The 144,179-nt window shown below is 36.1% G+C and overlaps 4 protein-coding genes across 17 annotated transcripts; 3 read left to right on the top strand and 1 right to left on the bottom strand.

Moving 5' to 3' along the window:
• Positions 1-39,049: 39,049 nt before the first annotated feature.
• LOC131152963 (uncharacterized) lies at positions 39,050-64,075 on the top strand. The gene is made up of 10 exons (XM_058104947.1): positions 39,050-39,294; positions 39,387-39,596; positions 40,279-40,518; positions 40,652-42,173; positions 42,429-42,495; positions 44,279-44,325; positions 51,006-51,093; positions 55,546-55,679; positions 55,772-55,870; positions 63,639-64,075. The coding sequence occupies exons 4-10, from the start codon at positions 41,862-41,864 to the stop codon at positions 63,717-63,719; spliced, it is 828 nt and encodes a 275-aa protein (XP_057960930.1). The 5' UTR covers positions 39,050-39,294; positions 39,387-39,596; positions 40,279-40,518; positions 40,652-41,861; the 3' UTR covers positions 63,720-64,075.
• Positions 64,076-66,827: 2,752 nt separating this feature from the next.
• LOC131152962 (pentatricopeptide repeat-containing protein At4g04370) lies at positions 66,828-83,687 on the top strand. Of its 11 annotated transcripts, none has more exons than XM_058104944.1 (4): positions 66,828-69,358; positions 69,481-69,663; positions 74,520-74,578; positions 83,197-83,687. In XM_058104944.1, exon 1 carries the CDS (start codon positions 66,828-66,830, stop codon positions 69,237-69,239), a length of 2,412 nt encoding a protein of 803 aa, XP_057960927.1. In that variant the 3' UTR covers positions 69,240-69,358; positions 69,481-69,663; positions 74,520-74,578; positions 83,197-83,687. The 11 variants fall into 11 exon arrangements, with proteins under 11 accessions (XP_057960927.1, XP_057960924.1, XP_057960923.1 ...); XM_058104941.1 differs by adding an exon at positions 71,737-72,812 and having other exon boundaries at positions 66,828-69,663; XM_058104940.1 differs by adding an exon at positions 71,737-72,812 and having other exon boundaries at positions 66,828-69,678.
• An 8,256-nt stretch (positions 83,688-91,943) lies between these two features.
• LOC131154258 (acetylajmalan esterase-like) lies at positions 91,944-94,165 on the bottom strand. The gene is made up of 5 exons (XM_058106914.1): positions 93,456-94,165; positions 93,126-93,338; positions 92,798-92,949; positions 92,406-92,679; positions 91,944-92,324 (listed from the first exon to the last, which is right to left on the bottom strand). Exons 1-5 carry the CDS (start codon positions 93,733-93,735, stop codon positions 92,107-92,109), a joined length of 1,137 nt encoding a protein of 378 aa, XP_057962897.1. The 5' UTR covers positions 93,736-94,165; the 3' UTR covers positions 91,944-92,106.
• A 220-nt stretch (positions 94,166-94,385) lies between these two features.
• LOC131154256 (ribonuclease 3-like protein 2) lies at positions 94,386-142,620 on the top strand. 4 transcript variants are annotated; one of them, XR_009136398.1, is made up of 7 exons: positions 94,483-94,911; positions 95,158-95,310; positions 95,694-96,073; positions 127,971-128,156; positions 130,973-131,019; positions 131,161-131,225; positions 142,347-142,620. XR_009136398.1 is itself a non-coding variant. In XM_058106913.1 (5 exons), exons 1-4 carry the CDS (start codon positions 94,483-94,485, stop codon positions 128,143-128,145), a joined length of 1,137 nt encoding a protein of 378 aa, XP_057962896.1. In that variant the 3' UTR covers positions 128,146-128,156; positions 137,741-137,948. The 4 variants fall into 4 exon arrangements, 3 of the variants coding, with proteins under 3 accessions (XP_057962894.1, XP_057962896.1, XP_057962895.1); XM_058106913.1 differs by lacking the exons at positions 130,973-131,019; positions 131,161-131,225; positions 142,347-142,620 and adding an exon at positions 137,741-137,948; XM_058106912.1 differs by lacking the exons at positions 130,973-131,019; positions 131,161-131,225; positions 142,347-142,620 and adding an exon at positions 132,306-132,600.
• Positions 142,621-144,179: the final 1,559 nt, after the last annotated feature.

Here is a 144,179-nt window from a genome sequence, read left to right as displayed (position 1 = left end):
TAATACTAGAGTATAGGAATAGGTGATGGTGAGGATAGGAAGTGGGTAGGTTAAGTGTTAAGGAGTGTAGGATTTTTTTTTGTAGCCTAGATGCGGAAATACGTCGACAATTTCCTGTGATTTTTCTGAAGCAGTCAACGGCCTTAGAAAAGCCATTGTAAACCTTAGATGATTTCGTTTTTGAGTTATGAGATTGATTATAGATTGACAAGTTGGGTGTATATTGGAATTTAGTTTAATGATTATGTTGATAGGGTTTTGATAATGGAATTTTGATCCCTTTTTCTATTTTATTTTCTGGATGGATCTTAGGGACGAGGATGTAGGGGCTAAAGGAAGAGATGATTCAGAGACTTCCAGTGAAGAGGAAATTGATACCTCCACGATGCTAAGGGGTATAGCCTGACAGATCAGGGCAGAAATGAGGAAAGATGCTAGAGGGCAGAACTATCCAGTGGTAGATCAGGGCTGTAGCATCAAGGAGTTCATGAGATTGAACCCTCCTACCTTTGAGGGATGACCTGACCCGGTAGTTGCAGAAAACTGGGTTCAACAGATATAAGAGATACTAGAAGTACTTCACTATACGGACGAGCAGAAGGTCCATTATACTGCATTTAAAATGGTTGGGGATGCGAAATGCTGGTTACTTTCTGTGAAACTGCTAGAGGAATAGAGGTTAGTGAAGATAACACTAATGTGGGATCGATTCAAGGAGCTATTCTTTGACAAGTATTTTCCCTTATCTATCAGAGAGAAAAATATTGAGGAGTTCACTAATCTAACACAAGGGAATATGATTGTGGGGGAATATGCGGCTAAGTTTGTTGAATTGTCGCGTTTTGCTCCATTCTAGATCCCGAACGAGGTAAGGAAAGTCAAGATGTTTGAAAAAGGCCTGAAATGAAGACTTTATGTGTAGTGAGCTGAAGAATAATGATATTCAAATAATAAAAAGGGAGAAAAATAGAAACAAAAACAGAAGGAGGCAGTAGACTTCATCAACGAACGCGAACTTTGGGTGTAATAACCTAGGAATTTAAGCAAGGACTCGTCGACGAATACAGGGATTTATCGACAAGGATAACATAAGGTCTCGTCGACGAGGGTATGTTTCGTCGATGAGAAAATACCGAGAGGCTGTTTTCTAAATTGAAATTTGTCGACGAGGAGATGGTGTTCATTAACGAACCTTCTTCGTGACCTCATCGACGAGATGACGTGGCTCGTCGACGAAGGCCGCAGTATAAATAGTGTTAAACTTAGTTTTATGGCAGAAAATTCACTAAAATTCTTCCCTTTCTTCTCCCCTATAGCTCCTCCTCCCTTTCTCCTCGATTTCAACCCCGTCGATTGCCAGATCGACTATCTGAGGCCACCACGACGCTCCTGGGAAAGTTCTCCCTAAGTCTATCAGAGCGGATCGTTAGTGGGACAAAATTGAATTTCATCCCAGATTCAGGATAAGGTCTTTTTGTCAAAGTTTAGCTTTCCAGCAGTTGTAGGAAATATAGTATGCAAGGAAATAGTGATATTTTGTTCTGAGATATATGATTTTCAAGGTGTTGAGTGGGGAGCTTTGCGGGTGTGGGACCCGTCACAGTAAAGGATTTTAGCAGGAATCAGCTAAGGGAAATATGCTACGCTAAGTAAACCTATTATGATTCAGTATAAATTATATGTTTTCAACAAATTATTATTCATATTATTTATGTAGTTTCAGAGCCTGATAATGTTGATATTTAATTGTGTGGCATGAGTTAGTATTAGCAGTACAAGGTTTCCATAATTTTCAGAAGGCCATTATTTTCAACATATGTGCAGAAACTTGTATTTTTGCAGTATTTTCAAAATATTATGATATATCTATTTCAAAACCATAACATTCAGTTCATAAAGTAAATCAGATATTTCAGTTATTCAGTTAAGCAGATATCTCAAAAATTCAGTTATTATAGTTTACTCAGCAATTTATATGATGTTATGGTTATTTCAGATGTTACAAAATCATGATAAAAATAGTATTTTAAAAATATTAGTTACGTATATAGTATCAGACCCTGATGGACCATATTCAGCAGTAGAGCACGGTACCATAGCTATATTTAGTTCAGAGTGCAACCCATGTTTAGATAATAGGAAGTATTTAGAAGTTGATCGTGCCTATGTTGTGGACAGGCTCCCCATCAGATTTGGGTTGAAGGGGCCGATCTGACTGTCAGAGTTCAGTTGACTTACCCTGGTCGGCTAGTCAGGCTAACGCCTTCAGGCCGCACAACCCTGTCATGAGGGGTTAGTTGATGACTTCAGTTATCCACCCAGGGAATTTTCACAGTTATTATATATATATATATATATATATATATATATATATATATTATGATCAGATTTACAGAAGATTGTTATACTTATAAGTATTATCAGTATTACGAATAGAACATTCTGAATAATCGGTTTATGTTAAGCTACATAAGCATGTTTTATATGATAATAGGTATTCAGGTTTTTCTTAGTTTTGTTATATATAGTGTTTTGTTTCAGATCAGATTTTTCCAAGTATATGACTCACTTGCTACACCTTAGTAATAACATGTTTCTTCTTACTGAGCGTCATCTCATCCCATTTAATTGATATTTTTCAAGTGATCCAGCATGACGAGCAGATCAAGCTAGCAGATAGAGGGGTTTCAATGCTGCTTGTTGTTAGAGTGAGTATTTTGGGGAAGGTTTTCCTTGTATAGTTCTAGTCTCAGATGAGGTATGTTTTGGGAGATATAGCTATGTATTTATACTGTGGGAGTATGTTAGCATTCTCGTATTGTACATTATGGTATTATATTCGCATACGGTTATGATTATATGATTTTAGCTTCTCATTGCTTAGGTTGATGGTTTTATATTAATTAGAAGAAAACGGACCAGTGGAATTTCATAGTATTTATTAGTAAAAAAAAAAAATTAGGTTCTTACATTATGAGCTTGTAGTGGGGTTTCAGGTCCAAAAATTTTCATACTTGGTAGACAAGGCTTCGGTGCTGGAGAAGAGCATCCAGGGCGGTAAAAAGCCGACAGAGCAGAAGAAGCTTGCACCTTCTAGTTTTCAGGTTGAGGGTAGTCAGGGATTGTGGAAGAGAAAGAAGAATACCATGGGCCCGAGGTAGAAGACAACAGATCGAGGTTATTCTGGTTACCAGGATAATCTGTCTTACTCTGTATGTCAAAAATGTAATAAGAGGCATAAGGGTGACTGATGGATTGGGACTCCTAATTGCTATAAGTGAAATAAACCAGGGCACATAAGGAGGAACTGTCAGGAATTGCTGCCTGTTGTACCTGCACCTAGTCAGATTCGGGAAAATCAGCAAGTACCCCGAGGTGGTGATGGACTAGCACGTGTCTACACGATGGTCATGGACGTGGCAGATAAAGCCAAGGGGACAAGTATGGAGTTATGTTTAAGATAATAATGATTTTGCTTAGTTATGGACGATGCAAGAGTTTATTTGGTGATATTACTGAACTGTATGGGATATACTGAGTTAGTGAATTATAGAAATGTAAACGGATGATTGATTAGCAAAATTTCGAGGACAAAATTTTTTGAAGGAGGGGAGAATGTAAAGACCCAAAAAATTATAATGATTAAATAATTAGGAAGATATTAGATTGAATAGATAAATAAAGAATAAGGGAAAAGGGAGAATTTTGAAAAGAGGACTGCAAACCTCGTCGATGAATTTCTTGTCTTCATTGACGAGTGTTCTTCTAGAGATCATCGAGGAAGCTCAGTCCCTTTTGTCGACGAAGAGATCTTGAGTGAGTGAATTTGGAATTTTAAGTTTCGTCGATAAACACACCCTCTTGTCGATGAATTTCCTTCTGAAACTCGTCAACGAATCCTGTCTTCTCGTCGACGAAGCCACGTGGCAACTTCGTGTATAAAAGGATCCAAGGAAGCTTCTTTGCGAAGAAATCTATTTTTCCTCCATTTTTCTCTCTCTAGAATTTTTCCTCTACCTTCTCTCTTCAAATCTAGCCCGGATTTAGCTCGAATCAACAAATGGAAACTGCTATGGTATTCTAGGGGAGATTCTCTACACATCTAGCAGAGCAGATTTCTAAACTAGGCTTTTCGGGAAACGCTCCAAAGTTGAGGTAAGGGTTAAGATTCTTAGTTTTGGGGTTTTAAATGTATATTTGAAGTTTATAGGTTGGGAAAATGTTGAAATAGTAGGTTATTTGGGGATTATCTGAATAAACTAGGGTTTTTGATCTAGGGTTTGGGTGAGCATCAGAGACATCATTTTAGGGTTCCTGTTGGCGTAATTTAAGAAAGCAGGTAAGGGGAATATATTAAATCAGGATTTTTATGAAATTAACTGGTAAAAATGGAAATATTTTGCATATATGTTTATGATATTTATGTGAGTTTTGAAAAGTCAACTGCTTAAATGGTAAATTTTTGAGTCTAGGGTTGTGTTACTAGTTATATTTGAGAAAAATGAAAGATAAAATGGCAGATTTTTTTGGATAAATGTGTAAGAAATTAAATGTATATTTTTAGTGTATTAACAATGATTGTCCATATTTGGCGGAGCTAGTGCACCCACACATCTTAGATAGAGTGTGGAGATGGGATGGTTGATTGTGCTAGGAAGGGTAGTGTCCCCCTAGAGTCTAGACCAGTGTGGGAGTAGCCAATCGTACCTATAGATAGTAGAATGTGGTTGATTTAGCTCTGGTAGGCCAACTAGAGTTAAGTCCAACCTTCGGGCCGCACAACCCGTCATGGGGAGGAAGCATGACTACGATCTTCGATCGATATAGAGAGTTCTAAATGCATAATTGTTATTTTAACCATGGATAATATGGAAATGGCGGATATGAGAACAACATATATGGAAATTGGCAAATGGAAATGATATGGACATGAATGAAATGAAAATAGATTATAAGAATATGGAATGTGAAAATAAATGTAATGAATGATATGGAAATAACAAATAAAGAATAAAGAAAGAAATGTATTATATATGGTATTATTACATGTATTTGGGGCAGGGCATACTCTTCGCCCGAGAGTTTGCTGAGAAAGGCGAGTGCCCTAATAGGTATCAGATGCAGCTGTGGGCTATAACGTGTTAAGGCAGAGGGAAGCTACTTGTATGGATGGGTAATCTTTCCTATTCTCGGGAACTTCTGCTAGTAAACTTTTGTATGAATGTGTGAGTACGAGATAAATTAATCACATGGGGGCTTATTGAGTAAGATAAGTGCCCTGATATGCTTCAGATGTGACCGTAGGTTGCTTAAAGTATTAGAGCAGAGGGGTGCTACTTGTATGGGCGGGTAATCACCCTAAACCTTGGGAAATCTCATTGGTAAAATACTTTGCATGTGTATGATTAGGAGCAGAGAATGGTTTTATAATTATGGTATCATTTAAAAATAATGAACATGTATATATATTGTACACAAGTCTCATGTGGGTCCCACACTGCTTTAATGTATTCCATCCACACTAAGATGTGTCTCACCCAATAGTTGAATTTCATCTTTTCAGGACGTCCATGGGATCGAGCTCAGAGAGCTTGGGGCTGTTGTAGCATTTTTGTAGAGAGAGAGGGTATAAACTCTGATTATGTTTATGGGTTGTAATATATTTATGTTTTCAGATATGTATATGGATGTTGTGAATACTGGATGTTGGGTTATGTTTTAAGATGTATATAGGTATAGAAACTCTAGTATATTTTATTTAGGATATGTTGTTATTTCCGCTGCGTAATTGATATAGAGTTAGACATTATGATATCAGATATAGGTGAGATATATCGGAGATATATTTTTTATAACACCCCGGAGCCTAGTTTCGGATTTGGGGGGTTACAAGTAGCTTCCCTCTGCCCTAATACGTTATGTAACCCATAGCTACATCTAATACCTATTAGGACACTCGTCTTTCTTAGCAAGCCCTCGGGTGAAGAGTATACCTCGCCCCAAATACATATAATACTACTATATTTAATGCTTATAATACTTTACTTCATTACTCTGTATGTTGTTATCTCTGTGTTATTCATTACATTCACATTCATATTCTACATTTCTCATTCGTATATTCATGTCTGCTTTCTCATATTTTGTTTTCATATCATTCCCGACTGCATTTCTTATATCTGTTGTTCCCATATCTGCTATTCCATATCTGTTGTTCTCATATTATCAATGGTTAAAATAACAATTATGCGTTTAGAACTCTCTATACTGGTCATTTTTTCGCCCTATGACGGGTTGTGCGGCCCGAAGGCTGGACTTAACCCTAGTTGGCTCTCCAAAGTTAAATCAACCACATTCTACAGTCTATATGTCATGACTTGCTCATTTTCACATATTAAAAAAAAAAAAAATCAACATCACACAATCAATACTACATATCCCACAATCCAGCTTAGCAGGTCATCATCCACCTGGACCCGTGGGTACCAGGGATATAACAGAACATACAGCAGAAGCCTACGCAGCAGAAAGTATAAAATTATATACATCTCATCATAACGTGCATAACACATACCAGAGTACTACAAACACTATCTCTCAGTATATATACATCCCAAAAATAAATCTAGGGACAATTCCCACAAAAATCTAACTGTCCCTACCAAGACTCACCCTTCCAACAAGGGCAAATAACCGCTTTATATCAGCGGGGCTTTTCCCACTCTCCTATCTGGGGCTCCTAAAAAGTTTATGAAATTTAGGGGTGAGACACCTCCTAGTAAGGGAAATAAACTAATACTAGTGTGTAGCAATATGAGTATTCTTTGTTCTACATATACCATACATAACATATTCAATACTGTTTATCAAATTTAAGAAAACATAATTACATCAAAACATGGCAGAACATACTGCATTTCATAAACATATCTCATCTCATATCATAATAATAATATCATAAAAACAATCTTGGTAGGTTACCTGGCTGTTGTCATGTGTTGACCTGATTGGTCACACCCAGTTTTGATTATGACAAATACTCTTGGTACTAATGTTTGTACTGAGAATCGCATGTAGGTTCACCTTGTGCGCGCTTTAGGACTAAAAGACTTATCATGATGGCGTGCGGTGTTCGTGCCGATGAATGAAAAATCTTATGCTGTATTTGTATTTATTATTTAGTTTCTTTATTCTGGGATGTAATATTATTATGGACTGTATACTCATATGGCTTGTAATAATTTGCATCATGCATGATAGGTAGGTATGCTCAAATCGACCTTAGTTGGACTTTGGGTACCTATACAGACCAGAGAAATACCTTAGGGAACACCCTTGGTCGACCGACACCGGACTTTTTGGGTGTCTTCCAAATTGGACTCCAAGTGACCCTAGGACACACACATTTTCACTTATACTTGTTAGGCACTTGAAAAGGGCTTTATGCTTCAAGACGGGACCAAAATGCACACTTGGTGCACTTTCAGTTGACCGAACCAGGCAGTTCATTCTGCCCTGGTCGACTGAACCAGGCCTGGGTCAATAGTTGACCAAGGCTCTGGTCGACCGAATCAGGTAGTTCAAAAAGCCCTGGTCGATTGAAACCTTCATGGGTCAAAAGTTTGACCATCTAGTCGACCGACCCTTTTTGTACTCCAACTACCTGGTCAATCGAAGGGTCCTCGGGGGAAATCCCAGTAGTCTAGTTGACCGAACCAGCCAGTTCAAATTGGTCTGGTCGACCGAACCTCGAAAAATTGAGAAATCGCCCTCTCCTGGTGGTCGACCAAGCCTTTAGCTCAAAACTCCCTTGGTCGACTAAACCATATGAGAATTGGTCGACCGAAACATTTCTGGTCGACCAGACCTCTCGGGTTGCCCTGATTTTTACCGCAGTTAAATATATTTTAAATAGGGTTAATTATTTTAAAATGATTTAAAACTTTCCTATTATTGTCTAATAGGTCCCCAACGGTCAAAAATACCTCCTTGCCTATATATACCCATTCATTTATCATTATAAGCAAGGATTAGCAAACTTGATTAGGGCAAAACTCTCTCAACTCTCAAAATCCTATATTAGCCAAGTACTTCTTGTAAACACTCACATACTCTTCAATCTTGATTTCTCTAAGCATTGTGAGTATTTCTATAAGGCTATAGTGCGTAATCTCTCTAGCTAATACTCACTTTTGGTATAAAGTTTGATTAATTTTATTTGAGAGTATAGCCTAAAGTTCTTCTATGGATTTCATTTGATAAATCTTGTGTGGGAAGACTTTGAGGGTTGTGGTTCTTGCATTGTTGTTGCAAGATACCTAAACCTAGATTTTGTGTGCAAGAATCCTTTTGCAAAAAGCTAGTCTTTCAAACAATTCCATTGTGCTTTAGACATTGAAATATTGTATTGAGTTTGTTTGATCTATCTTGCTTAGCATATTTAAAACCCTGATCTGATTTTGTGATATTCGAATATTGTGTTTCAAATCTTACTTAGATACACACTCTAGATCTTGATTGATTATCATACTTGATTGAGTGTTTAGCACACATTAGAGCATTGAGCATATCTACATATCATTCGTGCTTGCTTTATTGATTGAGCTGTATTGGTGCACACATATGCTTTTACAGAAGCATATTTCCGTGTACAAATTTTATACACATTTGTTGTATTTCCAGGCACGGGCTTGAAGAGGGAAACTAGCCCTGGAATAATCCCAGATTGGCTTAGACACGGTTAGGAAAGCTAGGTGCGTCGTCCTGTTAAGGCGTGTAGGTTGAGGTCAGCCCTATGTTAATTTGACATGGTTGTAAACGGTGCCGCTCCACCCTTAAGTGAGCTATTAGTGGAATCCTCGGGCTTGCGAGCTAGAGGCAGGGACATAGGCACAGTTGGCCAAACCCCGATAACATATCGTGCGTGTTCTTTACATTTTCACAATTTATTTACTGTACGTGTATGTTATATTGTGAATGATTAGGTTTACATTTGCATAGATAGACTCGAGGTTTAGTAATACTATTTATCTGGTTTAACCTAGGCGATAACTTTTAAATACCCAATTCACCCCCTCTTTTGGGGTTGCACCAAAGCTAACATCATGTATTACCCTCACATGACTGGGTTGTGTGGCCCAAAGGCAGGACCTGACAATGGTTGGCCAACCACTGCCAAGTCAATAGTCTAGTATGTATGTCCGATGGGTCTACCTAGACTGGTCCGTATACCAGGGGCGATAATAGCACACTTCTTGAACATAACCACATCGACCATCCAATCTCACACCACTTCGTACAACGGCGTTAACACAGATATCATGATCACAAGGACCATGGACACATAGCAACGGTACCGTGCAAGTGCTAGCCTAAACCAAGCCATCCAGGTTCTGATATCATATACATATACTAAAATTGTGATACATAGATATCTCATATCATTCATTTTCACATCAATCATATCATTTCACATATATACGTGTATCATGAAAATCATCGGCCCATACATCGGTATTACACATTTTATCATAGCACGGCCCGTATGCCTGCAAATCACATAGCACGGCCCGTACGCCGGCAAATCACATAGCACAGCCCGTACGCTGGCAAATCACATAGCACGGCTCGTACGTCGACAAATCACATAGCACGGCCCGTACGCTGACAAATCACATAGCACGGTTTGTACGTTGGCAAACATATCCACATATATTTATATAAAAACATCTCGGCTCGTACGCCGGTTTTTCATAATAAAAATCCATATCATCCACATTCCCAGAAAACAACATTTCATAACATTTTTACTCATGCCACACAGTAGATTTTCCGCATATTCAACATATGATCATTTTCACAGTATTTTGAAAATATAAAACATATATATATAAACATATACATTTTCCATAAATCAAATGATAACTATATGTATATAAGCATTTTCCAAAACAGTACTAGCTTAGTTTATCCCCTTACCTGGTTCCTAAACAGCTCCTAAGAAAATCCTCCCCGCACCCGCAGGGTTCCTAACTCAACACCCTGAAAATGAAAAATCCCAGAATTAAACTTTAGTATTTCTAAGTATATAATACTTTCCTCAACTGTCAAAAACCCACATATTGAGTAAAAAGTTTTTACCAAAAAGCATTCAAGTTTAACACCCGAGGGGTTCCCTGACCAACACCCTGAAACTGAAAACCCCCAGTATTAAACTTCAGTATTTTCATGTGCACAATATTTCTTATAACTAGCGCAAGACCAAATATGGCTTAAAAAGCCTTACCTCAACTTTGGGATGATTTCCAACTAGCTTTCTCCCACGGTCCGCTCCAGCAGATTTGGAGAGAACTCCGCCAGGAGCGTCGTGGTGACTTCGGATCGTCGATCCAGCGTAAAAATAGCCCAAAAATGATGAGAGAGTGAGCCAAAGGGGAGAAAGAGAGAGAGAGGGAGTTAGCTTCTTAAAGAAGCTTTAAAAATCTGGTTTTCCATATATATAAAACAGGGGATTTCATCGACGAGCCCATTCTTTGTCGATGAGTCCTTCACAAATTTCATTGACGAGACCCTATATTCGTCGACGAAATTCAGGCTGCCTCAGAACTCCTCTCTGTATTTTCTCGTCGACGAAACCCTGTGTTCGTCGACGAAATCTTTAAAGCCTTCGTCGACGAAACCCTGTATTCGTCGATGAAACTTGGCAGCATCCCTTCTTTTCCAACTTCCATTTCCCCTTTCTTTTATCATTTAAATTTCATTTAAAATTCGGGTCGTTACACTATAGGTCCGATGGGCTGTTTGCGTACTGGTCTCGACTCTAGGGGAACTCTACCCTTCCCAGCACAATAGACCATCCCGTCTCCACACTCTACCTAAGACGTGTGGGTGCACTAGTGCTACCATACATATCCACAACAGTACTGTGCCCTTTTCTGGTCCATCGGAGTTCTCAAACCATACATTATAATTTAACATTATCAAACACATGCAAAATAAATCAAATCACATTTAAATTCTCAATGCCTTTCAAGTATTTCCTGCATCTCATACATATATCATAGTTTGACACAAAAACTTCATTTTACTCATGCCACACAATTTGACAGCATATTTCATACGTTTACTGTAAAATAAGTCAACCCACATTCATCAATCATATACTGAAAATATACATTTAATTTCTTGCACAACTAACCAAAAAATATGTCATTTTAACTTTCCATTTTCACAAATAATATCTAGTAGCACAGCCTTAGGCTCAAAAATTTATAATTCAAACGGTCGGCTTTTCAGAACTCACATGAAAATCATATGCATATATACATAATATTTCCATTTTTCACTGATTATTTCCTCAAAAATCCTGATTTAATATATTCTCTTTACCTAATTTCTTGAACTACGCCGGCAGGGACCCCAATATGATGCCTCCGGGGCTCACCCGAACCTTGATACAAAAACCCTAGTTTAATAAAATAAACCCTAAATAACCTACTATTTCAACATTTTCTGAACCCATAAACCTCGAATAAACGTTTTAAACCCCAAAAACTAAGAATCCTAACCCTTACCTCAACTTTGGACAACTTTGGAGTGATACGTGGAAAGTCTAGTTTAGAAATCTGCTCCGCTAGAAAGAAGACGGGATTCGTTGACGAACCACAGAAGGGAATTTGTCGACGAGAGGATGCATTAGTCGATGAAACCTAAAATAGGAAATTCACTCTCTCAGGATATCTTCGTCAACGAGGGACTGAACTTTGTCGACGATCCCTAGAAAAACACTTGTCGACAAAGATAGGAGATTCGTTGATGAGGTCTATTGTCTTTTCCTTTTAAATTTTTCCTTTTCCCCTTTATTATTTATTTATCTATTATATTTATTATCTTTCCTAATTATTTTAATAGTTATAAATTTCTGTGTCTCTACAACAACAATATCTCCAATATCAAAATTAACATCCCTAAAGATTCTAAACATTAAAAACATAATTAATTTAATATCTATTCTAAATAACTCTTCTATCCCACCCACGCTTTCGATACGCTACTCTGATTTCGACTATGTTCCTCAATGTATCTGAAATGTAAGATAATAATAGGGTGAGACACCTCTTAGTAAGTAAGGACTAGATTAATATCATTGTGTGGCTGATATGAGCTTTACAGTATAAAAATACATTTAATAATTTTAACTATAATAGAAATTTCATTTATAAACTTTAGGTCACATATCTATAAATAGAAATACGTACTTTTCTTCCAAAACAACATTTAGGGCTATTAAATAGCCTTGAGCACATAAATATATAAATATGTATAAAAGACTCCCCTTCGACCTATGCATGTCATGTTTAACCCTCATGATAGGGTTATGCGGTCCGAACACTGGACTTAACTTGATTGACCGATCAAATGTAAGTATGATTTGCCTATCACATTCTAGTCCAGAAACAGGTACTCAGGCCAAATCCACTATCCACTGTGTTGACTTTCTGAATCCGATCCCTATTTTGATGTTGATAAAGCACAAGGATCTTATATGTGTTTTAAGTGCTTGAACAGGTTTACATCATGGCACACACATAAGATTAAATGGACAAGGAAGCCAGGAGAAACTTGAAGACTACATTATTAAATGGACAAGGAAGCCAAGAGAAACTTGAAGACTACATTCTCTGGCGTATTCCATGAAGGCAATAGAGTAAAGAAGAAACATGAAGACATTTGTTTTTCTCAATTGTAACTGCATTTAGTTTCTTTATTTGGCCTGTGATATTTGCATCTCATGCATGATAAAAATTAAATGCTCAAACTCAAAGACCATAGGACTGACCATAGGATCCACAACCATTTGAAGGAAAATGTCATAAAGGGTTGACAAAGTTTAAGGACAAAATAGGGCAAAGCATTCATTTTTAAAGAGCCTCAGTCAACCGACCTATACATGCTCAAAATTGCCTCAGCCTACCGACTTCTTTTATCAATTTTAAATTGCTCGGTCAATCGTCCTTTTTAACACATAATTTCTCGGCCACCCAACCTCATTTCTGGCCTAGTTCTTAATGCCTCGGCTGACCGGCCTTTGAGTTTTAAAATTGGCTAAGTGAGTCAGCCTTGTCCTCTCAGCAAACCGAGCTTAGTCTCGGCCGACTGAAAATGTGAAGGTTTGGCAAAACGCCTTGGCCAGCCGACTGGTTGCCTCCTATAGCCAATCCAACTCAAGAATTGACTTCAAAATTGAGTGGCCCTTGCATCGGATGATCGAACCTCTCAGGTTCTCAATTTTTTACCACGCTAATCAGGGGTTAATTTTAATTAATTTTTTTTCCAAAATTCCCTTCGTCTCCCCAACAGCCTAAAATCTTGGGAATTCTATATATACCCGTTCATTTGTCCTGATTAGCAAGGAGATTAGTGATTTAATTAGCAAAATTCTCTCTGAAATATTTTGAGCTCTCATTGCATATGCAATATATTTCCAAGCATATTATACTCACTTTTTAATTCTTCTTGCCAAAATAATTTTAAAGCAGAGAGCATTATTTCCTTATACTCCTTATTTGCAAATCAATTGCAAGTTGAAGGGAGTTTAATCTTTATTGTTGTGTGCATTTTCATACATCATTTTCAAGCTTATACTCTCACATTTCCATACTCATTTGAAAAACTTTCTTAAGAGTTAGTGATTACGTGTCAAAATTGCGTAATTAAGTATTTAAATGCACTAACTAAATATCACTATTTTAATTAAATACTTAATTATGTCCCATATTTTAATCAGTGAGCTCATTTGATAATTTTAAGATAATTATCCTATTTTTGTCGGAGATTTATGAATATTCATGTTTAATTATCGCAGGATAATTTTTCAAAAATTTTGAGAGGCCATGCATTTAATGTCTCGGGTCATGCATGCAATAACAAGGAAATCGGGCCATGCAAAATAATGTAAATTGAGGCGTTGAGTGCAAAAATGAAGTTAATTGGGCGATTATGGACAATTTCGACATTATTTCATAATATGGACATAACTTTCTCATCCGAGCTCCAATTGAGACGATTCAAGATGTTATGGAATTTTAAGAAAAAGATCTACAACTTTCATGTTTTGAGTTTTGAGAGATACATGTTGTAAAGAGGTCAAAACTAGGTTTAAAAGTGCAGGGCAGGACATGTGCTTTTGAATTAAAAGGAAAAGCCCATGTGTGAGGCCCATGATGTGACCATGGGAGGCCATGCGCATAAAATATGCGCTGGAATGAAGGGTCAGTCGTGTTTGGCGGGTTTCTTGTTGGTTTGGAAGGCATTGAATGTAAAACAATTTTGAAAAGTCAAAAAGGGAGCTTTATTAGTTTATCATTTCTTTAGGTTTAAAGGTAGGGTTTTTCTTTTAGGGGTATGAGGAGTCTTGCTTTTCTTCCTGGGAGGCGTGCGCAGCAGGGAGGCTCTCTCTCCTCATGGCCTTCAACTCTCTCTCTCTCTCTAGCATTTAAATATTTATTTAAGTTCATTGTTAATTTTAGTTTTTTTTTTATTTAAAGTTTGTTGGAATTTCAATAATTGTTGGGTTATTTTCATTATTAAAGTTTGGTTGTTTTTTTTATTATTTAAAGTTATTGTTTTGAGCAATTTTTATTGTGCGATGGTTATTTTATCATTTTGTTTAAGTTTATTTTAAGTAGAAAATTTTTATTTTTAATCTCTGTTCAAGGCAGTACTTAGATTTAATTTATTGTTGAAGTATTGTTTAACTTATTTTAATGTTGAAGTCTGAGTTAATTTATTTCTTTGCTTTGTTTGTATCTATGGTTGGATTCAATTTAACTTTTGTTGACGTTATTGATTGGGTTAATTTTAGTTTTTGAGTGTCGTGACGTCCCCAGAGCGCGGGTGCCCTAAGGTCGATGAAATAAAAATTATTTTATATTAAAAAAAAACAGGAATATTGAAGCCGCCACTAACATTTTAGTGTGTTAGAACACTTGATTACTACCCAATTAAGGGTAGAATTGGTCTGCATTACCAAAGTTGGGATCTGGAGTTTGGTTATGCGAGGAGAAGGCACGAGCGCTGTAGAGACCCAAACCCGTAATAAGCTGGGTTCGTCCATGAAGGAGTCACGTTCGTCGACAAAGTCCTTCAGAGTCTCGTCAACAAAATTCAGAGCCTCGTCGATGAGCAAATACCGAGCGGCTCAGAGTAATATCCAGAACTTGGGCTCGGCGATGAAGGGATGGCTTCGTCGACGAGCTGTGTGATGAATTTCGTCGACGAAGACACCGTCTCGTCGACGAGTTGGACTTGGTCAAAGGCTCTATAAATAACCATTTTAGTTGCTTAGAAGTTAAGTTTCTTCCCAAAAGCTCTCTCTCTCTCTCCACTAACGAAATTTCTCTCTCTCTCTCTCTCTCTCTCTTAGATTCCTTGCCGTTCGACGCCCGTTTCTAAAAATGGAAGTTCTTGCGGAGATCAAAGGAGGAAGTCCTACAACTTTAGCGGATCAGATCATTATTTTGAGGATTTTTGGGTTTTCCCAAAAAATCGAGTTAAGGATCTGATTTCAATTTTGATTGGATATTTGGATAGTAGTTGAAATTATAGTAAGGTTATGTTCTGTGGTTTTTAGGTTTTGAGGATCCTGGGTTGTCGGTTTGGATCGTTTCCGTACGTAGTTTCGTTTCGAGTTTAAGGTAAGGGGATTCGTCGACGAAAGTTTAAAAGAATTCGTCGATAAAGAAATGCCGAGAGAGATTTGAGCCGACTGAATTTCGTTGACGAAGGACTGAATCTCGTTGACGAAATTATTGAAGGATTCGTCGACGAATGACGTGGTTCGTCGATGAAATCCCCTGTTCTATAAATATGAAAAATCCGAATTTTACTTCATTATTAAGCAAACATTTCTCTCCTCTCTCTCCCCTTCAGTTCTCTCTCTCTCTTTTGTTGATTTCGGGCCAGATCTTCGTCGGATCGACAATCCGAAGTCACCACGACGCTCCTGGGGAAGTTCTCTCCAAGTCTACCGGAGCGGATCGTTGGTGAAAGTAAGGTGAAAACCATCCCAAATCCAGGATAAGATTTTCTACTTAATATTTGAATTTTTGATAGTTGAGGAAAGTGTTATACGCTTAGAAATACTGAACTTTAGTTCTGGGAAATATTATTTCCAGGGTGTTGAGTTGAGAACTCTGCGGGTGCGGGGCAGATTTTCTTAGGGGCTTTTTAGGAATCAGGTAAAAGGATAAACTAAGTTAGTTCTTTTTGAGAAAATGTATGTATATATAGTATTTGATTTTTGGAAAGTAAATATGTTTATATATATATATGGTTTATATTTGGGAAAATGTTGTTTAAATGATGATATGTTGAATACGTGAAAAATCTATTCAGTGTGGCATGAGTATAAAATGTTGTGAGATACTGTTTTCTGGAATGGGATTATGATACAAATTTTTATGATGTGATTTACTGGCGTACAGGCCATGCTATGATGTGATTTGCCAGCGTACGGGCCGTGCTATGATATGTTTGCCGGCGTACGGGCCATGCTATGACATGTTTGCTAGCGTACGAGCCGTGCTATGATATGTTTGCCACCGTAGGGGCCGTGCTATGATATGATTTGCCAGCGTACGGGCTGTGCTATGTTTTGCCGGCGTACGGGTTAAGCTATGATAAAATGTGTAATACCGGCGTACGGGCCGATGATTTTTATGATATACGTATATATGCAAAATGATATGATTGATGTGAAAATTAATGATATGAAATATCCATGTATCACAATTTCAATATGTGTTATATGATATCAAAACCTGGTTGGCTTGGTCTAGGCTAGCACTTGCACGGTATTGTTGCTATGTGTCCATGGTCTTCGTGATCATGATATATGTGTTAACGCCGTTGTACGGAGTGGTGTGAGATTGGATGGTCGATGTGGTTTTTAAGAAGTGTGTGATCGCCCTTGGTGTACGGACCAGGTCAGGCAGACCCATCGGACTTACAAACTGTATGTTTGACTTGACAGTGGTCGGCCAACCATTGTCAAGTCCCGCCTTCGGGCCACACAACCTAGTCATGTGGAGGTAATACATGACAACAGCCAGCTAACCTACTAGGATGTATTATGTTATTATTATTATGATATGAGATGAGATATGTTATGAAAATACAGTATGTTCTGCCATATTTTGATATATATATGTTTTCCTAAATTTGACAAACAGTTACTGGATATGTTATGTATGGTATATGTATAATACGAAATACTCATGTTGTCACACACTGGTATTAGTTTATTTCTCTTATTGAGAGGTGTCTCACCCCTAAATTTTATAAACTTTTTAGGAGTCCTAAATAGGAGAGCGTGAAAAGCCCCGCTGATCTAGAGCAGTTATCTGCCTTTTTGAAGGGTAAGTTTTTGTAGGGGCATAAGATTTTGTGGGAAATGTTCCTAGATCTTATTTTTGGGATGTATATACTAGATTACAGTGGATATAGTGACTCTGGTATTTGTGGTAATGAGATGGATGTTTTTGTATTTATAATATTGAGATTATATGTTTCCTGCTGCTTAGGCTTCCGTGTTGTGTTCTGATTTATCCCTAGTACCTACGGGTCCAAGTGTATTATGATCTGCTGAGCTGAGAATTGTGATATTGATTATATATACATATAAAAAAAAATGTGAAAATTAAGCAGGTCGCCACATAACTGCTTATTTGCTAAATTCTACCGAGTAGAAATGTTGGTTTTACGATTTTACGGGTTTTGGTAAAAACGAGGATTTATACTGTAGTAGGAGATGCTTGAATCTTTTAATTTTTCATATAAATGGTATTTACTAGATCTTTATTATTTAGCAGATTTATGGACTAAACTCGTTTGATATATATTGAAATGAGAATGTATGAATTTCTATACTATTGATATAGATTATGGGAACGAAGTTCAATTTGTTATATTGAGAATGCGGAAAACAGAGGTCGGAAATACACCGAGCTGTATCAGTAAGCAAAAAGGGGTAAACTGAGTGGATAGACACCGGTTTGAACCCAATGTGATTATCTGAAATTGTGAAAATACTAGAATTGCACGGGTTACTATATTTTGCTATAAATTGTATATATGATATTGGAACCACAGCTTGTGACCAAAAGAAGTTGAAAGAAACTTCAGTAAAAAGGGGTTGAAATAAACTCTTAGGGCTAGGCACCGATGCTGGCAGTATAGTGCAACCATACATGAGAAATCAGTATGGGTACGTTAGATGGTTGACCTACGATGAGTTAGTAAGCTGCTGGTAAAAATAAACCAGGGGGCGGTCGGACTATAAAGGATGCTCGGCTTTGTCTGCACGAACAGGACACTGTCAGAGGCAATCAGTACACAATCTGTGCCACAGGGTCAATAGGAAAATTGTCATATCAAGTTGGAGGTGTTCTAATAATCATATGCATGATTTAAATACTTGATGTGCAGATAAATGTTATATGTTACAGTATTATAAACAAATGTTTCAAACGTATGAGTTTGTATGAAAATGTGCATATATGCAGTCACACACTGTTGTAACACTTTCTTCCTTACTAAGAGGTATCTCACCCTATTATACAACCTTTGTTTTCAGATCCATCAGTACGTCGATCCTAGTAGCTAAAGGGACTGGGGAGATCATATTTCTGGTTAGTTTACGTAAGCATTCGAATCATGTATTAAACTTAGATGAAGCTCCTTTCTAGAGGATTGTAATAACAAGAGTTATTTTATGTCTAGATTTATGTACTTGTGGATGTCTTAGTAAGCTCTAGTATAAGTTTAGTAGAAACCCCAATGAATGTTTATGTTTTTCCGCAATATTTACATTATAATTTTGTATGGGTTACACCCGTAGGTCCCTGTTTAGGGCGGGTTGTCTATGTATCTTGAACAGGTACAGGTATTTTGTATTTGGGTTAACGGTGTTGGTCCGTATAAAGGGTCGGGTTGTTACAAGCACCCCCTACACGCCCGTTCTTACCAACGGTACCTAATTAATTATGAAATTATTTTAAAGTAAATTTAAAAAGCCTTTAGGTTACTCTTTTTTGTGAATTTACAAATACACATGCAAAATAAATAAATAAATAAATAAACAAACAAATTATACAAAAATATACGTAAATATATATATATATATATATATATATGTATTCCCTCAGAACTGAGGTACTTGAAGTTTAAAAAGTTTGTACCCTTTTTATTGCAATCATAGGGATATACATACATGAAAATAGATAATATTATAAAATAATAAAAATAAATATCATAATACATGATACAAAATATAAATATACCTAAAAAACAAAAATACTAAGAATATTTAACATTAGTAATAATAAAAAGTGATAACAATAGTAACAATAATAAAAACATATTACTATAATAATAGCCCTATACTAATAATATTATATTAATGTTGCGATGCTACACTATAATAGTAGTATATAATATCATAATAATAACATACTAAATTTCGTAGTAAATATAATAGTAATAAGAACGAATAATAATAATAATAATAATAATAATAATAATAATAGTAAGTAATAAATGATAAGGATAATAATAAATAATAATGATAGGAATAATAATAACAATATTTATAGTAATAATAATATACATATTTTATTTACCTTAATATTAACACCCAATTAAAGATACAATACACACATATATAAGCAATTAATTAATGAAACAAATCAAATTAAAGGTAAGCAAATAATGAACTTATGGAAACCTATTTGAGCTATTCCTAACACGTAAACAATTAGTATGGTAACTTATAAACTTATAGTAATAAATCAAATCAAATTTCGATATACAATTTTAAACATTTAACATGATAATAATACAATATTACATGACATGATGGTAAAAAAATCTTACTTTGGTAATACATCATTTAATATTTACAAGTAGATACAACCAAAAATTTAAACTTGAATATTAAATAATAAAACAAATACCATGACGATAAAAATCCTGCAATAATAAAGATAAACCGATTAATATTCATAATAAATGTGACAAAAAAAATAAACATGGATATCAAATACTAATATTATATAACAAATACAATAAAAATTTAAACTTTTTAACATTGAAACCCAACTGAGATATTAAACTATGCATGTGTGTGATTACAAGGCTACAGGTGTGAGTGTGTGTTTGTTGTGAGTAAAAGTGTGTTGTGTGTATATGACCAAGAAGACAGAGGGGGGCTCACGGCAGGGCGGTTGTGATGGGTGACTGGAAAAAGGGTGGCCGGAGCTGTTGCTGGTGCTCACGGCTGCCGGAGGCAGCGAGCCGGGTTCTGTGTGAGGCGCGGTGATCTCTTGAGGTGCTCACGACTGCTGGAGGCACTGCCGGTGGTTGATAACTGGGAGAGGGATCGTGGGCTGCTGTGTTAGCTGCTGCCCGTGGGTGACGGTCGTTGTGGCCGGAGCTGGGTTGCATGGGGTTGCTGCTGTTGCTGCGAAGGAGGATTGAGGGTGGTGCTGTGTGCGTACCTCCAATGGCTGCTGGGGGTTGCCGGAGTTGATGGGAGTGGCCGGAGTTTGTTGTGACGTCGTTCTCCTAGTAGCTTGCAGTGGTGCCGTGGTGGTGCAGGAGCAGAAGATGGTGCGTGGTTGAGTGAGAGAGGGAGAGGTCGTGAGGGGTGGAGATGGTGGAAAGCTGGTGGTGCCCGCGGGGTGTTGCAGCTGCTGGTGGTTCAGATGGATGAGGGAAGATGGTGGTCGTGTGAGGTTGAGGGAGAGGATGGAGAGATGGTGAGGTTGGTGATTAGGGAGAGAAGAGGGAGCCGAGAGAGATGCCGAGAATGTTCTGTGAGAGAGGCAGACAACAGTGAGGGACAAAAAAATTAGAGAAGTTCCCCCCTGCCTCGTTCTCCTTTTTTTTCTTTGTTGCGGCTCTCTAGACAGAAAACGAGATGGAGAAAGAGAGCCTTTAGGTTTTTTTTTTTTTTTTCTGTGCCTCCGCCCCCCCGGCTATTGGGTGTTTATGCCTTTATACAGGCTCCCAAAACCCTAGTAGCAGTAATAATAATAATAATAATAATAATAATAATAATAATAATAATATTTAAAAATAATGATAATACTAATAATAATAATAATAAATAGAAATATTAAAAATAATAACAATAATTATAGTAAAGTAATAATAAAATAGAAATAATAAGAATGATAAAAAATAATAATAGTAAAGTAATAATAATAACAATAATAAAAAATAATAATAATAATAATGATAATAAAAATACTAAAATAATAATAATAATATAGTAATTCCTTTGTTATATTTGGTTCGGGTAAAAATAGGGTGTCTACATTGAGTTCATGTTTGATTGGTGATTTTAAGGTTGAATGTCTTTGTTGCGTGATAAAGTTATCATTTTTAGGCGTTTGTTTGAAATTTCGAACGTAAGATTTATTTCCTGTCTAAATGGTTAACGTAGGATTGTATTCTGCATTTAATTTTGTTATCGTCTATCTTGTTGTGCCTATTTCCCATTTCTTGTCGTTAATTTTGTGCGTGTTAGGTTTATAGTTTAGATCTTGCGTCGTTCTAATTTCGTCACAAAAATCTCACTAATCAAATAAACAGAATCTAAATCATGTTCAGTAAACTTTTCTTTTCTTAATTTCTTTTAGGATTACACAAGGTTTGAAATTAAACTGCATTTCTTGAGGAGACAATCTAACCCTTTACTAATTATTATACGACTAAACTCTTATACTCAAGCCTTCGCGCTGTTCATTTTTAGAGTGAGTCAGTTAGGTTGGTGATTTTTCCCATATTTGATAAATATTGTTGGGGAATATCCTTTTAACTTGTGAGTCTTTTGCATCCTCATTGTAAGACTCAAAAGACTACCTTGTGCTTGTTGCCAAAAATTCTTTTGTTAGGCAAACATTAAATATCTCCTATACTTTGATTTAAAATATTTTTGGAGATATTATTTCAAGCTTTAGATCTTTGAAGAGTGCTTAATATATATTGTATTTTAACGCAAAGATCATTATCTCTTACATATTGCTTTAAGAGAAATACTCACACAAACTCTATTGAGCATAAATCTTTATCATACTAGAGTGCATATTTGAGCTTCACTGTTGTACACATCAGCTTAGCTTAGAAGCATTTATTTGTACCCAAATTTTTATATTTGTTGTTTTCCCGACGCGATCGTTGGAAGAGGATTGCATTGGCCTGTAACGTGCATCGGATTGCTAAGACTTGGTTAGGAGAGCACTAAATAGACTTAAATCTGATTAAGAAAGTCCCGGACTAGTTCATACTCGATTAGGAGAACTAGGTACTCCATCCTGTGAAGGAGAGGTTGTAAAGGTTGGAGTCAGGGTTGTAATGTGACCTGAGGTATTCCCTTGCCTAGTAAGGAGAGGGTGTTGTATTGGTGTCGCTCCGCCCGTAAGCAAACAATTAGTTGGATCCTCTAACTTGTGAGCTTGAGGTGGGGATGTAGGTAGTACTAGTCGAGCCCCAATATCATATCGTGTGTCATTCTCTCTTTCCCTGCACTATTTAATTTTCAGCACTTAAACTCCTACACATGTATGCTTACATTTAAATTTATTATGAATGTGTGTATGTTTCAAATATTGTGAATAAGTGGGAAATACTAAGTCTGTTGTATATGTTTTATGCATCTGCTTAATTTTATATTGTCGGGTTTTGGGATTGCATAGAAAGACCCTAAGTTAAGTATTACTGAATTGTGATTTAACTTGAACCTAGGAGAAAATTTTTAAATATCCAATTCCCCCCCTCTTGGGATCACTCCGATTACATCACACTACCAACACTTTCTGTAATGATTCAAATAATAATAATAATAATAATACTAATAATAATTAAATAATATAATATAATATAATATAATATATATATATATATATAAGAAATCTAGAGAGCCCCCTCTCCTCGCCAACCCTCTCTCTCTCTCTTCGCCGTCACTTTCTCTCTCCTCAATTTCTCGACGAAACCTGCACCGATTGAAGAACGGGGAATATTCCTGGGTTCCATTCTCAGCCACCAATGTTTTAATCGGAGCAGATTTATGGTTTGGGGATTTTAGGCACCACGTAAAAGTTAAGGTAAGAAAAATAAATTATGTCTGTCGTTTTAGAATTTAATCGGTTAACGGGAGTGTGTGAGCCTAAGGATGTTATTAAACTAAAATATATGATTACAGGATTTTGTGCTCTGAACGCCGTAGACGTCGGTTTAGGATTCTTGTAGGCACATTCTTAGTAAATAGGTAAGGGGAATAAATTATGTCAAACAATTTCTAAAATTTAACCGATTAAATTATAATATGTGGTTACAGAAATTGATATATATGTTTTTTGAGAATTCATATACATAGAAATTGGATTTTGGATTATTATTATTATTATGAGTTGATTAAACCCTAAAGGAAGATGATTCATTTTATTTTTAGTAAAATGTTTGTATATTCTTCCAAGAAGTTATTAAACTATGATTTAGTACTCAAATTGTGTGGCATGAGTATATACTGATTTTTAGAAAAGTTGTATAAAAATTATGGAATTATGATATATAGTTGTGTGCTGAGATATGATGTACATATGGTTTTGTGCCGAGATATGACATATAACTGTGTGCCGAGATATGATGTACATATGACTGTGTGTCGAGATATACTATGATATGATTTTATACAGAATAAATTGAGAACATGTCAGATTTTATACGACTATATTATATGAATTATACTATATGGTAGTAGAACCCTGATGGACTATTTCATTGATGTTTGGAGCACGATACCATAGCTATGATAATGATAGTCAGTGCAACGACACTACTCGAGGATGGTGTTGGCATTGAAAGTTGATTGGGCTTGCAGAGAGATGTTGACCGTCCCTAAGTCCGAACCAGGTTGTTGTAGGCCAATCGTACTACAGACGTGTATAGTTTGACTTAGCCTGATGGTAGGCCAACCATGGCTAAGTCCCGCCTTCAGGCCGCACAACCCGATCATATGGGGTTATTACATGATGATGTGTGAATGTCCATTCAGAGGAAAATTCTTTATGTATATGTATATGTATGATGATTTAATTATTGTAGAGAATTATGTGTTCGATACGACGTGTTTTAAAAAGGAAATATGTGTTTTCATATATATATATAGGTGTGAGTTCAAATTACATGTTTTGTTAGTTAAATTTAATTGAATAATGAATGTATATTTGGAACACAAAAACCCATATTGTCGTACACTAATAATAATTTATTCCTTCTTACTAAGAGGTGTCTCACCCCAAGAATCTTAAACATTTTAGGAAATCTAGATAGCCGAGTGGAGCGAACTTCGAAGTAGAGAAAGCCTAGTTACTGTAGTTCAGGGTATATGATTTTAGAATTGGGGATATTTTATGGATTTTTGGTAGTTTATGTGTATATTTATGGAGACTTTAGAACTCTGGTATTGTATATAAGGATCAGGTGCATTATGTTTTCTGCTGCATTGATAGGATGTATTTATGGATAGGTGTAACGCCTCGAACCCAAAAACCTAGTCCGGTGCGTTATACCTAATTAACCCTGCTTTATGGCACCCCGAACCCGCCTTGTGAGACCTAGGTGCCACGTTATTCATTTTCCTGTATCTGTTATTCCATTTATATTTATGCAACGGAAAATATAATTATAAACCTCAATTAGTATAATACCAGAGTTTTCTATATCTATCTACATTCCAACATAATTCATATAATCCACATGTATCCATATATAAACATAACGCCAAAAACATAAACCACAACTCTTAGTATTCATATTCATCCATTTCTCAGATGACATAAAATATAAAATTATACATCCCAAAATATCATCAAGTTTATACCCTTTTCCTTCCTTTCTCTAACTCAAAAATGCTATATATAATCCCGAGTTTTCTAAGCTCGATCTTGTGGAGGTCCTGTAAAAGATAAATTTGTATTCGGGTAAGACACATCTCAGTAAGGGAAGAAACAATATATATTAAAAATAACGTGTGGTAAACATGAGATTTGTATATAACATATAAAATCATCAATTACATTTAATCATAATTTCTAAAACTTTTTTGTGAGCCTGATCAAACACATCTAAGGTATTTTACCCACGAGATTTCCTAAGGAATAGGGTGATTACCCGTCCATCCAAGTAGCTCCCCTCTGTTCTGATACTTTAGTCAACTCGAAGGTCACAACTAAAGCATACCAAGGCACTCACCTTACTCAATAAAGTCCACATCACATGGGTCTCATGTAAAGTCCAACCTACGTGGATCTCATGTAAAGTCCAACCTACATGGATCTCATGTAAAGTCCACATTACATGGGTCTCATGTGAAGTCCACATTACGTGGGTCTCATGTCATATACATCATCTGTAATAGTCCACATTGCGTGGATCTCATGTAAAGTCCACATCACGTGGATCTCATGTCATATACATCATCTGCAACAGTCCACATTACGTGGATCTCGTGTAAAGTCCACATCACGTGGATCTCATGTCATATACATCATCTGCAATAGTCTACATTGCGTGAATCTCGTGTAAAGTCCACATCACGTGGATCTCATGTCATATACATCATCTGCAATAGTCTACATTGCGTGAATCTCGTGTAAAGTCCACATCATGTGGATCTCATGTCATATCCAACAATACACATGCAATACATATTTTTATCACATTTTAGTATTCCCAACATCTCATAAATGTACATATCATAATTCATCACATAATTTTCATTTTACTCATGTCACACAATTTAGCAATGTAAAATAAGCCAACTCCCATTTATTATTCTTATACTAAAATTATACCTTTAATTTCTTACGTAATTATACTAAAATATCTTTCACTTTCATCAGTCCATTTTCACAAATACATATCTAATAAAGCAGCCCTAGGCTCAAAAATCATAATTTAAATGGTTGGCATTTTAATCCACACAAAAACATTTACATGTATATTCATAACATATATCATATTTCAATTAATTCATAAAAATCTGGTTTAATATATATATATATATATATATATATATATATATATATATATATATATCCCCCTTTACCTGCTTTCTTGAACTACGCCAACAGGAATCCCTAAAATATGCCTTTAATGCTCACCTGGACCCATGGTTCAGAAACCCTAGTTTAATTAAATAAACCCCGAATAAGCTACTATTTCTACATTTTATCAACTTATAAACCTTAAATAAATATTTAAAAACCTAAAACTAAGAATCCTAACCCTTACCTCAACTTAGGAGCGTTTCCCGAAAAGTCCAGTTTAGAAAACTGCTCCGCTAGATGTGTAGAGAATCTTCCCTAGAACACCGTAGCGGTTTCCGATCGTCGATTCGGGTTGAATCTGGGCCGAAAAGCTAGAGACAAGGGAGAGGAAATGTCTAGATAGAGAGAGAGAGAAATAGAGGAAAATGTAATTTCTTCGCCAAGAAGCTTCCCCAACCCTTTTATACTCGACTTTGCCACGTGGCCTCGTCAACGAGTAGAGAGGATTCGTCGACGAGTCATAAAGGATCTTCGTCGACGAGGAGATTCATTCGTCGACGAGTTTTAAAACCTGAAATTTGCTCATTCGGGATCTTCTCGTCGACGAAGAACTCAACTTCGTTGATGATCTTTTTAGAACACTCGTCGATGAGGTCCATTGTTCCCTTTCTTCCAAAATTTTCCTTTCCCCTTATTCCTTATTTATCTTTTTCATCTATTAATTTCCTAATTATTTAATCATTAAAATTTTCCGAGTCATTACAATAGGTGTATCCCTAGTACCCCACTTTGGGTCCAGGTTGACTTTATTGATATTATTATGGTATCAGAGTATTTTTATAGTAAAATTTACAAGGTCATTCCACTTTCACAACAGTATGGTTGTACTAATACTCATCTGTAGCTACGGTATCGAGCATCCACCACATCAGGCTAATTAGGATTTTTAAAACATATAATTGCAATTTATGTCATAACACAGTATAATACTCTCATCATTTTCTCAACCTCAAATTTGTAATAAATCTCATCATTATTCCTATTCAAACACGTAACAAATATAACAACCTAAAAATCCCATACATGCTTAATTATGCATTAAAATAAATTAAGCTCATGTCACATGATTTATATAATAATTATAATTTTATAAATTACCTGAGAAATTCTTATAAATTTATACACGGTAATTTTAAATAAAAATTCGGGTATGATCAATTTCACTTATTTAGTTTAATTTTAAAATATTCCCAAAAACTCGATATGATCAGATCCCCGCAATTTAACTTAATTCCAATATATTCCCAAAAATTTGATATGATCAAATCTCTGCAGTTTAATTTAGCTCAGGCATATGGAAATAATTGAATTTACAAAATCAATATAAATGAGGAATATATTTAAAATAAATACTGACATAGGAGAACTAGGAGCACCGTCCTGTAAGGTGTGGTTGTTGGTTGGGTTCAGCCTTGTAATTTGAGTAGGGGTATTCCTCGCCTATAAGGAGAGAGTGTAATCGGTGTCACTTCACCCATTAAGTGAGCACTTAGTGACTCCTCTTGCTGGTGAGCTTGAGGTAGGGACGTAGGCACGGTTTGTCGAATCTCAATAAAAACTCTGTATCACTTTATACCTATTTCTCTTTACATTCCAGTATTTGCATGCTTATGTTTATCTGTTGATATCATTGCTTGAGTTCTTGAATATTACATTGTAATCGATTGAGAAATACTGGAACTATGATACTTGTATAAATTGTTTTGTCTTTCATATATCTGTTGAATTAATAATTGATTAGACAAACCCTAGGTTGAGTAATACTGTTGTTATATGATTTAACCTAGGAAGAAATTTTAAAATCTCCAATTCACTCCCTCTTGGGATTACACCAATTACATCAATATTTAAATATTTTTGCAACAGTTTTCCAAAATAATTGAAAATCAAGAAAACTAATTTTTAGTTTTCTCGCAGATAACATAAAACTGACAATAGAAATAGAAAATCTTGCAAAATAAATAATTTAATTTTAATTACATTTTGTCATTGTACAAAAATAAAAAATAAAAAATGTAATTGGTACCAATTGCATGTACATGGAAAAACAAAGTTAATTGAGTAATTTGTTGGATAATGAAACTAAACAAATAGTTCATGACAGTAAGTGGTGGTGTAGTTGGCGGCTACAATGGCCACGAGCTGAAGGTAGATAATCTTTCAACAGATACGGAGTGGTGGCAAGATCGCATTTCTTTAATTGTAGGGTGGTAAGTAGAGGGTGGCGGTGGTGGAGGGTAGCAATGGTGACGATGATCAGAATGGGGCAGCCAGCTTTAGCTAATTTCTCTTTTTTATTTTCCTCATATATTTAGTTTTTACTAAATTTTTCATGTATTTTTTGATAAATGTATATATTGCGATCCCATTATAACATGTTGCTAAAATTATTTTGACTTCCAAGCAGCTTAAATCACTGTTCTGTACTCTTTTGTGTCTTCTCTACTGGTTGATATGCTCACGCTTTGTGCTTCCGAGTAAATTTTTTTTTTTCTTTTCTCAAATATTCATACTTCATTCCATTTTCATGTATTTATATGTATATATATTTTCTATTTTCTCTCCCAGATATTCCGATTCTTAGATATTTTTATTTTAATACATTTTCGATGTGTTTTCAACAAACACGTACAACCTATAAAAAGACAAGGAAAACAGGTGTGTTTTTACACTAGGTGCTTTTTCTAATATTTAATTAATTTTAAAATTTAAAAATTAAATTAACAAAAGACAAATTTCCACATTACATGCGTCTTCAAATGTTTATCCTCAAAGAGTGATGTGTTTTCACGAATATATATATGTGTGTGTGTATATATATATATATATATATATATATATATATATATATATATATATATATCATATTGCGTGCTTCTTAAATATTCATCAAACACATTTTCTCAAAAGGTGAATTTCATAGAACATCCTTTCATCAGGTACTCCTAGTCCTAACCATAGTAGTTCCCCCGCTACTTCTCTACTTGGCTCCCACCATTCATATCTTTCCCCACGCATTACAACCTCTCTCTCTCTCTCTCTCTCCCATTTAAATTTCTTGTTTCTTTCTTTAGCATCGCGAGGTTCCATAATTGCTCTTGTAGGCCATGACCTTTTAAATTTGATCTCAAGCACAAAATTCCTATCTTGGTCTTTTTCTCTTGGTGCAACATTTTGAGGAATTTCTTTCATTCTCACTTTTTCTTCTCCCTTGAACCAACTCTGTAATTGCAAATAATTAAGGAAAAAAATGGAATAGAAAGCTACATCTTGCGATTTTATTTCGTTCTCTCTCTCTCTCTCTCTCTCTCTCTCTGTAACGCCCCAACTTGGGTCTGTTAGGGAACACTACGTCTCTCCTCCTCCACCTAAGCTAGACAATAGAGGGGTGGACCTTATCGGACTAATGACTAACCCCATAGACCAATACGTGTCCTTTTGCGTGTATTTTGTTCTCACTCACACACTTCCTGAGAAAACTTCCCAGAAGGTCACAAATCCAAGATCACTCTAAGTCAAGCACGCTTAATCATGGAGTTCTTATGAGAAGTTTCTCGAAAAAGAAAGGTGCACCTTGTTGATATGGGTAAAAACATCTAATCCTTTTAAGCCATTTTTTCACGGGGTATCACATTCTTCCCCACTTACAGAACGCAACGTCCTTGTTGCGAACTCACATTTCCAAACCCAGGCGATGTGAATCTCATCACATTCTCGGCTGGGTAATTGCTCTGATACCATTTTGTATCGTCCCAACCTGGGTCTGTCAGGGAGCACCACGTCTCTCCTCCTCCACCTTGACCAGACAACAGGGGGACGTGCCTTATCTAACTAATGACTGACCCCACAGACCAATACGTATCCTTTTCAATGTGTTTTGTCCTCACTTACACACTTCTTGAGAAAACTTCCCAAAAGGTCACCCATCCCAAGAATACTCCAAGTCAAGCACGCTTAACCATGGAGTTCTTATGGGAAGACTCCCGAAAAGAAAAGTGCACCTTATTGATATGGGTAGTAACATCTAATCCTTTTAAGCCTTTCTTCCACGAGGTATCACTCACTCACTCTCTCTCTCTCTCTCTCTCTCTCTTTTTCGCTGGAATCTCCACGCATCCTGCAAAAATTTGAAGATTAATCAATGAATAGGAGCAAAACCATTAAATATAATCTAAAATAATTGCAAACCATAGATCTTTCTCTAGGTTGTGTTGTTCTTTTATTAATGGAACTACATACCATTGACTGCATATCATGATAGGATGGTATGGATGACAATGAGATCCATCTCCAACTTCATCATTAGTTCCTTCTGGAAGCGTGCAGCAACAACAACAGTGACAACAACAACATCGCACCCATTGTGATTGTGCCACCACTGTAAGGAAATTAACACGAAATTCCCCAAAACCTCGTGAGAAACAAAATAGAGAAGAATACATGTCAAAGAAAAAATTAATCACACGCACAAGATAGTATTTTTGTGGTTCGTCAATTTTTCCTATGTCCATAGAGTTGCAGGGATTTCATTATTATCAAGGAAAAATATAGAGTGCGAAAGTACAAATTTTCCTTTCTCTCTCGAAAATTGCATCAGCTAACCCTAATCACCAAAACAACGGTTTCTATATCCTATGTACAGGATTTATAATGGGCTACAAAACGAGCCAAAAAAAATTTTCCTGGGGTCGGTGCCCCCGGACCCCTAGGAGGCTTGTCCATGACTTGGCCTACCGACCCAAGCCTTCACTTCATGGACTAAGCCTTAGGGGAAAATCTCCCATTAAAAAACCACGCAACATTATTTCAAGTCGAGTCATCATCCGAATCAAACACAACTAGGCTCCACAAAAGCCTAGCAAATCTCCCACTTGGAGACTAGTTTAATCACCAACATCAACCACAATCCTCCAAAAAAGAACAATCTCTCATCCCCTGCAACTCATTCCCCTGTTTTCAAGCTAGAAGACCAATTGAAGCTGCACACAACTTCAACTTCTTAATAGTGACGCCCTTAGTCAACATGTCTGCTCTGTTCTTAAATCTATAGATCTTCTCAAGTATTACCACCTTATCTTCAACAAGGTAACGAATAAAGTGGTATTTTGTCTGTATATGATTCGACTTTGAATGAAAATATGAATTTTTAGCAAGAAAAAATTGCACTTTGATTGTCACTGTTTAGAATGCTCTTCTCCTGTTTTTTACCCAATTCATCTAAGAAGTCATGTAGCCAAATCATCTCCTTTCCAGCTTCACTTGCTGTAAAATAGTCAACTTCTATAGTAGACAAAGTAACAATCTTTGTAGATTTGAAGCCTAAGATATAGTTACACCACCTAGAGTAAATATAAACTCAGTAGTATTCTTTCTACTATCAATATTGCCAGCAAAATCAGCATCTACATAACCCTGCAGTTTCAAACTTGTACCTGTGAAGCAAAGACATTTATCTGAAGAACCCCCCAGATATCTCAGAATCCACTTGACTGCCTCCCAATGCTGTTTTCTTGGCTTACTCTTGAATCTGCTCACAACTCCCACTGCATGTGTAATGTTTGACTTTGTACACACCATAGCATACATTAAGCTGCCAATAGTTGAGGCATAAGGCACCTTGCCCATATAGTCCCTTTCTTTTTATGTCTTTGGTGACTGTTCTTTGCTTAGTTTGAAATGACTACCCAAGGGTGTGTTCACTGGTTTAGCTTCATTCATGTTGAACCTACTGAGAATTTTCTTCACATACTCTAACTGTGAAAGCTTCAATGTACTATTAGCCTTCTCTCTAATGATTCTCATTCCAAGGATTTGCTTTGCAGCTCCCATGAAAACTAAGGTGTAGTCCCAATAGTGGGGTGAATTGGATTTAAAATTTTTCCTTTAATTCTTTTCAAGAATCCTTAACTTATTTTTCTTCTTTTAATGATTTCTTTACTTTTTGTTGATTTATTCAAATAATAAATACTTAAAAACAGAATTCAATTCACAACCAACAAAGTACTTAACCAATCAATCAACCAATCAATTTTCCAACCATCCACAATATTCAAACTAAGATATAAGATTCAACTTGTGTTTGTTTGTAGCCCTATAGTTAATGAATTTGCTTTCTTAAAATGAGGTGCAATATAAAATTCAATACTCTTTCCAAAAGCTTAGATGTTAAATAAACTTTCAGTTTAAAGAGTCTTTGAGTGTTCACCAATCAATGTACTCCCTTACGGTTTCCGCAAAGAATGGATCAATCAACGTACTCCCTTTTGGTTTCTGCAATCCCAAAAACAAATTAAGCTTAAGTTTACTCAGTAACAAATCCACGTAGTGTTTATGATTTAGGAATTTAAAACATCCACGTAGTGTGTATATGCTGTAAGTAAAGAGAGTAAGGGAAAGAGAGAGTGAGACCACGATTTTTACGAGGTTCAACTTATACCCAGCCTACGTCCTTGCCTTTGGCAAACCACCAAAGGATTCACTAAAACCGGTTCCTTTGCTGGGTGGAACAACACCGTTTACACACTCCTTTGATTAGGCTAGAGCCCGCCTCTCCAAACGATATACCCTCATTCGGTCACTCCTTCAATTAGGCTAGAGCAACACCTCTCTAAGCGACATCCCCTCTCTTAGCCAACGATTCGAACACCTGGAATCGTCCAAGAACTATAAAAGATATGAAGTAATCACTGTGAACAAAAGCACTCTCAAAACAGAATAGATTAGTACAAATTCAGCTCTAGGTACTTCAACAATTTAAATACCAATAAGAAATAGAATTGAAGCTTAAGTGTAGAATTCACCAAGGGTTCGTTTGTGACTGAGAAAACTCAGTATGAGAACCTTAGTTGATGTTTTAGCAACAATTCAGATGATTTCCCTCCAGCAAGAGTATGAGCAATATGGAACTTTAAGAAAGATTGAGAGATTGATTGCAAGTGTGCAATGTAATTGCCTTGGTTATAATTTCTTGAGATTAAGGAAGTATTTATAAGTTTTTTAGAATTAGTTTCCTTGTTCCCCAAGTTACTTGGAGTGTCCTCCTAGTTTTTTATAACGTTCATATTTCAAAAACTAATTTTTAGAAATTTCTCGTTAAGTTCAAAAATTTAAAATCCCGTGGAGTCAGTCGGCTAGATAGGCGGCTGGGTAGCATATTTCCACAGGGTTAGTCGGTTGGATAGGCGGCTGACACCCTTTTGTCTGCCATAAATTAACTTGAATAATTGTCAGTCGGCTGGATCGACACAGTTCAAACTGGGACAGTTGGTTGGGCACTGTCAGTAGGCTGAGTGATTTCAGTTCTTTGTGTCAGTTGGCTGGACAGTTAACTTAGCTGTTGATTTCCTGTCAGTCGGCTGAGTAAACCCAGTGTTTTTTTCTGGTCAGTCGGCTAACTAGTCCTCTTTCTGGTTTTTCATTTTTAGTTTTTAAATTTAGTTTTGCTCTCTTACTTTGATATTTCATAAAACATTTTTCGAGATTTTAAAATAGGTCTCTAAGTCCATGTATTTCCCCTAAAGAGTTTCAACAATATTTCAAAAGATATTTAAATATTAAAGCACTTATATAAAGACTTCTAAGTCATTTGTCATTCTTAAACACTTAAGTCTTCATGCTTTGATCCGCTACTTGCCTTCACTACTTGTCTTCAAGCTTTAAGATACTTTTCAACTTTTCATCGAGTTCTCTTTAATATCCATGCTCTCATGATCTTCAAGCTTTAGTCTTTGAATTCATGCCATTTGAGTTTCATATGACCATCCTTCTTTGAAATATAAGGTTTTAGTACATTCTCTTTCTTAAACCCTAAAATATCATTACTCAACATATACGTTAAGTTTCACTTTATTTGTTAGCATCAAAATAGGATGTTAAATCTTGTAATGCCAACATCCCAAATCCTTCATTGCAAACTGTTTTGACAATTGCTTATTTAGATTATTAAGCTCCTTAATGGTAGACCTTGCAATGAGCATATCATCTACATATAACAGTAAAATGATGTAAAAATTGTCAAAGAACTTAACATACCAACAGTGATCAGCTTCACATCTCTTGAACCAAATTTTATGCATAAAATTGTCAAATTTCTTGTACCACTGTCTCGGGGCTTGCTTTAGGCCATACAAGCTTTTTCTTAGTTTGCAAACTAGATTCTCTTGTCCTTGAACAATGAACCCTTCTGGCTGAATTATGTAAATTTCTTCCTCCAAGTCACTATGAAGGAATGCCGTCTTCACATCAAACTACACAAGATGTAGGTTTTCTGCAGCCACCATTCCTAGTACTAGTCTAATTGTTGACATCTTCACAACTGGAGAAAATATTTATGAGTAGTCAATGCCCTTCTTCCCCTGGAACCCTTTGACAACAAATATGACCTTATAACACTTGCTACCATCATGCTCATTCTTTATTCTACATACCACTTTTTGTGCAAAGCCTTCTTCCCTACTGACAATTTAGCCAATTCCTATGTCTGATTCCCCAACAAGGAATCCATCTCATTCTTCATGGCTAACTCTCACTTACTTTAATTTTCATCCTTCAAGGCTTCATCATAACACTCTAGCTCACCACTATTAGTCAACAAGAGATAATTTAGAGCGGGTGAATAATGTTGTGGAGGTCTAATGGTCTTGGAAGATTTACGGACTTCAGCTACAGGTGTACTCTGATCTACCTGTGATTTTTATATTCTTCTTATCCTCTTCACCCTTTTTCTGGACAGTACTTTCAGTCAATTCATCTAAGTTGACAAGCTCAAATTTTTTATGATCTATCTCTGTGACATCTAGCACTACAATTGACCTATCCTTGTATATAACCTGTTCATTAAATATCATATTTCTACTTCTGATAATTTTTTTGTTTTGTTCATCCCAAAATCGATAGCAAAATTTCTCATCACCATAGCCAATGAAAAAACTTATTTTAGATTTTGCATCAAGTTTACTATGAGCATCAGAATCAATATGAACATAAGAAACACAACCAAAAACTTTTAAATGGGAAAACTTTACATCTTTATTGCTCCAAACCTCTTTAGGAAGTCTGAATTTCATGGGAACTGAAGGTCCTCGTTTTATCAGGTAAGCTGCAATACTAACAACATTAGCCTATAAAGTTTTTGGTAGTCCAGTATGCAACCTCATACTCCTAGCACGCTCATTTAGAGTTTTGTTCATGCACTCAGCCACACCATTTTGCTGTGGTGTCCTAGGAATGGTCTTCTCTATCTTGATTCCATGTGTAGTACAATACTCATTGAACCCTCCATCTATGTACTCTCCTCCATTGTTTGACCTTAAACATTTTACTTTCAAACCTGTTTCTGTCTTAATCATAGCCTTCCACTTGTTAAAAGTTTCAAACACATCCGATTTATTTTTCAGAGAATAAACACATACCTTTCTGCTTGAGTCATCGATGAAAGTGATGTAATACCTTGAACCTCCAAGGGATGCAACTGGAGAAGGCCCCCACAAATCAATGTGTACTAGCCCCAATTTTTCAGGCTTCGGTGTCCTGCCAGTTTTCAAGAAGCTCACCTTTTTCTACTTTCCTAAGATGCTGCTTCACACATGTCAAAATCAACGGACTTCAAATCTGGTAGTTTCCCTTTTAGTAGCTTCATCCCTTTCTCACTCATATGCCAAGTCTATTGTGCCATAAGCTTGTATCAGTACTTACTTTAGCAACAACAATTGTGTCTCTTGGACTTGAGGTCATATATAGAGTACAAGTCTTCTTTCCACGAGCCAATACTCTGGCTCCCTTTGTAACCTTTCAAGTTCCACCAACAAACAACATTGCATGCCCTTCGTCATTAAGTTGTCCAACAAAAATCAGATTCCTCCTCAGGTCAAAAATATGTCGAACCTTCTCTAGTAACCAAACCCATTGGGCAACAACATCCGGACGTTTCCCATACCCACAACATCCAAGGTTGTACCATCAACCAAATACACCTTACCAAAATCACTTGTAACATAGAACTATATGATTTCTTGGTGTGGAGTGGTATGAAATGAAGCTCCTAAGTCCAAAACCCTATCATCAATTGGACTGTCTACTGCAAGAAGTAATGCATCTAGTACCTCTTCTGTTACAGCATTAGCAAAATCATCTTCATTATTTTTCTCAAGACTTTTGCATTGCCTCCTAAAGTGACCTGTTTTCCCACAGTTCTAGCACTGTAATTGTTGCCCTGATCTAGATTTACTTTTGCTCCGATTATAATTTTAGGATTTTGATCTGCTCCAATTTGAAAATCTGCCATTACCTTTGCCTCTTGTCTCAAGGTTTAGGGCAGAACCAAATCCTGAGGTTTCATCTGCATCTTTTCTGTGAATCTCCTCAGCTATAATTAAATCTCGTATGTCATTGTACTTCAGTTTTTCTTTTCCTATAGAATTGCTTACTACCATCCTCATTGCCTCCCGACTGTTCGGCAAGGAAGCCAAAATGATCAGTGCATGGATCTTATCATCAAAATCAATTTTTGCAAACGATAATTGATTTGTGATAGTATTAAACTTGTTTAGATGTTGTGCTACTGATGCATTCTCTGCCATCTTCAACAATTTCTTCATCAGATGCACCTTGTTATTTGCTGATGACTTTTCATACATACCAGACAAAGCTTTTATTAGATCTGCTATGATCTTCTCCTTTACAACATTGTGTGCAACAGACTTAGACAAAATTAACCTGATAACTCCAGTATCTGTTTGTCAAGAAAGTCCATTCCTCATCCTTCATAGTCGCAGGTTTTTCCCATAGAAGCGACAAATGCAACTTCTTCCCATAAAGATAATCCTTAATTTGCATCCTCCAAAATCCAAAGTTTGTGCCATCAAACTTTTCTATTCCAGGCACCTTTCTTGCTTCCTCTATCATTGTTCCCACTCAAACCTAACCCTAGGCTCTGACACCAGTTGTAGGGAAATTAACACGAAATTCCCAAAAAAACGTATGAGAAACAAAATAGAGAAAAACACATGCCAAAGAAAAAATTAATCATATGCACAAGACAGTATTTACGTGGTTCGACAATTTTGCCTATGTTCACAGAGTTGTAAGGATTTCACTATTATCAGGGAAAAATACTGAGTGCAGCAGTACAATTTTTCCTCTCTATCTTGAAAACTTTATTAGCTAACCCTAAACACCAAATCAGCAGTTTCTATATCCTACGCAAAGGATTCCCAATGGACTACAAAACGGGCCAAACTTTTTTTTCCCAAGGCCGTTGCCCCCGGACCCCTAGGAGGCTTGTCTATGACTTGGGTTGCTTAGTCCATGAGTGCTACGGCTTTGGCCTGCTCCATGGATTAAGCCTTAGGAAAAAAATCTCCCATTAAAAAACCACGCAACATTATTTCGGGTCGGGTCATTATCCGGATCAAACACAACTAGGCTCCACAAAGCCTAACGACCACTAGTTTCCATAAGCTACTTGTATGCCTTATCTGCACCAACTCAATGTACCCTCCAATCCATCAAGTTTCTGCTCCATTCATTTTGCTTCATGGGTTCTTTTTTGGTCTCTCCCAATTTATTCCTTCTCCATTTTTGTTGTTTCAATTCTGCTCGCCTGTTCTTTCAGTTGTTTAATAGTTCAATTTGTACTATTTAGCCTTAGTGATACTAATTAGAGAATGGGTTGGATGATGACAATTATGGTAGAAGCTAACTTGATAGTTTAGCTTTTGTTTGCTAAAAAGTTTTTTCAAAAGCGAAAAATATGTTCCTGTTGCATGGTTGTTTCTTGAATAATTTGTGTTAAAAATGGTGTTCTTGTTTTTTTTAAAAAAAATATTATAAGCAGTTTGATTAAGTTAGAAATGGAACAAGTTGAGCACTTCATGATTTTCTTCTTTTTGCAATATGAGGGCCCTACATAGGTACTTGTAATTTTTTGAGTCTCCAACACTAACTAGCCAATAACACAAATGCTGGGCAAGGAGTCCCTACTTTCATGGTACATGCAGCTACAAATAAGATTTAATCCTGTAGTAGTACTCTATGTAGTTTTCAACCAATTTGTAAATTTGTCTGTGCAGGTATTATGCACAACTGGAACTAATGTAGAATAGCCATGTCTTAGTGAGTGTGTATGATAGTAATAAAGGCGAGCCATGGATATCTGATGCTTGGGCTTAGCTAGATGATGCTCACTCATTCTGTTGGTTATACAGTTTATGGAATTGTTATATTCTATACTGGTTTGTCTTTGCTTTTCATTACACATTTGGGAGCAAAAATGCTTTTTCTGTTTCGTTTTTAATCCGAGAAACAAATGGATATTGCAGGGCATGTCCAGGAAACAGAATTTTTTGCCACTATACATCCAACCCTACTTGTGAATTAAGGGTTGATGTTTTTGAAACTTCCAGTAGGAATCAATAGATGAAATCCGTAAAATTTGTGGCTCTCTCGGTGGTCTTTTGTTCCTTTGAGTTTGAGTAAAACATTTTCTGGAATTTCTGCCTTTTTTTTTTCTGATTATATATACAGAGGTAATAGGTAGTTCTGTATATGTTTTCTAAATCCAAACAGAGTAAACTGCAGATAAAAGAATTCTGACTCCCTCATAAACCAAGTTGAATTTTTCAAGCCTCATTTACAGACAGAATAATAATTATGTCTATTAATGCCTGAGTCTTAAAAAGAGGAAAAAGCTAAAAACCAGAAGAATATATTGACTGATTTGCTATTGAAGAAAGTGAGTGATGCTTCCTGTTCCTTAATCAGCTTCTTTATTTTTTTCTTTTCTTTTCTTTTTTCTGGTAATGAGGATTCCAGATTCATACGAAAAGCATATATGCCACCATCTCAATAGTACATAAACTTGTGGCCATATAGTGGCATGTGCCTTCTCATGCAACATTGCTATATGCTTCTCTTTGATTAAAAAGAAGCAAAAATAATTGGATCCATTTGGATCTTCTTCTTCTTCTTCTTCGGTTAAGTCATTTGGATCATGATACTTGTTGACTCATTACCATTTGGATCATTTGCTATGTACTTCTCTATGATTAGAAACCAGCAAAACTAATTTGGATCATTTGATACTTTCTTTTTGTCCTTCATCAGTCCTGAAAAAGCACAGCTTGAGGTTTTGACAACCTCCTAGCCAATTCCATTTCCATGATTTTCAGTTCCCCCTGCTTTATCATCCTCAGTCTGTTTGTCTCTCTTCCTTTTCAGAATGCACAAATACCTTCGGATGGCGACCAATGCCATTTCCCAAAAGAAGGCAGAGAAGATATCCATTCATGGCAAGTTGGCTCTCATGTGGAAGATATCGATCCCGAGATTCATTCTACTTTTCCTAAAAACCTCAACTCTGGATTGACAACCAATCCAAGATCATGGCATACTCGAAGCTCCTCGCGTCGCAGACATCATCTAAGAAATGTAAGAGAAAGATTATACATACTAGAATAAACTAATTGTTGTTTATAGTGTGGCTCTTATACTTCGGGAGTTTATAAACAAATGGAAAAACATATGGATGTGGATTTGGTGCAGGGCAGCAGCAAAGACTCGTCGGCGAGTGGACAGAATCGTCGACGAGTGGCCTTCTCTGACTCGTCGACGAGTGCCCTGTTCTTGTTGACGAGTGGTCGCTGGGTTGCGAGAGAGAATTTAAATTTTGAATTTGAACGTTGGAGTGGTTGGGTATTTGGAGGGAAACCTCCAAGGGGTTGTTATATGTGTCATTTTGGGCATATTTCAACATATAAGAGAGTAAAAGAGAGGGTGAGAGAAGAAGAGAAAATCATTGTATTGTGAGACTTTGATTTTCATAGTGAATCTCTTGCCGATTGCTCCCGTGGCTGTAGGCTTTGTCAAATCACGTAATTCCTGGTGTCGTTGCATTTATCTTTATTCTCTTTATATTGCTATGGTTGTGGAATATTTTCTGTTTATCACCATTTTGTTTATTGCAAGTATGTATGTGTGATCCTTTATACAATGTTCATTCCGCTGCGCTGTTGGGAGAGGCCGCCCTTATATTTCACAACACTAGAAATTAATTTAGTGAGTGCTGAATGCAAGGCTAATGCATGAAATGTTCAATGTGGGCTTTTGGCAGGCTCATGGAATTCTAAATATCATAGGATGGGGGACCTTCTTGCCCATTGGAGTGATCATTGCAAGGTACTATAGGAATCTGCCCATGAAGTATAAGGAATGGTACTCACTTCACATTTTGTGTCAGATCTCGGGATTTATTCTGGGAACTATTGGATGGGGCATTGGCATGAAGCTTGGAAATGCCTCCGAAACCCATCGAATTCTCAGTACCATTGTTTTCATATTGGCAACAACACAAGTATGTGTTTTTAGTTGATCTTTTTTCACCCACTTGGCTCATTGATAAGTTTTTTTAGTTGATATTTTTTCACCCACTTGGCTCATTGACAGATCCTCTTCTTCAATCTCTGACAGTTGCCCTTGTTATTCAGGTTTTCGCTGCCCTCTTCTTGCAACCAAAGGAAGATGACAAGTACCGAAAATACTGGGAAGTGCAGCATTATCTTCTGGGCTATGTGCTGATCGCGCTGATAATAGTAAACATCTTCCAAGGCATTAGCAACCAGAAACCTGCTGAGAAATGGAAATGGTCTTATGTGGGATTACTTGGAGTTTTAGCTTCCACTGCAGTGGCTCTGGAAATTCTGAAATGGATTGAGTTCATAAAACACCGGCGAGTGGTGCTGAACAACAATTCGTACAACACTTCCTCATAAGTTCATTTTGGCTGCTTCCCATCTTCATAATTCATTTCTGTTTCTTTCTGGTTTTTAACTCTTTGGAGCAGCAGCCATTTTGGAGAACTGCCATTACAAGCTTCCGTGATTTTGAATAATACCAGATAAATTTGTCGGTAAACTAAGTCAATGAATGAGTCTTCATTTGATCCAATAATCATTAATCTGACGGTGCCACTGCTAATCACAATATTCAGTTTCATTCAATACTTTTCCCATGTATGTTTCCTGGGCAGATCTAAAGATGACAAATTCCCTGTTAAAATTAGTTGCAGCTAACATGAAAGATGTGAGCTTTGGTATGCAATTTGGTGGAAGAAGATTAAGAAAGGCCGAGAAGCCATTAATTATTGAAGTCATTTTCACAAAAATAAAAAATTAATTAATTTTAGCTATCAAAATGTTGTTCTCCATCACTGTACCTGGTATTAAAGATTAGTCATTCATCGAGACAGAAGCCATTAATAAATTTTTCAGACATACTTGGAACATTTTTTTCTCTTCTTTCTTCCTCATTATTTTGTTGTCCCAGGTCTTTTTCAAAGAGAAGCCAACATTTATGACCTGTTTAATTCTAAAGAACAAGTTCTGTTCTTCATTTTTTTTTTATTTAATTAAAAGTTAAGGATATCTTTTAATTTTTTTATTTTCAATATTGATATAAACATTATAAATGATGTAAGCTAAAAGTCAAAAACTGTAACATTTTTATAATTTTAAAGCATAAAATAAAATAATATAAATTTTAATTTTTAGTTCTAATATAAATATAAAATAGTATGAAAGGGCAAAAAGGGAGAGAGCAAAATATTCCTCGCCAGACGGCAGAAATGAAATGCCACCTTAGGATTCGCAGAGCAGCACTGTTTACAAAACTCCCTCACCCAGCTGGGAAGAGGACCAAATGAGCCATCTCGTGGGCAAGAAAGGGAAGGAAGAAGAAGAACGGAGAGAAGAAGAGGGGGATCAGTCTCGGTTTCAGTCTCCTAACATGGCCGCATCTTCCGCCGTGGACGGCGTAGCCGCGGCGGCTTTACGCTCGGTGCTCCAGCGAGTCCACCAGGCCGCCGAGAGGTGCGGCCGACCCTCCGATCAGGTCAGGGTAGTGGCAGCCAGCAAGACCAAACCCGTCTCACTCATTCGCCAGGTCTACGACGCCGGTCACCGCTGTTTCGGCGAAAACTACGTCCAGGAGATTGTCGAAAAAGCTCCGCAGGTATGTAATACGTTTGCCCTCTGTTTGGCTTCGGTGAAAATTGAGGCACCTGTGAAATGAATAACTCTTCTTAGATAAATTGAGTTTTTCTATCGGGTCAGCTGGTTTATGATTGTCGTTTTCTCTGGTCGTTGTCGATGAAGATTTTAACCTGTTTCTCAATAATTTTCTTGATATTTCGTATTGGGTGATAATGATCTTTTCTCTGTTCGATGGGTAGTGCTTAGTTTTATCTTAATGATTGTGCAAGTGCAGCTTCCGGAGGATATTGAGTGGCATTTTATTGGGAATTTGCAGAGCAACAAAGTAAAACCTCTCCTGTGTAAGACACTCTCTCTCTCTCTCTAGGGACACAGAAATTCATGAACTCCTTAATAAAAAGAAGCTCTTTTAAGCATTCTAGCTTTCCTTATATTTTCACATGGAACCAAAGAGAGCCTAATTAGTTCATTAGTGAACTTATTCCATTTAAACTATATCCATAGATTGATTTGGCTTCAAAAAACTCCTTAATCCTAGATGGAAGAAAGAGGGAAATTAACGTTGGAAATTGTTGTGAAGAACATGCTCTATGGTGATGTGCAGCCCACATATAGCAAATCGAAAAGAGAAAGCAAAAGAAAATAAGAACACAGTGATTTACATGGTTTGGTGTCACGAGTTAAGCTTGTTCAGGGCATTATGCTTGCCTGTGACCGCTTATCTCGTGTGTTTGGGATGCGTTTCCATCATGTAAATACTAGCATAGAGTTATTTTATGCTAATAGAGTCTTTGTAAGCCAAATAAGGCAGTATGACTCCTCGGTCACTTTGATGTTTCCTAGTGTTAGGATGATAATTACATAAAAACCTCTTTAGGGGAGGGTGAGTGTTCATCATTCATTGTAAAACTCACTAGCAATTGTTAACGTGCTTAGCCTACTTGCCTCCCTCGCTAAGTACACCATGTCAACGGAGGATTTGTTAATGAATTACGTTTGCTTCAATGTTTACTGCTTGCTTACCACGGCTTTCATGAATTGATTACTGTTTCCGCTGCTATCTGAATGAATGTTAATGAAAGTGCTTTGTGGATGAATGTTGGTAAACGATAGGTTGGCTAGTTAAACAAGAGTGCTTTAGCTAGCGCCGCATGGTCCTTCACAAGGGTTTGAAAATAGTCGGACCGTGACATTCGGCCATGCCTACATCCATAGAGCTTGGGGCAATTTTCACTATCAGTTCAATGAAAATTGCCTTAGGATTTCAACCCTAGGCTACAAGCATGTATATAGCCACAAAAACTCCAAAATACCCTCTTATAACAATGTAATGAGACTATGGCCCTACACCATACCATAGGTGCCTCTCACCCTCCACTCGAAACCTCCCACTTGTAATAGCCTTCAAGTGGATAAACCCTTTTAAATATGACCCATAAGGCCCCTTACTCAATAGTATTATTTTCAAACAGATGTAGAATGCGGATGATCGTTACCATGAGCTAGACATGCTCAATTTGCTAAACTGCAACTACTACACATGGAAAGACTCTATAGATGTTTTGAGAAGAAAAAGTTGGAGAATTCTAAATGTGTGGAAGGGTATGAACAATGGCCTAATCTGATAATTTGGTTGAACCAAGTCATCACTTGATGACCACTAGCCATGATCTTGGCTGCTATTTGAGCCCTATATTAGGGATGACATTGAAGCTTTTATAAGTTGTTTTTAAAGAATAGCTTAAATGGGGATGACTGAGGAGGTAGTAGAGCCCTCTGTTGAGCTTTTTTTTTTTTTTTTTTTCACCCTTTTTGAGGTTATTGTCTTTTCATTTTTCAATAAACTTGTTGATATGAAGCCTACTAACCAGGCAAACTGAGTTCAAACAAGTTGTGTTCAAACTCAACCCCAATAGGAAACGTTCAAAGTCAAGCTTAGCCTGCTTTTTCTGAACTAGCTTCAAGGCAAGTTCTACTCTCCCACTATAATGGGCATGTAATTGGGTAAAAAATTTATATCTCAAGCTCACACGTCCATGTTCAAGCTTTTTTTCTTTTAACTCATTTTGTTTATTGTTGTGCAAGGACAATGGCATGTTGCCTTACTTCTTTCTAATTGTGCAGCTGGTGTGCCAAACCTTGCCATGGTGGAGACTGTAGATGATGAGAAGGTAAACTACTAGTAAGAAGTTACATTCTAGTATCATGGTCTTATGCAAGTGTTCCATAGCATAAAAAATGTATCCAAGCAAAATAGCTAGAAATCTTTGCATGTTATATTTTTCACCGATTCAAGCTTCAGGAAACCAAAGCCTTCACTTGATCGTGTCAACACAAGTCCATGGCTTAGATGAGATCATGGCTTAGATGAAAAGAGTTATATAGTTTTATGGAACCAAAATAACAAAATCTTCCTTCTTCTTTTTCTTCTTCTTCTATGTGTGTGTTTTTTCTTTTTGTTTTTATTGTCCTTTTTCATTAGTTAGTTTGCTACCAACCAGATAAAGGATTTTTGACAAATCTTAATGCTTCTTGTTTGTGAGAAACGAGTAGCAATTAGTTTGCTCCTCATTTTTGAGAAATAAATATTTCACTTTTGTTGGTTTAAAATTTTGTGTACTAGACTCCTTATTCCACATTGTGGAAGACTCACAATGTCATCTAATTCCCTTTAAGAAGAGACTTTCTAGCATTACTCTTGACTTTGTAGTGATTGATTCTTCACTTCATATTGGGTCAGTTTATTCTTATTAGATAATTATTTGTAACAAATAATGAAAACATATTTCTATTTGTAACACTATTAAATTTTGAGACTTCGAAGATAAATTGATGTGACCTTAGATGCTAGGTTGTAATATGGAAGTTTCTCACCATCGACTCTATTGTTCACAATAGTTTGTCACTTGTATAGGTTGAACCTGGTCGAATGTTTTATTATTAATATATATATATTTTTAATTATATAAGAAGTGAATAAACTAATATAAAAAGAGAGGTACAAATGTGCAATCGGAGAATAAAACTAAAACTAAAGAGAAAATAAAAAGAAAAAATAAATAAAATAGAAGCGACACAATAATGATGAGTGCTTTTGGTCGGAAGAAGTGGAGAGAAGAGAAAAGAAACTTGTAGACACCCCAATTTGTCTGGGGCTTATATAACAAAATTTAACAAATTTTATTTCATATTAAAATAAAAAATACAAAGAAATGAATTTGTACATTGGAAATAATAATAAAAAAGCAGAAAAGGAAAAATAAAAAAAAAGTGGACCAGCATCTTCAAGCTTCAAAATTCAAACCTACAAAGAAAAAAAAATCAAGGAATTAAACATGTGTGAAAAATGTGCAAAAATCAGAAATAAAAGGTGATTGACTGGATAAATGTAATTGAACCTTGATTGATCAAACTGATAATTTGTTTTAAGTTTGATTGAGCAATTAAAAATTGATTAATTAATCAAATTCAATTCAAATTAATCTTTCAAGCCTATAAATAGGGGCTTTTGAAAGCGAGAAGGACACACAATCACAAAGAGAAAAATTGTATAAGCAATTGTGAGAGTTTTGATCGAGGGTGAGGTATAGAGCTTGGGAATTGGAGATACTGTGAAGGAATAAGAGGAATTTGGAAAGCTGTTGAAGGAATTCAAGAGGTCATGGGCAATTGCAGAGTTGAAGGAGCCGAGGGTTTAATTGTAGAAAAGAGGAATTCCGGAAGCCGCCGAAGGAAATTCAAGAAAGAACTAGAAAAGAATTGAGGGTTGGCGAGAAGATTGAAGGAGTTGAAGACTAAGGTTGGTTTCGTTTTTGCACTTAATTTTGCTTTTAAATTATGCAAATCTAGTAATTTGAACTACGGAATTTTGATATGAAGTTAGCTTGTTATTTTGACTCGTTGACTTGACTCAGTAGATTAGATTTGACCCATTGACCCGACCCTTTGGACTGGGTCTGACCCATCGACCCATAACCCATGACCTTTTATTTGGATTTGACCTAAAAGCCCAAAACCCAGGTCCAATTTGAAGCTGGGTCCACTATCCATTTACCCCTGATAGCTAGCCCATTTTCAATTTATTTCACGGCCTAACTAGGCTTGACCAAACAATTAACCTTAAAAGGCCCACTGACTCAGCCCAATGCCCTTAAGGTCAAAATGGGCTTGACCCGGTCAAAGTTCTAATCATTATGGCCCAACTCAGCCTGATCCCATTTCTCCAGCCGAATCACAAAATCAGGCCCAAGCTCTCAAACCAATCCAATCATAGATCAGGCCCATTTGGGCCTAACTTGACTAAAGCCCAAAATGCCCAAACCAAGCCTAAAGTCCAAAAAGCCCAAACCAAACCCTAACCTAACCCGAGCCCCAGACCTAATGCTAACCCCTGGGTCAAAGTGACCCCGAACCTTGTTTGGTTCGTAAGAAAATTAGGGAAAACTTTCTCGAGAAAATCCAAGGAAAACCAAAAGAAAAATGATGAAAAAGAATAAATAAAGGAATAGGAAAGAGCACTTATCTTCGTAGAGCTTCTGGTCCGAAGTCTTTATGCCTATTTTTCCTTTGGTCAAAACCTGCAACAATTCAAAACTAGTGGTGAGGTTCATTCAAAGAAGGAAGAAGAAAAGAGCACTTATCTTCGTAGAGCTTCTGGTCCGAAGTCTTTATGCCTATTTTTCCTTTGGTCAAAACCTGCAACAATTCAAAACTAGTGGTGAGGTTCATTCAAAGAAGGAAGAAGAAAAGAAAAGAAGAAAGGAGGAAAAGATGAAATCCAAGAGTGAAGGAAGAAGAAAAGAAAAGAAGAAACAAAAGAGAAACGAGAGAAAGAGCGAGAGAAGAAATAGAAGAGAAACGAGAGAGAGAGAGAGTGAGAGATGACACAGAGAAAATGGAAAGAAATAGAAAGAGAAAGAATGGAGATTAGAGAGAAGGAAGAAAAAGAAAGAAACAGAGAGAAATAGAGGAGAAGGAGAATTGCAAAGCGCAGAAGAGAGAGAGGAAAGGAGAAAGGAGAGGAGAGGAGAGGAGAGAGAAACAAAATGGAGAAAAAGAGAAAAAAGAGAGAAAAATGAGTTTTTATAGGGGTCTTAGTGGGGCACGTGTCGCCATTCGTATAGTGACACATGGCACAACCAGAATTGTTCACTTTAAAAGCAACGTAGAGGAATCTTGACCGTTCAATCTGTGTTTTCTCTAGATAGCCGAATTGCTGCCCCATCGGCAATCTGAGTCAAATATTTAGAGCCACTTATGAACTGCCACGTGGTAGGTGACGTCATCCTATTGCAAAAAATTCAAAAAAAGAAAAAGAAAAATAAAGAGACTGCCACGTGGTAGGTGATGTCATGTTAACATAATCCTGCTACAGTGAATTTTAAAAATAAATAAATAAAGTGAGTCACTTGTCACCATTGTGGGTGGACATGTGGCCCACTAAGTCCAACCAAGCTAAACTCGGTTTAGACCGGTCCAAACCAATTTGATTTCTGATCCATCGGTTTATTTTTTTATTTTTATTTTTTGATTTTAATAAATTTTTTTTTAAATTTTTGAAAATTGGAAAAAAATAATTAAAAAAAAGGAAAGATATTTTAAAAAATTAGGAAAAATAAATGAAAAATATTTGAGTTATTTTGACTCAAATAAAAAAAATGAAAAAAATATAAATACCAAAAAATAAATAAATAAGGAAAAGTCTTTTAAAAAGTTAAAAAAATTTAAGAAAAATGCTGGAATATTTCATAAAATTTATAATTTTGGAAAATCTGGGAATGTTTTAAAGACTCTGTTTGCTCAAATTTGATGATTTTATTTTATTTTTGTGTGTGTGCATCCCAATGATTTAACAATGGGTAAAGAAGTATTTCAAATCTCACCTTTATTAGTTATGAGGGGGGTTTATCTAACAAGATCCCCTCATTTGGAGGTCTTATTAGACATTTCTAAATTGCACTTTGATTTTCAATTTCCTTTTAAAATTTTATTTATTTGTTTATTTTTTTCTTTAGTTATTTATTTGGAAGGAGTTAATTAAAGACCATTAGATTCAATTTAGGGATGATTTATGATTAATTAGGTACTATTCGTAGAACGGGTGTGTAGGGGGTGCTAGTACCTTCCCCTCGCATAATTGAACTCTCAATCCCAATTCTAGTTAGTGCTAACTGAGACTATTGGTTCCTTGGCCTAAGATTAGTCTAAAGGACTAATCAACAAGTAGTAATTAGGTGAACTAATTGCACCTAGGTGAAATAACAGGTTAGTGGCGACTCCATCGAATTTCAATATTATTATTCCTTGCCATTCCGGACCACTTCTCCAGGACGTTGCAATAAAATTAATAAGAGGATAAGAGAAAAGAAGCTAGTTTCTCTCCTCTCTATTTCCTTCAACAAGAGAGAAACTTGAAGAAATCTAATTTTTCCCTCTTTGGTTCAACTAATGAGTAATGAGAGAAAAGAAAAGAAACTTTATAAGTCATTTTACAATATTATCCTTGTAATAAAAAATGCAGGATAATAAGGTAATCACAGTATATAAAATATATATTTTTTAACGTTAAAAAAAGATATAAAAAATCTTTTAGATGAATCCAATTGTACATGACCCCATCAAATGCATAAATTAACCATATGAACACTGAATTCTCTGATTGCAATATTTTCGTATACCATATGTTTTTTAGAAATAGTCAAACCATATAAAAATTAAAATAATATACATAAGATTTGTGATTCTAGGAAATGTTTATTTTGTTTACCTTTTTTATATAAGAAAACTATATTATTAAACCTGAGAGTCAGAATACAAGATTTAGAGGACAAAGAGTCTTTCCCAACAAACTAGGAAAGCAGAAGAAAACTACAATACAATGAGGAAAGAACAGAACAGGAAAAGCAAGGAACAATATAAAAAATCATCACAAAGTACTGCCCTCCAATCTCTGACAAGGTCAGAGAACAATAGACTCCAAAAAGTCCCAAAGAGTGTACCCACAGGGAGGCTAGGAAAGTTGCTCTATCCACAAAAGCTGTGAGCAAGTTGATTAACCTTTAAAAATCCTACTGTTCCTCTCTATCCACAAGGTCCAGAGGGAGGCGAAAACAGCCCCACACCAGAGAGCTCTGCTATTTCTGTTCTTTCCAAAATCCCTGAAATTAACCAAAAGCAAGTCTCTCACCTTTTTGCAAAGCCACCCACTCTTCCCCCCTCAATGAAAAAAAGGCATTCCAGAGCTGCAATGCCACCTTACAATGCACAAAAAGATGGGCACTCTACTCATTGTTTTCACAACACACGAAGCACATATCAGGACTAAGAGCCTTATAGGGTCTTCTCCTCTGAAGCACATCCCGTGTATTAATCCTTGCCAAGATTAAGATTATGATCCAAGGAAAAAGCTCTAATATTCCCTGGCACCTTAGCCTCCAAAGAAAGTGGTTCCAAGGAAAAAGATTAGGCGTGTAGGTTTTCACAAGGTGAGATAGGGAACATTTGGAAGTAAATATACCTGAAGAATCCCTCTCCCACACTCTCTCATCCTCTCTAGAAGAAGGAATGTGCTGGTCCAACAAGGAAATAAGGATAGTGAGGTCATCAACCTCTCTTTCATTGAGATTCCTAAAGAAATGGGAAGAAGGAATGTGCTGGTCCCGAAAGGGAATAAGGATAGTGAGCTCATCGGCCTCTCTTTCATTGATATTTCTGAAGAAATGGAAGTCCCAAAAAGGACTTGCCTCGTAAGGAATGGGTTAAGGAGGGCAACTTTGGTTACTTCCACAAGGTTGCAAAAGGGAGAAGGAGGCAAAGTTACATAAAGGAGTTCATCTTGGACTCTGGTTAGGTGGTGAGGCGTAAAGACCAGATAGGCATCAAGACAACGAATTTCCACAAATCCCTTTTTCTGAGGAGTCCCCAAACAGATTAACGGTGGAAGGCCTTGACTGGAGTCCCATCAAGGAGGATTCTTCTTGGTGGTTGGAAAGGCCTTTTGAGGTTGAGGAAATGTTTGTTTTGTTAAGGGGAATAATTGTCGTTTTGTTGAATTTAGTCGGGTTCTCTTATTTTCTCTCCAAAAATCTCTGATTTGGAAAGGAAAAAAGTGGGCCTTTTTCTCCCTTTTTTCCTTCTCATTTCTCTCCACTACTTTTCTCGTTTTCCTTCTTTAAGTGAGCCAAACACAACAATGGAGAGAAACTATTTCCTTTCTTTCTCTCCACTTTTCCCGAACCAAACGCACCCTAAAACAATAAAGCTTTCCAGCTTCTCTAAATATTTGCCACTGAAAATCCTCTAAAAACTCAAACATTTGAAGACCACGAAGAAGCAAAGTACCTAGTTGAATGTGGTTTCTCTTTAATATGAGCCATTTTATGGAGTCTTATTTCATCTTCCAAAAGTTATCATTTCTATTTGGGATTAAAAAATTTCTTGGAGATGTGTGTCATATGACCTTATCCTATTAGCTTATATTAAATAAAGTGTTGTTTATCTATTTCAGGTTGCAGCAAGGCAAATATTTATGCAATGTTTTTCATGGGGGAATGTGTCAAATGACCTTACCCTGTTAGCTTATGTTAAATAAAGTGTTGATTATCTATTTCAGGTTGCAGCTAGGCAAATATTTATGCAATGCCTGCTATCAAATATATATATATATATATATATATATATTTAAGCGATGCCTTAACTGAGCTGAACTTTTAATTTCCTCTCACTAAAACAACATGCCATGTTTTAAAGTGAAAAAAAAATTTCGATTGTTCGCCAAAATTGTCTTTGGTTCTCCAGCTCAATTGACCACTCATTCTTTTGGTATCCTCTTTATCCTCTTTATGTTCTGCAGATCGCAAATCATCTTAATCGCACAGTTGCTAGCATTGGAAGAAAGCCTTTGAAGGTTTTAGTTCAAGTAAATACTAGTGGAGAAGCATGTGAGTATGTCCATGTTTTAGGATAATTTCCTATTAACCATCATTCTTTTAACTTACTTTTAACGTGGTTAATCAATTGGCTCATTTTTTGCATTGTTTTTTTTTTTTTCATTTTGTTTTTGTAAGATAATTTTGAATATTAAATTAATAAGACTGGCTAACTACGAGAAGTGCTGAAATGGTGTAAAAGATAGCCTATGTAAAATCTCTGCATTGCGCTTAGGTAGGAATATATATGGTCTGTAATATAACGCTATAATAGAAGTGTACTGATGTTACATGGTGAAGAAGATGTTTCCTACTATAGTGATATCCTAGGAGGTTGGCTTAGGCTTGCATAGTGTATTGGAGATTTTCTGAACTGTTTGAAAATTATCCCAGAATAGTTTGCTAATTTGTTTGAATTATTTAGTTTGTAATATATTTGAATCATCCATGATCCATGTTGTTAAGATTTTGATTAAAATGAATGACCTAACTTGAAGGTCTCGCCCTCTATTTATAATGCAAATTAAATCAATTCTAATGACAATAATATCCTCACTAATTCTCACTATACTAACACACTTAATAATAATAATAATACTAAAAGACATAAATAACCTCTAACGGCCCCCCACAAGCTGGAGCATAAATGTCATATGCTCCTAGCTTGTTACAAATAAATTTAACACGAGTACCCTAAGCTTTAATAAACAAATCAGCAAGCTGCATATCCGACTTTACATAAGCGGTAGTATTGAGCCTTTGCACAAGTTTCTCCCAAACAAAGTGGCAATCAACTTCAATGTGCTTCGTCCACTCATGAAAGACCAAGTTGAAGGCAATATGAAGAGCAGCTTGATTATCACACATCAACTTCATATGGAGTGGAAAATTTTATCACTAGGAACAAAGGATGGCATCTTGTTGATCAAATAGCAAGCAGTTGTACAACATCACTCCGAAACACTTTAGATACATGCATTTGATAAAGTAAGGTACGAGTGATTTCAAGGATATGTCTATTTTCCTCTTGGCAAGCCCATTTAGTTGAGGAGTTTGGGCACAAGATGATTGATGGACAATACCAAACTAAGTCATATAAGTAGTGAATTGTGCACTAAAATACTCTTTAGCATTATCACTTCGAAGTATTCGAATTGGAAAACCAAATTGAGTCTATTTTATTAAATATAGCCAAGTCATTCTTGAATAATAATCCACAAAGGTTACAAAGTACTGGAAACCCAACTTGGACACTATTCTACTAGGACCCCAAACATCATAATGAACTAATATAAAAGGGATTGTAGCCTGTTTATTGACTCGAGAAGCGAAAGGGACATGATGGTGCTTTCCCAACTAATAAGACTCACAATCAAGACTATACACAGAACTCAAATCAGGAACAAGATGTTTTAACTTTTCCAGTGAAGGATGACTAAGACGACAATGGATTTGGAGAGGTGTGGCAGCAGCAGTGCAGGCGGTAGAAGGAGATAGCGACTCAAAGTGATAAAGTCCACCAGCTTCACGCCCTCTGCTAGTCATCTTCCCTGTCTTCAAATCTTGAATAACCACAAAATCAGGGAAGAATGTCACTGAACAATTCATGGATTTAGTAATCTTGCTAATGGACATAAGATTGAAAGGAAATTTTGGAATATACAAAACCGAAGGAAGAGAAATTGAAGAAGTGGGATTTACAGTCCCAATTCCCTTGACTGCAGTGGTGGATCCATCAGCAAGAGTAACACAAGGTATTGTCTAGAGAAGGAATCAGAACATGGAAGAGGGAAAAAAAAAGTGGCCTAAAGCTCTCTTATGCGCTGGCACGTGGGGTTTGCACTGCTGGCGGTTGGCTTGCGTGTGGGGGCACATGGGGCCTTTTCCAGCGATGGGGTTTTGTGGGGTTAGGCTTCGGAGGGTTTTCAGTTTGAGTATATGATTGGTCTTGAGAAAAAATGAGGGTTGGAGGTGGATCTGAGACGGACAGTGGCGGGAATGTGTTTTCCGACGACGTGCAAATATAATAGGGTTTAAGTTGGATCAATGCTCTGATACCATGTTTAGATTTTGATAAAAATGACTGACCTAACTTGAAGTTAGGTCTCTCCCTCTATTTATAATACAAATTAAATACATTTTAATGACAATAATACCCTTACTAACTCTCACTAATTAACATACCAACACACTTAATAATAATACTAAAAGACATAAAACCTTTAACACATGTATTAAGATCAAGCCTTTTTGTTTTCCTTAGAATTAGATTCCTTGATAGAATATTGTTTCAGTTATTTTCTCAGCTCCAAATATATTTGAACACGTGCATTATTGCTTTGCCTTTATGTAAATGCTTATGACCAACATTTATGATCACCTCTCACTAAATGCCTATGAGTGTCCTGTGATGTTTGACAAGTACATGTCACTCATTTTGATCTATCTGTAACTTTTTGAGACAATTGGAGGGAGAACACCATGAAATAAATAGTATTTAATTTTTTCATTGTAATTGTTACAGTTTTTGTGCTTACAAGTTAATGCTGATGAAATTAATTGGCTGACCAATCTGAGTTTTTCAATTTCAAAGGATTGTGATTTCCTTGACTCAAAATAGTTTTGAAACATGTTAAGAAGCGAGTTTATCATTTCTGAACCATGTTATCATTGATTTGAATTGCAATACTGTTGTGCAAAAGCTTTCTTTTACATTTTTTTTATAGGATCAACGGATCAACCTATGAGCTGTCTTTTTAGCAGTTTGTAATTCAAGACTTTCCTTAAGGTTTTCTTTAATGAATAATTGTTTTTCTGTGTCACATTTATTTATTTTTATTTATTTATTTATTTATTTTGCATGTAGAGTTCTAAATTACCTAGTCTGTATATAGATGGTTAACTTGTCTCTTGTAATATGCCATTTTTGGAGGAAAAGTATGCGTGTGAATGATAGTTGCAATGGGCCAATAGTTTTGACATGATGTTTGCATGTGAATGATAGTGGCAATGGACCAATAGTTTTGACATGATGTTGGATGCTGGGGTGCCAACAATGGTTAGTTGGTGCAAAGGATTGTAGTGAGCGTGCAGTGATGAGTTGTTTGCCATGTGACTATAGCCAGTTTCTTGAGATCACACTAGGGATCATACTAGTGTTATTCGGGGTGGTAGCAGGTGAATAAAAGGGCAGTATTTGTGGTTTAGAGGAGGTGGTGGTGGAATGTTTATGGCAGAATATTCGAGATAATGCTGTTGGTGACTGGTTTTCAAAATTGGTGTTGTCGTCATGTGGGTGATGCTTGCATGGTGTTAGAGATTAAAATGGTGGCCATCATATTAATGCTTAGCTGTTTGGCCACATCATGATCATGATGTTCTGTGGTTTAAAGGGGTGCTGCAGGTGATGTATGCAGCACACAAGCAAGTGTTATTTTTACTTTCCTAATTTTATTGTATTTTTGTTCATTTTGTTTAGAATTGTATCAGATTTACATCCATTAGATATTGTTTGAATGAAATGACACATGAGCAAACAACATAAAGTGAAATAATCAACAAAAATACGACACCATAAGCTTCAGAGAAAGAATGATCCTAAAGATTTATGTAGCCAAACCCAAATGATCTGTAAAGAAGGGATTTGCTTTGTTGAGTTGAAAATTATTTGTTAATACAAAGAGTTGATACAAAGTTAGAATAAGTATTAACTACTAAATGAAGCACCACGACCACCATAAATTACTAAAAATTTAAGCAAAATATATCTGCTTTGATTGTACTTGGTTGTTATCAGGGCTGAAACAAGAACAAAACATCACAGTTCTGTGACATTGCCAGAAAACTGTATTATGCCCTTTTTTATGGTAGTTCTCTAACATTGGGTGCCAAAAAAGTATATTTACAGATGGATTCGTAGGATTAGCATTTTATTATATTGAGCTCAAAGTGAAACTAGTTTACTTGAACACAAATTCTACATAAAAAAATTGTGCAGGCAGACAACCTGTAAACAATGAGGTCCGTCCTTTGAAGCAATGGGGAATGTTCAAGTCAATAGAATAGAAGGTCTTCCTCTCAATATGTGTTTTGATTCTTTGCCCTTCATCTCTGTAATACAAACTACTAAATAGTTGCTATTATATCAGTTTTTATTCTTCCTTAAAAAAGGATAAAACTGATATTTTCTCCATTCTTCAAAAATGTTCCACGGCCAAAGAACATTTTCTAACTGAATTATCATCTTATATTGGTAAACACAGTGTTTGCTGGGGATCTAGGGTCTAGTTTGGCTTCTTCCTTGAGGAAGCAGAGTTCCACCTGATCCGAACTTTGCATGTGTTTGTTTTTTCCTATTGTACTCGTTTTACAAATTTAGTACTCCCTTTTGATCAAGCAGTTATATCATCCAGAATCTTTTGATATAATTCTGAGCTGAAGTTAGATCTTGCAAATACTATGCAGCAAAATCAGGTGTCGAACCAGCAGGTTGTGTGGACCTTGCAAAACATGTTAGTTTGGCCTGCCCCAACCTTGAGCTTTGTGGCCTAATGACTATAGGGATGCTGGACTATTCGTCGACTCCTGAGAACTTTAGGGTGATCATTTCACATTTATATGTACCTATTGCCGTTTTTCTCCTATTCTTATTTTCATATAAGTTTCTGATACAAAAGTGCATTGGTGTCAGATATTGTCAAACTGCAGGCATGAAGTCTGCAAGGCACTAGGAATAACAGAAGAACAATGTGATCTGTCAATGGGCATGTCTGGTGACTTTGAGCAAGCAGTAAGAATATTCCATTATCATATCCTTTGTCCAACACTAGTATTATCCATCCATTATGTCTGGAAAACTAATACTATTTATATATTTATTTTTACTTTTTATGATTAAAATAGTTTATTGAAAAACAATGTTTTCCATTATGTGTTGAATGTAGGTGCTTTAGCCAAAATATCAAACTACATTTATTGTAAGAAACCAATTTTCTCAATGGGCTTGTATACATGTATTTTGCAAGTTGTGAGAACGGAATGTAATATCAACCTTTGTTACCTGGGATACAACACTTTATGGGTTGTAGTATGGGTATGGGAACATGGTATGTCACTTAGCTTGGCACATGGTATGCGAGGAATATACTTAATTGGTTCCCTAAATTGGATCTTGATACCGCTTAAAGCATTTATTCAGCTTCTTGCTAAATATTGAAAACGACATGAGAATAAAATAAAATAATAAAAATAATATAAAAGTTAGTAATGTAACTTGATTTACTTGAATAAGAGTTCGTTTGCAGAAATAAAGTAAGATGGTGTTACTATCTACTAACATAGTTGACTTGAAAAAGAATTTAAACAGAAATATTAAAATGATGACAATTATGGAGAAAATATAAAAGTTGAAGGTTTATGTATTTAATATTTTCAACACATAGCAAATATATTTATATATTGTTGAGTAATTGGGTAAAATGGAAGACCTAAACTCAATGATAGGCCTCTCCCTCTATTTACAATGTATGCAAGTACAATAGGAATGACCATAATACTCTTACTAACTCACACTTATTATTAACAAAACTAACACCTAATAATAATAATGCTAAAAGACTAAATAACCATTAACAATCCCCATCAAGGCAGAGCATAGAATCGTATGCTTCTAGCTTGTTACAAATAAATTTCATATGAACACCTCCCAAGGCTTTAGTGAACATATCAGCAAGTTGAAACTTAGAATCCACATGAGTGGTCGTAATGAGCTTTTGTACAAGTTTCTCTCAAATAAAGTGACTATCAATTTCAATGTGCTTTTTCCGCTAATGGAAGATGGGGTTGGAGGCAATATGAATAAGAGCTCAATTATCATACATCAACTCCATATGTTGAGAATGTGGAAAACCTAGTTCCTTCAATGTGTTCTTTAGCCAAACAAGTTCACATGTAGTGTGCTCCATAGCCCTATACTCTAACTCAGCACTCGACTTGACAACCACAATTTGTTTCTTACTTTTGCAAGACAACAAATTACCACCGACAAAGATACAATACCTGGTTGTGGATCTTCGATCGGATGGTGATCCAGCCCAATTTGCATCTGTATATCCCTGAATATGGGTGTGACCCCAAACCTCATATAAGAGACCTCTCTTTGGTGCACCTTTAAGATATCTCAAAATGCTAATTACTACATCCCAGTGGCTTGTTCTCGGGGACTTGAGAAACTGACTCACAACGCTTGCTGTGAAGGATATATCTGATCGAATGACTGTGAGATAATTCAACTTTTCAACAAGTCTCTGGTACTGGCCTAGGTTAGGCAACAAATCACCCGTATCTAGCATTAACTTACTATTGGGATCCATGGGTGTATCAATAGGTTTGGATCCCAACAACCTTGTCTCATCTAAAAGATCAAGAATATACTTCCCCTGCAACAAGACAGTTCTCGTACGAGATCTTGATACTTCTATACCCAAGAAGTACTTCAATGGTCTCAAGTATTTTGTTTGAAACTTACTTTGTAGAAAAAACTTTATGTCGTGGATGCCACGATCATCATCACTAGTGATCACAATGTCATCCACATATACACTAAGCAAAATATTGTTTGATGGAGTATGACGATAAAATATAGAGTGATCTACTGTGCACCGATGAAGGCCAAACTCAAGTACTACAACACTAAAATGGCCAAACCATGCTCTTGGAGATTGTTTTGATTCATGACTTCTTAAGCCGGCATACTAAGTCTGACTCCGCCTGAGTGACAAACCTAGGGGGTTGCTCCATATATGCCTCCCCATGAAGATCATCATGTTGGAAAACATTTTTCACATCTAACTGATGTAGAGGCCAATGACAAGCGGTGGCTAAAGAAATGAACAAACGTACTGAGGCAAGTTTAGCAACAGGGGATAATGTGTTTGAATAATCCATATCATACACCTGAGTATACCCCATAGCAACAAGGTGGGCGTTTCGACGAGCCACAAAACCATTAGGATTGACTTTCACATTGTACACCCAGCGACAATCAACCACAGACTTATCAGAAGGAAGAAGTACCAAATCCCAAGTATCGTTGTCATGTAATGCACGCATCTCTTCAACCATTGCCGTCCTCCACCCAGAATGGGATAGGGCTTCAGAAATAGATCTTGGAAGAGCAACATAAGACAAAGTGCTAACAAAATAGTAATAAGAGGGTGACAAGAAATCATACCAAACAAAATTAGAGATCGGATGTTGGGTTCAAGTGCATTTACCTTTTCGAGCAACTATTGGAGGAACAACATCGTGAGAAATTAGATCATCTGACAAGAGAACTAGAGGCATAGTTGTAAAAGTTGGAGGAAGCACTTCCCCCTTGAGTCACTGTGTGTATACCTGCAAATTGGGATGATTCAAGTGACGAGAATGACTCAAACTGGATGACGATGTAGGAGGATTGGGCACAGATACTAGGATTGGATCTCGAAGGCAAGGCAGAGTAAAGAACTCATCAAGGTCAACAAAACTCAAGGAATCAGAGTAGTATGTTGTAGACTCAAAAAAGGTGACATCGGCAGAGACAAAGAATCAATGTTAAGTAGGACTGTAACATTGATATCTCTTTTGAGTATAGGAATAGCCTAGAAAAATACATTTGATAGCATAAGGACCTAACTTATCCATTCCTGGAGATAACTGATGGACGAAGGACACAACCAAATATATGAGGAGGAAGGGAGAACAAAGTAGCCTTAGGAAAGATAACTGAGTATGGAATTTTACCACCCAGGACAAAGGATGACATTTTATTGATGAGGGAGCAAGCTGTGAGCACAACATCACTCCAAAAGACTTCGAGGACATTCATTTGATACAACAGGGTACGGGTGACTTCAAGAATATGTCTGTTTTTCCACTTTGCAACTCCATTTTGTTGTGTTGTGGCACAAGAGGACTGATGGATTATACCAGAGTGAGTCATATAAGTGCTGAATTGGGTACTGAAGTACTCCTTAGCATTATCACTATGAAGTATCTTGATTGGCATGTCAAATTGAGTCTTTATTTGGGAACCAAAAACGCAAAAGATATCAAACAACTTGGAGCAATCTTTCATTAAATATAACCAAGTCATCCTAGATTAGTCAACAACAAATGTGACGAAGTACCGAAACCCCAAATTTGATGTCACACGACTAGGACCCCAAATGTTAGAATGGACATGAGAGGACTAACCACCTGTTTGTCGACTCAGGGAGCAAAGGGAACATGATGGTGCTTGCCCAATTGACAAGACTCACTCTCAAGACTAGACACAAAACTCAATGTAGGAACTAGCTGTTTCAACTTGTCCAAGGATGGATGATCAAGAAGACAATGGATTTGAAGTGGTGTAGCTGTGACTGTGCAGGCAATGGGTGGAGAAGGGGACTCAAAGTAGTAAATTCCACAAGCCTCACATCATGTGCCAGTTGTCTTTCCTGTCTGCAGATCTTGAATAACCACAGAATCAGGAAGGAATGTGATAGAACAATTTAGTGATTTTGTAAGCTTACTAACTGACATAAGATTGAAAGGAGATTTAGGAATGTATAAAGCAGAAGAAAGAGAGATAGGAGTAGGATTTACTGTTTCTATCCCCTTAACAACAATAGTGGACCTATTAGCAAAGGTAACTTGGGGAGATTTTTAGGATGTTAGAGATCAGAAAAGAAGTTTGTTGCACCTGTTATATGGTTAGTAGCAGCAGACTTGATAATCGAAGGACTAGTAGGAAGGATACCAGATGACATACATACTATTGGATTACCTTTCTAGGCAAAAGAAGCAATGTGATAAGATGCTTGTTGAGACAATCGATACTGTAAAAACCTCAAATACTCCTTTGATATTATCACAGCACGCGGTTCACTCAAACAAGTGACTAACGAAGGAATCATACTTTTGGGATTTGCAAATGCCATCCCAACATTCACAAAGTCAGACCAATGATCATAAGATTAAATGCTGGAACAATTGGAACAACCGTGAACAAGGTGACCCACCATGAACAAGCCACAGATAAATCAGTACAAGGCTGCCATAGCACCAAGAAACTCACATGCAGCCCCAAGAAAGCAACACTCAGCACTGGAACAATTGGAGAGGTGAACCCCTGAAACTACCATGAACAAATCACCAACAACCTCAGATGCAGCCCCAAGAAAGCAACACTGCCACAGCCTCGCACAAAAGAAAAAAAAAAAAAAAAAAAAAATCCTTTTGAGCACTTCCAGTGCCCCAAGAAGGTCACCAATGATCGTTACTAACACCGAACAACAACTAACGAATATGAATGCATTCTCACAGCAAAGATTGGATCTTGGAGTAAAAAAACACATGCCCAACAGCTTGATATTTTGGTATATGAAAGGAATTAGAATAGTGAATGGAAAGCAAAAAAAAACAGCAAATCCCACTTTTTCAGACCCAATAAACTCATTAACAATTGATAAACTGCTTCACAAAGCATCAAACAACCATTCCTTGGGTGCCACACTGCCACGGATGAGGTGAACAACTCACCGGCGGATATAGCACTGCCATAGTCTCACAACTGAACATATAATGCTGCCATGGCTCCAAAGAACTCACAAAGAAGCCGTCACAAGCCTTGAACAATCTTTAATGGAATGCTGCGAGTGCATGGTTGAAAAAGGTTGAATTTTTGAGCAAAAAACTGACCTAACAGCTTGATAATATAGTCTAGAGAAGGAATTAAAGCATGGCAGAGGGGGAAAAAAAAAGGGTGGCCGGAAATTCACTCAAGCGCCGGTGCATGGGGTCGGCCCAGCCGCCATTTGGCCGGCGCATGGGGTCTCTTGTGATGATGGGGTTTTGTGGGGAGTTGTCGGAGGGGTCTGTTTATGGGTGTATGGTTGGTTTTGTTAAATAATATAGGATCTAGTAAGGACAGTTGTGGGAATGGTGTTTTCCGGCGACGGCTAGGGAGAGTAAGGTTTAGTTTGGATCACGCTCTGATACCATGCTGAGTAATTGGGTAAAATGGAAGACCTAAACTCAATGATAGGTCTCTCCCTCTGTTTATAATATATGTAAGTACAATTGGAATGACCATAATACCCTTACTAACTCACACTTATTGTTAACAAAACTCTAGCACATAATAATAATGCTAAAAGACTAAATAACCATTTACACCCACATATATACACACACACACACACACACACATATATATATATATATATTTATTGATTAAAAAGATGTATTAGATGGAGAGAAGGTACAACATAAATAGACAAGAAGTTCACCACTTGAAATTCAAAAAAACACACCAAAGAAAAAAAAGAAAAGAAAACAAAATATAAATAAATAACCAAGGAAACCCCTTTTCAAACCCTTTCAATCATAATTTATTAAGCTCTTTAAATTCACTAATTCCCATTTACTTTTCATCTTTTTACTTGAATCTTTTTTTTTTCTTATTTATTTATTTATAACCACCAGCCATAACACTCCATTTTTCTCCAAAATCATGCATTTTTAAATTCATTTTATCCAAAAGATGTAGCCCTTCTAACTGTTTAGGAATCTCCTAACGGGTGTAAGCAGAAGTTCATCCTTACATTCTAAACTATTAAGCAATCCATAATTATAAAAAATAGAAACTCTCTCCAACCCTTACAACTGGGGTGGATGAAAATAAGATATATCCCCTTGTTCATCAAAAGAATCAGAAATGTACACATATTGTTCTCGAACCTCATCCAACCTCAACCCCCCATCACAATCAAACTCACTGATAACATCATCAAAATCTAAAAGGTCCCCTCATTTCTTTACCTTCTTTCCTTTACTAGCACCACCTTCTTCTTAGCGTGTGGTTTTCCACAATGCTCAACTCCCTTTTTGTATCCATCCTTAATAACTTTGGCAGTGACTCACCAGAATTCTCTCTCTTATTTTCATAAACCTTCCTCATCTCTGCACCCATACAAGCCGCCTTCTGACGAGCATAAACCTTATTACCCTTGAATGTATCAGAATTAAAACATGAAACATCAGATCCCCCCCGCCCCCCCCGCCCCGATCCCGATCCCGATCCCGATCCCGACCCCCTAAAAACTAACATCTTATCTTTTACTCTTTTCCACACCACCTTCTAGTCCCTCTCGAAACCAGGACATTTTTAACACCACATCTTGTTTTGAAACCAGGCTGCTAGTATTCTGAACTTGCTCCGAAGCTTGGTCAGTTAGACACACATCTTGGAGAACTGGAGAATGGATTTGGACTCGATTAACAGTGTTGTGTTGACAGTCCACCTTCCCTATACTCTGCCTCAGATTTAGGAGCAGATATTTGGGCCTGCCCATTAACGGGATCCAGCAAGGAAGTGCCCAGGTCACCGTTTGTCGAAGAATGGACCTGATTACAACCTGACCCTTCTGCGGGAAGTCCAAATGAGAACAACCACCCTTTGGATCCAAAGAAAAACTCAAATCGTTCTTCCAGAAACAGTAGGCATGTTCAATTAAGTGGCACAACCTGTCAAGAAAGAAGCTCCTCCTTTTTCAATTACTTGGGCCAGGTCCAAAACAAGGAGCAGACATCCCGCCCCATTTCTCGTCCCGACCTCCTCCCTGAGCGCATCCCCATCGATCTCTGTGAGAATCCAGCTTGTTTCAGAAGCTTAGCTACGTTCACATTATGGTTGTTCAACTCCAATCGATGTGTAATGGTTTGCCTTCGAAGCCACAGATTCCTTCAGTTGCAACACACCCCCACACTGGCAGCTTTTCATTCCCAGCCACCACGCCATGATTTCCAGATTGGACTTTGCTACCACAATCTTCATCTTCACCTTTCTTCCCTTCCAGCGCCACCTATCTCCATGATTTGTGGTTTGAAGAGCTATCTCCAACTGCACATCCGGAGTTCTTATGAAATCCCTTAGCTAACTCGCCTTTTGTGCCACCAGGGATAACCACTGAAAATTTCTTGCCTTTCCACTCTAGACCAAACTCCAAATACTCTCCCACCTTTGTCCACCTAATCATCCAATACTGCGTAATACTCATTTGAACGATATCCCTCTTTCATCCGATGGAAAACAGATAGTCCATCTGCAAACTAGATTTCAGCCTCTTTGAATAATTATTCCCCACCTCGAACAGAAAAGAGCTTTTCAGATCGAAAAATTTTCCTTTGAATTGAAGACAGCAAGAGATTCTGTAGAACTGTTCTTGCGTGCATGCACAGAGAGAGAGAGAGAGAGAGAGAGAGAGAGAGAGAGAGAGAGAGAGAGAGAGATGCTAAGATTTAGGGTTTCCTGCATTGGCAATTAATCACTATTCACTACAAACATGATTGGATTGCTAATTTTAGTAGTCTGGATTTTGTGCCATCATGATCTAGAATGCAAAGGATGTACTTCTATGTGAAATAATCGTAAAAATAGCTCATGTTTTCTGCTTCATGAGAAACTTTATTTTGAAGTGCATTAGTATCATGAGTTTATACAATTGATTGATGACTTTGCTGGGCTTACGCAGATTGAAATGGGCAGCACCAATGTGAGAATTGGCACTACAATATTTGGAGCAAGGGAGTATCTAAAGAAACAATCGAACTAGTTGCCGCAGTTGTTCTACCTTCTGGAAAGATCTAATGACATTCTTGTAATCTTCTTAAGTATTGACTTTTGATGGAATCTGTCCACCATTATTTAAACTGGGGAAGCAACCTTCACTCCCCACAACCCACCCAAAAAATACTTTTTTAAAATGGAATTATAAAAAAAAAATGCTCTTTTTTATTTGTCTTGATAAACCCCAATTTACTTTACTAGCATGGTGGAGGTTGGCAAGTTCACAAGTAGTCGATGTTGTGTGTAAGATAATAATGAACGATGTAAAGGGAAAAATGTTTGTGAACCATCTTTTTTAAGTAATAAATGCATGTGATCTGAAGTGCGTAATTGTGACTTGCACCAGAGGCGTGGTGAAAAGCATACTTTTCCTTTCCGTAGAGCTAGATCATGATTTGGTGAGAACTGTGTGGTTTGATATTAAATATTAACTGAGATCCATTTCGGACGAGTTAATTAAATATGCACATGCTTCTAGCATCGATATTGCAGTCTTTCGTACTTTGGATATTCAAGTAAAAAATGTGAGGGTTCGTCTTCCTTGTGTAGTCAGATGGTATAAACTTGGGATAGGTTAAATTAAATGTGGATAGAAGCTGTAAAGGTAATCCGGATAATTGTGGTGGTAGAGGCGTGATAAAAGATGAAAGAGGATTATTTAAAGCAGTTTTTCCTCATTACTGGGTTATGGAACCAATAATATGGTTGAATTGAAAGCGATTATTATAGGGATTAATTTGTGCAAAGATCTTAGATTTGATCAAGTGGAGATTGCCCGTGATTCTACTTTGTTGGTTTAGCAGATTAATTCTGAGAAGTGTTTGATTTGGAATTTATGAGAATTTTAGGAAGAGCTTGTGTTAGCATTGAGAGACCATACATTATAAATTGGAACATGTTTATAGGGAGGCGAATCAAAGTGCAAATGTCTTTGCCAAACAGGTTGAAACTGGTATATCTCGATCATATAGTTGCCAAGATGAGCTTCCATAGCAAGTTAGGAGAATGATTCAATTAGATTTGTTGAGATTTTCTCTCCTGTGCTTGTGACGCTTTGTGCTGGTATTTGTGAAGGTTGTAGTGGTAGATTTATTTCTCGAGATCTTTTGGAATTTTGTTTGTTTTTCACTTATAGTTGTTTAGTTCTTATTTATTTGTTTGGTTATTAGTCATTGATTTATTGATTTTGAATAAGTTGGTTAAGTCAGTTTTAGATTCTTGAGATTTGATTTTGTTTTACCTAAATTTCAAGGTTGGAACCATGATATTCTTTCGGCATAAGTAAGAGGTTTTCTAATAAAAATAGGAGGTGCCGCCCTTTTTTCTAAAAAAAAAAAAAAAAAAAAACCACATAATTAGATTCAAATGCAGTTCGAAACGTATTTCGCTATTTTCAGACTCTAAAATTATGTTTGGTTAGATAGAATCAAGGGCATGGTGAAATCATGATTTTGGCCCCTATTTCTTTTTGTAGTCTAATTAATCAAAATGCAGATTCAAAATACACTAGTTCTTTAAAATTAAATTTCATTCATGTTCACTATGCTTTGGGGGGGGGGGGGAATTACTAAACTGTTTAAAATAAAGGTTTATCCTATCTTTGGGATTGTCGTCAGATTTGGATTGGTGGAAATTTCGAAAAATGTGATATAAAGTTATGTTGGATATAAGAGGAGAGAAATTTTAGTAAAATTTCAAATATAATTTTCTATATTAAAAAATACGAGATACAGAAAAAGATACAAAATTTGCATTTGATTAGGTTTTTTTTTTGAAAATATTTTTCAATTGTATTAAAAAGTACTCCCAAAAGTATAGCTTTCTAAGAAACAATTTTAAGATGTTTCCTGTATTTCTTTTATTCAATTCCTCAAAAAAAGGTTAAACATACTATTAAGGCATGGGCATGAAAAAAAAAAGAATTAAATTATAAAATCAACTGAAAAATTGGTTAATCATTTTTTTATTCATTTTTTATTTAGCCCATGCAATAATTATGGTTAAACAAATTGAACTGATATTTTATAAACATATAACAATATATATTAGGGGTGGACACGAAAAATAAAAAAATAGAACTAAATTATAAATCGAATAGAAAAATAGGTTAACCAATTTTTTTTTTTTTTGGTTCGGTTTTGATTTGCCCCATGCAAAAATTATGGTTAACCAAACTAAACTGATATATTATAAATATATAACAATATATATTATATAATTTAATAAAAATTTTGTTTGTAATGACAATTTAAAACTTAGGTTGGTTAGTTTTATGTTATTTTTTTTTTAAATTAGAACTTAGATTATGGATTTTATTTATGTTCAATTTATGAGTGGATATTTTTAAACTTATGCAGGGTGCTAATTTAAAATTATAATGATTTGGTTCGGTTAACCATTGGATATTATTTGTAAAATTACAAGAAAAAAAATAAATAGTATTTTACTATATAAATGACACAACTGCCTAAGAGGGTGTTTAATATCACTCTTAAAATTTATTGAAAAAAAAACCTTGAATAATAAAAACCTAACAATTGTTTGGTTAAATTAAAAAATTAAAATTTACATAATTATATAATAATACAAAAGCATTATTTTATTAGGAAACAAAATTTTTAATGCAATAATAAATTAAAATTATTATAATAATTATTTATTATAATATTTTTAATTTATATATATTTTATATATTTAATATTAAATTATGTTTTCAATTATTATTTGATTCAAGTACAGAAAGTTATATTAAGTTTTTAATTTTGTATTAATTTTATCAATATTAAAAGAAAGTTAATTTTTTAATTTTTAATTATTATTTTTCGTTACTAATTTCCTGTTATCATTTCTAATATAATATTTGTTTATAGTCAAATTTCTTTAATTTTAATATTTTTAACTTTTGAAATTTTAAGAGTTTCATGAATTAATCTTGAAATTTGTCAAAAAGATACAAAATTTTTCTTATATTTTATAAAAAAAGATATATATATTTTTAAGAAAAGATGTATATATCTCTTTGAAATATGTCAAGAGAGTTTTTGTGATTTTTTTTTTATTTTAAAATTTTTTTTAAGGTTGTTGAAACATAATAATGTTAGAATCCATTGCTTCAGTCTCCACGGAAACGAAACGAAACGAAACGAAAACTGGACAACAGAAAACCAGCTGTTATGGTTGCTCCAATCCTCGAACCGCTCCTCGGTGGCTAGTTATGAGCAGGATCAGACCTTCCTTCAGCCCTCCGAAACCATCACTGCCACAGCGCACGCTGCATAAGCTCACCACGGCTACTGCCACGGCCACCGCTACCACCACCAAGTCATTCAACACTATCATCAATCGTCTTTCAGCTGAAGGCGCCCACTATGAAGTTCTTCTCACATACTTATCCATGCTCAACTCCAACACTCCTGCAGATGCCTATACCTTCCCTAGTCTCCTCAAAGCCTGCACTTCCCTCGAGCTACCCAACCACGGCCTTCTGTTACACCAACGCCTAATTGTTAGTGGCTACTCTTTTGATTCCTACATTGGGTCTTCTTTGATCAATTTATATGCGAAATTTGGGCACATCAATCATGCCCGCCAAGTGTTCGACTTGATGCCCCACAGAAATGTTGTTCCTTGGACTGCCATTATTGGCTGTTATTCGCGAGTGGGCGATGTTAGTGTTGCCTTCTCTATGTATGATAGCATGCGACAGGGAGGAGTTCAGCCGAGTTCTGTTACCATCTTGGGCTTGCTTTGTGGAGTTTCGGAGTTGATCCATGTGCAGTGTTTGCATGCTTGTTCAATTCAATATGGTTTTGAGTTTGATATACCTCTGTTGAATTCTTTGTTAAATGTGTACTGTATATGCAGAAGAATTGACGAAGCCAGGAGCTTGTTTGAATCGATGGATCTAAAAGATACAGTTTCGTGGAATTCATTGATCTCCGGGTATGCTCGGATTGGGTGTTTTAGGGAAATAGTTCAGCTTTGGTACAGAATGAGAATTGGAGGTGTGGAGCCTGACAAGCAGACGTTTGGCTCATTGGTGTCTGTGGCTGCAGCAGATTGTCGGCTTGAGGTGGGCAAGTTAGTGCATGGGCTGGTCTTAACAGCCGATTTTGAGTTGGATGCACATGTTGAAGCATCACTCATAGGTATGTACTTAAGATGTGGGAGTGTTGACGATGCATTCCGAATATTCGAACGAGCTCCTGATAAGGATGTGATCTTGTGGACTGCAATGATCTCAGGGCTAGTACAGAATGAATGTGCAGACAAGGCACTAAGAGTTTTCCATTGTATGGTGAAATCTGGCATGATACTATCTACTGCAACCATTGCTAGTTCTCTTGCTGCTTGTGCACAATTGGGTTCCTTCAAAGAAGGAACCTCAATTCATGGCTACATATTAAGGCATAGCATGCTAGTGGATGTTGCTGCCCACAATTCTCTTATTACCATGTATGCAAAGTGTGGTTATTTGGCACAAAGTTGTGTTGTCTTTGATAGGATGCATGAGAGGGACGTGGTTACCTGGAATGCAATAGTTGCTGGTTATGCCCAGAATGGTGACTTGTGTGAGGCTTTGTTCCTCTTCCATGAAATGAGGAAAACCCTTCAAAGACCTGACTCTTTAACTGTTGTTTCTCTTCTCCAAGCTTGTGCTTCCACTGGGGCACTTCATCAGGGGAAGCGCATTCATACTTTTCTGGTTAAAAGTTGTCTTGGACAATGCCTTTTGGTTGACACAGCCTTAGTTGACATGTATTGTAAATGTGGTAACTTAGAAGCTGCTCAGAAGTGTTTTGATGGGATGTCACACCCGGATGTGGTATCATGGAGCGCAATTATTGCAGGATATGGCAATCATGGAAAAGGGGAGACTGCTTTAAAGATATACTCCGAGTTTCTGCAGACAGGTATTAAGCCAAATGATGTCATTTTCCTCTCTGTTCTCTCTGCTTGCAGTCATAATGGACTTGTCCTACAGGGTTTGAGCTTATTCCAGTCTATGACACAAGATTTTGGGATTGAACCAACACTTGAGCACCGTGCTTGCATTGTTGATCTTCTTGCACGAGCTGGAAGAGTACAAGAGGCATTTAAATTCTTCAAGAGGATGTTTCCAGAGCCTGCAATTGATGTTCTAGGCATACTTGTTGATGCTTGTCGAACCAGTGGTAATGAAGAACTTGGGGAGGTTATCACCAGAGAGATCCTCATGTTGAAGCCCGTGAGTGCTGGAAACTATGTGCAACTGGCACATAGCTATGCTTCAATGGGCAGATGGGATGGTGTCGGGAAAGCATTGATGCAAATGAAGTCTCTTGGCTTGAAGAAACTCCCTGGCTGGAGTTCTATTGAGCTACAAGGGATGACTACGACATTCTTTATGGCACACAATTCACATCCTCAATATGAAGACTTCATGCTGGTGTTGAAACTGTTGGGCGGGGAAACGAAAGCAGTGGGCACAAACCTCCAAACCTGCCAAATTCACAATATATCCTGAAAAACATTCTTATTGGGAACTAGGTTCAGCAAGTTAAGAATATTGAATGTATTTCAAGATGTGATTGGCTGTTCTTGAAGAGATGGTAGTGATGGAAAAAGCGTGCATGGGTTGAAGAGGTTCAAGAACTTACTGTTAATGTCGTTCAGATATTTTTGGATGCTTGATGCGGCAATGGACTTGTGATTGTGACAATCTTGGAACTACCATTGAAACTAACTCATGAAGCTTGAATTTGCAGATGGGATGTGTGGCTGAAGCACGAGTCCAATTGAGATTCTTCGACCTAAAAGAATCCGAAGGCTTGAGTTCAATCAAATGAAGGGGGACAAATATGACAGCATTATTTACGGATAACTGTTCACGTACACCCCACGGAAACCTTTGCTGAATGTTTTTGGGCTCTCATATATGCCATATCTAGGTCAGCTAAATAATGGTGAACCCTAAAAACCCATACGTCAAAGCTCATTGAAATTGACTCATGAATCTTGATAGACTGAAAATTTCATACAATACACATGACGCAGCCAAGCTTCAATGTGTAAATGGGACATGTGGCTGAAGCATGAACTGAATGAGATTTCTTGACTTAAAAGATCACTTGGTTTGAGTTCAATCAAATGACAGTGGGACAACTACAACAACATTTTTTACAAGTTATAGTTCACATACACGTCACGGAAAACTTTTGCTGAATGTGTAGGGATCTGAACCCAGAAAATAAAGAAAAATAAATAAAAGAAAAGGAAGAGAAAAGAATGGTGATGGTTTGGTTCAGCACCATACCGTCAACGGTTTTAGGTAATCTCAGAAAACTGTCGACGGTTACAACTACCGAGAGCTATACAAAAGGGAACACAGGGCAAAACCATCGATGGTTTCGCCAAGCTCAGGAAGACTGTCGACAATTACCTGCGGGACAGCCTCTCTATAAATAGGTTTAAGTTCATTCTTTTTAGGAAAAATTCATTTCCTCTCTCTCTTCCAAGGCTTCCCGAGATCTGCCCTTGCTCTTCGAACGTCTCTCTCTCCTCTCTTAGCTTGCCGGATCATTTCCCACAGCGGTTTCGAAAAGTTAGGGTTTCCATCTTCTGAACGTTTTAGGCATATTTTCAGGAACAAGTAAGGGGAATAGATTATGTAAGCTTTTTATTAAATTTGAACTGATTAAACAAAAGTATAAGATTGTAGGGTTAAAGTAAGAGATTTTATGAACGATTTGAACGGTTGAAATTATTATTATTACTTTGAGTTATTAAACATGTTTTGTAAAGGATTAAAGTGAGTAGGGTTGATCATCTCCGTTCTCTTTTAGATATGAATTCCTAGGTTATTATAAACTGGGGAGATGATCATATCCTTATTTTCAGGAATAATGTATTCAAGCATGTTATGGTATATTTTCTACAAGCAGTATAATACAATATGATTAACACTTAAATCATGTGGCATGAGAAAAATTCTTCATAATAAACCGGTTGTGATTACTGTGGTGGATAAACTTATATGTTTGGGTGATATGTGGTTATTCGTGTATATCACAATATAACGTTGGCAGGCATGAGGAGTTTGTTATATTGTCCTTGATATAAATCACAATATAACGTTGGCAGGATATGAGGAGTTCGTTATATTGTCATTTATATAAATGTGGTAAAACGTTGGTAGGCTTGAGGAGTTCGTTTTACTGATTCACTATGAATAGGTCATTGTGAAAGGGTAAAAGTGGAGGTCTGTTGTGAAGTACGTGCTGAGAACAATGGGGAGGGATGCTCAGTACGTAGAGGGAACGATGGGGAGGGATGCCCTGAGAACCACGGGAAGTGAAGTATTTGTGCATTATCCTTTGTGGGTGTGAGTACATGTATGTGAATTTAATGTATTGTGATTGTGGATGTGTTATGGTATTATGTATAATATGTGTTTGCAGATTTCTGTGGTATGATTGATGATATATGTGTGAGTACGGTTTATGAGTGTCCTTACAGTTGTAGTTGATTAACAAACGGTTATATTTTGTATAGTACTGTGGTATTTTATTTGAGGATGTTTAATTATTTTCCGCAGCTTGGATGATATTTATGGTATCAGAGATCTGTGAATGGAACACATAACACTCCGGGCCCCACTCTTGGGTTCGGGGCATTACAAGTGGTATCAGAGTTTTAGGTTGTTAGGTTTTGCAGATTTTAGGGATGAGTAATACCAGAGTATAGGAATGAATGACGAAGAGGAAATGAGTAGATTAGATGTTGAAAGGTTTAGGATTTTGTTTCGTGACTTGGAAGCAGAAATACTTCTACGAATTTTTGTGTTTTTTTTGAAGCAGTTGACGGTTTCAAAAAAGCCATGGCAAGCCATAGACGATTTCATTTCTAAGTTGTTAGACTGACCCTTAAATTGAGAACTTGGACATATATTGGTTTTTAGTTTAAAGTTGCATTGATTAGATTACGATATTGGAATTCTAAATTCATATCTCTTCTATCTTCAGGATGGATCCTAGAGACAAGAGTGTAGATGCCGGAGGGGGTAATAACTTGGGAGCTTCCAGCGAGGATGACATTGATACCTCTATAGTGCTACGAGGTATAGCCCAACAAGTTATGGAAGAGATTAAGCGGGACTCCAAGAGATAGAACTGCCCACCTGTGAACCATGGCTGCTCTATCGAGCAATTTACTCGCCTAAAACCCTCTACTTTTGCGGGAGGTGCTAACCCAATCATGGTTGAGAATTGGGTGCAGGAGATGGAGAAAATACTAACAGTGCTGTGTTGCACTGATGAGGAGAAGGTTCTCTATGCCACCTTTAAGTTGACAGGAGAGGCCGAGCAGTGGTGGCTAGCATTGAAGCTACTGGAGGAGCAGCGGGTAGTACCCGCAGTTATGACCTGGAGTCATTTCAAGAAGGTCTTCTTCAACCAATACTTCCTCGCCACCACCAGAGATGCAAAGGCGAAGGAATTTCTGAACCTGACCTAGAGACACCTCATCGTTCAGCAATACGCTGCTAGGTTCGTGGAGCTGTCTCGCTTCGCCCCATACATGGTCCTAGATGAATCCAAAAAGGCGCGGAGGTTTGAGAGGGGCCTAAAACAGAGGATCCACGAGCAGGTGGTAGTCTTGTAGGTACAGAATTTCTCGGAGCTAGTGGATAAGGCACCGTATTTAGAGTTGAGCTTGTAGAGAGGTGCAGAGATGTCATATTAGAGGAAGAGACCCATGCCTCCTAGCTTTCATGCGGATGTCAGACAAGGTTCATGGAGGGGAGATGGTGATACTGTGGGCCAGAGACCAGATAGGGATGATCGAGGCTATCGGGGTAATTCATCATGCCCTCACTGTGCTAGATGTAATCAGAAGCATTGGGGAGAATGTCGGGGTGGGGGTACTGTGTGCTATTGGTGCGGCAAGTATGGCCATATAGCTCGAGATTGTTGTGAGCTGCCGAACAATACACCCACCTCTGATCAGAACCAGGGGAACAATCAAGCATCTCAAGGTGGCCAGACGCGTATTTATACACTTACCCCGACTGAAGCAGATATTGCTGGTGGCGCGGCAGTAGGTAACGTGTTTATGTTTTGCGGCAAGCAATAGTTTTATTTGATTATGGGGTAACGTAGTTATTCATATCTATGGAGTATATTGAAAATTGTGGTATGAGGTTAGTTATGTAATACCAGAGTTATGTAAAATAATTGGTTAACAAATTTTGAGGACGAAATTTTTATAAGGGGGGAGATTGTAGGGACCTGAACCTAGAAAATAAAGGAAAATAAATAAAAGAAAAGGAAAATAAATGAAAAGGAAGAGAAAAGAATGGAGATGGTTTGGTTCAGCACCAAACCGTCGACGGTTTCAAGCAATCTCAGAAATTTGTCGACGGTTACAACTAGCGAGAGCTATACAAAAGGGAACACAAGGCAAAACTGTCGACGGTTTCGACAAGCTCAGGGAAACCGTCGACTGTTTCCTGTGGGCCAACCTCTCTATAAATACGTTTAAGCTCATTTTTTTTTTAAGAAAAATTCATTTCCTCTCTCTTTTTAAGTTAGGGTTCCTCTCTCTCTCTCTCTCTCTCTCTCTCTCTCTCCTGCGCGCATCTCTCTCTCTTCCAAGGCTTCCCTGGATCCGCCCTTGCTCTCTGAACGTCTCTCTCTCCTCTCTCGGTTTGCCGAATCATTTCTCGCGGCGATTTTGAAAAGTTAGGGTTTCTATCTTCAGAATGTTTTAGGCATATTTTCAGAAATAGGTAAGGGGAATAGATTATGTCAGTTTTTTATTAAATTTGAATCGATTAAATGAAAGTATAAGATTGTAGGGTTAAAGTAAGGGATTTTTTGAACGATTTGAATGGTTAAAATTATTATTATTAGTTTGAGTTATTAAACATGTTTTGTTAAGGATTAAAGTGAGTAGGGTTGATCATCTCCGTTCTCTTTTAGATATGAATTCTTAGGTTAATATAAACTGTAGAGATGATCATATCCTTATTTTCCGGAATAATGTATTCAAGCATATTATGGTATATTTTATACAAGCAGTATATTACAGTGTGGTCACTTAAATCGTGTGGCATGAGAAAAATTCTTCATAATAAACCGGTTGTGATTACTGTGGTGGATAAACTTATATGTTTGGGTTATGTGTGGTTATTCGTGTATATCACAATATAACGTTGGCAGACATGAGGAGTTCGTTATATTGTCCTTGATATAAATCGTAATATAACATTGGCAGGATATGAGAAGTTCGTTATATTATCATTTATATAAATGTGGTAAAACGTTGGCAAGCCTAAGGAATTCGTTTTACTGATTTACTATGAATAGGTCATTGTGAAAGGGTAAAAGTGGAGGTCTGTTGTGAAGTATGTGCTGAGAACGATGGGGAGGGATGCTTAGTACATAGAGGAAATGATGGGTAGGGATGCTCAGTACGTAGAGGGAACGATGGGGAGGGATGCCCTGAGAACCACGGGAAGTGAAGTATTTGTGCATTATCCTTTGTGGGTGTGAGTACATGTATGTGAATTTAATGTATTGTGATTGTGGATGTGTTATGGTATTATGTATAATATGTGTTTGCAGATTTCTGTGGTATGATTGATGATATATGTGTGAGTACAGTTTATGAGTGTCCTTATAGTTATAGTTGATTAACAAACGGTTGTATTTTGGATACACTAAAACTCATGTTAGCCACATAATGGTAATAATCTATTCCGTTTTACTGAGAAGTGTCTCACCCCATTATACAATTCATTTTTCAGGACCTTCTGGTGATCGAGCTTAGCCAGCTCTAGGACAGAGTTGGATAGTTTAGAATAGTGTGAGTGGTTATAAGAATTTGAAGTATTTAAGTTTATGTTTTAAATTCCTGGTTATGTAATATGGATGAATGGATACACCTTTTTGAATGCATAGTATATTACTCTAGTATTTTATTTGGGGATGTTTAATTATTTTCTGCTACTTAAATGATATTTATGGTATCAGAGATCTGTGAATGGAACACATAACACCCCAAGCCCCACTCTCAGATTTTGGACGTTACAGAATGTCTTGGGCCTCCCATATATGGGTTAGATAAATAATTGTAAGCCCTGAAAACCTGAAACTGAAAGCTCATTCTTTGGGAATCTAATGTCAGACTGCATTTATCTGAGTAGGTGCATCTACTGACTACTGGTATTGAAGAGACCATGTAGCATTCTGCTGTTCCTAGAAGCAGCCATAGGCTTGTTGAGCCAATGGACAGAACTTGGGATCTCACTTAATGTTTGTTACATTGGAATGGAATGTTGATTCCAGCATTTTGTTTCCTTGTCTATAGTTGGGGTGAAATTAGAACTGAGAAAATACCTATTTCCCCCAAAAGGTGAGAATGGGCACGCCATCTAAATACTGAGACAATTACCATTCTTTCCTTAAGTTAGACAAGTGGGAAACCATTAACAGACTATCACTCTTGTGTTTGACTATTCTTCTTGTCATCTTCACCTCCTGTTGCTGCTGCCTCACCACTCTTCTCTTCAATTTCTTGTAAGTTTTTTTCTCTTTCTCTAGAACTGAAATTTGCTAATGTTTGACTGATTTTCGAAACCAGGGTTTGTCCATGTGTATGTATGCTGAATTGATGCTGGTTATAGCAGTGGAGCTGATGTGATTCAGTTTGGATAATTGCTTTTCCATAGACATATTTCAACTCATATTTGGTTTGTGACGCCTTATTCTTAGATTTAGTGTAGAGATCTTTCTTTGTTTGGGTGTATCTCTAGTTCCAATTTGGTGGTTGGCTTTTATGGTTCTTGTTTAAGAATTTTTTGGCTATTATAGATTTGGAGGCATCATCTGGATTTTTTAAAGATTAACTGTATCCTTGGTTGTGATCTTCGAGCTCTTTGATCTAGATGCAGATTTTTTTTTTTCAAAAATCTCAATCGACACAGCATGTTTGTGTATAATTGGACACTTTCACTAGCATGTAGGAATGAAAAGATATGGACTTTTTTTGTCTTAAAATATATAGATTATCACACTAACTCCTGTTGGTATCCCCATAAATCACCATTTGCTGTGGCTAAAGCCTGCAGGTTTTGTCACCATCCAATTGGATAAATGAAAGTGAAAAAAAAGAAGAAGAAAGAATTTAGCTTTGCTCCTTTTCCACCAGCACTTTCTGCTAAGCATATATTTTGATTACCTTGTGTTTGTGATTTAGGTTCTTTTTTTCTTTAGATCATTTAATAGAATTTTAGGTATTCTTCTTATTGTTTAAATATGATTGAAGTCTAAATCTGTTTATATTAGACCCTCTTCATAATATTTCACATAGGAATTTTGGATAAAATTTGTTCTATAGATTAAAATTGTATTTTAGCATATTGGATGCTTTCATGTGGTGTAGAATAGGATTTATTCATTGTTATCATGATGTGGAAAAAAAAAAAAGGCATCCTTGGGCCACATGGTGATAAGACCCTAAGGTTTTATTGTGGAGAAATTGGGGAAGTTTTAAGAAGAGAAAATAGGGTTTGATCACCTCGAGGGGATCTGCCTCCAAAGTAGCCAAAAGCTATGAATTATATTATTGCTTGGATGGAAAAGCTCCATACGGTTACGTGTGTATATATATATGTATATATAGGGTAGAGAAACTTACTCCTATTAGGAATGTAAAATATCCCAATCCAAGTCCTTAATGGACTCCATCCCAATTGATTTGGAAATCATAACACATTAAATAAAAATATCAACATTAAATAATCCTAACATTAAATAAAATTTATTGGGAATCATAATAGATTATTAGAAATATCAATTGATTTGGAAATCCTATCATTAAATAGAAAATACCAATTGATTTGGGAATCCTAACATTCTCGCCTCTTTCAAATCAGCCTTGCCCTCAAGTCTAAGCAAACAATAAACTATGGGAATCTCTCCTCCAAGGATTAATAAGTTTCTCAAGTTGCATCATCAAATGGTAAGTGATACCAGTGAACTAAAACTTCTATGATGTCTCGACTTCTATGTTTGACCACCTGATGATTCAAATTAACTTGTAGGTGCAACATCAGGAAAGTAGCGCTACACAGTAACTTGCTCTCCTAACTTCTTTTTGAGGCAAGAGACATGAAAAATTAGATGTACCTTAAAACTTGTTTAGTCAAGATGATAAGCAACATGGCCTATACATATTAGGATCTTGCAAGGCCTATAGAATCAAGGAGACAACTTTATTGAAGAATGAATAGTCATAGATATCTAAGATTTCCTTTTCTCCGTGGTGCTTATCAGCTTGCTGTTTCATACGAGTTTGAGCTGTAATAAGATTTTTCTTGAGGAGCTAAAGAACTTTGTCTCGATCATGTAACTCTTTGTCAATTTGATCAACTCTGGATGATCCAACTGAATACCTAGCAAAAGCAGGAGGAGCTCGATCATAAACAACCTCGGAAGGAGTCAACTTGATGGAGGAATGATAAGTGGTATTATACCACCATTCTGCTCATGGGAGTCATCGCACCCAATCCTTCGGTTTGTCGTTAGCAAGCAACAAAGATAAGTCTCCAAGCACTTGTTTACAACTTCAATTTGCCCATTTGATTGTGGATGATATGCAGTGCTTATATTCAGTTATGTTCCTCGCAAATGAAAAAAATCCTTCCAAAAATTTCTGGTAAAGACTTTGTCACAATCACTAACAAAAGACTGAGGAATTTTGTGTAACTTAACAATATTCTCAACAGAAGTACAAGCAACACTTAGAGCAATATAAGGGTGAGTTATGGCCACAACAAAAAAAATAGTAGACTTACCATGAAAAATGGTAGTTCCTCAATGAAATCCACGGAGATATCGGTTCGAACTTCTAGAATAGGAAGAGGCTATAGAAAGCCTGGACTCATCACAGTTTCCCTTTTCTTTTGTTGACAAACGTCACATTTTGCCATAAACTTTTTACTTTCACCCTTTATTGTCCTCCAGTAAAATTTATGAGAAATGTGCTTGTAGGTTCTAAGAAAACTAGAATGACCTACAGCTGGTGATGTGTGTCATTCTTGCAGTATGGTTTGCTTGTGGGCTAAATTAGGCACTAATAAAATCCTCCCTTTTTATAGTAAGTTTAAAGAGTCCCAAAGGTAAGGAGGGACTGAACTATTTTTTTAGCTTTTGGATAATACTCTGTTCAAGAGTAGTACATGCAAGTATAGTAATAGCTATGCATTCAACTTGTTTAGGAAGTTTTGAGAGTGCATCTGCCACCACATTCTCAGTCCCTTTCTTGTAAATAATTGCATAATCATAGCCCAACAACTTAGTGACCCACTTATGTTGTTCCATGGAAGAGATTTATTGCTCCAAATAGTACTTCAGACTCTTTTGAGTAGTTCGAATTTGGAAATGCCGACCAATTATATATAGTCCCTACTTTGTAACTACATGCACTATGACTAGCATCTTTTTGTCATAAACAAACATACTGATGTGGGATGGAGAAAGAGCCTTAATGGTAAAAGCAATGGGGCGTCTGTCTTGCATTAATACTGCACCAATGCCAATTCCTAATGCATCAGACTCAATGATGGACATCTTGCTAAGATTTGGCAGGGCAAGAACTGGTCTGGTGGATTGTTCAGCATCATCACTCCATTGGAATGCATCCTTTTTCAGTAGAGCTTTTAGTGGAGCGTTAATATTTCTGTAATCTTTGACAAACTTGTGGTAGTAACTAAAATCCTTACAGAATTTTGATTGTTTATGGAATAGGCCAGTCTATCATCACTTGTATATTAGAAGGGTCAGCTAAAACATCTTGTTGGGAAAAAACAATATGCCCAAGGCATTCCACTTGTGATTAAACAAAACTGCATTTAGATTTCTTGACAAATAGATGATGTTCACGAAGAGTGGTGAGTACAATTTGCAAATGACCTAAATGATCTTCAAGAGATGAGCTATATATCAAGGTATCATAAAAAAAATATGAGAACAAACTTACATAGGTAAGGTCGGAAAATGTCATTCATGAGATTTTGGAAGGTCGAAGGCGCATTGGTTAACCCAAAAGGCATAACCAAGAAGTCATAACGGGCATCATGAGTTCTAAATGTAGTCTTCTAAATATCATCCTTGTGTACCTGAATCTGATGATAGTTTGATCTCAAGTCGATATTGGTGAACTATTGGGCACCTCTCAAATAATCTAACAATTCATCCACAGTAGGGATAGGATATTTATTCTTATAGTGTTCTTGTTTAATGCTTGATAATCAACACACATCCACCAAGATCTATCCTTCTTCTTCACCAACAGGGGAGTCTTCAGGCAGATGTTGGCTATTCAGGATGACTAGAAGGTAGTTCAGAGCTTAGTCAGCTTTGCTGCTTTGTCTTTGTAGACTAGCCAGGGATGTTGGTTAGCCATCTTTGTTATTTCATCTTTATTGTTTCTTTTGTTGTTTAGTACAGTTCTGCTACTATTATGGCTGTTTTTGTTATGAGTCAAGCTTCTTGCTTGACTCCCATGTTTTTCAGTTTTCATAAAATTTGTTCATACCTCTTAAAAAAAAATTAAGATAGGAGAAGAATATGAATTGACACTTGGTTGAATTATGCCTGCAGGTAACATTTCTTTCACTATTTTTCAATTTCTGCTTTTTGAAAATAAGGATAGAAATAAGGACGGACATTAGTAGGGAAACTACTTGGCAATGGAATATGGTGATCATGTGTTCATTGAGGTGGCAATCCCTATGGCTTTGCAAATAGGTCGGAAAATTCTGGAATAAGAGAGTCTGGTCCTTCATCCTGGCTAGATTGATGTTGTAACTCTAGTGCTAGAAGTTCTACCAAACAACCATGTCGCTCCTTTTTAAGGAGCTTCTCTATACAATGACTTGAAACTATAGTGACATTACCACAACATTTGCCTTTAAAAGTCACTCTGGTTATTCATGGTGAACTTCATAACCAATTTAGAGAAATTTTAAGTTATATCACCTAAAGTCCTTAACCATTCAATACCTAAAACCACTTCATACTCTTCTAGTGGCAGCAAAAAAAAAATGAACATATAATTCATGGTTTTGCATAGTAAGTTTAGCCTTCGATCACTTGCTTTGACATGTCAAGGTCCTTTCATCTGAAACCTTCACATCAAACTTTTCACATTGCTCCACAGGATAGGCTAGCTGTTTAGCAGTATTAGTTTTCATGAAATTATTAGTGCTACTCATATAAGTTAAGATAGTAATAGGTTGGCGTTTTAGGAAGCCACTAATTTTCATGGCTTGAATATTAGCATAACCAGCTAAAGCATGAACTCAAGAAGTGATAAATTCATTATTATCATCAGATTCCATGCCTTCTTGATTTGAAGAAGAAAGGTCATTCTCAGCCTCCTTTGGCAAACCTTTCGTCATTCTCTCTTTAAGCTCCTTTTGAGTCAATCATTTGACAAGAGGATCGCGAGTAGGTAGTATGATAGTGCTGCTGACATTCTTCTTGCTAATGGTCTTGTTGGAGAGACGTTCTTCTTCTCCAAACTTCTCTTCTTCTGACCGTGCAAAGGAAACTACAGTAGTTATAGTTCATGGGCAATGTACTTTGTCCTCACACTGAATGTCATGTAGAAGACCTTCAATAAAAGTACCGACGAGTTGGTTTTCATTCCAATCTTTAGTCCTGTTTGATAGCTGCTTAAATTATGTTTAGTGCTCCAAGACAATGCTAGTTTGGCATATTTTAGCAAGCTCTCCATCGATGCTCTCATATCCAGTGGGCCCAAACCAGACAAGTAATCCAGAAACAAATTAGGTCCATGAAGGTATTCCATAACGAGCTTCAAACCATGCATACCATTGAATAGCATCGCCATCTAGACTAATAGAAGCAATCTCAATTTTAAATTCTTCTGCAGTATGGTGAAAGTGAAAGTATTTTTCAGCCCTAGAAACCTAATCGGTAGGGTCATCATTGTCCTACCAAGGAAATTCCACCTTCATATGAGAAGAACCACAGTCACGCTCTCCTTGGTAACCACATTTGCACATGCATGACTGCTCCCTACGTGTAGTTGATGTAGAAGCATCATCTTCTCTTTCTTTGTGAGAAGATGTAATGAGTAGTTTAAAAAGCAATGCTCGGATCTCTTCAAATTGAGACTTAAATATATTGCTGAGTTCAACTTTTAACCTAGCTTGCATCTGGGACTATGCTGAATTTTCTAAGGTCATTGCGTATAAGTGAAAATCAAGAATTCCAAGATCTTGCTTTTGTTAGCAGGTTAACAGCATCCACAAGAATGCCGGTTCTGATACCAAATGATAAGACTCTAGGGTTTATCATGGAGAAATTAGGAAAATTTTAAGAAAGGAAAATAGTAAGAGAAAATAGGGTTTGATCACTTTGAGGGGATTTGCCTCCAAATTAGCCAAAGGCTATGAATTATGTTATTGCTTGGATGGAAAATCCCTCATAGGGTTACATGTATATAGGGTAAGGAAATTTACTTATATTTGGAATGTAAAATATCCCAAACCAAGTCCTTAATAGACTTAATCCCAATTGATTTTGGAATCTTGATACAGTATAAAAATCGCAACATTTAATAATCACAACATTAAATAGATTTCATTAGGAATTATAGTAGATTATTTAGAAATCCCAATTGATTTGGAAATCTTATTATTTAATAAAAAAATCCAAATTGATTTGAGAATCCTAATGCAAGGCTCTTGCTTTGCAAGGTAGGAGGAAGGTCATTGCAGTTTATGCAATTTTACACCTGCTTTAATGCAGAGAGGCTATTTCTTTGGACTCGAACCCGTGACTGGTCTCATAGGAGCAACCTTACCATTGACCCAATGTTATCATCATGTGTTAGAGAAAAATATGTTCTTAGATGCTATAGATTGAGTTGGTCTTTTCAAATATATATTAAAGGCCGTGACTTATAAGCAGGGATTTATGGCTTAACTATAGTGGTCCTACCTGATTAAAATCTGTTGTGACGTGAAGTTTTGCTGCATGTACTATGTAAGCGAGCTTGTAGTTGGCTTTGTTAAACTCTTGTGCGTATGATGTGTACTATAATATCTTGCAAGAGCTGAGCAAATGCATATGCATGTAGTTCACATAATATAGCACATCTAAACTAAGTTTACACTTGCATAATGGATCATTCTTAGTGTCTGAGATGTCAAACGAGCTATCAAAGTTGGTTTTCTAAACAAGACATCCTCAAACTCATTTGGACAAGTTTTTAGCATCATTAGATAGTGTATATTTCATTGGCACTTGTCCTTGCATTAGTTTGCTCTTTAGAGGCTCATTAGTGTGAAAGACCGGGGAATGGTCGATCACTATAGGAGAATGATCCAGACATTCCAGTAGCTAAAATTTTTCACAGACTAGGGGAATGGCTGACCATCAATTCTAGTAGCTTAAATCTTTTCATAGATCAGGTGAATGGTCGACCGTTGTAGGGGAATGGTTGACCATTGAAGGTGTATGGTCGACCATCAGCCTCGAGCAGAAAGCATTAAATGTGCAATAACGGCTAGTTTTCACCTTGTCTCTTCTCCATTAATGCCCAATGGCTATCCAGCCTATTGCTCGTCCTCTCGGCCTTAAATATGAGCCTTTAGCATTCATTGATAATCAATTAAGCACCTTGGTTGTTGAAAACATTTATTGAGCATTCATTTTAGGGTTTCATTTTTGCTCTCAAGCTCTTTTGCTCCTTACTCTAGTTTACTCGTCATTTGCAAAAAGAGAGTAGTGTAAGGTTTAGATTATATCATCAGCTCAAGAAGGAGCATAATCTTGTAATCTTTCCATTTATTGTTTGTGAATCTTGAAGACTCTTGGTGAGCTTTCGTTGAGGTAATTCTTGGTGAACACCGTGGTTGTAAGCTCTTGGTGAGCAACTGCGTTGTGTACCCTTATTGTAAAAGCCTCTCCGGCTTGAAAGGAGATCGTTTAGTGGATTTGGGAATCCTTGAGTTGGTCTCAAGGCGTGGATGTAGGCTTCGTGCCGAACCACGTAAATATCGCCGTGTTAAGCTCTTCTCACCCTATCTCATTTATATTGCTTGCTTGTTATTATTTGCTTTAAATATAAATTGTGATATAATACTCTTCTTGCCAAGATAATTTTGTGATTGTAGAGAATTTTCATATCTGTAAAAAGTGCGAAGAACGTCTATTCACCCCTCCTCTGCACACCCGGGCTGACATGCTCCTATTTTGAGCACATATAATTGTGTTTGCATAGATATAGTTGTCACAATATCGCAATTATCTGGTAGAACTGAAATATTTTTTTATGGGGCTTTTGCTGTGTTCTGTTATTTGCTACTGCTGTATTTTTCTTCTCTCTACTGTTTTTGCCCTTCTGACTGTTTTTTCATTTTTTGGTTATTCCTTTCTTCTCTGCAGCTAGAGCTTTCATACACTGGCTGTATTTTTCTTCTCAGCTGCTGCCAGTAATGGATAATGAGACTGCCAACGCGTCTGTCATGCAGATGGTTAAAGCAGTTCCTTGTGTTTCAAGATGCTTCAAAAAGTGGATGTTCTGATGCGGTGGATGTCCTATTAGTATATGGTGGACAACATACAGTCTTTCAAGACGCAAAGTGGTTAGTTATTGACTAAATTATATTTGGGATTGGCAGCCATAAAACTAGAATCTAAAGATTCTTTGATTAGATTGTTAACTTGGTCTACCAGTAACCAAAAAGCTTAGTGGCCGAGTAATGTGCTATCCATTGGGAATTAATTCGTGGATAAAAGCCTGTCTTCTGCAGATTTATTCTTTAGGTGTACATATTGGTATGAGAATGTAACTTAATCATGGGGGTATGACACATTCCATAATCTCGATTGATCCAATTTCTTTGATAATTTAATTTCCACTTCTCTTTGTTTCTTAATGTTTGTCTTTTGGGTCTATTATGTGTTTACTTTCATGACGATTTTTATTGTTTAATTGACATCTAACCTATTTTTGAAAATGTTCTTTGTGGATCTTTTTGTCGCATTTACACCCCAATTCAGAGTGTCACACCTCACTGTGTTGAAGTGTTCTGAAAGGTTTGAGTATTTTTATTAGTTTTCAGATTAGCATCAATAATTGATTAAAATGGGAAGGAAGAGATTGGCTTCTCGAGGTTTGGCAAAAAAGCATGGCAGGTTTAAAAAATTTCACACATGTCCAGATTTTACAAAAAGATGTGAACCTTTCTTTACATTCCATAAATTTGAGGGAGGCTTGCATCTTTTTATCAAACCTCTAAGGACTCCTTAGGAGATGTTTTACTTTTTTTGAAATTTCAAGAAAGATTTATGCCTTTTTATCAAACCTCAAAGAAGTTTAATGTTTGTTGCCCTAAAAAACGCCCCATGTGTCCCCAATTACTGTCAACTAGTTATCAGTTTTGAGTTTCAAGCGGCTGCTGCTGGAGCTATCAACTGGTTCTCTATTTTTCTTCTCTGCGCTTCTTCCCTGCTGCTACTGTATTTTCCACTGGATATGCAGCAATCTGTTTTTCTCTTTTTACATTCTGTTGTTCCAATAAATATGGTGCTATATTTTACTGTTCCAAGACCCTTCTTAGAATATCCACTCATGGCAGTTTGGGTAAAAATAAAAGATTATGATCCGAAGAAGGAAAAATTCATCTAGGCTCTTCTTGATTTAGCAGTAATGGGAAATATAATATCAACCTTGAGTTCAAACAAGTCATTATGGTGCAGTTTTGAAAAAACTCTTGAGGTTATGTTTGGTTTGCAAAATGCCTATTCTTAAAAATAGATTAGTTATAATTAATTATATATATACATATATATATATATATATATATATATTGTCGTTACCATAAAATAAATAATAAATTGAAACATTTTTTATAAATCAATGACAAGAAATAGGTAAGGAGTAAATATTTTCAGATTCTATTCTTCTATTCTTTTTTTATTACATGTTTGGATGAAATAATAAGAAATATACAAGAAATAGTTATTACTTTCATTTTTAAATTTTCCTTTGTAATCTTATAGTAACTTTGTGGAATTCAAGTCTGGATATTGATGCTCACAGTAAATCTAGGATGAAAACATTTAAACAATAATTTAGAATATGAGAGGTTGCATGGCAAGCAATAGTGGTTTTGGGTGGGATAATGTGAATAATTGTGTGGCATTTTTTTAGAGGCCATCCCTTGAATTAATCTGTCATATATTTAGTTGTAAAAGATATGAGACATGTAAAGTTAGTAAATTTAGATGTTGTAGTTTCTGACTCTATTTGAATTTAAACTTCCAAGCAAGGCCTTTTTTTAAAGAGAAAAATCATGCTGCAATGAACTAGATATTTTAATCCAATAATTTATTTTTCTTTGACTTTCTGCATAAGAAATGTTTAGAGGAAGATAATTTATTTTAGGGTTAGATTAGTAATAAAAAAAATATTATAATATATGAATACTTACAAGTAAAATATGGAGGTAATGATAGACATCCTGAGAATGAGAATGATGGGTGGACTTCTTTTTTCCTTTCTTCCTTCTTGGGACATCATCATCATGTTATCATTGAGAATTTCTTCACAAGAGCAACCTGCATCCCAATGACAATGATTTGTTTTGAGATTATTGAAATAATAGATTGAGTGTCAATTTGTCACAAAATTGGAGATGAGCAATTTTGCTTTGTTGATTTCATTAATCTTTGGAGTGAATGTCTAGGGGAACACTAAAGACTAGAGCAAAGGAGCAAAGGTGGTCGTTAGATAGAAATACTTGATATTGGCAGATTGATCTATCTTTCTTTCTGATGAAAGATGAAGCAGAGGACTGAAAAGGTTGACAATCAAAGTGAAGTTTTTCATTAGCAATTACCCACCTAACTGGAAGGAGTTTTACAAGATATTTCTTGGAAAGTTGTCCAGGACATAGGTACAACTTGGGAGAAACTCGAGGTCACCTGGATGAAGAGAGCATCCTATGAATGAGTCAAAGTAATTATGGTTAAATCAAATGCATGGTTGTAAAGTTTGTAACTCATTTGGTGGTGAATCATAGCTGCAAAGGTGTCACTAACTATTGACATGCTTGCAATTTGCACTTATTGTAAGTGCTTTTAACAACTTAGGATCATCAAGAGGCATGTTGAAATTTGGGTAGGGTAAAATATACAATGTCAACATCAAGTGTTGTTTCTAGAGTTCCAACATGCCTTCTAATATTCTTGGAAATAGGAATCAAGCAAGGCATGCGAGAGACCATTAGTAAACCCTTTCTTGGATGGGGGTAAGGGTAAATTGGACCATACAAAAATGGATATGGGTGAATCTTTGAGCTAATCAATTGCTGAAAATGGATTAGGAAAAAGGGAGTGAAAATATATATATATATATATATATATATATATATATATATATTTTTGGGGTCAGATATAAGGATTTGGAAATTTTTTAAGCTTGTACATATTCCCAAACTTGCTTGGGAGACGTTGGAGTAATGACCTTTTTTGCTATTTAAGCAAGTGTAGAAAAAAATTCTAATGTGAAAATATCGTGGGGATTCAATATGGGAAACAGTGTGACTAGGATCTTACTATTTTATGAGATGTAATTTACTTTATAGAGGAAATTTGACTTATTTGAAAGAAATCTAGGAAAAGAAATAGAAAAGAATGATGTTGAGAGTCTAGAAGGATCTAATGCCATGTACGCAAGGTTATAGCATATTGTGTCACGGTCCGATTATTTTCACACCGTTGTGAAAGAGCCGTGTGGCGCTAGTTAAAGCACTCTTGTTTAACTAGTCAGCCTATCGTTTACCAACATTCATCCACGAAACACTTTCATTAGCATTCAATGAAATGGCAGCGGAAATAGTAAGCATTCATGAAAGCAGTGACAAGCAAGCAATAAACATTGAATCTACGCAATTCATTAACAACACTTCCATTGACATTGTGTGTTTAGCGAGGGAGGCAAGTAAGCTAAACACGTTGACAATAGCTAATGAGTTTTACAATGACTGATGAACACTCACCCTCCCATAAAGAGGTTTTTGTGTAATTATTATAATGGCAATAGGAAACATCAAAGTGACCAAGGAGTCATACTGCCATATTCGACATACAAATAAACTACTAGTAGAAAATAACCCTATACTAGTATTTACATGATGGAAACCCATCTCAAGTACACGAGACAAGCTGTCACAGGCAAGCATAATGTCCTGAACAAGTTTAACTCGTGACATTCTCCCCCACTTATGCTGTCAGCGTCCTCGTAGACTTTGGCAGCAGATGCACTTCAACTTTGTCCATAAACAGTTGCATATCTTCTGCTGAAATCCAGTTGATTTCTTAGTCATCAAGGCATTTCCACTTCATTAGGAACTTTTGCCGCCTCTTCCTTGAGGATATGAACTTTTGGGTTGTAAGGATCTCTTCAACTTCATGTCTATTAGGTGGCACTATCTTCAACTCTGCTCTATTTGACTGGCTTCTGCTCAGATCGTCGGTGTCGGCGTTGAACGGCTTGAGGCAGCAGACATGAAACACATGATGCACTTTCGTTTGGTTGAAGTGCCGCAATCTTCTTCTCCCCTGATTTGCCCACTTCTTCATCTACTTAGAAGCTTTCTCTAGATAGACTCGGGCAAACTCTGCATTCTGTCTCCATTCTCTAGTGAGGTAACAACGACTGTTGGCCTGTAACAATCTCGAAAGGGCTCTTGTTGGTTGTTGAGTTCCTTTGGGCATTGCCATAGAACAGAGTCACATCAAGTAGTTGCACGCCATTCTTCTGGTTGTCGTTCAAAAAATGGCACAAGTACTCTTCTAGTAGCTCTATGAATCTCTTTTTCTGTCCATCTGTCTGTTGGTGAGAACTCGAAGAGATGTCAAGATGTGACCTGAATATCTTGAAAAATTCTGTCAAGAAGTTGTCAGTGAACATTAAGTCTAGGTCACAAATAATAACTTGGGGAACACCCCAATGTTTCACAACAGTCACAAGGAACAATTGTGCCATCTCCTTTTCCAAACAGTACTTTTGTGCCACCATGAAAGTACCATACTTCTTTTGCTCCCCCTTGTCTTGTTGGCAAGTGAGATAAGTTCTAGTATAATCAACCACATCATCCCGCGGATGCGACCAACAATACCTCCCCAGTAATCCTATCATTGGAATCATTCTCTGCGAATACCCCTTAATGAACTTCTTGCAATATTTAGTAAGGCCAAGAAAGGAACGCAACTCCTTCACTGTCATGGGGATCTCCCGTTCTTGAATCATCCTTACCTTCTCCATAGATGCGACCTTGTTCAACCACATAACCAAGGAATTTGTTGCTCCACTGAGCAAAAGGGCATGTCTCTTTCTTCACATCCAAACTATTTCCCCTTAGCCTGTCGAACACCTTTTGAAGATGCTCCTCATGTTTTCTTTGAAACAACACCAATGCTCCTAATGGTGCTTTGGAATGGCGAACACATCCCGCTTCCAAATCATCAAGCTATTTCCCCAACTTTACTATCTCTAGAGGCGCCATCCAACATGGTCCTTTAGCAGGTGGTTCCACTCCTGGCAACAACTCGATCTCATGCTCTACAGTCCGTCGTGAAAGCAAATTGTGAGGCAGCTTATCTGGCTTCACCTCTTTGTACTCATCCAACACCACTTGGATGGTCGTAAGCTCCAGCTCTTGGCCTACTTCTTTGTCTACCACTACCGTGGCTAGATGTGTTTGCTCACCCTGACCCAATTTCTTATTGAGTTGTATAGCTGAAAAGGACTTCCCGTCGTCTCCTTTCATCGCAACGACTTGCACTATGCACGAGTGATCTCCCATCAGGCATAGAGAACTAGCCGAAGGCATCAGCACTGCCCTCGTCCCTCTTAGGAACTCCATTCCTAGAATGACTGGAAAGTCATCCAATGACACTACTGTGAAATTCGCATGACCTTCCCACTGTCCAAACTTCACAGTCACTTGCTAGGCTATTCCCAGAGTAGGCTGGGCTACAGAATTAACTGCTTTCATGCTTCTTGTATCCTTCTCTAAGGATAAGTTGAGTCTCCATGCTTCCAATTGTAAAACAAAATTATGAGTAGCCCCCGTAACCACCATAGCGCGGGTATTATTCCTATTGATCCTCAAGTCCACAAACATTAACCCTTTTGCTCGTGTAACTTTTAGTGCTTTTACCTGTTTTTCCAATGCACTCACTAGCCACACTAAACCCACCCTTGAGGCATTATCCTTTTCCTCCTCACTTTCCACGACTTGTCCCGAAGTGGGAGCTTGTAAGACATTGAGTAATCCCTTGTGTTGACACTCACTCACTCTGTGAGATCCACCACACAAGTAACACGAAATTTTACTCTTCCCCTTTCCATTGGGTGTGTTGAACCCTTGAGATGACGAAACTTCCTTTGAGATTGATGATTTAAAGTTGGCTTCCCCACTCTTGGGTTTGCCTTTCTTGAAAGAATTTCCTCTGTTTCCTTCTCCGTCAAATCGTTTGGACGAAGTGGTATCATCACCAGCGTAGTCAGTCAAGCATTCGACAGCAGCTTGTGCAGTAGACAAGTCTTGAACTCTTTTCCTATGAAGTTCTGTCCTTGCCCATGGTTTCATCCCCTCGAGAAAATAGAACAACTTGTCCTTCTCTGAAATGTTCCTGATATCCAATATTAAAGTAGAAAATTGTTTCACATATTCCCTGATTGAACCCGTATGCTTGAGATCTCTCAACTTTCTCCTTACATTATACTTAACTTTCTCAAGAAATAATTGGGCCTTGAGCTCTCTCTTTAAGTCTACCCAACTATTGATTACACAACTTCCATTTTCAATATCTTTGTACTTAGTACTCCACCACAATTTGGCATCACCAACCAAGTACATGGCCGCAGTATCCACCTTTGCCTGTTTTGAGGCCATCCTCACAACGTGAAAGTACTGCTCTACATCAAACAAGAAGTTCTCTAACTCCTTAGCATCTCAGGCACCCCCATACGCCTTGGGTTCTAATACCTTGGTCTTGCTAACTCTCGGAGTGTTGGAGTTCCCTATAGCGAGAACCATTAGATTCACCTTTACATCTAGATTAGCCATCTGTAACTGCAAAGTTTCAACTGTATGGAGAAAGTCCTTTGACATGTTGCCTATCAAACCTGCTTGATGTTTAATTTTGTGATCCCATCACTTCATCAACAAGTTCTCTCATTTGGGCCACCTCCGCAATCACAGTGTTGGTTGTTGCCTCAACCTGTGCTTCTAGCACGTTGATCCTCTCAGCATTGTTTGGTGCCATGGTCACTTACTAAAGCTTTCCAAATCCCACAATGAAGGTAACTGAATTCTCGTAACAACTGAGCCTTGGCTCTAATACCAAGTGTCACGGTCCGACTATTTTCACACCGTTGTGAAAGGGTCATGCGGTGCTAGTTAAAGCACTCGTGTTTAACTAGTCAGCCTATCGTTTACCAACATTCATCCACAAAATACTTTCATTAGCATTCAATCAAATGGCAGTGGAAATGGTAAACATCCACGAAAGCAGTGACAAGCAAGCAGTAAACATTGAATCTACGCAATTCATTAACAACACCTCCATTGATTTCGTGTGTTTAGCGAGGGAGGCAAGTAGGCTAAATACGTTGACAATAGCTAGTGAATTTTACAATGACCGATGAACACTCACTCTCCCTTAAAGAGGTTTTTATGTAATTATCATCTTGACACTAGGAAACATCAAAGTGACCGAGAGAAGTCATACTGCCATATTTGGCATACAAATAAACTACTAGCTAAAAATAACCCTACACTAGTATTTACATGATGGAAACTCATCCCAAGTACACGAGACAAGCAGTCACAGGCAAGCATAATGCCCTAAATAAGCTTAACTCGTGACATTCTCCCCCACGTATGTGGTTGACGTCCTCGTAGACTTTGGCGGTAGGTACACTTCAACTTTGTCCACAAACGGTTGCATATCTTCCACTAAAATCCAACTGATTTCTTTGTCATCAAGGCATTTTCATTTCACTAGGAACTTCTGCCGTTTCTTCCTTGAGGATATGAACTTTTGGGCTGCAAGGATCTCTTCAACTTCATGTTTGTTAGGTGACACTGTCTTCAACTTTGCTCTGTTTGATTGACTTCATGTTTTTTTTTTTTTTAAACCAAATCTTTATTAAGTGCATATTCACTGGTTTTTGACTATTTATTATTACACATGTTTTAATAAATAATAATATAGATCCCGCCGTATAATACTACTAATTTTGGCTGAAAAATAAGTCAATTTTGAAAATCGATTGATTTAAGAATCAAATAAATTTCAAAAATTAAAGACAACCATTATCTTTCCCAAATTATAGATTTTTGACATTTTTAAATTTTAAATTTTAAATTTAAATTTTGTTAGCAAACTATTTTTTTAATTCTTCGTCCTAGTCGTGCAATATTAAGTCTGGATGAAAACAAAATCAATTTTAAAATGGAATAATTTGGGAGTCAAATTAATTTCAAAAAATAAAGCGACAATGATCTTTCCAAACCAAGGGCAGTCCGGTGCACAAAGCTCCCGTGCATGCGGTCTATAGTATGCAACCTTATCAAAAAATTTTGAAACTTTAAATTAAACTTTTATCACTTAAAAATTTATATTCTAAAACCTTATTGGCTATTTATTTTTTAATGTATTTTAAAAAATAAATTATATGATTCTAGCAATGAATTTCAAGTTTTAAAAATTAAAATATTAATGACTGTCTTTTCTAGACTATGGATTTTTGACATTTAAAAACTTTAAATTAGGTTTTTATTGATCGAAAACTTTTATTCTTCAATTTTATTGGCCATTTATTTTTACATAGATCTTAAAAATAATAATATATTTCCATCTATATAAGCTCTAAATTTGGAAAAGAATCAAGTCAATTTAAGAAATTACATGTTTTAAGAATGAAAACATGTTAATCAAAATTGATATTAGGTGATACAAAATTAGAATTTTCCATCTCTTTTTGTGGACATTGGCTAAGATTCTCTACACATGTTTTAATTCAAAGTTTATCATTACATCCAAGAAATATAAACACATCAAGAATTATTGAAACTTGCGATATAAGAATATTTAATTAATTTTAATACAAATTTTTTAAATAAAGAGTCATTCTTTCATTTATGAAAAATCAATTAATGCATCAATATGCATCAACTGAAAAAACTCAACAGAACTAGAAGTTATAATTAAGATATATACAACTGAATTTTTGCTATCTGACTTAACACGCCTAACATAAATAACTAATACAAATCAAAGAATGCACTGTAACTTCGGTAAAAGATCTTTAACAAGCCAATCTGCCATATACTTGTATGCATTGCTTGTCAAATGAATTCCATCCCAGCTAATGCGGCGGTGAGGGTCGGGACAAATAGGTACTCCAAGAGCTCCACACATACTAGTCAATTCAAAAGCATAGTCCCCTCCTTTCCCACAACAAGCTTTTTGTATAGAAAGCTCATCAAAACCTTAACAAAAGATACAAAAAATGAGATTTTGAATGTAATTCATATAAAGTTCCTCAGAATAACATATGACCATTAACTCACCAAGAGATGGGGCATTTTGAAGGAGTGACAGGAAAGCATTGTAATAATCGGCATATGAAATGATAGCATTTGGATTTTTTTCGATTAACTCATCAATGGCTTTCTGCATATGATTATTGTGGTCCATTGCAAAATTGTTCAACTCCTTTAAACATCCAAATTGGTCATAGGCAGCAGAATCATTGGTGTGGAAGCCGGTAAGATAGATTGGCATACAACCAATAGGGAAATTACCAGGAACAACCACTCGGGCAGCACCATATTCGATCACTCTCTGCAATTAGTGTGAGGGAGTTATTAAGTAAATAGTAGGCATGTACACCCTAATGAAAAATTTAGTACTGATTTCATTAATTTCAAGAAAGAGGAACAGGAAGAAGAAGAATAGTTACTTCAACAGCATGCTTTATGGTGGCAACAACACTGGGGACAATCAGGCTCTTCAATTGCTCGGTAGATTTTCCTTGGAACAAAGCATAGTTATAGTCATTGCCTCCGGTCTCTCCCACCATGAACAGGGCTGTTTGGAGTTTCTCTGCACAATCTGCAAAAAATAACCCCAGTAAATATATATTAGCAATTAGATATATGAAGTATTTTATTTATTATTCTCATCAAAGTTATATAATTTCTTTTAAAAGGTACATCTCATCTAAGTTATAACTTGGATATACACATATGTAGGCAATAAAATGAATTTGAGCGATCAACTTAGCAAACCTCTTTGATTGGAACAAATGGAATTGAAGTGGGAAAGCATGGAATCGAGTTGAACATGGAGGGAGGTATTGGTGACGAGAGAGATGACGCCATTCTGTGCAAGAACGTCGGTTGACAGTGCAGTAGAACCGGCAACCGCAAAGTTGACGCCGTGGCCGAAGTTGGCATCTTTGTTCATGTATGGATTCACAAATGGAAGTCCAGCAGCCAGCGCTGTTTAAGAAAAAAGTATGCTTGATCATCAACAAACAATCTGTCATTTTTTTTTTTTTTTTTTATAGAGAAATTAAAATGGAGAAGGGTGGTCTGTGTATAATATATATTTGTTACCAAGGTAATCGATCATAAGGAGGCCGTCGGAGCACCTGCCGGTGGCGTTGCCGAAGAAGGTTTGGCCATAGGGAAGGCGGGCAAAAGCGGTGGAGGCACCAAGGGGAGACTCACGAACCAGATTGCCGGTGTCAGAAATGGAATCACCCATTTGATAAATGGCATCAAACATGCAACTCTGGAGCGGATGAGCATCAGCAGTACCATAACTGGGAATTAAAAGAAAAACAAGAAGAAGAGGAAGAAGAAGAAAACGAGCAAGGGAGGAAACAGGAGCCATATTTGCTTTGACTAATTAACAGATGGATGGAGAGAGGTTGAAGTCGGAGGTAGAATCAATGTGCTGCAGATGGGGGGGAGGGTGGAATTTACAGAGAGAAATTAATAGTGTGAATTTAGGAGTCTCACCTGATCCCGAGATCTTCGGCAGAGAATTATATATCTTTGCTAAACTACATGCGTGCGTGTATTTTGAAAATTGAATCATAAGACTGAGTTGTAGCGAGTGGGGGCAAAGCATTGTAGTCTCCTATCCCATGCTTAATTATTTCTCAAATCTCCATCCTTGATTATGATTCTTTCTTCTAAAACCCAACTCATTGGATTGACCTCATCAATTATGCCCATGGTCATCTAATTTTAAAAACCAAAACTGAAAATCAAACTGATCCAATCAAATTCAGGTTTGTTTATTTCTGATTTTTTAATATTTGAATAGAGATATATATTATGATGCTAAAAGATAAAACAGAACTATTAATTAACAATTATGAATTGTATGGGATCTTAATTACTATTTTTTTTTCTATCAACTTCACATCAAGTCCCAACAAATTAAAGTAAACTGGTTCACCTCTCCTGACTTATATGACATGGACATTTCAGTCATTACGCAGGACAAATATCCCACACGCTGCGTGCTTTCAGTTTCTGCCTTTGAATCTCCCAGACGGAGACGCCACCCATCTCCCGTCCAGAAGTAGAACCGCCACCTTCACCATCCACTGCCTCCCCTGATTCGCCGTCCATGGGCTCTCCCGACGCCGGAAACTGCCTCTCCAAGCGGCGGAAGACCACCGCAGACGGCGCCGCCGCCGGCATTGAGATCCTGAAACCGCTTCCACCACGCGACATCGACCCCAAAAGCGAAGAAGACGTGGCCGCCGTGGAATCCATTCTGAATTACAAATTCAAGGACAGCAGCCTCCTTCTACAGGCCTTGACCCACTGTTCGTGCGCCGATTGGCCCTCTTACCAGTGCCTGGAGTTCGTCGGCGACGCAGTCCTGTGCATCGCCTTCACCAAATTTCTCTTCCTATCCTATCCTTACCTCGAGCCCGGCCGCCTCTCCCAGGTCCGCGCCGCCAATATCAGCACCGAGAAGCTTGCCCGCGCCGCCGTCCGCCACCACTTCCACCGCCACATTCGCCTCAGCGCGCCTTCCGTCGAGGCCAATGTAATTCACTTGTAAATCTATTGAGATTTATTATTTTATTTCACTTGTATTGAGGAAAAAAATCAATTTCAGTTTTCTATATCTATATTTACATGGAATTTCATTATAAAATACCTTTTTTTTTTTTATTAAAAATATTTTCTTTTATTTTTTGACTCCAACAATGTATCTCTTTTTAAAAATATTTATAAAATTATTGATACATTAATTAAAATTTTCTTTGCTCCGACTTATTTTTCTTTTCAGATGGAAGAATTTGCGAAAAGAGTTCAAAATGAAAGCGACACGTTGTCGTACGGAGGAAGTACCAAGGCGCCCAAGCAATTAGCAAACATTGTCGAGTCTGTTGCTGCAGCTGTTTATATTGATTGTGATTTTGATTTAGAAACCTTTTGGACGGTGAGTTACGCTAATGTTCTTTTTTTTATGTAATGTGAGATCTTCCAATTATTTTTTGTTCATATGTGGTCTTGTGGCCTCACGGAAATTGATTCCTGCATTGTACATTTTTTTAGCATTCGAGGATCATTTGAGATTCAAAATAAAAATAAGAAGAAAGTACAAGAAGATGATATTTTGTTTATTTGTTTGTTATTGTAATGAAAAGATGCTATTTGCATTTTCGGAGAAGAATCAAAGAAGCTTATTCCTTTGATCTCGATTGATGTTCCCAATTTTCCATCACATTTTGGATTTTCTAATTAAAATTTTCAAGAATGGAGAATCAAGTTTAATTCTAAACATATTCATTAGTTTTTTACTATTTTTTTTTGTGGTGGTAGGTTTTTAGGGGGGTTTTAGAACCAGTTGCTATGCTTGACGATTTAAAGCAGCACCCGCAGCCAGTGACTATGCTGTATGAGTTCTGCCAGAAGAATGGAAGCATGCTTGAATTCGAGTATGGGAGGAAGGATTTGAAGAATGTCGCCAGCGTGGTTATTGATGGAAAGTTCGTTGCTTCGGGTATTTCATCTCAGAAGGAGATTGCAAAGATCAATGCCGCAAAAGAAGCTCTGCAGACGCTTCCGGAGTTTCAGAATTGGAGGAAAATGGTGAATGGAGATCCTTTCGGTTCGCTGAATAAAGTTGGAGAGATTGAGAAGGCGAAGCAGAAGCTAAATGAGTTATGTGAGAAAAAGCGAATGCGCAAGCCAGTTTTCAGGTTTGAACTTTATCGTGTTTCTTGCACGCATCAGTGAGCTTTTCCAATTTTGTTAGGGTATATATCTCTTGGGTATGGATGGAAATGTACACGTTTTCTCTGTTTCATTACCTGCGTTTGAAAACTTGGATTTGAATCGTTCGTTCTAAATTTCTCTGAATTTGGACAAACCTGAATACAATTTTGTTTGATATCTTGTCAAAATATACATAATTCCAAATCCAAGCCTCTAAATTCATGTTCCCAAGCGTCTTTGATTGGGATTTCTTTGAACTTGGACAAAAAGTAATACCAAATTATATTAAGTTTCATCCAAATCCATGCAAATCCAAATACAAGGCCTGAAATCTGTGCTTCTAAACAATATCTTAGGTTAATAGAATGGATATAATAGAAGAGGTAAACATTTTATGCAAGGAAATGTTTAATTATCATAAAACTAATACCATTATAGAAGTTTTTAATAAAAAGGAATAAAAATAAATAACTATTCTTAAATTTCACCATGAGAATGCCTATTCCTTCCCGATTTCTTGTTGGATGGAATAACATAAAACTCTGCCAAGAGTGACACTTTTGTCTAAATTATTACATCCTTATACAATTTCAATTACATTTTCTTTGTAAGTTTGTATTCCATCCTATTCCTAAGAATAGGTATTACATTGACCTTAGGGGTTGGATGGATTACTTGATTTTGTTTTAGGTATGTGCAATAGATAGATTTGTATGCCATGAAAGTCTTATGTGCGCATAAGATCATTTTGGACATGGCATCCCGATATTATTTAAGGTAAAAAGAATATTTGGAGAAGGAATTATGAGACCAACATTTTGTGAGTTCAGTAATAATGTGGAATGTTGTATTGCATAATTGTTTCTTAATAAGTCATTTATTGTAGACAAGTGATGCATATGCACTTAATTGTATGCTTATTGAACATTAATAATATTTTTATAGTACAATGTATGCTTTCTCTCCTCCATTCTATTAGATCAGCTTAGATTCATCAGCTGTTCATCCTCTAATTTTATTTTTTTTATTGAATGCTCATTGATTACTCGTATGATGGAATATAAATTGAAAAACTATCCCAAAAATTCAATTTCATAATATTTTATTGCATGAATTGTAATCTTGCATATTGATGTCATTGTTACTTTCCAAGCATTGATTTTATGATGTGCATTGAGCTAGGAATCTCACCTTGGAACTTGGTAAGGAACATAATGATGTAAAACATGTTCATGCTCTTGAATTTTATTCCTTGCATAGCAAGGATGACTCATTTTTATAAGGAATGAATTTAAGTTCCTAAGCATATGTTGCCCATTTTTATTGCTCAATCAAGTTTTGCAGTTGATTAGCTCATCTGCAAGTGATAAAACCTCTACTGGCAAGCTAGGATAATATCTTCTAGATTATAGGGGATCATTAGTTAGGAAAGAAGGATTTTAGTTTGTTAGGATTTTGAAATTATTTTTCTTGCTTTCCAAGAATTTTAAGTGATGCAAACTAGCTCAGATATCCAATTTACGGTAGTATTGTCATGGGTTATAACCCAAGAAGTAGAAGAATGGGTTGATGGATGGAATTGATTTGCAAAGAGGGTTATAAACCACTGACCAAGGTAGACATGTATTACTAGGCTAGGGACAATAACGTGGGTGCATTGAGAGAAAACACTCTTTTAGGCACTCATGCTTTGAAAAACGCAAACGGCTCACGTCTTCATTAATTATTATTTGCCAAAATATGAACATTATAAAGGTTTTTTTTTTACTAAAAGAGAGCGGCACCTCCATTTATTTATTAATATACCCTCACTTTTGGCGGAGGAATACCATGGTTATAAGTTAAAACAAACCAACCAAACGAGGACAAACAAAATTAAACATAACTAACAAAGGAGATAAAAATATAAAAATAACTAAAATCAAAACAAAATACACCAAACGAAACTTTAGAGTTGAACTAACGACGAAAGGAAACGAGACCCCACATTATAAAGGTATTTGTGGACTTCTAGAGTGACCAAAACAACTAGGAAACCAATTAAGGGGTTGTTTGGTATCACTGTAAAAAATTAGAGAAACGAAAACCAAAAACCAGAAATAGGAACAAAAAACTAGAAACTAGCAAATTGTTTGGTTAACACTTCACATTTATAAAACTAATACAAATTAAAAACTTAATTAAAAAATGCTCATTTGCATTTTTAAATCAAATAATATTATGAAAATATGATTAAATTAATAAAATTACAAATAATAAACATTAAAAAAATACTATAATAAAAATAAAATTTATTATAATTATTTTACTTAATTGTTCTACGTTCAAATTTTACTTTACAATAAAAATTTTATTGGACATGATAATTGAAAAATAGTGAAAGTATTTTATAATTGACTTTATTATTATTTTTAAAAAAATTATTTATATTTTTCTTTTAATTATATTTAAATTCATATGATCATCTAATTTTTATTTTAATTTAAAAGTATATAAAATGAATAATTTAATCCAAAAAAATTATTTCTGGATATTAAAATTTCTAGCAGCAGGTTGCCAAAATAACTGAAAATCATAAACTCAGGTTTTTAGTTTTTTGGCCAACAACTGAAAACCGACAATAGAAACAGAAAACGGATAACATGAACAAACACGTTTTTATAATATGTTTCTTCACTATGGAGAAATAGAAACAAAAAACAGAAAATAGCAACGATACCAAACTGACCCTAAACTTAAGGACTAGGTGATGCAGGGCGGCATCAATGATTTGCAGACATGAGAAATAGAAGGGAGGAAAAGGGAAGAAGGAAGAGGGGAGGGAGGAGAGAGGAGATACAAGTGGGAAACACACATCCACTTTCTCAATTCAAATTGAACAACCAACTTCTACATGGTTTTTGCACACTATTTGTAAGAAAGCATCCAATACATGAAATTCCACATTTACCCAAAAAACCTTAACTCTATTTGCCTAAATTATTTTCCGGAAAAGATCTTCCCATGGTCTTGCTTCTTGTCCTTCATCAAATCTCCCCTAGTTAGAAAAATTCAGCCTTGAATTTTGAAATGTTGGAGGATTAGAAGTAAGAACCAAAGTTGGACTCTTGAAAGCTAGTGCTTGAGTGCTACAAGAAACCACGTTCCATCAGCAGCACCATAGACTTGAGTTGAGAATGAGCATCAATAAAATCATCGGAAATGACAAAATCAACAATAGGAATATATGAAAATCTTTGGATGTCTTCAAACACATTCATTTCCTTGCTTGTTGTGTCTTCAAGTTGAGTAACTTTGACATGATTAATAATCTCAGATTCCTTGTCTTTGTTGGTTGGTAAAGCAAGCTTCAAATGATTTTCTTCTCATTGTAGTGGAAGACATATGTGTTCTCATTTCCTTGAGTCACCCAAATCATCCAACTGAGGAGAATCAAGGAGTATATTGTGAATATTCATAGATATGATACACACCAAACATTAACAAAGTAGTCACCTATCTGGATAAGAACTGGACATCTTTCTCGAACATGTATGGTAGTGTTATCAATCCAAGACATCTCATAAGGTTTTGGGTGAAATTCTGGATGAAATTGCATTTGATTGATCCCATTTATGGAAACCACATTCATTGAGCATCTTCCATCAATGATGATTTTGTAAACATTTTTTCCACACTTGAGAAAGGTGTGAAAAAACTTGAAATTGTACCCAAAGTATGACAAATGGTGTTCTTTTTTCTTGTAATTTGTCACCACGTTACAATTATATGTCACCAAAGACCCTTAAACAGGCTGTTCAATCTATTCTTGCAACCACAAATCTGATTCCCAATGTTCAAGAATTATCTTCAATTCACATGTAGTCTAGAGTGCATGCAAAAATTAAACAAATTCACAATGAAAAATCACAAACGCATTGATACAAACTGAATTTTATTGTTGGCAGTGCCACATCCACGCTCCAAAGTGCCGCTGGTACACTAATTCTTCAATTTCTAGCCTTTTTTATCAAAATGTCTCACTTTCTTGCAAGATATCATGTCCACAACCAAGATATCATGCTGCAGAACAAACTATTAGGGGAAAACCCTGAATTCTTAAGGCTGGAATTAATTTCTTGTGCGTTTGTAGGTTGCAGGACTTGAGGGAAAAATTCCACACGCTCGTTGCTGGCACGTGGGGTGCACCGATGGTGAGTCTCTGGTGATGAAACTTTAGTGAGGGTAAATCAGGGGTTGAGAATTGCAATGATGGTGCCATTGTGATGCCAATATCATAGGAAACCTGGGATTTTGGAAGGCCAATGGCTGGGGAATTTACCTCTAGCATGTGGGGTCACACGGCTAGGATGGTTGGGGAATTTATCTCAGGCAAGTGGAGCCACACAGCTGGTCAGATGGTGATGAAATTTTGAGGCGAAGGGTTTCAGTGGGGTTTGTTTTTCAATGGTATGGGTGGTGTTGCAAGGTGGTTTCTGGAAAGTCGTGTTCAAAAAATGGGGACACAACTGGAATTTTTTGAAAGTGTTCATAACTGCTCTTCAATTTTTTTTTAGACTGAAATATCAGAACTGAGAGTATGAAAATCAGAATGAGGAATAGGAACAGAATAAAAAAGAGACAGTGCAAGAGAATTAGAGGAGAATAGAATAGAGAAGAGAACTGAGTGAGAAATAAAGAGAATTTGACAAAGATAGAATAGAGAAGTGATGGAAATAGAATTAAGGGGCTAGAATTGAAGGAGAAGGATAGAATAAAGAATAAAGAGTGCAAGGGGAAAGGGAATTGAATGGAAAAATGGAGATTGATTTTGGGATCTGATACCAAATGATGCAGGGGCAACATCAAGGATCTTTGCAGCCATGTGAGATTGAACTATAGAAGGGAGGGAGGAAAGGGGAAGAAGGAAGAGGGAAGAGAGGAGAGAGTAGATACAATGGGGAAATCTCACGTTCTCTTCAAATTCGAATTCATCAACCAATTTCTATGTGGCTTTTTTCACACACTATTTACAAGGAAGCCTCTACTCATGAAATCACAGATATACCCCTAAAACTACATTAAATTACAAGCATACCACTAAGTACACAAATGTTACAAACGAGCCCCAAATAAACATAATCCCACACTAATTAAACTTAACACACTATTAACTACTAACTAAACCCAACAATCCCTTAACCAATTCTTTAGAATTAGTTTCCAAAAAGGATCTTCCCATGTGTTGATTTTTTGAGTGCGATCCCTGTTTTGATTATGACAAATCATCTGTGTGCTAAGTGTATGAATAGGTTCAGTTTTCTAAGCACGGATGACAGATGAGAAATGGAAGCCGAAAAATGCTTAAATGCGCACACTATTCAGCACAACCCATGAAATTGCAAAGGAGCAAGCATGAAGATTTTTGTTTCAAGTTGTAGTGTAATGCATTTATTATTTTGGTCTATAATAATATGGTTTGTAATATTATGCATTACATGCATGATAGGATGCATAAGCTCAAAGATCATAGAATGACCTTAGGGATCACCTACATTGGATTTTTGGGGTTAACTTTTAAGGCCATGATTGACCATAGGACACATCATGACTGAGTCCCTTGAGCCTAATTGCAAACACATACAAATAGGGATAAAATCATGTAAGGTCAAAAGAAGAGGAAATATTTTTCAAAGGGCTTCGGTCGACCGACCTATTGGCATTGTCAACGCCTCGGTAGACCGACTAGCCAGAAAGTCAAAGTGTTGACTTGGCTCGATCGACCGAACAAAAAATGAACGTACCGCTCATGGTCGACTGAACTGTGACAGTGATGTCTTCAACCTTCCTCAGCTGATCGAACGTTCAGTTCAAATTGATCCAGGCAAACCGAACCTCGTGAACCAGCAAACCGAACCAGTGGACGGGCGACTGAACCTTGAAGGTTTGGGAAATCGCCTCTGTTCGGTCAACCGACCATTTCCTACAACAAACCGAACCTGGAAAACAATTCAAAATTGATGAGTTTGTTCGGTCGACCGTCGCTGAGCTTCGATCAACCAAACCTCTTGGGTTGCTTGATTTTTACCACTTTTAAGCTAGGTTAATTTTAATTAACCAACATTAAACTTTTCCAAAATGACCCTTATGTCCCCCAACGGTTATAATTTTTTGAAAACTTATAAATACCTATTAATTGATGAGATTAAGTAGGAATTAACAAACTTGATTAGCAAAAACCTCTTTGAAATTCTTGCAAATTTTTCTCATACTTTCGCTCAAACAAACTCATATATTTTACTCCTACTAATTTCTTATTGCAAAATCATTCTTGTTAGAGTGTTTTAAAATCATCCATCTCATTTACAAAAGCTCACACTCTCATTGCACCTTCACATTAGATATTGATTTTAGAAGAGTGAGCTAGAGTTTTCCCTTGGTATTTAATCCATAAATTTCCTTTGGGAAAACTCTTGGGTTTGTGAGTCTTGCATTCTTGTTGTAAGATTCAAAAGCTTGTATTGTGATTTTGCCAAATATTTTCTAACAAGCTTAATTTCGAATATCTCTTATACTTGATACTTGAAATTTATCTAGAGATATTTGATTGTGTTCTTAAGATCTTTGAGGTTGTTCTTGTGATTAATATATATTGTGTGACTCAAAGATTTATTCACAATACTCTCACATATTAACTGTTATAGTTGCATATTATTGAGAGTTGGCATATAGACTTCACTGAGCTTATACATTCCTATCATACTGAAGTGTAATTTTTCGTATTGTGCGTATTGGTACATATTTTCTTATTGGAGAAGCATTGAAATTGTACACGAAAATTTATATTTGATTATCTATTGTATTCCTGGCATGGCATGAGGGAGTGTTAATTTAGGCCGTAAGGATTGATTGTAGAGGTTGAGATCAGCCCTAGTAATTTGACCTGGTGTTATATACGGTGCTGCTCCACCCGTTAAGTGAGCTTTAGTGGAATCCTCGGGCTTGCAAGCTGAGGCGGGGATGTAGGCAGTATTGACTGAACCCCGATAACATATTGTGTGTCTACTTTTAATTTCCAGCACTTTATATTCCTTCACATGTATGTTATTTTTGATACATTGTGAATGCTGCGCATGATTTAATTTCCGCATATTATTTTTATCGACGCAATTGATATATGCTTAGAAAAACCCTAGGTTGTGTATTACTGATATCTGGTTTAACTTAGGAAGAAGTTTTAAAATTTCAATTCACCCTCCCTCTTAGGAATACAACAATTCCAACACCATGGTCTTGCCCTACGTCACCAGGGTAACATGTAATAATATCATAACCTCATAGAAACCCTAGAATAATTTAAGTTTGATCCAATTTCTTAAATAATTGTATAATGCAAGAGCTACAGATATTACTGTTTTGCCATTGATTTATGCACATTCATGCACTGCTATAAAACAACAAAACGTAACAAACTAGGATCCTCAATGGTTGTATCACCATCCCCCGCTTGGACAAAAAAAAAGAGAGACCAGAACCTTGGAGCATTGGGTAGAAGGAAAGAGAGAGGAGACGACAGCAATGATGATGATGATGCAGCCATTGAAGAACAAATTTGTTACTATTTGATGTCTAATTTTCAACTATAGTAATTTAACGGTGTCGCATGATCAAGGACAAAATTGTAATTTCTGTTGCTGGTGCATCATAAAGTTATTTAGGTAATTGGGCCAAGATATGATTATGCTTTTAGTTTTTTTTTTAAGACTACCATCCCATATAAGTCAAAGATAGCTTCAATATATGTTACGACTCACGTGTACCTAGTTTACCTGGTCCTGAAGCTTTTTTCATCGCACAGTATATGAGTCTATATGATGCCTTTGTAGTCTTCATATTTCAGCAAATTATTACTAATGAAGATGTAAGTTATTTGAATTACTTAGACATGAGTGCCTATAATGATTTCTTCTTTTTTTGCTTTCTCTACTCATCTTTGATACCTTATTGTCCTCGTGTACTTCCACGACACAATAACACGCCTCAATGCAGTTTCTATCTCTCTTTGCAAGTTTAAGTAAAGCTCCTTCTGTATACCCCGCAAATCCTGATATCTTCTTGATATAGGACAGCTCTTAACAGAATTAGAGAGGGAATATTTTCTTTGGTTGGTTTGGTTGGAAAGCAATGCTAGATTATTTTCTGGAAAGTTGTCAAGGGATCTTCTTTGGGACAGAATTCACTATTTGGTTTCTCTTTGGGCTTATAGTGCATGCTGTTTTTTTTTTTTTTTTTTTATAAGTAATAAGTTTATTGATAACAAAAATGAACACCAAGTACACAAGGAGTGTACATGGGGTCAAAAACAGAAATCACAAAAATCTGTTTTTAAGGTTCTGTTTTCAAGGTGTGAACCAAGACTGGGTGGCCCTATTAAGTTGATGCTGATTGTTACTTTATTTTTCTCTTTTTATTTTGTTTGAGGATTTGTTGAGAAGGAACATGTTAAAATACCAATCTAGGATATCCTTGTAAATAAAATACAAATTAGGAAAGTGGGTAATTATGGGGGATTTGATATTATTCATTAGGAAATTTGTTTCCTTGTTTAGAATAGGTAATTGTATTATATATTGGTTTGCACATAAGAATAATATATGAAGAAAATATTTTTCCCAATCGTTTCTTCTTACATGGTATTAGAGCTAGGGTTTCTTAAACCCAGCTAAACGATGGCTAACAGCGGAGGCTCTACCTACTCTGCAAACATCACCGGTGACTAAGAGGTTACATCCTGTGGTGGTACGAGTGGAATGGATAACACAGTCTTCCCACTCTCATTGGAAAAACTAAACGGAAAAAACTTCCGTGAATAGGCTCAGTCCATGAAACTAGTGATTGAAGGAAAAGGGAAGCTTGGATACCTTACCGGTGAGCGGAGGACGCTAGACCCTTCCGACGTTGTAGCCTTGCAAAGATGGAGGTCCGAAAACTCCATGGTCACGGCTTGGCTCGTCAACTCGATGCAACCATCAATTGGAAAAATTTATTTGTTCTCGCCGACGGCGAAGGAAGTCTGGGAAGCCGTATGTGAGACGTACTCCGATGTCGAAAGCTACTTGCAAATCTTCGACATCAAGACCCGATTATGGCAGATGAGGCAAGGCGAGAGAGGTGTTACGGAGTATTTCATGGAGATGAGTCATCTTTGGCAGGTGCTCGATCCGAGCATTGATGAGGAGTGGGAGTGCTTCGGCGACAGCACTCGATATCGGAGGAGGCTCAAAAACGAAGGGTCTTCGAGTTTCTTGCCGGCCTGAATCGAGAGCTCGATGACGTGAGGGGGCGGATCCTCGGCCGACGACCTCTCCCTTCAACCCGAGAAGTCTTCACAGAGGTCAGGAGGGAAGAGAGCAGGAGATGGGTGATGTTACGCCCCAAAAATGAATCTGCTGGGTTGGACCCAGCTGTACCCGTATCGGCCCAAAAATTAGATGGGCTTCACGTTGGGCCGGTTGCCTCAGCTCTTATATTAAAAGGCCCAGGGGGACCAAGTCAACGACCGCAAAAAGGAAAAATATGGTGCGAACATTGCCGAAAAACAGGTCATTCAAAAAATACCTACTGGGAGATTCATGGAAAACCGGCAGATTGGAAACCGAGACAATACCAAAAAAATCATGGGTACCAGGCCAGCACTGACAGATCAACTGAAAGATCACAAGGAGAGAACAACAATACCCCGTCCAGTAGTGCATTCAGTCTTGAACAGTTGGATTAGTTATATAAGATGATTTCATCAATGCAAACATCGGGTCAGTCTTCCTCTGGTTCCTTGGCTCACCGAGGTAATCATCTGTTAGCTCTAAAAACCTCATCTTGTTACAAATGTCCTTGGATAATTGATTCGGGTGCATCCGATCATATGACTGGGTCTTATCAATATTTTTCATCATACTCACCATATGCCGGGAATTTGAGGGTAAAAATTGCAGATGGCTCTCTCACCAGTTGCTAGAAAAGGAAGTATTCGAATATCTGATTCCTGAACTTTACAATTGGTCTTACATGTCCCCAAGTTATCATGCAATTTGTTATCTATCAGTCAGTTAACAAAAGATTCGAATTGTTCCGCTAAATTTGTTTCCTCTCGTTGTGTTTTTCAGGACCTACCATCGGGGAAGATGATTGGCACTGCTAAAGCGTATGAGGGACTCTACTACTTTGAGGAGGCAAGTTTGAGTGAACTATGTAATACTGCAATTTGTGATTCTGCATCTACTTCTAGAAATAGTGAACTTTTGTTATGGCATTCACGGATGGGTCATCCCAATTTTCATTATTTAAAACATTTGTTTCCTTCTCTTTGTTGAAATAAAATGGCTTCTGAGTTTCAATGGGAAGTATGTGAGCTTGCTAAACATCGTCGTACTTCTTTTCCATCATCCATATACAAACCATCTCACCCATTTGCCATGTTTCACAGTGATGTATGGGGTCCCTCACGTTCCCTAAATCGCACCAATACAAAATGGTTTGTGACCTTTATCGATGAGCATACTCGTCTTTGTTGGGTCTACTTACTGAAAGACAAAACTGAAGTCAGCTCCATTTTCATCACTTTTCATACCATGTTTCTTACACAATTCCAGATTCACATTCAGATCCTACGTATTGATAATGGTACGGAATATTTTAATACCATCCTGGGAACTTATTTTCAAGATAATGGGATTGTTCATCTAAGTTCTTGTGTGGATACCCCGCAACAAAATGGGGTTGCTGAATGAAAAAATAGACATATACTGGAAGTAGCCCGGGCATTAATGTTTACTACCCACATGAAACATTATTTTTGGGGCGATGCCATCTTAACAGCCACACATCTCATTAATCGAATGCCAAGTCAAGCACTCTCATTTGTCACTCCTCTTCAGAAATTTCAGGAACACTTTCCTACCTCTTGACTCCCTTCCAGTCTCCCACTGAAAATTTTTGGTTGTACCGCCTTCGTTCATATCCATGCCCACCACCGTGATAAATTGGATCCTCGTGCCATTAAATGTGTCTTTCTTGGTTATTCACCTACCCAAAAAGGCTACAAATGCTATGATTCGATTTCAAAACGACTGTTCGTTAGTCTTGATGTCACTTTATTTGAAACCACTCCTTATTTTCCAAAGCCCTCTCTTCAGGGGGAGAAATGGGGTGAAGATCGGTCCTTTGATCCTTTTACTACTGAATCTGCAGTTACTCTAGTTACTCCATTCCCTGACCCATCTATTGAGTCTTCCATTACATTACTTCCCGACTTGTCAAACACAACTGAACACTTACCCTCAGGGGGAGATGCGGGAGAGCAAAACAACGCAGACATACTGGTTTACTCAAGAAAGCCGAAAACAAAGGAGAGGGAGAATCTCATACCTGAGGCACCAAGAGCGTTGGAACCGGTGATAGCTCCGAATGATCATGAGCCCTTGCCTTATCCTGATCTGGTAATTGAGTCTTCCTCTGATAATTCTGTACTTGATGATATCAATTTACCTATTGCAATCAGAAAACAAACCAGGTCATGTACTCAATACCATTGGTCGAAATACGTGTCTTATAAAAGCTTGTCTATAGGATATCGTGCGTTTGTCTCTAATCTTGACAGGATGAAAACGCCAAAAAACATTCAGGAAGCTCTAGAAATACCAGAATGGAGAGAGGCAGTCATGGAAGAAATGCGAGCCCTAGAAAAAATGTAACTTGGAAGTTGATAGACCTACCGAAAGGGAAGAAGCCAGTGGGTTGTAAATGGGTCTTCACAGTGAAATGTAAATCTGATGGAACAATTGAAAGATATAAAGCCAGATTTGTTGCAAAAGGCTTTACACAAACCTACGGCATTGACTATATTGAGACATTTGCATCAGTGGCAAACTTAAATACAGTTCGGGTTCTCTTGTCCCTGGCAGCCAATTTAGATTTGCCACTACAACAACTTGATATTAAAAATGCCTTCTTAAATGGAGAATTAGAAGAGGAAGTTTACATGACTATACCACCTGGATTCAGTAGAACAAATGAAGAAAACAGAGTGTGTAAACTAAAGAAATCATTATATGGCCTCAAACAATCTCCTAGAGCGTGGTTCGACAGATTCGCAAAGGTAGTAAAGAATCAAGGGTATCGACAAGGGCAATCAGACCGTACACTATTCTTCCAACAGTCTGAAGGAGGTAAGAGATCAATTCTAATAGTGTATGTCGATGATATAATCCTTACTGGTGATGATACTATAGAAATGGAGAGATTGAAGAAGGTTCTAGCTATTGGATTTGAAGTTAAAGACTTGAGACAGATGCGGTATTTCTTGGGCGTGGAAGTGGTAAGAACGAAAAAGGGAATTAGCGTTTCTCAGCGAAAGTATGTTACTGACCTCCTAGTTGAAACTGGCATGCTAGGGTGCAAACCCAGCAAAACCCCGATAGAAACAGTAAAGAGGGTTGAAGATTGTGGAAAATCAGTAGAAAAGGAGAGGTATCAGAGATTGGTTGGCAAGCTGATCTACCTATCACATACTAGACCAGATATTGCATTTGGAGTCAGTGTAGTAAGTCAACACATGCATTCACCAAAGGAAGTTCACTTAGATGCTGTATACAAGATCCTTAAATATCTCAAGGGATCCCCGGGAAGAGGACTCTTCTTTAAGAAATGTGAAAGCATGGAAGTAGAAATCTTTACAGATGTAGATTGGGCAGGATTAGTGGAAGATAGAAGGTCCACCACAGGATATTGTACATTCGTTTGGGGAAATCTCGTAACTTGGAGAAGCAAAAAACAGAATGTGGTGGCTCGTAGTAGTGCTGAAGCTGAATTCAGGGCAGTTGCCCAAGAGATTTGTGAAAGATTGTGGTTACGAAAACTATTGGAGGAATTACGGGTAGTGGTGAACCTTCCTATCAAACTCTACAGTGACAATAAGGCAGCTATTAGCATCTCTCTTAATCTAGTCCAACATGACAGGACTAAACATGTGCAGGTAGATAGGCACTTCATCAAAGAAAAAATTGAAGAAGGAATTGTATGTATGACTTATGTGCCAATCAAGGAACAAACTAAAGATATCCTCACTAAAGGGTTGGGAGGACAGAGCTTTGACGATCTTATTAGCAAGTTGGAGATGATTAATATTTATGATCCAACTTGAGGGGGAGTATTAAAATACCAATCCAGGATATCCTTGTAAATAAAATACAAATTAGGAAAGTGGGTAATTATGGGGGATTTGATATTATTCATTAGGAAATTTGTTTCCTTGTTTAGAATAGGTAATTGTATTATATATTGGTTTGCACATAAGAATAATATATGAAAAAAATATTTTTCCCATTCGTTTCTTCTTACAGAACAGAAATCAGAGACATAATAGGAAATAGAATACACCAAAGAAGAGAAAGGAGGACTTGGAATGGAGATGAAGAAAGAGTCTCAAAATTTGAATTCAAAAATGACAACTGTCTCATACTACCCACAAACCAAGTACTTTTGCATACAACTAACTAAGACGCATAAGTTACATAACATAAATCCCTGTTATAGAATATAAACAAAAGTCTAGTACAAGCATAGTTTGTTTCCTAAATCTATGTGTAAAATAAGAATGTCAAATAGGCAGCTTAAATGATGTAGGTGGTTGATGCAGGGGCAGCATCAAGGTTCTGCTGCAATGGAGAAATTAGAAGAGGAGGAGGAAGGGGAAGACAGGAGAGAGGAGATACTGGGGGAAACTCACATTTTTCACTTCAATTCAAATTCATCAACTATTAACTTCCAACTTGGCTTTCACGCACTATTTATAAGAAAGCCTAAACACATAAAATTACACAAATACCCCTAAAATTACACAATTATAAACAAACCCATACTTTACACAAATATTGCAAACAACCCCTAAATACACATAATCCTATTCTAATTAATACTAAACACATAGTAAGCTACTAATTATAGCCAACAATTATCAATCCAATTCTTCTCAAGTATAGACCTTCCCTAGGTCTTGCTTCTTGTCCTACATCAATGGTCCTTCGTCATCCTCCCCCAGCTAAAAGTAACTTTACTCTGGAGAGTTTTAACTATAAGTATGAATCTAATAGATTAGGAGCACTCTCACGAATAGATCCTGAATGAGCCATGTAGCATCTGAAGTGGGACAACCTCTCCAGGGAATCAAATACCATTGGAAATCACTTTGAGGAGAAGTCATGAATTCATCATCCAGAATATAATCCCGTGTCGTGCATTGAGAAATGGAAGGATCCTAAGGAACTTCTAATTGTGCATGAGTACAAGAGAACAAAGCGGGTGCCATGGTAAGATGCCAAATCCTCCGCATTGAAGACTAGATTAATGGTCATATGAGTATTAAATTAAGTAAATATGCATTAGCTCCAAGTTTCTCAAGGATGGAAACATAGCCAATGGCACAGGCATGGAGCTTTTAAACGAATTTCTGTTCAGCTCTAACAAAAACCATGACATTTTCACCCACATTAAATCTCTAGCCCTAAGATGCACATATGCAGCAAGATTGTAATCTATGTTACTCAAGGTAAGTTTTTGCCATGGTTAAAATTGCGATCCTTATTTTACATAGAATCCCAAATTGGGAGGGTCACAATAGGATTGTTGTAGGATTGGTGGGATTATAGTAGGATTGCTAGATCCTACATTCTTTCATATTTTTAAAATATTTTTTATATAGGCTTGGTTTTTGCCGTGTAACTTATACATGAATTGAACAACTTAGAAAGTGATACAGTTTAATTTATATTTTATATTAATGAAATTAGGACTCAAAATTTTGTTTTTGGTTCATTTGTGATTGTTAAGTGGTGCAAACTTGAAATACTAAGAACGAAGATACATAAATAATACATTGATGCATTTAACCATAATAATGATAATGATTGTGATGATGGCCTTAATTAAGTCAATGATGATAGTCTTAGTGATACTAATGAATAAATGGTGGCTTGGATGATGATATTTAAGATAGAAGCTAGCTTGATAGTTTAGCTTTTGTTTGCCAAGACTTTTTTTGAAAAGAAAAAATAGATGTTCAAGTTGTATTGCTAATTTGTGTTACAAATTATATTCTTGGTTTTTTTAGTAATTATTTCACTTTCATTATCCTCCGGTTTGCTTAAGTTAGGAATGAAACAATTTGAACACTTCATACTTTCACTTTTTTTTTTTTTTGGTGGGGGTGTGGGGAAATGGGAGCTTAGATGCAACAGTAAAGTTGTCGCAGTGTGACTTGGAGGTCACGGGTTCGAGGCATGGAAATGATCTCTTGCAAAATTGCAAGGTAAGACTGCATACTACAGACCCATCTTGGTCCACCCCTTCCTAAAACCCTGCATAAGATGGAGCTTTGTGCACCGGGCTGTCCTTTGTTTTGTTTTGTGGCGGGGGGAGGGGGGGGGGGGGAGGGGGGTTAATCATGGTTTTAAATAAAGGCCGCGACCGTTACGTAACGCCGTTACGTAAAGGTTTTTTGGGTTACCGATACCGTTACACACCGCGAAATCGGTGGGAAGAAAAATCACGGCCGTAGCAGCCGTTACGGACCACGACCGTTACGTAAAGGCCACTACGGCCGTTACGTAACCGCTACAGGACTATTACACCAAAAAAAATTTTATCTTTTACTTTTTCTTCTCACTTTTTCTCCCTCTTTCATATATCATTCTCAATATACCAAGTGGCAAGAGGGGGAAAAGATTATAATAAGGATGACAATGATACAAAATTTACTTTTTCTTTAAATACTCACAATAGATGCATTAATTAACAATTTCAAAATACTGACTTGTTAGGAATTTTTTTTTTTTTAATAATATTAGTAATGTGATATTTATGTTCTTTATTTTTCAACTTCAACCTTCTTTCTTTTCTAGCTATTTTATATTTATATTATTCGTATGTCTTATGTGTCTAATAGATTAATGGAGTGTATAATGTATTTTATTTTATTAATTCATTTAGCACACATAAGAATTTATCACAGATAAGAACAATGAGAAGTATAAATACGCGCACCCACATAATTTTTTATTAATGATGGTTTGAAACAAATGTAAACTCGTTGCCCTTACCAAATAACTTAGTTACTCGAACTAAAGGGTCCAAAATACACTAAAACCCTTTCTATGAATGACCAAAAGCTTAAAACATGCAAGTACGCTAATATGCACAAGGTTGTGCGTGCTTCAAAAAAATTCACGGCCGTTACACCCGCTTCCCGTTATGTAACATCCGCTACTCCTGCTTCCCGTTACACCTGTTACCGTTACGTTACGCTACCCGCTACCGCAATTTAAAACCATGGGGTTAATACAAGGTCGTACTGTAGATACTTGTAACCTTTTGAGTCTTCAACACTAGGTTAATAGAAATTTATGAAAACAAAAAATACAAATGCATTTTGTCATATTTATTTACATATTTAGTAGAATCTTATGATACTCAATTTGATTCTATGATTCAATCTTATAAACCATCCTAGCAATCCTACATAGGATCCCAATTTGAACAACCTTGATTTTTCCTAACCTCCGCATGCAACTCATGGATCTCATGAGCACAGGACTTAGCTGACTCAAAAGATAGGCATCTAGTGGCGAAGGAACAAGATCAATGGTGCACAGTGTTTGTAGCTGCTCAAAAGAAATCTTACTTTTGGACCTATTCCCCTAATTACTATAACAAAGCTCAACAACTTGATTTTCTTGTACTACACATCTACATAGGTCACAAAGACTACAATTCACAACCTCAATCTAACCATCAGCTTAGGAGTCGCAAGCAGAAGAAAGCATCAAGTGAGTCCCACACATTTTCCAAAGTGTACTCCAAAAGTAACTCGAAAACTTGTGTCCTCGTCAAACACCATGGAAGTTGTCAAACTATGCAATTTGACTACCTCTCTAAAGAAGAATATAATGCGAGGCGTGGAAGCCTTGTTACATGGAACAAAATGTGCCATCTTGGAAAACCTATCAACAACAACGAATACGGAATGACGTTGATGTTAGACAGTAATAGAAATAGAGTGAGAGAAATGAGGGAGAAACACAGAGAGTAGAAGAGAAGAACAAGAAATATGAAGGGAGAAGAAGGAAGAGCAGAAATAGGGAGTTAAAGACAAAACAGAAAGAGAATGAGAAAGCACAATGAGAAGAGTAACATTGCACCAAAAACACAGAGAAATAGAAGCAGATCGTAATAATAAGAAAGAAAGAAAGAAGAAAAAAGGAGAAAGGACATGAGAGAGACTGGACATGACGGAGGGGGGGGGGGGAGGGGCGGTTGTGGGATAGAAAATAATGTGAAAGTTAATCATAAAAAACTCCTCATTCTTACGTCATAAGCCTATGTTTGTAGGCAACTAAGAAACCCTAAAGATATAACTACTGAAAATCGCAAAATACCCCAAAAATAAAGAATTAAAAAATAACCTGAAAGTAATTAAAAATTTCAGAAATAAATAAATATCCTCAAAATAATATGAGACCCTAATTTTTAAATTTTCAAATGAAATATGATCGCCTAGATTACACACACAAGTGATCCTACATCAAACTCCCCTTGTTAGAGAAAACTCAATCAGCAACAATAGCAAGAATATATATACATGAGCCATGGAAGTTTTAATTTCACATTGTCCATATTCAGTTGACATGCAACCATCAATAACAAATTGTTGAAATCCTTCTCAAGATTCCCAATCCTGACAAGCCAATAGGTAGAGAATTGTCACACTTTGGAAGATTATTCAAGCCTTGGAGCATACATATCACAAATTTATCACAAGATTCAACAATTTCATCATCTAAAAAACTCTTGCTTTGGATTGTCTCAATTTTTTAACCCTGAAATTTCTTGCCTGCTCCTTGGACCCATCAGCTTGAATATTTTGTTAGGAACACATCTTATGGATTATCATCCATGCAATCAGTCAAACTTTCATTTCCACATTGATAATCCATGACAATGAATCACATTCACTTTCAATTTCCTGTTTTCCATAATCATATGCGTAGTCCATAACAACAACAATTGCTGTTTCATCTTTGATAGGCTGATTCTCATGTTGTCCAAAATAAGAACTTTTTCTTCTATTGAGATGGAAGATGATCTCACCACAATAGTTGGAGAAAATTTTTGATATCAACAAACATTCATTCTAAACCAAAAGAACTTTTGAGTTTGAACTTTTTGTCTTTGATATTATTCTATTCTCATAAGCTTATAACATGCAATTCTTGTCCTTCTTGTTTCTGGTGTCCCATTGTACTGAAAATCAATGTTTTAAAAGGCGAAGGCATAAAGTGAGACGTTTTACCCTCCTTGAGGTAAGGCGTAAGCATTTTAGGACTGTATTTTTTGTAAAGAATTAATGAATAAAATCAATTTATATATAGTAAAAAAATGAGAAAAAAATTAGAATAATGGAGAAAAAAATAAAAACATAATTTTTAAATATCATATAAGCCAATTTTAGATAACAAACACAAATAATACATTTTAAAAAATAAGCATGAGCCACATTACCAAAAGAATAGAAAAAGCCAAATTAATGCATCATCCACTAATTTCTAAGAATATAAAACTAAATGAACAAAGTTCAGAGGCATTTTAAAACAATCGACGTTGCAAACTAGTTACACAAGCTAACTCGCGATCTTAGAGAATTGAGTATCATTTAGCTTAAGTCTATTTTGTTTAGTTTTCGAGTTCAAAACTTAAGCTCGACTCATTTATCATAACGAACGAACTTGAATGAGTTTGAACAAACTATTTTTACGTTGAGCACCGAATAGTTCATAAATGACTTGACTCATTTACTGACCTAATCTAAAAGACGAACCTCTATGTACCTTATAAATTCATATGTGGTATTGTGGGCCTCACCGAAACTGGTTCTTGCATTGTATTTTTTTCTTTTTAATTTTTTTAGCATTCAAAATAAAAATAAGTAGAAAATACAATAAGATATTTTGTTTCTTTGTTTGTTATTGTAATGAAAAATGCTATTTGCATTTTGGGAGAAAAATCAAAGAAGCTAATTCCTTTGATCTCGATTAATGTTCCCAATTTTCCATCACATTCTGGATTTTCTAATAAAAATTTTCAAGAATAGAGAATCAAGTTTAATTCTAAACATATTCATTAGTTTTTTACACACAAGCGATCCTACATCAAACTCCCCTTGTTAGAGAAAAATTGACCAGCAGCAATAGCAAGAATATATATTCATGAGCCATGGAAGATTCAATTTCACATTGTCCATATTCAGCTGACATGCAACCATCAACAACAAATTGTTGAAATCCTTCTCAAGATTCCCAATCCTGATAAGTCAATAGGTAGAAAATTGTCACACTTTGGAAGATTATTCAAGCCTTGGAGCACACATATCACAAACTTATCACAAAATCCAACAATTTCATCATCTAAAATACTCTTGCTTTGGATTGTCTCAATTTTTTAACACTGAAATTTCTTGTCTGCTCCTTGGACCCATCAGCTTGAACATTTTGTTAGGAACACATCATATGGATTATCATCCATGCAATCAATTAAGCTTTCATTTCCACATTGATAATCTATGACAATGAATCACATTCACTTTCAATTTCCTGTTTTCCATAATCATATGCGTAGTCCATAACAACAGCAATTGCTGTTTCATCGTTGATAGCCTGGTTTTGAGATTGAAATCTCATGTTGTCCAAAATAAGAAGTCTTTCTTCTATTGAGATGGAAGATGATCTCACCACAACAGACGGAGAAAATTTATGATATCAACAAATATTTCATTCTAAACCAAAAGAAGCTTTGAGTTTGAACTTTTTGTCTTTGATATTATTGTGTTCTCACAAGCTTATAACATGCTATTCTTGTCCTTCTTGTTTTTGGTGTCCCATTGTACTAAAAATAAACATCAAGATTAAACGGTCAATCTATGAATTCTCTCTTTTCAAAATTTCCATTGAAACAAGCAATATCCTCAAGACATAGCATAAAAGCCCATGTAGAATTTCTGCAAATTCATATCTTGCAAAACATTAATGATGTCAGCTTCCCAATTCTAGAATTTCACCAGAACAATTTTAAATATCTTGCATAAATTCCAAAAGAAAATTCAGAATAAAACCAGAGTTAAGGTGCTGACAGAACACTGTAAGTTGGTTTTAAACAGCTGAAATAAGAAAATTATTTATGGTAGTAAATCCCAAAATATCACAGCTGAGTCTCAATTTGAATGCTGGCAGACTTAATTCATCCTCCACAAACACTGAAATTTGCTATGACAGTCCAAGATAGAAGAGCAGATGCAGAGCACATAGACAATATCTAGCAGAGCAGATGCAATTTCTCTTCAGTTTTCTTCACGATCACACAAGAATCTTAAATGTATCATGTGTTAGCACCGGAGGAATCCTTGGGTGGGCTTGATACACATGGCTGAATACCAACTTGACCCAAAAGCTTAAGCCTATTGGGTCTTGAGCCTAACCATGTATATAAGCATCCGTCATCCACTCAAATTTTCCAATGTGGGACAAACTCACAAGTGGAATTCTCAACAATTTCCCTTGCTCTTGTGAGTTCCAACTGCTCCCCCCTTGAATAAAAACCGTCTCCCTTATGGGAGCAAGCTCAATTTCCCAATAGTTGCTCAAGTGGGCCTTACCACTGGTACCTTACGTGCGTCAAATTGCATTCCACGTCCTTTCGAACCAATCCTACCTCTCACGTCTTGACCCTATTCGGATCTATCCTCAGCCTAGATGATCCTTATTGGCCTCGGCCAAACACTTGGTCCTCCAACTGTTAGCACGTCGGGGAATTAGTTTCACGTTTTGACTTTTTACGATGCCGCTCACCCAGAGTTACGAACCATTGACTCTGATACCACTTGTTAGCACCGGAGGAGTCCATGGGTGAGCTTGATACACATGGGTGAACACCAACTTGACCCAAAAGTTTAAGCCTATTAGGTCTTGAGCCTAACCATGTATATAAGCACCCATCATCCACTCAAATTTTTCAATGTGGGACAAACTCTCAAGTGGAATTCTCAACATCATGAATAGATTCAACTCCTCCTCTTAACAGTCAAAATCTCAGGCAGTCGATTAGTGATCAAAGCCCTTTTTATAAATCTTCAAATGATATATGATTGCCTCAAATTATGTACAAGTGATCCTACATCAAACTCCCCTAGAGAAAATTCAACCTTGAGTTTTATAATGGCACAACAATAGCAAGTAATAATATATAATCATTAGCCATGCAACTTGCAATTTGATGTTTATTTTCACATTGTCCATTTCAATTGTCATGCAAATATGAACAACTTGTCATAATCCTCCTCAAGATTCTCAATCTCAATAAAGTTGATAGGTGGAGAACTATCACACTTATCACAAGGTTCAACAATTTTATCCTCTTAAAAACTTTTACTTTGGATTATCTCAATTTTAACATTGAAATTCCTTGCCTGCTCCTTGGACCCTTCTACAGCTTGAGCATTTTGTTCCAATGCATTTGCTGGCTCTTCAAGTATTGCTTCATATGGACTACCATCCACGCAATCAATGGAGCTTTCATCTTCACATTGATAATCCATTACAATAAATTCAGATTCAGTTACACTTTCCTTATTTCTATCATCATATGTGCAGTTTCATCCTTGATGTGCTGGTTTGATATGGAAGATCTCACCATAACAAATCCTAATATGTACAAACTTTTCATTCTAAACCAATAGAAACTTTGAGTTTTACCGTCTTGTCTTTGGTAGTATTGAATTCTATCCCACTCAACCACATAGCCTACAAGATTAGAAAATGCAAATCTCGTCCTTCTTGTTTCTAGTGTTTCATTTTACTCAATAAACATCAAGATAAAGTAGCCAATCTATGAATTCTCTCACTGAAAAATTTCCATTGAAACAAGCAATATCCCCAAGACAAAGCACAGAAGCTCATGTATCATTTCCCAAATTCACATCTTGCAAAATCTTAAGATGTCAGCTTCTCAGTTCTAGATTATCCAATTTCCCAACTATAATTCTAAATTATCTTGCCTAAATTCCAAAAAAATTCAGAACTAAACCTGAGCTTAGGTGATGACAGTGCTGAATTTTCTTCCAAAAATACATATCAAAGCGTCAGAGTTGGATTTCAACTGCCAGCGTCAAATCTTGCAAAGAAAAAAAATAAATTATCTTAGTAGGTCACAAAATATCACAGCTGAGCCTCAATCTGAATCCTGGCAGACTTAATTCATCGTCCAGAAACACTTAAATTTGCAATGACAGTCCAAAAATAGAAGAGTAGACATCGAGCAGATAGTCTATGTCTAGCAGATGCTATTTCTCTTCAGTTCTCTTCATGATCTCGCAATAGTCTTCAATTTATCATACACAGATTCAACTCCCTTTACAACACAGTCAAAATCTTGCAGTGGTAGTTGGGTACTATTCCTCTCAAATCAAAACTCTAATTTTTAGATCTTCAAATGAAATACGCTTGTTTGGAATTATGTGCAAGTGATCCTTCATCAAGCTCCACTTGTTAGAGAAAACTCAACCTTGAGTTTTACAATGGTGCAACAATAGTGAGGAATATATAACAATGGTGCAACAATAGTGAGGAATGTATAAAAATGGCGCAACAACAGCGAGTAATATATAACTATGGCGAAACAACAGTAAGGAATAAATATTCATAAGCCATGAAACTTGTAATTTGACATTGTCCATTTTCAACTAATGTGTAAAAATCAACAACAAATTGTCAAAATTCTCCTCAAGATTTCCAATCCCAATATATTCAATAGGTGGAGAATTATTGCATTTCTTTTTTGGAATATTATTGAAGGCTTGGGGCTTACATGTCACAAATTTATGACAAGATTGAACAATTTTATCCTCTAAAAAGTTCTTGCTTTGAATTGCCCCAATTTTAAACATTGAAATTTGTTTCCTGCTCCACAGACATTTCTACAGCTTGAACAGTTTGTTCCATTCCATTTTCATGCACTTCAAGGATTGCATCATACATACCATCCACACAATCAATGGTGCTTTCATTTCCACATTGATAGTCCATAACAATAAATTCAGATTCACTTGCAATTTCCTCTTTTCTGTCATCGTATGTGTAATCCACAATGACAATCTCTGTTTCATTCTTGATAGGCTGATTTGAGATTGGAAGCTCATATTGTCCAAAGTAGGAACTCTTTCTTCTATTTATAAGGAAGATGATCTCACCATAACAGTGGGAAAAAGTTCTGATATTAACAAACTTCTCATTCTGAACCAAAAGAAGCTTTGAGTTTTACCTTTTTGTCCTTGGTAATATTATATTCTATCCCACTACTCAGCCACATAGCCCAGAAAGCTTATAACGTGCTAATCTTGTCCTTCTTGTTTCCGGTGTCTCATTGAAATCAATATAGACATCGACAGCGAATTACTTTTCTCTCTGATCAAACTCTCCTGCATTTGTATTTTGGATACTTAGTATGGGTAAATGGGTCGGATAAGTAGACGGTCATGCTGCCAGAGATTCTTTCTCAAGCAATCACTACACTCTGATGAACAGACCTGGGCTGTTTTTCAGTTTTATCTCTTACATAAAATGGAATGGCAGAAGACTCATTACCCAAGTGATTAAAATTAAAATAATAAACTTTATTTTTGTACAACAATAAATTAAATTAATTTTATTTATGATTATTAATTAAATATATGTCAAGAAAATATTACTTTTGTTAAATTAAAAACTTTAGCTTATGTAATTGCTTTTTAATTTTATCAAATATTTATACTCCTATGCGTTGAGAAGGTTAAAATTGAAAAACAACACGTATTTAGATATTAGATGCCAAACAATTAAACTAGTTCAGATTTTAGATTTAGTGATGGTTCACAAAATGATTTAAATTTTTAAGTATCATAACTTAACACTTAATTTTACTAAACACCCTCTTAGTTAATTTAGGGTTATTTTGCGCAAGTACTTTGAGGTTATTTCCTAACTATTTGTTTCAGCTGTAATTTTGGATGCATAAATATTTTGTACTGTATAAACATTTATCTGTTAGGATTACTCTCCTTCGTACAACTTCACCCTTTTCTCTTCTTCTTCTTCCCTCCTCCTCTTTCTGTTTCTCTCTGTTCTCTTGGTAATTTTTGTTCTCCTTTCTTTTCTGCTCGCAACGGTTTTTTCCCCTATTTTTCTTGCTCTCTACATCAACTTGTTATGCTTCAATTTTTTATCGGAGCCACTTTGATTCCATTCCACAGCATACCACTTCCGAAATTTTTCTATCATTCTGTAAAACAACCACAAAGAGCCCAACCTTTGACCCAATTGCCTCTTTACTATTACCAGAGAACTACCATATAGCCACACAGAAAACACACAAACAATTGCAACTTTTTCCAAAATTACAGCTGCTGCCTCTTATTTTCGTACCCTCCTTTTTTGGGATATTTTTGCAACACCTCCACCACCATGAAAAACAGAAACCCTTGAAAGGCCTTCTCCATTGTCATTCGACCACTGGAGAGACGATGTGTCACCTGAAGATTCCAAATTGCTGATCCCTTCAACTTCCCACTTTGATGGAGTTACTTTAATGCACTGCCTCCACCAAGAGACTTACCACCCCTTAATCTACCACCAGCCAAAATACCTTTTCCGGATGATCACTGACAGCAGCTCATGCACCCGACATGGCAATTATGCACATGTGAAACATATCCAGAATCTTGTGCAACTTCCAGACTTGAGAAATTGGTTCCAGGCTTCCAGCTGCAAGATTTTGGGTTTTTTCCTAAGATTTTGATCTGCAGTAATATATTTTGAATTTTCGGATGATCTGAATTTCTAGAGATTGGACTGGAAGTGTATCATCATTAACTTGAAGAGTCAAATTGTCACTGCAGCATCTAGAAGACTCCATTCCTGAATTTTCTTGCTAGTTAGTTGTTTTTGTGAATACTTGAGAAATTGCTTGACTAAGCTGAGACTCATTGCAAGTTGTGCTCAGTCTCTGGTAAGGCAACTAATATCCTCCATCTCTCCTATCTTGAACTGTGACTGCTATTTTCAGTGTTTTTGTTGGATGAATTTATTTGCCAGCATTCAGATTGACACTCAGCTGTGATATTTTGAGATTCACTGTGATATATTGGTTTTTCTTCATGACATTTTGGCGATGATCCAAAGAAAGTCAACTGCAAGAGTTTGATATATATTTTGGCTAAACATTTTATACCGTCAGCCCTGAAATTCTGTGTGGAGTATCAGCGAGAAAAGTCAGAACTACTGCTTAGAAATTGGATAAGTTTAAATTGGGGCCAGCGTATTAATATTTTGCAAGGTATGAATTTGGGAAATGTTACGTGGGCTTCTATGCTTCGCCTTGAGGATATTGCTTGTTTGTTTACAAGAGAGAATTCATAGATTGACTGTTTTATTGTTTTATTTGTTTTGAATACAATGAGGCACGAGGAACAGGAAGGACAAGATTTGCATCTAATAAGCTTGTGGGCTATGCAGCTGAATGGTGGGGATAGAATACAATACTACCAAAGATAACAAGATAAAACTCAAACTTTCTTGTTTTAGAATGAAAAGTTTGTTAATGTCATAATCCTTCACGACTGTTATGATGAGATCATCTTCAATCTCAAGAGAAGAAAGAGCTCTTATTTTGGACGACATAAGCTTCCAATCTCAAAATAGCTTATCAAGTATGAAGCCAAAATTGTTGTTGTTATGGGCTACACATATGATCACAAAAAAGAAGCGCAAGTGAACCTGAATTCTCAAAAGTCAAAACAGCTATGGAACCAAAATTATTGTTATGGACTACACATGACAATAGAAAATAGGAAATTGTAAGTGAACTTGAATTTATTGTTGTCATGAATTATCAATGTGGAAATGAAAGCTCCATTGATTGTGTGGGTGATAGATTATTATCCTCAAAATCATCTACAAGCTTACCTGCATTTCTTGAGCACTAAACATCATCGACAACCTAATTTTCATAATCAAGCATGTCATCAGTCTCACACTCCAAAACTAAGTTTCGTTGGGGTAAAACAAGCAATTATGTGACCTCTTAGCGATGGCATTACTTAGATGAGCTACTAAATTGAAGAATACTAAACCTACTAGATTGAGTAACATGAAGGGACTCTATTTCAAGACTCTTTTCTAGGGGTATATTGAAGAATGATAAAGCTTGATTGGGGGGAAAGAGAATACTAATCGCTAGAACGAGTAACATGATGGGACTCTATCTTAATACCTCTTCTAGGGGTATTCTGAAGAGTGATTGAGGTAGATTGAGGGAAAAATTTGGATTGACGAGACTCACTCACTTGGGATGATGCCCTAAGAGCATCTTGAGGTAATTTTCAATGGCAGTTGCTATTTGATAAGCTGCCTCTAAAGGCTCAGGTAAAAACAATTTGACCTCTCTCCTTATGTTCTCCTTAAGACAATCCATGAGCCCAATGATGGGTGTGTGACGTGTGACCTCAAACAATACCACTCTAACATACTATAGTGTGGTGGTTTGTCGATGGTTCAAGAGGTCACTAAACAGTTGGTTCTTATAGTAAGGCGAGAGGTACTTGTCTTTCAATGTTGTCTCATGACTCATCACTTCCCATTGGGTGATAGGTTCATCTATCCAGAGTGTTTATTTTACATTCTGCCAATACTTCTTTGCTGCTCTTACAAATTTCATCTTGGTAAACTGAACTTTGTTCTCACTTCTCACCTTGTATGTGGTACTCATGGTCTTAAATTTCCACAAAATTGTTGAAATTTCCGTCGAAATTTTCGATTTCCATCACCCTCGAAATCGAAATGCAGTCAACTTCCATCTTGCATAATTTCCGTCGAAATCTCAACGAATCATCTGAAATTTATCGAAACCTCGAAATTTTAGTGAAATTTGTCGAAATTTTAACTATACAATGAAATTTCGTCGAAATTCAAACGAGAGATTCAAGAGTGAAGTGAAATTTCTCTTTTAATTTATTTTATTGAAACAAAAGGTTAACACAAGTGCTTTTGAAATTATATGAAAAAATAAACTTATAGTAATATTTTATTTAACCATTCGTGTCTAAATTATCAATATTTGTATAATAAATAATATTTAAATGAATTATGAATTTCATTTGCATTAATTGAATCTGTTTAATGTACATTATCTTACAAACATGTTTGATGCACATACTATTTTACAACTTTTCCACCCTATACAAAACATAGATGTATTTAATTTGAAATATATTAGTCTTAAAACTTATATTATTATATTTGTTAACCATTTCTAAAGTTTCACAAAGAATTCCATGCTTTACTACTAGTTTTGTTATATTTTCAAATCGAAATTGAAATTGATATCGAAATCGAAATTTTCGTTCTTTTGGAGCTTCAAATCTAAAGACCTTGGCCGGTACTACTCAAGGTAATCCTTCATCTTTTCTACCCAATCCAAGGAGTTTGGATCTAGTTTGCCATCATAGGTGCGCACATCTAACTTGACCCTCTTAGTGATATCTCCAAAGGCCTTCTAGTCATGTCTAATGGAAAGTGGAGTTTGCCTAAGATTTGGTTCGTAGCCTACATTGTCAATCTCGCAAAACTACCCTCCTCAAACCTAGAATCTAGGTTAACTTGAGGCTTGAGGTGCTGAATTGGTCTGTTAGGTGGTCTAGGGGCCTGACACATCCTATTGAGTGCTATAGGAATTCCTAGGTTGGGAAGAATGTTCTAAGCTGATCCTACTGAATATGTGGATTCATTTGGGTGCCTAAGTGACTGATCTAGGTCTTCTACCACAAGATGCTTACCCAAAAACTTTAGGACTTGTGCAAATTGGAGTGAAATTCTCATTGGTGTATAGTCATGAAGAGTATCTAATTAGTCTAACAAAGATTGGGTATCAATTCGTGCATGTTCAATGGGGATGGTTTTGGTTTTGTTGGTGTCCATATGCAATATGGAACAATGATGCTGAGGAAGACTAAACTTGACTGCAAGTGAACCCTAAAATTACCACAATGAACACATTAAGCTAAAGAGCATAATGCACTCGTGATGTGGCCCTAAATATGTCATAAAAAAAAAAGGGTATGAACAAGGATTCAAGCAATGAATGACATGAAGGAACTCATATGAAAAGGCAGGGTTTTTTTTTCGACTTCTTTATATGGTAGTAAGAAAATTGGAATTATGCAAATTAGTAATTGTCCTAATCATGTAAACATTGATCAGAGTAAATGGGAGAATGTTGGTTACCTCACCTAAGACTCTAAGCACAGTTTGCTATATGTCTCAAGCTCGTCACATATTCATGCAATTTCTCAAACTCCCAATTTCTCAAATCCTCACAAAACAATCAACAAGCTGCAGCAAATAGTTCAACCAATTTCTCACAGTTCTAGAAGTGGGAGATGGGGCAAGCAATGTTTCACACACATGTTGCTGGTGCGTGGGCACATTTGCTGCCAGAAAGGGGGGCTCTGGCAATGGTATTCCAGCTGGTAGGAAACCATGGGATGGTGAGTCTGTTGGCAGTGATGGCGTGTCAAAACCACTCTGGTGACGTGGGAGGCTAAATGGTTGACAGATAGAAGTTTTTCAGGTGTGTGGGGCTTTCCTAGTTCTACGCCTAAAATAAGTTCGCTGAAATTGAATGGCAGCCTAAAGGATGTAGGCGGTCGTTCATCACTATTTCTACTTCTACTTCTTGGCTTTCAAATCCATCACAATACAATTGCAATTAGGGGTTGTTTGGTATCATTTATGTTGTCTGTTTTTTATTTATTTTTTGTTTTTGTTTCTATCTATCGAGTCAAAATTGTTTACATTGCAAGTTTTCTATTTTTGTTGTTAGTTTTCAGTTTTAAAAAAAAAAAAGGGTTTTTAGTTGTTTTGGTAACAAGTTGCCAAAATACTTTAATATGCAAAATTAACTTTTGTAAGTTAAGTCATTCCTTTATACATAGTTTTTAACTAAAACTAAAATAAAATGGCCTTGTGAATTTAAAACATAATTAAAATAAAAATATCCATAAAATTTCTGAAATTTTGAAAAAAGAAAGTAATACATCATTTGAAAAATATTTTTTTTAGTTTCTTATTGTCATGTGCAAAAAGGTTGTTCTTATAGCTTTGGAAAGTAAGTTTTGAAGTATAATAATTAAGTAATTTTTTATAATACTTTTAAAATTTGTATTCTTTTTGTATTTTTATTATTTTAATCATATTGTTTCTTCTTATTTGATTCAAAGGCAAAAATGAGCATTTCAATTAAGTTTTTTGTTTGATTTAGTTTTGAAAATATTAACTCAAGCAGTTTTTAGTTTTTGTATCTAGTTTTAATTTTCATTTATGTTTTCTTTTTCATAATATTTTACAGTGATACTAGTTGTGCAGCATTAGTAAGCTCGTAAAAGGGCCCTATGTATCAATTTCATTTAGATTCAAATCAGAATTAAACTTGTGTTGCTTGTCTCACGTCATGACCCCAAATGGAGGGCTAGTTGTTTTTGTTGTTGTTGTTTATGCTGTCTCATTGATGTTCTGTGTTGTATTGTGTTCTATGCATGCTGAAATTAATTTGTAGCAAATTTGTCATGAATAAAAAAGTTATATCTAGTAATTGGTGTTCCTGGTTCAAGGAAAGGCTGCTATGCATTTTTTGCCATCATAAACATTCAAAGGGAGGGAGAAGCGAGAAGCATGGCAAGGAAGCAAGGGAGAATGAGTAAGAAAAGCATATTGTAGGTATAGCACAGAGCTGTGCATGTAAGGTCAAAATGTTTGCAGCGAAGCTCATATGCATGTTTGAGCTGAATAAACTAAGTCTTGCCTATGTGCATGTGTTTGGGTGCATGAGAATGTGTGCATATGAGAGAGAGAGATAGAGAGAGCACACATGCTTACTATCTCTTGCTCACACCAAAGTTGGCAAGTTTTTCGTTCTCATACTGAAGACACCATATCATTTTACTACATTAAGCGGAAAAGGGTTGCAATCCATGATCTTCCTCTTATTAATAAAGGCATGGATTTAGTGCCTCTTTGGCATAGCTATAAAATGGCACTAATTCACTTTAAAAATCTAAAAATTACATGTAAATCTTTTATTCTAAAATTGATCATGACTCGTCCAAAAGCTAATCCAATGTACACTTTAATTAAAGCAAAGACACTATTAATTTCATTTTTTAATCATTTGCAATTATTTAATGTACAATTTAATATTTGCAACCATCTAAAATGTACTGCTAAATTAATTGAACAAGAATCCTCTAATCTTATTATTTTAGCTTTCTCAGTTATAAACAAGACAAAAGTACATTCTCTTCCAAACTAGACTATGATTGCATCTTTCGATGTCTTCCCGTAGTAGTTAGTACATGCCAATACATCTCATGGGTGTTGAACATGTAACCAATTGGGCCATGAGTGTTGTACCCCTTTGGTTCATTAAATTCTTTCCTTATTATTCCATTCAATTGAAAGTAGCTTTGAACTTTTTAGGGTCTGTTTTGCATTGTTGTTATTGCTTATTTTTTGTTTTCGTTTCTGTATAGTGAAGAAATATATTAAGAAAACGCATTTGTTTACGTTGTCAGTTTTTTGTTTTTATAGACAGTTTTCAGCTGTTTGTGAAAAAGCTGAAAACCATATTTTATGGTTTTCAGGTGTTTTGACAACTTCATGTTTTATATCCAAGATTGATGTTATTGAATTAAGTCATTCATTTTATCCATACTTTTTAATTAAAACAAAAATAAAATGATTGTATGAATTTTAAATATAACTAAAATGAAAAGTACCCATAAATTTTCAAAAATATTAGAAAAAATATTAAAAGCCATTTATAAAATATTTTATTGTATTTCAATTGTCATGTACGATAAGATTGTTCTTGTAAAATTAATTTTGAAAAATAATTATAGTAACTTTTATTTTTATTGAAGTATTTTAATTTATGTTACTTTGTACTTTTATTATTTTAATCATATTTTATAATTTTTATTTGATTTAAGGGCAAGAATGACCATTTATTTGATCAAGTTTTCATTTGTTTTAATTTTAGAGATATTAACCAAACAAGCTGTTTGTTTTTTAATTTTAGTTTTTGTTTTGGTTTATAGCTTTTGTTTTTTATTTTTGTTTGTATGACTTTTTAACAGTGATACCAAACAGCTCTCCTTAGCTTTTACTTTGCTTGGGCATCAATTAGACAAACGTACAAATACAGTCCACTTCCAAGCCTCTTTTCCATTTTCATGAACTTTTACCTTATTATTGCCCAAAACATTTGATAGGCAGTTGAATGTGTGATTTATGTGAGGCATGGACCTAACTTCCTTGCAGTTCTCTAAAACCTTTTCATGTGAAATTTCCATCTTTGCTTTGTCTCTTTCTTATCTGGGATTTTGGAAGTTTTCTTTGATATTTAAGCTTTTAGTCTGCTTGGCCTCTCATTCCATGTACTAGAAAATCTTTATTTTGTATGTACAATTATTGGACAGTTTTCTAGCACATATTGAGCTATACTGATATTTTCAAGCTTTACCTGGAGATGAAGTGCACAATTGGAGATATGATGCTTGGGATCAGTTGAAATAACAAACAATTCAGCAACTTAGCACAACACATGCCTTTATATCTGTTATCTGCTCTGCCTTTAAATTAGGCTTTTGATGTATCTCAATTCCTATCCCAAAGTGTTTTTTTATTCCTGTTTTTCTTTTTGTTTGGATCGAACTTGCAGGGTTGAAGAGGAATTTGGACCTGCCCACGACAAGAGATTTGTTTGTGCTGTTGAAATGGAAACTACAAGTGGCATATTGGTTATAATAGGAGATGCAAGGTCAAGGATTAAAGACGCAGAGAACTGTGCTGCCTCCATGATGCTCCTGCGTCTGCAGAACACTATATTTGAGTAGGAAGGATAGGAGTGAGTTTACAAGGCATTTCAATATTTTTATATTTTCCAAATAATATTGATTTATTTCTGTATATAAATTCCTGTACAAAGAATGCTTATTTCTGCTGTAGGTGAGAAGTTGATGGTGTCCTTTATTTGATAATCTTGCATTTGATTTTATTGGCAGCAGTTTTGCCAATTTGGGGGGGTTCCATTATGTCTCAAAAATTTTCACGTCACCCTTTGATACAAGTTCATGATACTTTGTGATACTTGAAAATTGATTGGCCTTGTGGGCAACTTTGGAGTTCCAGCATTCATTGATTTTTGGCATTTTCTACAGTAATAAATCCTCAGCCTCAGTTAGGATTGAATGCCAAGGGTATTATCTACATACATGGGCTTTACATTTTCATTTATTTATTTTTTATCAAAATGTTCAACTGTACCTTTTCTTTCAAACATTTTGGAGCAAAGGGGATGGTGTTTTAGCGTTGAACTTTAAAACACTATGCTCCACTCGGTGTAATTATTTGACAGGATTGTTCTGCTTGGTGTTTTAGAGGTAGATTGGGGTTGCTTAAATTTTATCTTTCTAGTGGTAAAAGAGGTCAGCGTGGTCTCTGGTTTTTAGAAACCAATTCCTATTTTTAAAATTTTAATTTTTCAAAGTGCAAATGGTTTCATTTCTTTACTCAAGATATGTTTTTATCCGCTATAATTATCCTATTAATTGCCTCCTGGAAAATATTAGAAGAAAAATTAAGCTGTGTTCATGAAATGTCCATTCATAATATAGGAATTTAATAACATACGAAAAAAAATATTGTCATAAAACAAATGCCATTGCAAAGTTTTTTATTAATTCATAACATGAAATAAAGAAACAATGATTATTTTAAAATTTTAGTATAAAAATATTGATCTCTATTCTCCTCTAAATGATTGGTAAAATGACATAAATTTTTACACTGATGGCTCTCTAGTAAATTATTATATTCTTATATTATTTTTATTTCATTCCCATTTCTATTCAAATTTGGGGACTCCAAATGTAACCAAAACGGTTTCTGGGGCTGGAGATTGGAGTTGTTTTCAATCTTGGTACACTTGTACATCCATGCCTAGTTTTCAAATTCTGTATAGCTGTGATTATAAGAAAGATCTCGTGTCTTTCACCTGCATTTGTTTCCTCAATAGAACAATTTGGACCAATTTGAAAACAGGGAGTTTGAAATTGATGTATTTCATAAATTAGTTTGTGTGAATTTGTATAAAATATAATATAAAATCATATTAAATTCTATTAAAATCTAGACAAATTTAAATTTAAACCATGAAATCTATATTTCCAACATGAACGAATAAAAAGAAACATGAATAACTTTTATCTTTGTATCTCCAATTCCAACTTGATTCGAGAGATTCTCTTTTGGAGTATGTTATTTATCAACATTTGACCTAATGTATATAATGTGAATGTTAAAATGCGTCTTTTTTTTTTTAAGAACTTTTGTTTCTCCTAAACTACTAGAGAACAAGGAAAGTGAGTTTGGACTAAACAATAATAAGTAATCTATTTTTTATCTTATATTTTCTTCTTTCATTGTCAAAAAAATTGAACATTAGAGATTTTATGGTTTGACAATTTAGATGTTTTTATTTCTTTAAGATGACATTCGGTATATAAGATGCACATAAAATGCCAGCATCGAAAGTCAATAAGCTATAGTTTGAAGAGAGAGCGACATTTTTCTTATTTAAGCATGCATATGCAATCTTGAGAGGTAGTGAAGGAGTGTGGAGTAGGAGTCTAGGACCAGAAAGGCAGTATTGAAAAAAAAAAAATCTATTATGCAAATCAAAGTTTTTTGTGCAAGATTAAAATCACTTGTGCCCTAAAAGTGAAAGTCATTAATGAAGAGAAAATAACTTGTGTTGCCATTAATGAGAGTTTTATTTCTCTCTCTCTCTCTCTCTCTCTCTCTCTCACTTTCAAACTACTCATTGCATGATCTTCTTCTATTTAAAATCATCTGATTTATATATTTCATATGAAGAGGAAAATTAAGTATTAAAAAAGGTTTCATATAAGCCATTTTGGGCCTCCCTAGCATATTTTTTGTTTTTTCACTTTCATGATTGCGAAGGTAAAGTTTCTCTTAGACCAATTTTGATGTCAACACATAGACTTCTCCCTATCAACAATTTGCAAGTTATAAATAATTTTCCTTCAAAATTTGACTTTTGACAACCAATAGCATAGTGTTAAGGTCTTAGTAGAGGTATTGTAGAGACTCGGAAATTATAATTATTAAATGATAGAGAGAAGGAAAATTTTAAAAGGACAAAGCAGGGTTTGTCAACGAACTCCCTGTGGGATTTGGTGGACGAAGTTCAGTGCTTCGTCGACAAAGAGATACCGAGGGGGGGGTAATTCAAACCCATTGGTTCGTCGACGAGTTCTTTTCCTTCGTCGACGAGTACACGTGGCTCATTGACGAAGCCACGTGTCGTTACCTATAAATACGTGGAAATTGGGTTTTCAGCGAAGGAATCAGTCACTTTCTCATTTTCTCTCTCTAGAATTCGGGTTCCCTGCCTTCTCTCTAAGATTCTGGCCTCGTTTTCCCCTAGTTCGACGATTAGAAGCTACCACAATGTTCCTGGGGAGATTCTCTACAACTTAGTCAGAGCGAAATTTTGATTTGAGAAGTTTAGGCATCATCCCAAAATCAAGGTAAGTAGGGTTTTTATAGTTCTCAGGCTTTTCTGAACCCAAATTTTGTATTAGATGAAAATATACTGGTATTTGAGTTGATTAAACTAGGGTGTTGTAATTTCAGGGTTTGGGTTTCCAAACACCACAAGCATGGGTTGAGGATTCCTGTAGGTATTCTTCCAGGAACTCAAGTAATGTTGATAAATGAATTAATATTTAGAATTTTATGGATATATGAGCTTGGGAAAAATATGAGTATAGTTATTGTCCTTTGAGTTGACTGAATTAGGAAAATATACATATATATTTCAGGATTTTGTGTTCGGTATGCTGTGGACGTAGGGATAAAATTGGAGTCAAATCTCCTAGCCAGTTAGGTAAGGGAAATATGCTATGCTAGTAATTTTAGGAATTTTATCAGTAAAATATATATGTTTCAAGGAAAATTTTACAGATTATAAATTACTTTTAGTATTAGTAAATACATTTCAGTACAGGGGTATTCATTTATTTAGTTGTGTGGCATGAGTTAATATTAGATCAGTACAAAGTTTATACAGTTTTCAGAATACCATGATTTACAGTATACGTACAAAAACTTAGATTTTATAGCATTTTCAAAATACCATGATATGCAGATTTCATAACCATTACATTCAGTTATTTCAGTTAATAAAATATTTCAGTTATTCAGATAATTCAGTTATTCAGATATCTCAGATATTCAGTTATTATAGTTTATTCAGATCAGTTTATACAACGTTATGGTTATTTCAATTGTATGAAATCATGGTAAAACAGTAAGATAATTATATATATAAGTATTATACAGTATCAGACCCTGATGGATCAAATTCATATTAGTATTCAGAGCATGGTATTGTAGCTAATTCAGATCAGAGTGCAATCACATATCTTAGATAGTGTGTGAATTTATGAGTAGTCAACCGTGCCTTAGGAGGGATTGCAGGCTCCCTAGTATTCTAGGTCAAGGTGGCTGGTTTGACGAAGGAGGTATCAGTTACCGTGCCTTAGAGGGATTGCAGCCTCCCTAGTAATCTAGGTTGAGGCGGCCGGTCTGATGATCGAGGTTTAGTTGACTTATCTTGTTATGCCAACTAGTGTTAAGTCCCGCTTACGAGCCACACAACTCTGTCATGAGAGGTTAAATCATGACATACAGCCATCCAGGGATGTTTTCATAGTTATATATATAGATTTACAGAAATCAGCAGACAGACCTATAGATTATTTAAGTATGATTAAATAGTAAGTTCAGTAATAGCTGTATTTTAAACCACATAAGTGTGAGTTACACAGTATTTTATTTTACATGTTATCCCAGTTTCAATTACTTATCAGTATATTATTTATGTAAACTCAGTTGCCACACACTGATAATAGCATATTTCGTCTTACTGAGAGTTGTCTCTTCTCAGTAACTTAACATTTTTCAGGTGATCTAACTAGACGAGCAGATCAGGCTTGGAGATAGAGAGGTCGTTTGCACTGCCTTGTCTATAGGGTAAGTGTTTTCAGGGAGATGTATTTTTGGGTAGATTTCAGTAGTCTTGGTAGTTGTTGTTGGGGGTTGTGTATTTATGTATATATATTTTTTGGGGAAAATACAAAATTTTGGTATTGTAATTATGGTTATACAGTTTTATGTTTTCCGCTGCATAGGTGTATTCCAGTAGGATTTATCAGGGGTATTAGAGTAATATATTTTTTAGGATAAATTTAAAAAAAAAATTGTATGAATTTTTGGGTCGTCATAGGTATGGTTGGTTAACCTAGATGCAACTGTACAATTGTCATAAGGATGGTTTTGGTATATCTTTGTAACATTGTGATTGGTCCAGATAATGCTAATGGTATGGTATATGATCATTAGTTCCTTATGGTTACTCATATATGATCGAGAATACTTTGGAGATCAAATGACTTTTGGGGGTACACTAGGTGAGCGTCCTACCTCCCCCGGTATCCTAATGGATACAAAGTCAACAATCTTGAGAAGCGCTTAAGGATAAGCTCTTGAAATCCTCGAGGAGTGTCTTGGGCGTCTATGTGGTATTGGGAGCCCCATAGACAATCCACTTGGGAGCAAGAATCGAGTAGGTCTCTCTGGCCTAGAGGTTTAGGTGTACGCCCTTCATAGTCGCCAGCTATATAACTAGGAGGTATCATCTAAGACCTCGTCTGTATTGAGTGGATGAGAGTTACCCTCAGTACTGGTGGGATGCGAGTTATTTCCCTTACTGTTCAAGTTTGGGTTCCTTAGTGATGACTTTAGTTGGTTCAAGGGTGATAGCTATGATACTGGACCACTAGATTAGATACTTGAGTGTTTCCTTGGATAAGGATGAGTATGATTACGCTAGACTTGGCATAGTCTTGCCACCATATGGGCATGTCTTCTTAATACTTTAGGAAGATTTTGTCAAAGGTAATTCCTTTTGACCATTGAAAACTCCATGTTCGTGATAGTTGGATCTCTCAATATTGAATAAGAATAAGATTGAAACTGTAGGCATTGACTCAATTGTGGGTATTTGATTTGTGGCATTGAGTGGAGGAAGAGCAAGTTATCTTTGAATAGGTTCTTTTCTTGTGTTCCCCTCTTGTCATGTAACCCTTTTCAAGTAATGAAAGGAAAGTTGACCTTCAGTGAATATCTTGTGAGCATCAGGTACTTGATGGTGCCTTGTACCTTGAATAAAGGATGAGGATTGATGAAAAGGAACAAAGATAAGAATACCTTGTGCCCTTGATGCGAGTATTGTTGCCACACTTTGAATTCATCCTATTGTGGTTGGCATTGGAGCTAAGATGGTTTATCCATTAAGACTTTGTGGTTCCTTATTCCATAGATAGAGGTGAAACTCTAATAGATTTGGTTGAAGTGAACGATTGAAGGAATTTGTCCGGGGGTGTCTTTACAGAATTTGAAAAATTTATACCCATATAGGGAGGTGACATTCTTAGATCTATAAGGAAAAAGAGTTGTGATCATCTTGGATAGATGTCCTCAAGCCACAAGTGCGACTCTGTGTTGGTCACTATGGTGACATTTACCCAGTGGGGTATGGAATCAAAGGGGACCATTTATGTTGCTCATTGGAGTTTGTTCCAGTTGCTTATATGATATGTTCCAATGGAAACAAATGCAGTTTGAGATAGCTATTGTGGAATTGACGAGAGCGCTTTTGCACGATTTACATTTGTTGCCTCGTCATGCCAAAAGGAACTGGGATGAGTTTTCTATAGGGCATTGTGACAAGTTTTTCTAAAGGGCATTTGAGCCATGTTGCTAGTAGGCACATAAGTCATTGTAGCCAAAGGGCCTTTCTTGTTTGTTGTTGTTGTTGTGTAGTATTTTGCAACACAATTGAGCTAGGGGGGCTGCCTTTTAGATGAAAGTTTGAGTTTGAGCCAAAGAGCATAGATTTTAGAATGGTAACTACAATGGATTGTAGTTTAGATTGGGTTTTTTAAAGGAGAAAAGACTAGGAACCCTAAGCTTCAATTTGGATTTTGAGATTTGGATGCTTGAGAACTTGATTTTGGTTATGAACGGGAAGATTTTCACATGAGTTATGACTTGAGCTTGAGACTCAAGGACTTGAAAAAGTTTTTGTGTTGATCTTGCAGTTGGATTGTATCAGTTGGTTAACCTCAAAATGGTGGTCTTCTGGGTTGTGTTCGTTATTTCATAAGGAATTGGATTATAGACCTAGAGCCAAAGTTCAATTATGTTTTGGGAGTTTTCTTGGGGTGGACTCTTTCTTGGAGTTTGTAATAAGACTCCTTGGGGTGGGGACTCACCTTTGGAGCAATTCGTCTCAAACTATAATGTGAAGGCATACTTAGGAGTGCGTCCACTCTTCCAAACCTCTTTGGACCAAGGAACTTTGACTTCTCTGTTCCTCCAGAAATCATAGGCTGAAGAGGAATTCTGCCCCCACTCATTAAGAAATCTGTCCGCTTCCACTTGATTCCCACATCTCTGCAAAATCTGGTTTTTAATTTCAATCATCTTCTTAAAAGGGGGGAATCTTCATGTTTAGAGGAGGCCTCCCATATAGTAGACCCCTTCAAGTAAAAATGATGCACCCATTTGGACCATAACAAATCCTTCTTTTCATGAATGTTCCATAAAGCACATGAAAGAAGTGCTTTATTCCATACTTTTAAATCAAATAACCCCAGCCCCCCTTCAGTTTTAGAGAGACATAACTCCTTCCATGCCACAAGTGGCTTCTTCCTACCACCCCAAAGAAAGGTCCTACAAAGTTTCACAACATGCTCTAGGACATTGTTCGGAATAGGAAAGATTGAAAGCCAAAAGCTCTCCACACCCTGAATATCCGAATTGATTCATTCCAATTTACCTGCATAAGACAAAGTATGACCTGGCCATCCAGAAAATAAATTGGCAATTCTATTAACAAGTGGAGAGTAGTGCACTGCGTTTAACCGAGATGCTGCCAGTGGAATTCCAAGATACTGGAATGGAAACTCCCTAATACAAAATCCAGTTATATGTTTAATCCCTTCCAAGTCATATTCTTTAGCTCCAGCATGAAACATGTTTGAATTCATGCTATTGGCCTCCAACCCCAAGGAATCACAAAATTTTCTAAGGCAATCCATAAAGAGATTAACAGAAGTGTAGTCCCCTCTAGAGAACAAAATCAAATCATCTGCAAATGGCAGGTGGGAAATCTTCAACTGCTCACACTTAGGGTGGAATTTGAACTCAGGACATCCCTCAAGGGAGCTCAACAATCTTGATAGGTATTCAAGGCAAATCACAAACAAAAGAGGGGAGAGGGGGTCACCTTGTCTGAGACCTTTCTTCCTTTAAAGAATCCATGGAATCCCCCATTTAGGGAGATGGAGTAAGTCATGGTAGACACGCACTGCATTATCCAATTGACCATGGTCGATGCAAAATTAAGTAGGATAAGCATCTCTTCCAAAAACTTCCAAGAAACTGAGTCATAGGCCTTTTTAAGATCTATTTTCATCATGCATCTTGGAGACACCCTTTTCCTTGCGTATTTCCTAACCAATTCCTGCACAAGATAAATATTCTCAACCATGCTCCTTTGCTTCACAAAAGCTGATTGAGCTGGATTAATAATGGACTCAAGACTCGGCTTAATTCTTCCAGCAAGTACCTTGGCAATTACCTTTTACATAACATTACAACAGGAAATAGGTCTATAATCACCCACCAAAGAAGCATGACTAGACTTTGGAATCAAGGCAATAACAGTGTGGTTAAGTTGCTTGAGCATCTCCCCAGAAGAGAAAAATTCCAACACAGCATGTGTGTAATCCTTACCCGCAGAAACAAGTTGAAAAACCATCAGGCCCTGGGGATTTTTCATTTCAAATGCTAAACACAGCATTCTTTATTTCAGCTTCTGTAATAGGAGCCATCATACTTGCAATTTGAGAGTCATTAAGCACTGATCGATTAGCCATAATCTGCCTATCAACTGTGGCTGTATCACCCTCCAAACCCAGCAGCTTTTTATAAAAACTTAGGAATTCTTCAGCAACTTGAGTAATAGACTGAGTCTGATTTCCATTAGCCAAAGTAACTGAAGATATATGGTTCCTGTTTGTATTCCTTCTCATTAACGCATGGAAGAAGGAAGTACTTCTGTCACACTCTTTTAGAATTACATTTCGCAATCTGGGCCAAAAACATTCTATTAGCATCTGCTAGTCTAGCTGCCTTAGCCCTCTTTTCATTCAGCTTTAACTTCAAACCATGATCTGAGGGGGATTCGTGCAGAAGTTGTTGTAATTCCACCAATTCAGAGCTAGCTCTTTCAGCTCTCACTGAGATGTGAGAAAAATGCTCTGCATTTAGCATCTTGAGGGCCCTTTTGAGAGCTTGAAGCTTTTTAACAAAAAAGTACTGTTCACTGCCCTGAAAGCTGAGTTTCCATCCTTCTCCGACTAACTCCTGAAAATTCTGATGTGAAGCCCACATGTTAAAGAATTTAAAAGCCCTTCTCCCTAAGCATTCTTCTTCAAAAACAGTTACCATGCAAACAGAATGATCAGAAATGAGCCCAGTAAACTGAAAGTTAGCATGTGCTCTGAACGCAGCTTGGTGCCAAAAATGATTTATCACAGCCCTATCCAGTTTGCACCAAACATGCCCATTTGTCCATGTTAAGAAGCACCCAGAAGGTCTTAGATCAGACAGCCCAGAGACATGAAAACACTCTCTGATGTCCTTTGTTTCATAATCTGTAACATGCAGCCCAGGTCTCTTTTCCTCCACAGATAGAATACTATTAAAGTCACCCAAAATCATCCAAGGCTCAGAAGTTGATATACTCTTCTGATTCAAATCCTCCCATAGAGCTCTTCTAGCCACAGTAGTGTTAAAACCATACACAAAGCTTAAATAAAAGCAATTGGTAGTTACTAAACATTTAGCATAACAATGAATTACCTGTGCACTCTTTGCAGTTACCTGGATCTGCACCTTCTGAGGGTTCCAAAACACCACTATCCTCCCAGCACCGTGGCAATCAAAATTGTTACATTGCTTCCAGCTTCTAAATTTTTTATTCATCAGGCCTTCTAGTTTGGTAATCGAAAGCTTTGTTTCCAAAACACCCATAATATCTATGCTGTTCTTCCTTATGAGGTCAGATACCCCATTTTGTTTAAAGGGTTTGTTAAAGCCCCTGATGTTCCACGATGAGATCTTCATGGGTTTGGATGGAGGGATATCCCTCCCTTCCTTGCTGGTTTGAAAGTAACTTTATTCATCTTTCCTTTATTCTTACTCTTTACCTGAGTGAATCCATCATCTGCAGCAGGTTTATTCAGTGATTGACCTCTGTGACTCATACAGGGGAGTTCCATCGTGAAGCTGGGGAAGAAGTACTAGAAGAGTTACCACCTCCCAGTACTTTGTTACAGTTTTCAACACAGCCAGGAGCCTTTACATTCATCTTCATCTTGTTAACTGCAGCATGCACAGTATCGTGCATTTCTGTACCAGTAGCATAGTAATTCATGCCATCACCTCCTTCATATTGACTACCAGTGACTGCATTAACAACAGAACCAGTACCCGGGTGTGGATCCATCTTTGGAGTTATGTTTTGTAGGTGGAGATTCACTTTGGCATTGGTTTGTGAATTTCAAGCTTTGATGGTTACTTGGCTGGCTAGGTAGGTACAAGTGTTTTGATGGTCTAATTTGGAGATTCACGTGCATTGCACGTGCCCAGCTCAATACCACTCTCTTTTCAATTCAAAGAATACTTGCGACTAATAATGATTTGAATTGATATCATTTGTACATACATGAACTCTTAAGAAAATTAGTTGCAAATGAATTCATTTGTATTGGTTACCATATGTTGAAATATGGATTCAATTCCATTTTCGTATTAAACGTGGGTTCATCATATTTTTTTTCTTTCTCTATTTCAAAAAATTGATTTGCAGAAACTCATGATTTTGATTGGATTTGAAAAAGAGGTTTCAATATATTAATTTGTTAGTAAAGAATTCAATTTCTTGGCATGTGTACATACAAACAAACCAATTATTATTATGCACCGTCATAATAGTTTGCACACATGCCTAAAGAGATTTTAGCCAGATCAGAGATAATGTGTAAATAATTTACAAAAATAGATAGTAAGATTTCTGTCCCTTGATATGTATGCATATAAACAAACTAATTATTATTATTATTATTATGATGGATGCAGACATGCCCAAAAATTTTTTAGTCAAATTAGAGATAATGCATAAATAATTTACAAAAATAGATGTATTCAAAAACTTTTCTATAATTTCGATGTATGGCATCACATGGCACAAATTCAAAAATTTAAATTTTGGACATTTTAATTTGAATTATCAATATTTAATTTTTAGAATCAAAAGTTGAAAATTTTATCAGTTTACAATATTTTTTAAAATATTTGAAAAATATTCTCAAAAATGAAAATTGGTGGTTATCTTAAGCAAACTATGTATATATATATAATTTTTTTTATAAAATAGAGTATGATTTTCTTTTTTAAGAATGTTAGTGATTTTATGTTTAAAAAATAATATATATCTTCTTCATTTACAATTTTGAATCATTTAAAACAGAATTTGAACTTAGATTTTGAAAATATAATCTAATCTTTTGCTTCCAAATTATTTTGAAAATTAATTTAAAACCATTTTTAGAACCACAAACCAGCATTTTAATTTTGAAATCAAATAAATAAAATATGATAAGGTGGAGCAATAAGTATGTATCTTTTCATTCAAAGATTTTTTCAAAAATATAATAGAAATTGGGATTTGGATTTTGAGAAATCCAAATCTAACATCTTGTCAAGTTCATATTTTCAAATCTTACATGTGTTTTTCATTTTATAATTATTTTAATTTTCTTAAAATTAAAAAAATATAGATTTTTCATTTTTAGTAATTTTTAAAGTAAAAAATTATATGTTTTTTTCACCCCAAAAAAAAAGTATTGCACTTCCCCATTGTCAAATCTTTTTCAATATGAATTAAGAACAATATTTTTTTTAAAAAAAATTTGTATTCTTAGTAAAAACTAAATTGAATTTCTTAAAAATTATTGAAAGATCTTATTTCACAAATGTGAATACTCAATTTTATTGGATATGCATCAACATACTCAATTTTATAAATAGTGTCTTGAATGCACTTAGTCTTGTGCATATAATTAAAATTTTCATGCTTGCACACACATATACAAACAAATACATTTACTGCACTTTATTATTTAGGGGAGGAGGTAATTTTCAATAAACATTTTCCCTTCCTTTTTATTTTAAAAGGCTTTCTTATTCTACGAGTTTAAAATTAAAATAAAACTTTAACTAATGAGTAAATTAGTAAATTAATATTTTTAAGAAGTCGCCCATATTACATATTATCTCACTCTATATATTTTTTTTAAATAATAAACTTAGGATGATAGAGCACACATGCAATGTTGTGATCAAATATCTATACACATGTAAATCAATGTATGCATTTAAATGGTGCATTCAAATATGCATAGATATGGTAGTAAAATATGTGATATTCAAACTGTTGTTTTGTTATGTGAAAGTAGTTTGAAGAATAACAAAATATTAATAAGCACTTAGTGAAGTAATGAAATTTAATAAATAATTTAAATATTATTATAGGAGATATGTATACTATTATGACAGAAGCTCAAAAATACTGTGTAGCAGAGGGGGAAAAAAAAAAGGAAGTTCTAAAATACAACTTCTAGACAAGGAAAAAAGATTTGCACAAAAGAATTTTATACTAACGAACTCTCACTTCGCACTTTTATAATGTAGAGATATCAGTCATCCACCTCATTATTTTCATTTTGTTACTTTTTACCTTTTAAATATGTTGTTTTTTTAGTTGCTCAATATTTTGATCCATATAACATAGTTGGTCTTACATTCATCTTATATTCTAGAATAACACAACACACTTGAAACACTTCTCTATTTACTCTACGCTTTTAACTCTAGTAGCATTTTTGAGTTAATTCAAAAATATAAGTCAATTTCTCATTTTTCTTTAATTTCTTGCAAAATATAAGCTCAATCGACGAATGGACACCACCACGAGAATTTAGGGATGATTCTCTACAAGTCTAGTAGGACAGAATTCTCGTGGGGTCGTCATGAGTAAAACACCAAATTTAGGGTATGGGAGTTATTAAGGGGCTTATTTTTAATTAATTAGAATTAATTTAGAAATGTTAAAATGTTGAGCATTTGGAGTTAAAGTAGGATTTCTGAAATTTAGGGACCGGGTGAGCGCCGCAAGTATAATTTTGGGACTCACAGACAAAATTCAGAAAATTAAGTTGGGGTGTTAAATAATAGTTTAAATGATAATTTTGGGTATATGGAGTTTAGGGAAGGTTAGTTGAGTATTATTTTGGGAGAAATAAGTTAATTAATTTGGAAAAAATGCAAATTGCAGGAGTTCAATTTTGGGCGCCAAGGGCGTAGAATTTGGGTGTCAACGAGTCTTTCTGTAAGTCAGGTAAGGAGAATAAATTATAGCAATGTTTTAAGAATTATTATTTGAATTAATATGTGAAAATGAGCATATGATATTTTGTCTGAAAATTATTATGATATAAATATCAGATAAATTGTGTGGCATTTGAGTAATTGTAAATTGTGATATTTTGGAGTGTAAAATATAAAGATGAGTAATTTTTGAGAAAATATTGAATTGAAAATTACTGACGTGATTAGTGAAAAATAATGAAATATGGTATCATATGTGAGTAGAAATGTTTTGCCTGAAAAATGAGATTTTGTGAATTACTGATATTGGAAAATAATGAAATGTGATATTTATTTGTGAGTGAAAATTATTTGCATGAGAAATGAGTTTGTACAAATTGTTGGTATAAGTATTTTGGGAAAAAGTGAAAAATACGTGAAATATGATATATATTATTACGAGATGATAAAATGTACACAGAAAATGATAAGAATATTTATATTGAACTGAATTGTGATATACTGGAGTATGATTGATGAAATGTCAATATCGTATAATGAATGCGGGTATGTGGTTGTAAATCATGTTGGATGGTTATGATATTGAGCACGGTACCGTTGCTAGTGGTGTTAGTGCAACCACACAGACTCTTGGAGCGTGTGGCGTGACAGTTGACTGAGTCATTTTGTAGGGTTGTTGGGCCCCCTGAATCCGAATCAGGGTTATAGGCCGGCCAGTTGTACTACAGACGCGATATGTGATATGATATTTGATCTAACCAGGTCGGTCAACCGCGGTTAGATCCAGCCTTTGGGCCGCATAACCTTGACCATAGGGGGAAACATGACGTGGATAGAAAGATCCTCAGGGTGGCCATGAGTTACAGATGCGATGTGGATATTTGATACCGAGGATACTCATGAGTTGGAAAGTAAAATGGAAACAAAAAGTGAAAGAATGATAAAATTGTAAAATGAGAAATGAAAGAAAGAATGGAAATTGAGAAATAAAGAATGATAAAATTGAGAAATGGAACCGTGTGAGTTAATAATATAAATAATTGAAGTGAAGTGAAACTCTTCGCCTAAGGGCTTACTGAGTAAGGTGAGTGCCCTGATAGGTATCAGATGTGACCATATTTGACTGCATAATGTGTTAGGGTAGAGGGAAGAAACCTGTATGGGCGGGTAACCTTCCCTATTCTCAAGAACTTCATGGTAAATATGTGTTAGAAATTATTGAATTTAAGAAATAGTTTTAAAGCTTATAAAAGCTTGTGTGTATATCTATATGAGTATAAGAATGTGTATATCAATGTATTTTCTCAGATGAAATGATGATTTGAAAATTAAATTGTATTATAATTGAACTCATATGGCCACACACTGTAAATAATTTATTCCTTCTTGCTGAGATGTGTCTTACCTAATTATCTAAATTTTTCAGGGAACAGAGACCGACCGGGTGATAGAGCTCCGTGATAGTAGGAAGCTGGAGCCCTGAGATACAGGGTGAGTTTGGACTAGGGAAGTGTGATTCCCTAGGGTTGTATTGTTTTTGGGTATGAGAGTATTGTGTATGTGTGTATATTGATACTCTGGGTATTGTATTCTGACTGATATGTATATATTGTCTTCCGATGTTAGATTGTATAATAAAATAACTTTTTACCCGGTACCCAATGCAGGTCGGGTCGTATGAATGATATTAAGATTGTTGATGTGGCCGATTTGTGGATGTTGTGGATAACGAGTAATTATTTATTTATTATTGAAAAAAAAAATTATACAAAAATCGAGGCATCACATAATGAGTAAATTAGTAAATTAATATTTTTAAGAAGTCGCCCATATACATATTATCTCACTCTATATATATTTTTTAAATAATAAACTTAGGATGATAGAGCACGCATGCAATGTTGTGATCAAATATCTATACACATGTAAATCAATGCATGCATTTAAATGGTGCATTCAAATATGCATAGATATGGTAGTAAAATATGTGATATTCAAAATGTTGTTTTGTTATGTGAAAGTAGTTTGAAGAATAACAAAATATTAATAAGTAGTTAGTGAAGTAATGAAATTTAATAAATAATTTAAATATTGTTATAGGAGATCTGTATACAATTATGACAGAAGCTCAAAAATACTGCGTAGCATAGGGAAAAAAAAAAAGGAAGTTCTAAAATACAACTTCTAGACAGGGCAAAAAGATTTGCAGAAAAGAATTTTATACCATCAAACTCTCGCTTCTCACTTTTATAATATAGAGATACCAGTCATTTATCTCATTATTTTCATTTTGATACTTTTTACTTTTTAAATATGTTATTTTTTTAGTTGTTCGATATTTTAATCCATATAACATAATTGGTCTTACAATCATCTTATATTCTAGGATAACACAACACACTTGAAACACTTCTCTATTTACTCTACATTTTTAACTCTAATAGCATTTTTGAGTTAATTTATTCTAATGTTTGGGGACCTTCTCCTGCTACTAGTATTGGTGGATCTTGATATTTTGTTATTTTTCTGGATGATTATTCTCGTTATAGTTGGATTTTTCACATTAAATCTTGTTTTGAATTACTACCAATCTATAGTAACTTTGCAAAAATGGTTGAAATACAATTTTCCAAATGTATCAAGATTTTCGATCTGATAATGCTCTTGAATATACTCAGTATGCTTTTTAAGCCATTTTGCATTCCTACAGCACTGTACGTCACCTAACTTGTCCAGGTACCTCTTAGAAAAATGGTATAGCTAAATGAAAACATTGTCATATTATGGCACTATTCGTGCTCTCCTTCTCTCTATCGAAGTTCCTGCTCCTTTTCGAGGTGAAGCTGCTCTTCATGTTGTTCATACTATCAATCGCATTCCCAGTCCTGTCATCCAAAATCAAACTCCATATGAGTGCCTTTTCGGGTCACCTCTAGACTATCATCATCTTCGCTCCTTCGGTTCTGCTTGTTTCATTCTTCTTCAGCCACATGAGCACAACAAACTTGAGCCTCGATCCAGACTTTGTCGTTTCCTTGGCCATGGCGAAACTCAAAAGGGGTATTGGTGTTATGATCCTGTCTCTCATCGTCTTCGTGTCTCCCGTAATGTTGTCTTTTGGGAACACCGATCCTTTGTTGAGCTCTCTCACCTTTGTTCTTTCATGTCTACCTCCTCGATGTGAGAAATCTTTCCATATGAGTCACCTATTTCCTCTATAGATACTCATGATCCTCCTATAGACTTCTCTGTCCAACCA

This window comes from Malania oleifera, chromosome 4, assembly GCF_029873635.1.
Source record: "Malania oleifera isolate guangnan ecotype guangnan chromosome 4, ASM2987363v1, whole genome shotgun sequence".
Classification (NCBI taxonomy): Eukaryota; Viridiplantae; Streptophyta; class Magnoliopsida; order Santalales; family Ximeniaceae; genus Malania; species Malania oleifera.
Note: the sequence above shows the minus strand (reverse complement) of the source record. Positions and strands in the feature narration are given on the sequence as shown.

What these genes read in the sequence shown, in the direction of transcription:
- LOC131152962 (XM_058104946.1), top strand. Translation starts at nt 66,828, where the DNA reads ATGTTAGAATCCATTGCTTCAGTCTCCACGGAAACGAAACGAAACGAA.
- LOC131154258 (XM_058106914.1), bottom strand. Translation starts at nt 93,735, where the DNA reads ATGGCTCCTGTTTCCTCCCTTGCTCGTTTTCTTCTTCTTCCTCTTCTT. An exon ending in CCTTATGATCGATTACCTTG is followed by an intron (nt 93,339 to 93,455) that starts GTAACAAATATA and finishes TTTCTTAAACAG; the next exon opens with CGCTGGCTGCTGGACTTCCA. An exon ending in TCAAAATGCCCCATCTCTTG is followed by an intron (nt 92,325 to 92,405) that starts GTGAGTTAATGG and finishes TCTTTTGTTAAG; the next exon opens with GTTTTGATGAGCTTTCTATA.
- LOC131154256 (XM_058106913.1), top strand. Translation starts at nt 94,483, where the DNA reads ATGGGCTCTCCCGACGCCGGAAACTGCCTCTCCAAGCGGCGGAAGACC. An exon ending in CGCCTTCCGTCGAGGCCAAT is followed by an intron (nt 94,912 to 95,157) that starts GTAATTCACTTG and finishes TTTTCTTTTCAG; the next exon opens with ATGGAAGAATTTGCGAAAAG. An exon ending in ATTTAGAAACCTTTTGGACG is followed by an intron (nt 95,311 to 95,693) that starts GTGAGTTACGCT and finishes TTGTGGTGGTAG; the next exon opens with GTTTTTAGGGGGGTTTTAGA.
- LOC131152963 (XM_058104947.1), top strand. Translation starts at nt 41,862, where the DNA reads ATGAGCCATCTCGTGGGCAAGAAAGGGAAGGAAGAAGAAGAACGGAGA. An exon ending in AAATACTAGTGGAGAAGCAT is followed by an intron (nt 51,094 to 55,545) that starts GTGAGTATGTCC and finishes AATACTATGCAG; the next exon opens with CAAAATCAGGTGTCGAACCA. An exon ending in CTGGTGACTTTGAGCAAGCA is followed by an intron (nt 55,871 to 63,638) that starts GTAAGAATATTC and finishes GGGCTTACGCAG; the next exon opens with ATTGAAATGGGCAGCACCAA.